The sequence below is a fragment of the Varroa jacobsoni genome, unplaced genomic scaffold (genome assembly GCF_002532875.2).
Source record: "Varroa jacobsoni isolate VJ856 unplaced genomic scaffold, vjacob_1.0 scaffold_179, whole genome shotgun sequence".
In the NCBI taxonomy this organism is placed as follows: domain Eukaryota; kingdom Metazoa; phylum Arthropoda; class Arachnida; order Mesostigmata; family Varroidae; genus Varroa; species Varroa jacobsoni.
Window position 1 is genome coordinate 46,573 of NW_019213081.1, and position 116,284 is coordinate 162,856.

At 37.5% G+C, this 116,284-nt stretch overlaps 2 protein-coding genes and 2 long non-coding RNA genes across 10 annotated transcripts in view; 2 read left to right on the plus strand and 2 right to left on the minus strand.

The window, feature by feature from the left end:
- LOC111271710 (exonuclease mut-7 homolog) overlaps window positions 1–17,369 on the minus strand; it is a 32,582-nt gene extending 15,213 nt beyond the window's left edge. The window contains exons 1-6 of one of the 5 annotated variants that reach the window (XM_022852681.2): window positions 17,080–17,363; window positions 15,416–15,531; window positions 15,047–15,241; window positions 10,917–11,028; window positions 9,982–10,171; window positions 7,971–8,168 (exon numbers count right to left, since the gene is read on the minus strand). In XM_022852681.2, the coding sequence (XP_022708416.1) occupies window positions 7,971–8,168; window positions 9,982–10,171; window positions 10,917–11,026 (498 nt within the window). In that variant the 5' untranslated portion in view covers window positions 11,027–11,028; window positions 15,047–15,241; window positions 15,416–15,531; window positions 17,080–17,363. Of the gene's footprint in view, window positions 1–7,970; window positions 8,169–9,981; window positions 10,172–10,916; window positions 11,029–11,139; window positions 11,380–15,046; window positions 15,242–15,415; window positions 15,532–17,079 lie in introns of those variants that run through there. The other 4 variants (XM_022852691.2, XM_022852698.2, XM_022852697.2 and 1 more) reach the window with 4 other exon arrangements.
- A 179-nt stretch (window positions 17,370–17,548) lies between these two features.
- Window positions 17,549–19,893, plus strand: LOC111271737 (uncharacterized). Its single transcript, XR_002687072.1, has 2 exons — window positions 17,549–17,669; window positions 18,366–19,893. It is a non-coding gene; the product is annotated as an uncharacterized LOC111271737 (long non-coding RNA).
- Window positions 19,894–35,054: 15,161 nt separating this feature from the next.
- Window positions 35,055–52,711, minus strand: LOC111271741 (uncharacterized). 3 transcript variants are annotated; one of them, XR_015315431.1, is made up of 3 exons: window positions 52,656–52,711; window positions 39,898–42,704; window positions 35,055–38,882 (listed from the first exon to the last, which is right to left on the minus strand). It is a non-coding gene; the product is annotated as an uncharacterized LOC111271741 (long non-coding RNA). The 3 variants fall into 3 exon arrangements; XR_015315434.1 differs by lacking the exon at window positions 52,656–52,711 and having other exon boundaries at window positions 39,898–40,091; window positions 40,944–44,512; XR_015315430.1 differs by lacking the exon at window positions 52,656–52,711 and having other exon boundaries at window positions 39,898–44,512.
- A 97-nt stretch (window positions 52,712–52,808) lies between these two features.
- LOC111271750 (ephrin type-A receptor 3) lies at window positions 52,809–108,360 on the plus strand. The gene is made up of 10 exons (XM_022852732.2): window positions 52,809–53,086; window positions 61,544–61,891; window positions 62,741–63,046; window positions 68,051–68,156; window positions 68,748–68,982; window positions 72,617–72,895; window positions 85,229–85,440; window positions 90,929–91,117; window positions 97,746–97,931; window positions 105,177–108,360. The coding sequence occupies exons 2-10, from the start codon at window positions 61,774–61,776 to the stop codon at window positions 105,565–105,567; spliced, it is 2,022 nt and encodes a 673-aa protein (XP_022708467.1). The 5' UTR covers window positions 52,809–53,086; window positions 61,544–61,773; the 3' UTR covers window positions 105,568–108,360.
- The last annotated feature ends 7,924 nt before the right edge of the window (window positions 108,361–116,284 follow it).

Sequence of the window (116,284 nt, forward strand, 5' to 3'; positions counted from 1 at the left end):
AGCACTGCAAAATTTTTTAATCATAATATATATCAGCAAACATACTAATGAGCTGACAATATTGCTAAAAAAGAAGCTTTGAAGAAATCGTTAAGCACTATTCCGATTAATAAGATTTGGAGGAACAGTTTCAAGTGTACACATAGAACATAATCCCACATTGGCACAACCACATAGGGAAAACAAATTTGAGGCGAAAGTATTTGTGATATCATATGACGTTATTGGTTACACATTGGCATGGTAGCTATAGAAGAGGAATTGCCTTAGATATATCTTTAATCGTATTAAATATTTGAGGTGTGGCTAGATCAAAGCAAACTAGATTGTTGGCCACTGATTTCTGACTTATGACCTTAATAGTTCTCTCTATGATGGTTAAAATAGTATTAAGGTTGGAACAATAAGACAACCTTTTAGGTTAAGGGTCCAACTATCATGAGATCGCTTCCTACTCGACTGCCTAGTAATTCCGTAGCAAAAACAGCGAAAACAGGTTAAAGATTTCGCTGCAGGCGAAGACTTCCGCCGCGAGGAAGATATTAGAGGTAGATACGCGAGGAAGTCGCTAGTCGGTAGTCAAAATATGCCTGGCTAGTCGCTTAATGTTATCAAGCATCACTTCAGCCTACTATAAGTCTAAGACATGAAGGGTCTGGGATTTTTTAGAATGCGCTACACGTTGGAAGAAACTGTGTATAGATATCAACCGCAAAGAAACGGTTCCGAAATTTCCTTGGAACTTCCTTTCTTCTTACAAAAATATTTAGTCAATTTAAATCGGATACTTTCCATACTCATTTCTCTTTCCCCTTTCCATTTACTTGTCTTGTTTAGTCTTATATGCATTAGTCGAATCGATCACTATTTAAACTCTATTCGTATTAACACAACGTTACTGAGTGGGTGGTTAACATAAGGCTACCGAATTATCCGTATCTTACGAATGCATGCTAAAAACCTTGAATGAACCTGAATATTGGTCTTAAATAAGCATAGCCGAAATGTGACTGAACCAACCGGCTACTACCTGATGACAGTAATCCTGTCACGCATAGCTGAACCCTTAGATAAGATATTCTGTCACTGGTTCGTTATAAAATTTTGACCCGTGTAGGAGCTATTTTAAAACCAGAAATTAGTTTTAAGAATGTAATAAGACTGAATAAAAGGTATTTTTCTGTGTGATTGTTTAATTTAATCACTAGAAGGTAAAAGCTATGAGAGAATGTGACCTGATAGACATTATTCTGTTTCGATCAAAGTAGTGAGAATGTATATACGATATATATATATATATATACACACATCTAAAAAAAGTATTGGCTAAACATAGGAAGTTAGTTAATAGTAGTAATATGTCAAATCACTGAGCGTTTTCAAATAAAAAGCTTCAATTAATTTGGCTTCCAAGTAAATTGAAACATTTCATTATGGCTGGAGACCTAACGATATCTGCATAAAGCCGAGTATGCTATCTTTTAATTGGTATCACCCAAATGGCCATGATTTTTTTTATCATCTATTATTTTTATTGAAATGTGCTCTTGATCTGCTCATTATTCCGTAGCAAAGACGAAATGCTCCAAATTTTCTCAAAAATATACACCAATGTTCACCCTTTGGATCGCAAATTTTACATTCTCTCTTTGCTCATTTTCATTGTATACGAGTAATTTGCTCTTAAATATGTACACTGTTATTTGACCGTATAATAGCGCATAGGTAGTCAGAATGAATAGTCGTCTCGACAACCTCGCCCTAGAATCAATTGTTCTGGCGATCCTTCTGTAGTATTGATCCGAATTTATCGATCGATGATCATTTTGGAGAAAACTAGTACTCGTATCCACTTTGTAGTTTATCAGCACAGTATTAATCGAGTCTGACGGCTTTTGTGTTCTTGTCAACCGCGAATTTTCTTTGTCACTAAATAAGCTTTGTTTTTTTTAATTAATAATGGCTTACATTGGCTAAATTTACGAAATATATCGTTCAAATGATTGCAATAATGCGTGCTCTAACTTAATGGCAACGACGTTAAAATGCATACATGTCGCACAACATTACTGATAGCTAGGCTTTTCATACAACTCAGGTTCAAGACTTTCACGTCCACCTTTTCCGCTTCATGTAATTTTTTGTGTTGTTGCTCTATATTTATCACCCTGTTCAATATTTTAGGTGCCTTTTCTTGATTAAAAGCAATAGTAACAATACAAACTAATTTATTTGCCTGCTTTTAGTACCCTATTGGTTCTTTTCAAGTCGTTTCAATATAATAATAATAATAAGACTTATGAAGGTATGCTTCATATTCTACTTCTACGCTATACAAACGTCCCTTTAATCTTTAACGACCACTGTTTTTAGTAATTTTACCACTTGCCTTTTAAGTTTGTGCGAGTAAAACGCATCGACAATGTATCTTCAAGACTTTCCTTTTTAGTTTATTATTTTTTTTCGTAAAAATTTTTATAATTCACGTTTGTATCATAATTTCTATGTTCTAATAATTTCGCTAAACTTGTGGTAAATTCTCAGTATATTTCAATCTCGTTAAGACTATCGATTATTTTCAATTTTAATATACAACAAGAAAAGCTCGCAGCGAAATGTTAAAAATAGCACCGACTTTCCTTTAGTAAGCACGTTTAAAATCTGATTATGTTCAGTGTCTTTCGTCGTCTTATACAATAAAGGGTTACTAAGAAGAGCGTTAAGATCATAACATTAGCCCAAAGCCTCACCTGCTAGTTAAATGCTGGTTTTTACCATATATACATTTAAAATTTTATTTTTATATAATATATATACGCGCACATGCGCTTATAATCTGCTTTAGCTTTTTCGCCTCTTCTTTTTTCATTGTAAATAAACTATTACTAGTTTGCTTTCGCATCTAGATCAATTTGTTATGCTATTTTCCTTTGCCTCTTTCCTTCTACTTCACCAATCTTGCTACCTTACTAAATTCGTGAACCCGCTTCCCCATTGCATCTATCTCAAGTTAATATATTATTTCTAGATTGAATTGATCAGTACCACAGCACTGCACCGTATATGTTGATACTATATCAAGATTTTAGTCAACTGGATATTGCTCAAATAACTGTTTTGGAAAAAAAGTTGAGCAACGAAAACGTGGCGAAGATATCAGGGGTAACGAAATGGGGGATCCTATATGCTGATTTTAGAGGACATTCGACGTTTCTAACAACGCTGAACTGACACTCAACGTTAACAACTCTGGGTACACATCAACAAAGTTCATCAATCATGATAGATGATAATTCTGCTGAATTTTGACTCATTTTGCCAAAAGACGTGAGCCACTAAGAAATCACTTTTCGAGTAATTCTTAATTATGCCAAATGGTACTAAGAATGTCAAGTGGCTATGGAAATCTGTTAACAGTGTCAACAACGCGTACTGTTACTAGATTTTTATAGCCACCTGTAGCGATTACCCCCAGAAAGTTTTAGTCATTTTCACTGTGTTTATTGATAGATCTGACCTTAACGTAAACCTGAAAAATATTCCATAACTCCTGCTGAAAAGAGTTTCTCCTTTATCTACTTAAAAGACGCTAATACCCATTGGGGCTCCTTCGTAACCATAACAATTGGAAAGGCGGTCAAGGCCATCCTTATTGAAAATGTCTAAAGTGGCGTTCTGCGTCTCTGACGAAGTTGGGTATGTCTGACAGCAAAATAATGCTTAAAAACAACAAACCCTTTCTCCCGCGTAGGTGAACTGGGCATACATAAAGCATATAATTACAAATTAACTAGTCTACTCGTTCCGCTAGAGGAATTGACTTCTCTAAGCTAACTATTCTACAACTGGTCAACAATTTAGCCTAACGATAATAGAAGTGTACTGCTAGTTCAAACATATTCGAAAAAGAAAACCTCTGTAAAAGGCCACAACGAATAATGACTTTGGAATGTCATTTTATGAATAAATTGTCATTAGTTTAAAACTAGACTTTTTACTGAAAAAATTCAAACAAACATATGTAAACCCAGTGCGTGATATACATCGTTTGTTTCATGCCTATTACGTTCTAGAAGATCATGAGTACCGCAACATGACTTATCAGTGGCGTTTCTCAAGGCGCGCCTAAATTGTCGCTTTTGTATGGTTCGTTCCCTTAATATCTTAGTTTTGTTCCAGTTACAGTCAATTATGCATACAAATAAAAATACGAAGAATGCATTGCATTTCTAAACATCATTATGCGCGGCGATGCGTCATATCTCCAAAATTTCACGTAACGGGAATAATAAAGATACACAACCATCCTCCCCACTCACACTCGGACTTCACCAGTGTACCTTTAATAAAATTCTTTGTTGAAAAAATGCGTACATCGCATTCAAAATCATTAGTGATTAAACACCGTTGCACGTTTAGCCCTGCCCATTAGATCAAGAATAACCACGAGGATTTGTTAAATAAAACGTGATTGCTCAATCTTATTTCTTATAAACGTGATAGATACTTCATGAAATTGTCGAAATCTTCAAACTGAAGAGAACAGAAAGCTGCTCTAAACACCATTACCTCTTGTAAGGTTTCTAGCAGAAACCCTTATCGCCACTTCTAGGACCTGCCTAGATAACGAGCTCTTTGCAAACTGTTCCTACGATGAAATCTTTAAAATCCACCTAGATATTAACGCCTGGCTGATCGGGAAAACTTACAACAGCGAAACCCAAAAGCTACAAATGGTCAGAACCGGAATCATAGCTATCTAACTCAGCATGATTTACAAGGTCACTGCAAACGGATATTTACCATTCGTGTACGGTTTAAGATGAGGGCTCTAAACGGGAGACAGAAAATTTAAGCTGCTCGTTGAACAAGCGAATAACACGAATGAGCTTACAATTACGAATAAAATGTGTTACATGCACCACTTGTGTAAAAGATCTTGTAACACTAACTGACAAAATATTGAACTATTTAACGTGATGGTTTTATATTGATCATTACACGCATTTACACGGAAAAATTGAAAAACAGAAGCTCCTGTTTTTATGTGAGGCTGTTTTCTTCAGGCTAGGATTATAAAATCCGTACCGGAAATCTGCAAAAACAATAGTGTATGAACCATAACTGAAGAAAACCGGAAGAATTACTGGATGATACATCACCGATGCAGACTATGCTTGGAGAGTAAATTATGCCATGAAAAGCCATAGTTCAGTACAAAAGCTAGATAAAACTGACGCATTATATTGTAGCAACATGCATTAATTACAAGTTTAGCTTAGATTTGTATGTAATGGCAGCATAAAGAGTTGCTATAAGCGAGTTTTGTGTTTGGAAATATTAGTCTGTCTGGAGCATTTTAGCGGGCTAAAGATGATTATCTGGTAGTTGTATCATCCAAGAATTGATATATCACAGAATAACTACTTTTAGACCCAAAGATTGTTCAGTCCAGAAAAAAGGTGAGAGCGCTGGTCAAATTGTACGGATATTGGTGAAAACTCTGCACAAGTAAGCCTGCAACGAAACAAAGATTTGTTTCTGATGCGGTTATTTAAGGAACGCAAATTGGAACGTTAAGGTCACAGAGGAGAACTATACCTCAGCGAACCACTATGACCACAGGAGCTTTTGAACAAAACAAAGCTTAAACAATGTACATTCACTCAATGTAAAATTTCTTAAAGCGCGAGTTGTGAAATCATCTTGACTAGGCATAGGTCATCCTTCGCGCCTCAGACATCCGCTTATAATACCAAAATCACGAATAGAAAGAAAAAAATAGAAGTATTTGCGTTTTCCTTCGCTTTCGGACATCAAAACCCAATAACTCGCATGCTATTTGAATTCCTCCGTGTTTGAAAACAGGTGCTAACTATTTATACCGGATTGCTTGCCTACAGTAACATTCATCACAAAAGGAGTGAACCAACACGCAGGTAACGGCTGTTGCACAGCTAAACTGCGTCAGTTAGTTGACGCCCAGCATACAACAGTCACAACGAAAACAACGGGCTCTTGTAACAAGACGCTAGTTTCAAAAATGGGTTCTTTTATTAACAGAGTTCAGAACAGAATGTACTCCAACGACATTTTGGGCAATTATCACCACTGAAAACGTAGCCTAAAATACACGGACGCCACGAGTAAGACATACGTCAGCCAGTGTTTTCCATCAGAGAAGGATGAGCCGAGAAAATGGCATCACACATAAAAGAAAACAATTTTAGTGACAATGCCGAATAAATATCGACGTTAGCTGATGTTCATACTTGCTGGATGTGAGGGGAATTTACTATTAAAATATTTCCCGAAAAGGCAATGATCAATGCTACTAATTCTTAAAGACCTTATGCTTGCGCGGCAATGACATCACGTGATACGACTACTCGACGATAACGCGCGACCCTATCACTACATTTCAATTACTAAATTATAAACAATAATTATGCTGTTTTCCTGATTACTTAAATGCTTTAAAGGCGGTAAGTTGTTTCAACGTCAACAATAATAAGATAAAGCAAAGCATGGTAATGTAAATTACCAGTATATAGACCTTGAGAAGCTCTCAGAGCGCTAGCTTCAATGTGCAAACAGTATCAATATAACGTTATTCCAGCATATACGGTTATATATTGTATGAGTAGTCTTCGAGCCGCTCCAGAGAGCCGAAAAAATAAAAAAAACCGTGTGTTAGTAAAGCAGTGATTTATTTCAAAGTGCTTAATTATATCAACTAAAATTATGTTGACAATACCAGAGAACTTTTTTCGGGCAGCAACAAAAATTTGAGAAGCCTGTCACATGGTTTAACTCAACCGGAGTTCACAAAATAAGCGGCTGCCTCGAAAAAGTAGCAAGCGATTGTATGTAAAAAAAATATGTAAGTGTAAATGTGATTAATGAGTAACAATTTCGAACAACTTCGTTCGGTGTAGTGTTTCCTTGCCTTTGAATCGCTATAGACAGTTTCAATAAGCTATCTTTTGCTTTACATTAACTTGAGTTACTTAATTTGCTCGTCACAGGGTCATTTTACAAATGTGGAATCGGGCTTGTTAGCAAACACGAGTCCTCAATATTTCCATCTTGAGGGACCCCGGGGGTCATTGATCTGTAAAATCAGTTCACCCTCCAATTAGAGAGGCAGTTCTTGTAAAACTTACTCACACAAATTAGAGCAAATATAAAGGTTTGTTTAGCTGAATGGGTAGCATTAAGTTTGCCTGCGATATGGACTAATTTAGTGTTCAATATAAACAAATCCCCATCAAGCCTACATTTTTAAAAAGCAGCGTGCTGATTTTGAATTTTGCCGTAAGTGAATGCACCGCGCAATTTCAAAGTGATTGCTTCAAAAATAATTGAGATGCTGAGACTTAGGGGCCTCGCGCAGGACTCTACAAGTAGGGAAAGGAGTAAATATATTGACGCCTTTCAACCAAGTTTATTCCCTGACAAGTTTTCGTGGACCAAATATAGCACTAAAAATCCTCAGTTCGTTACCAAAAAACCGCATATTAAAAACTGCATTGCTCGTATTTTGAATTTGAGTCAGCTGGGCACGCGTATGGAATATTCTATAGTTATTCTACAAAATTACAAAACTTGTCTACTTAAATTCAGAAGTTATGAAAATCTAAACCACCGAAACCTTGTGCGAGACATCCTAGTATAATAACTCTATCATAGAGCGGCAGCAACGCGGTCGCTTACCGCTTTAGGGTACCGATATTAGATAGCCTAAACGTATCGCAGCTTCGAACGGTACTTGTTTGTGCCCAGGTAGTTAAAGGACTTGCGGCAGTTCGGCAGATGCTGACGGGCACCTCCATTTACCTACTGTCATACACAAATACTCATGAGCCACCCAGTTGCATAAATTATCACTTGCGCTGATGCTTCCTTGTCCATTAAAGTTATTATATTTTAGGGCGCTGTCCTTAAACCTAAAAAACTAGATTACCTACCTGTTTATCAAGAAGATTATAACAAATCTTTTCGAGTGTTCGTAGGCCCTCACAAGCGGCGCCCGAGGGAGCCGTCAGATGAGAATTCGTTATTTCAATCGCCCGGAAAGCTTCTTGCATATCAACGACGCCTTGTAAGAAATAACCACCAAGGGCGACTTTAATCAATTGTTGCTTTGCTGACATTCCGAATCCCACCTGTAGAATTAAGGTATGTACAAAGAAACTAGTATATTTTCTGATTGTATGCTTGGAATATAAATTCATCATCATGCATATATGGTAAGTAGAACGGAGGTTGCAGGCGGTGAAATTGATACAATTTCACTTTATCTAAAGAGCATAGTTATAAATACTATTGATATGTTATTATGATTAAAAAATAGGCTTGTTAGGTTTTTTAATATCTTTTATTATATTGATATAGTTTTAAGTGGAGCTCCCAGGCTGGAAAACAACGCAAAATTATGGATTAAACATATTTGTATAGTATAAACAATCCGCTCTCTCGTGGAGGATCATATATGACTATTTACTGGAATAGTGGTGGTCTTGATAATTGAGCAATGTGGCTGATAAAACGTGTACAGAATTCAGGTGCTTTATGACGTCAAACAAGCGTTTGCAAAATGAGTTCCAAATTTTGAACACTATCCATCATTTAAATCATGAAAACTAACTTCTAAAACACAATCTGATGAGAGCTAGAAATGTGCTCGAGGATGTTTTGCAGTGGTCCTATAACATGGAACAACCGCACGACACATGCGTTTTACGGCAGTTGACAGTCTAAATCCTAGACTACCTCTTAATCGAGAGTGTTTACTAAATTCCGTTATGATACTTTATATGCTTTATATATACGATTCAAGTACTAAAATAAACTCCACGAAAACCGAAGAGTAAATTTTCGTATCAAGATTATTAAATGCTTATTTTAAGTGAATAAGAGTATTAGGTATTAAGGTATGTTTCTTATGAAATCAACAGAAAAAGCTATGTAAGAATGGGAGCTTCTGCTTCTCAGTTTGCCTTAGTTAGTATTCTCCTTACACAAGTGTAGGACAACAAACATATGTCCAAAATATTTAAACGACTTTCCAGCGCTAAGGTTCACCAACGTACATATGTATGACGTTTATGAACAGCGACAAGCAAGATATGAATTGATTATTGCATAGCTCATCGTTAAAAATGCAGACAGAATATATTATGTACCCTCGGCTTACTTAAGCAATGAGGTTTCAATGTGGTATCTGGTCAGACAAACTATCCATTTTTAGGTCCAAGCAGAATCGAAATCCCAAGTACTTCATCAGAAAGATGTTGTGAAAGTTTTTTTTTTTTTTATTTCTACGTATTTAACATGTTGAACGGTAACGTCCTTGTGTAGGTAGCTGGCTTAAAGTGGGTTATATACACCTATATCCGTTGTCAATCTACAGTCACGAGTGATTTGATATGCTGATAAGCGTTGATATGAGCCAAAACAATGACAGCAACAACGACATTTTTCTGCTTGTCAAGTTGTTCACTTTATGCTTTACTTTATGGAAGAAACTCCATGAAGAGCTCGCGCCAGCCGGTACCGTTTCCGTCGGCCACTTGTGCAAATACATTGCAATATAACAGTTTTCGCTATCTTTACATGTTAAGTTGTGATAACTGTAATCGACTGTAACTAATTTTCCAAAAATTAATAATTTTAATATTGTAATTATAAAAAGATGAACGTTTTGTAATTTTTTTCTGACGCGGTACTTCGATTTCAGTTCTCCTCGGACCTAAAAATTAGTGAGGTTCATATCCGACCAGATAAGAACTTCACCTCGTCGTTTGCAAGGATAGGATTTCTTCATCATATAGGTAGTGTAGGCTTACGGATAATCGGATTTTTAAGGTAACCCCATATACAGATTCTGATAAATGTAGCTTAACTTATAAATAAGCTTATAAATAAATATTATAAATAATACAAATATGTGTAAGAAGATTTTAATTAGTAACGAACCTTAGTGATATTGGGGTCGCTGAGAAGCTTTGCAAGGGCTAATAGATCAAACATTTTGGAAGTGGGCATTCTTTGTAACGAATGCACGTCGACCAAAATGAGCTCGTTCGAAGTTGCCAAAACGATATACGTCACATACTTCCGTGAAGGGCCGCGTTGCACTTTTGCGTCCAGTCCCACAACAAAGTATCTGAAAAGAAGTAATAAATGTAAAATAATATACTAATGCATACTCCATGATAGTTTGTTTCAAGAATAGACAGAAGGAGAAAGCATGTAAAAAAGGAACTTCGACATTATCATCTGTAATATTACACACTTACTACGCCAGGTTTGTTATCGATTAGTTGCCAGACAAAATGTTTCATTTGAAAATCTATGTTTACCATTGCGGCATTTCTTGGATCGTATGGAATACGGTATAAAATTAAGTGGTGGTCATCTTATAGGAGATTTTCATTCAGTTGCTTTACTAAAAATTTAGTTGCTATTAGTCGGAAAGATATAAAATTATTAGGAAAAGATTTTGGGTATACGACTGAGCGGTAGGGATTCGGGCTGTCCGCCAAGCATACATATAAGAACAGGTAGAACAATTTTACTGGAACAACCTTGTTGTCCTACAAATGTTGTCCTACAAAGTATAAAACTAAATGGCGCAGAGTAGTCTCAACAAGCAGAAATTCAATACGTAACATTAAAAAATCTTGAAAATTACGCCTTTCGCATGGACTGGGTCAAACGGATTTTACTATGTGTGTACCAAATGTACTACTCGGTACATCGTTTAGTCTAAAGTGCTTGATAGTAATCGGAAACATACCAGTTAATAAGAAAGTAAAACTATGTCAAGGCCATTGACTAAACATGGAATGATACATGGCGAGAGCACACGGACGTAACGACACCATCATACCTTTAAAACTGAAACACACCTGTTAAGAATCTTAACTGCATGGTCCAAAGTTTTTCTGTCATTTACATGTAGAATGCGCTGCTTCTTAATCTCATCTACAATTGAAGGCTTTCTGCGGAAATTATCCATGGCTGTAATAGTAAAATTAAAAATAAGTCAAATCACGGATCAAATATTCAGATAATCTTATAGCAGGTAGGAAGAGAGCTGTGTCTGGCGATTTCATCGAATTATATACTTACGTCGCCAATGTTTGTTGTAGAGTTATGAACAATGTCATAGACGTATTTGCATATGTTTACGGTCACGACATTTCGAAAATATGTTTTTCCGCTAAAACAAGCTTGCCGGGTCAAGTTAGCGAGCGCTTCTTGAAGCACGCTGTCCTGACTCTAGTCTCCTTAACCGCTCAACAGAACTTTCTAGGTTTTTATCCCGGCTTTTTAGAAGCCTTACCGTGTAGCGTGTCTTGCAAAACCTATTTATAACCTTATTCTAAGGTGTTTCAGTTACAGCTTCGTTTTTCTACGGCAAGAAAAAGTACCTAAAATAACATCGACTATTGCCATGTAGCCGTTTTTGCAAAGCTAAACAGGATTACATTAATAAAGCCGACACAGCACCTGCGAAGAAGCAGAGGTCGGATATGTGATTGTTTCTCCGGCGAGTAGTAGAAAGAAGGGCATGTGGTAGTAGACGATAGAAAAGAATAGGGTAGATTAATATTCTATTATGATAGAATAATTGCCATAGTTCATAATAAATTGCAAATAGCAATCAATTACTACACTTGAACGATGGTTGTCGCAAGACATGTGCAACGTAAAATTTAAAAGGTCTTCAAGGTCAATTTAGGTGGAGAAAAATTTAGTGGCTTAATTAGACAACAATAAAATCATTGCCGTACACACTGTATTACTGCGCGAGTATATTTTTCCTCCCCTTCATTTGTTCTACTGCTTTACTCGACTTTTTATTAAGTAAGTTCATATGTGTTTCGTTTATTATCAACATCGACCGCATTTTAATTACTTTTTGTAGGCAGTATATAACGATCACAATACTGTGAGCATGTAGATATTTGCTGAAGGATTGCGATTCTATATCTTTGATAGCAACATGTCACATATGAACTGTTTTCGTCATGAAAGGTGAAGTAGAAATTACATTACTAAACACTGCGATTTTCCTTATAGCGAGGTTGGTTCTTGACAAATGTAAAATGTTATTTACACGCAACACCACTCAGTTTTCTTTTTATTATCAATTGGTGCATTATTATACTGTTCTCCAAGACTCACTATACACACACTTACTGTGCCGCGGAATTTACCAGATTTTCTTAGTCTGCTTTCTGTGGTTCTAGTTGGTTTACTAGACGTTGACTCCAGAAAGGCTTTAGTTTTATTCAATTAGATAAGGGGCTTGCATCTGAGATTTTTACAGGAGTGGTACAATTAATACAGTGCACTTGATTGAAAACTAGGTTGCGTACCTGGATGTACATATTTTCTTTATTGAAAATTGTTAGTGGCCAAAGAAAATTTATGCATACCTCGATTCATCTAGCAGGGTATGGGACTTCCAATTCGCAGCCTGAAGCCTAGCTCCCTTACTAACTCAATTGTGTTATCCACCAAAACCGCGCCCCTCCAAGTAAGTTAATGTGTATGTAAGGTATTTGTCGAAAACACAGACGATCGGAAAACCCAAGGCTAGTTACACATTAGCATCCACTCCTGCTGAGAAAGGAATGGACAGAAGAGACAACAGAAAGCTCATCCCACTACGTTCTCTGGGTTCCTTTATCTTCAGAATATCATCTACAGGTTGGCACATTTTACCCAGTTCTCTATGAACTCTCACATTATAGGGACCCATATGCCAGTTGTGGGGAGGAACCCATTTTTCTGCAGCACTACTTCATGATTCTTAAAAGCTGTACCAGAAGTGTGTCCAACCGAGTCATTTACACCCTCCGTACAGTATTTGCAAACGACGTCCGGTGACTCATTTATCCAGGCCGAACGTTCGCTGACCGTGTCCTTTTGCAACCCACGTGCTGACAAGCTTGGCCAGATTTTCTTGTGATTTTAGCTGTATTCACCTGCATTTTTTTCATCGTAACGAATCTAATATCCTTTTGTTATCCGTCTGCTCAGGTATACTGTTATTCTTTCCTCCACGCTCCACGATTCTACGAAAACTGCCTGGCGCGCACCGTTACAGCATCGTAAAAGACACTTATAAATGCTCTAATTCGTATTGCTACCCGTCTCTGTGCCCTTTTAAGTTTAGAAAGGTTTTTCTTTTTACAAAGCGCCATCCCCCATATGGGCACTCCGTAAAGAGCAACTGAACCCACAACTGATACCAAGATATTTTGAAGTCCTTTCTAAGATTCGTTTGCGTTATTTTTCGTCAATTTCGATTATTAAGATTTCCGTCATCTTTTAGTCATCTGAAGGCTTTGTTAATGGCATATTCAACACGTGCTCCTTCATTTGTTGTATTATGTAGAATGGTATCCAGATGCTTTATAATGTTTTTCGAAAAAAAACTGTGTGATCATGTAAATTTATGCTTACATCGCCAGCTTTTTTACGCCCACCGAGTACTGCCAGTTCCGTTTTTTCCGGGGCCAGTTTAAGACCATGGTCCGCAGTCCAATGTTGACTAAGTCACAGGTAGCATTGATATCGAATATAAGTTACACATTGTTTCTTCCTATTACTACAGGTGTTAGATCATCAGCAAAAAAAACGTCGCTAACTTGATCGAGTCTAGATAGTCCTGCTTCAGGATGTCATCATACCCTATATTTCAAAAAAAAAGGTCTCGCACTAAGTTTTGACGCATGCCTCTCGACATGTGATATGTGACCCCACCGTGTCCTATGTACTTCTCATTTACTCACTATGATCCTTTGTAAATAGAGTTGTAGGTGCATTTTCTTCAAAACATTCTGTTATGACCTTCTAAGGTATGGAGTTGAAGACGTATCTACTATTAAGTTCTACTAGGGAACAGAATCCTCGCTTCCATTTAGTTTTTTCCATCTCGTCTTTTGTCATTGTCAGCACCGTTGAAGCAGCATTTGTTATCGAACTATCCTTTGTAAACTAAAATTGGTTATCTGAGGTAAGACGTTTTGTGTCACTTTCTTTGAGCGATCTGCTACAGATAATCTTTACCGCAGTCTAGTCGATGGCATCCAATAAACATTTAGCGTCATAGATTGACAGTCGATCTTTGTTTCTACCAGGTATATACCGCAAAATAAGGTCTGCATATTGCCATTCTGCTGGGAATAACCCTGTCAACCATATGTTATTTAATACCTGTACAAATATCAGATAGAAAGATGGATTCATATTTTTTCTTACTAGTTCTGTAACCAGTCGTGCAAGAGCGCCGTCGGCTCCTGCAGATTTTTTACTTTGCAGTACACATCGTTATTCAGTTCAATTAGGAATTTCTTCCAATGAAGTGCCTTACTAACTTTAATGAGCCCTCTCAACTCATGTTTAGATGCCTAGGACTTGGGATCAGTTCGGGTGCTGAAAGAGTATTATTGTCCTCAGCAAAGATTTTCCCAAATCGACGCATAACCTTTACTTCATTTTAATATCAAAGTTCCACTAGTGCTTGTGAGGGGACTTTCTAGGGTTGGCACTCACCTTTCTACACTCCTCTTTTAGGTTACCTAGCATCGTTGAAATTGTGTTGCCTATCCCGCAGTGGGCCTACAAATCCTGGCTGTAAATATTAACTTTTCCAAAATGGTGGTTTCCACATCCAGCCGGCACAGCGCCACCAGCACAACAATTATATATTTGCCTTATTTTAAAGTTATTTAACTCAACAAATATAAAACACATATGCAGAATTCTCAGCTGATCTACCAGCCTAGACCATGTGTAAAGTCCTGTCGCTCCATTTAAGTAATAATAAGAGCGGATCGAGTGGAAAAATAAGTGGAGAAAAAGGTTGGTGGCTTAATTAGATATAATTAAAATTCAATGAAAGCTCTTGATTGCGCGAGCACATTTTTTTCCTTCTTCTTTCGTTCTACTATTTTACATGAGAGAATGTACGTTTGTCTGTCCACGTAAATACTTCTGTATAACAGCACTCATGTACACTTACTATTGCCACTACGATAATTTCAATATTACTACTGTTGTGCGAGATGCAAATAATTTCTACTCCAAATATCGGCTGCAGTTGCTGCGGTCGCTGCGTAACGTGTAGCTAGTTGGAACGATGGTTACTGGTGATGCTAGTGGTGGCGCTGCTACCGCTCAATGATGGTTGTCCTTTCTCACCGCTTCCTTCTTACTCCTGTGCTTGTAATGGTATAGTATAAGCAATGTCAAATATCTTTTCAATAACAAAAACAGCGATGCCGGTGACCATAGCGGTGCTGGCTGGTCAGTCGGCCGAGCTTGGTCATGTTATAAAAGAACCAAAGAGTAAAACGCGTATTTGTATGAAACGAAATCAAAAACTTCTTACTCAGTTTGTTTTCTATGGGTGGTTGATTGAAGGGTTGTATGTATCTTCGATAATGATGCCAGCGCCGTAGATAGTATAACCTTTAAGCACGTCCTGGCTTCGTTGAGTGTGGCCAGCTAAAATAGTATCGAACGGTTAATCAAAAGCAGCTAAGACCGTTTAATCTGTTTGCCGAATATCAACTTTACAAAAATGTGCTGATTATCTATTTACGTTCAGATCCATCCTCTAAGAGGTTCGCGCCTTTATTGCCGCGATTTTGACAAGGCCAATTATAAAGAAATAGGAATGAAATTACCTACGATACTAGAAACAGCTCATAGCGGGAATACACAATTCTGAAAAGCGCAAGGTTGATTGTAAAAGGAGAAACGACAGCCACAATAACAATAGCTAATAGGCAATTCGTGCGCCTTTTACTGCGTAAAGTAAAATCAGTGCAATCAGTCTGTGGCAAAGTAGAGATGCCCAGAATGTGGATAGAAGTGATCATTACAACATTTAAAAAATAACTTTTATGCCTTTGAATTATGTTCACTGCAGTTGCTGTAATGTTCCTTCCGCGCAGAATGGCCTCACTTCACCATTATCCTCTCGAACCCTCCGGACTACTTAGTTATGTTAACCGGCATACCAACTTGGTAAACAAACAAGTGCGTGTTTCTCTCAATTTTATTATTACTTGCTACTATTTAATATTATTGCGAATACTAATTGCTACGGACTTACTGCATAGTTTTACCAGAAATATGCATACATTAAGGAACCGTAACATATGCCTACCTATGTTTAGGCGTACGTTAAATGTTGCTGGAAGCAGCAAACATATGAGAGAAAAAGAAGTCTTAACCTTTGCTGACGAAATTATGGCAGTAGTAAGCTGTACGAAATAATATCGGCAAAACTGATGTTGTAACATCTTTTCACTGCCTAGCGTTGTAAAAAAATAAGGACTGGCGTAGGTTGGTCATCTCAGGTTAGGCTAAGTTCGGAAGATTTATGTAAACATCTTTACGTTGTGAAATGTCAATGCGCTCCCTCTCCTAGAAAGGCTTTGTGTTGGTTACACCGTTGTCGAGCATTCTCTTCTCGAATAAGCATATAAAATATTTCTGGTTCCAAGAGCATGTAATAACCCTCGTATAAAACAATATAACGTAAGATAATAATAAAATTATAATGGAGATGTCAGTGAATCATACGGTTGATCAAGAACTACCATGGAATATCATGCAGGATATTGAGTTACTTAATAATGGTGTCTCTTCGTTTATAAACACGATTATACCAAATTGACAAATATTCTCGTTTATGCACGTTGATAAAAAACAATTTGTCTGTCAGACTGGAGAGGCGTACGATTAGCGCTTAGGTCTTTTCATAAAGCGAAGATAACTTTCAGCGCTATAATCTCAAAGAGACAGAACATATTTTCACGTCTTTTCTGTATTTGGATATAATAATGCAGTAAGCTGTCATTCAGCAAGCTTCAGTTATCAGGATTATCTTAATTTAACGGTAAACTCAAACGCGAATGTACAGTTTCCTTCGACAGTCTCGCGTCATTTACTTTGGGAAAACAAGCAAGCTGTTTTTGCGTTTTGCCATTTTGTCACAACGCAAAAATACCCTAGATTCCTAACATTATCAACAAATTAGCTTACCTTCAATAAGATCCGGTAACCACCACAGGGCACTGATCGAGTCACTCCCGCTTAATTACCTATTTTTGCTAAACGGATTCCTGAGGCCTGCAATATGTGACGAAAAGTGCAACTGATTTGTAGGGACATTGCGTAGAAGTCCACTAGAATCGGTCTGAACACGTGAACCGTTTAGAAAGAGGTGAGCTACGTTGGACAGCATATTATGAATTCTTTTGTGCGCAGATGAACAAAACTGGCTTAAACGAGCATTTGATGTAGCAAAGGGGAGACTAGCTGCCGCTGAAACATACATAAGAAATACCTCGTACCAGATTCGCGTTGCAGCACACGTTACTTGAATATAAGGGGAGGTGAAGGAATGTGAAAATGTTCGTGAATGCGGTACCCATTTGTTCACCTTCGCGAACACTCTGTTTGCTTTTGTACAAAGGAATTAAGTTTTTCAATAAGTAAATATAAATGGTACTAAAACACGTATGCGAACATGTGCGAGTACGTACAGATTGTATAATTAACCGGTTGTGCTAACACCGATTTTCGCAGTAAGACTACTACTCTGTGCTACCTCAAACACAGCCAATTGAAATGTAGGTAATCGATAAAGTGGTTAGGTGGACCGTTTAGGGTCGTCCAAAGCACCGGCAAATCATGTGATAGTTTAAATTGCTACTTAAAGATTTAATAGAGCAACTTTACTTTCTAAAACAGTGACTCTTAGAATCCCGTTGAATGTAAACGCATATGGAGGGTTCAATATGGATTTGAAGAAGAATAATTAGTTCATTTTATTGGTTATTTATTGAAATTTGGAAACAAGAAGATAATATAGGCAATTATGTCATTTAATAAAAGGTTAAGAAAAAAATTGCATGGTACCGATTACGTATTTGATCAGATAGAAAAGGGATATGAAGTCGCAATGAAACCAAGATGACAAGGAATGACAACAGACTATAAAGTAGAAGCTATAATAATGTAACAATGGCAAACTACAATTTAGCTCACTTACTCTCCAACTATAACTATTTGTTATAGAAAATATTTTACTTTTTAGTTACTGATACTGGCAGTAACCATAACTTCAGACGGCTGGTTACGATTATAAAACAAATAGTGTAAATGCGTGGTTCCGAATCTTGGCCACTACATCTGCTATTAGTATGCAGACATGTTACTACTGCACCATCACGGAAATTTTTTTTCGTTAACATACATGGTGGGGCCAAAATCTCTTAATACTGTGTAAAAAAATTACCTAATATATACGCACATATTTTTTCCAGAGTCACTATGTAGACATCGTAAAAGGCGAATTCAAGCCGGCTCGTCTTGTCTCGCCGACTCGCCGGAGTCTGAAGTTATGTTCGGAGCGCTGCCTGTTGTTGTTACTCATGCTGTTGCATTCATCTCGACGTTAGATTTTTAGCTGAAGTATTTATAGTCAGTCCTATGTTAAAAATTATTTCATTGCAATTCTTTTATTATCCTGTTTCAATTAACCCATTGCCTACGTCTAGTGAGTTCACTACTCTTCATAGTTATTTCGATACTTTGTTATACCAGAACATTCACATCGCTACTCCAGTGAAACGAGAGTAAAACATTTCTAGTTATTTTATTAATCTAATTAAATAGTGAAGTATTGTTCTGTAGTCAAATCGTCACTTTGTCACGGTCGTCTATTCTCCGATCCATCATCCCATCCTCCCATTAATTACAGTGAACACTGTTAATGTTATTCCATTAAAGTTACCTTGTCATGCCACCAAGCTTATTCCGTTTTTCACGGTAAAACATAGAATTTTGAAATTCAGTTCTGTACTAAGCAGTTATTAGAGTTCTACAAAACCAAGCAAACAATCGATGTGAAAATGTTTATATTTTATTAAAATATGCAAACGTCTTTTGATGGACGATTATATTTGATTTTCGCCAAAGCTGAAACAAATCTATTGCAGAGAGCCTGCAAAAGCTCTGCGTTTTCGAATTGAATGCGAAATGCTGTCGAGACAACTGTTCAAAAATGAAATTTGGTCAGTTGTCTCGTAAATGTGGTATCTTCCACAAATTTTAAAGGGGTGTTTCCCTGTTTTAACTAATAATTGGTCATAGTCACTTCGCATCGTACACATTGATTTTCAGTATTGCTGCGTTCGATTGCTTTTCTCGCGTTTAACAAAGACCAATGAATATCAATATGATGACATACGCTATATAGTTTTGTTTCATAAAAATAGTAACGAACCTTTCGTTTGTAGTAACGAACTTGGCTATAAATCATACGTTAAAAAAAGCCTGCTGTAAATGTGCCCGTAAGATATATTGCAAGTGTTGCAAAAAGGCAAATGTGAAATAGCTGTAAATATTTGGATATTTTTTAGAATGTATCACTGTGTTTTGTATATGAATATTAGTTAAAAAGCGAATATTTAAAATTACCTTATTTGTCAAAAAAAAAAGGCATATCTACACTTGTGGTTAATTTTTCATGGAGCGCAACCGTTCTCTATGTCTCAAGCACATCCGAAAAAAACATCTTCTTTGATAGAGAACTTAATTGCATGGTCTCAAAAATGTCTCGGTTTGATTGCTCAATCGGATTTTTTTCGACGGATATGACGTGGGTTGCTATTTTCAGCCAGCATTTAACCATCGCTACCTCAAAGCGTCTTCTCCGAATTCCCAGTTTCGCTGAATTCAATGGTTCTTCTTATGGTTAACTAAAGAGTAATGTATAGTGTATTTTCACCTTTTGTACTTAGTTTAATATAGAGATTGAGTAAAATAAAATATTATTTACATGCCAAGTAAGTTATAATGTTTTAATGAAAACAATTGTTAACATCAAAATTAATATAGTAAGGTTTTCGAATCAACGAAGATTTTAAAAATATTTAACATTCTTTAATATATACATATATATATATATATATATATATATATAAAACAATAAGTTTTAACATTCTGTCAATTGTTGAGAATGTACAGTAAATTTAGCAAAAATCATTATATCACGGTTGGTTTGTAAATTAATAATGGACAAAAAGTGAATTTGAATTTTTTTAATTTAATTTTCACAAAAATAGTATTGAACATGTAAATCTAAAAATAAAAAAATCCAAAAACAAAAAAAATATGAATATTTTTTTATTTATAATTTTTTACATAATTTGGACTGACTTTTAAACTAGCGACGAGTTCCTAATGGATTCGAGCCCAGTCTCTGTAATAAGCAGAGCTCTAAGTAGTGCAATGTCACATGTCGTCTCTACATCATACACCGTTTAACATCGTTATCGTTAAATCGATGACACGCTTTAGTACGGCTAATGTAATATCAAAATGCATATGCAAAAATCAATGAGGTGCTTACAGTAGGAAAATAAACCAGTATTATTTGTTATTATTTGTTTAAGTCATGAAAAGTCCGATAAAACAAAGCCCCGTGAGTATGCAAAGGCTCCGGATAGGAAGGAAGTCGCTTACCACTATTTAAATATGAAAAATGAGCTTTGAGAAATGTTGAACTACGATTTGTGCAACCAATCTAACAATATCCTGCAAAAATTAGAAGATGAATGCTCTACAACCATCAAGTTGGAACACGCCGCGTGTTTAGAAATACAGAAGGAAACAACTGTAAAAACTAACCTGGGATGAGCACTTTCTCCGCAGCTTTCACGGAGTCAAAGATAGTAGACAGAACACATAAAGCATTTTGACTGTACGTAAACAAAAGATATAACGAAAACGAATGACTTTTAGCCGCTCATGATATATGAATAGGTAGTTATTGTAAATAGTTGTACAAAAGATTGTCAGCAACCGGCAGATTCTAATTCACAGTGCAAAAATGGACCGCCGAAAAATTAAATTAGGGTCTTTAATTAAAGGTCCGTTTATTATTTATTCGCACTGATTCATTGCGCACTGAAGTTACGCGATTAACTGAATACTTGATAGCAGTGGTTCGTATCTATCTGAATAGCTTGTAAAAAAACAACAAAAGTGATCACATGTTATAGATGTATTTGTTTGTAGATCTATGTCGTGTACAGCCAATGTATCAGCATGTTTTTTAAAGTGTTAACGCCATAATTGACGTACGAAATATTTGAACAACGAGGATTTTGTGACCACGTATCCAAACCAAATAATTTCTGGTTATAGCAGTACCTATAAACCAAAGTGGTTGAATCTACTGGTGGAAAGTCGTGTATGTTTCAGAACTACACCAGAGTTACTTCCTCTATTGAAATCACTAGGGTTTAAAGTAACTAAAAAAGAAGTTTATATAAATCTGAAAGGAATATTTGGTTGGAATTTATTGTTTGATATTTACATGAACAACCGGAAAGGAACATTTACGTAAAAATTGTATCATTCATTGCCAATAATCTTAAACAAGCTTGCATAGTGTATTTGATGATTCGTAGCGTTTGTAGTCAGTTGTGATACTGGCTATGAGAAATGCCTGTTGGAAAATCGTCTTTGAGGTTTAGGATAAAAGATATCCAATACATCTTTTGAGTAATAATAATAATAAACATTAAATAATAAATTAAACATTTGTTATATACATATATGTATGCACATATAATATAGTATAAAATAAAGAATGTAAATATGGGAACACCACGCCTATCGAGGTCACAGCACGTAAATAACCAGCATGATAATGACCACAACAAGCGTCGTGTCATATACGATGATAAGTATCTTCTGGCTCATGGTAATCCGTCATCCATGTGTGTTTATACCGAAGAATGATAGGTCAGTTTTTCCTATTCGGTCTCCTCTAAGCATCATTGGTTTTTGCGCCAGAAAGAAAAGTCGATCTGCGTAATCGTCTACGACTTCTTTTGTTTACAGATTAGGGTTCCAGACTAATCAATTTTTATACAAAGTAGACTTTTATAACAAAATGTATGGAACAAAAGCGTGGAATTTGGCATTACTGGTAGGCGATGCCACACACCACGCATGATCTAACTCCGTTTATGGCTGACGCGGTAGCTAGGCTGGTATCATAAGCCAGCTTGGTATGAATCACGCGTTTCATTCTGGACATCCGTGTAGCACATTTTCTCGTAGACCTTTCTTACAAAAAAATATTTGCAACAAAAAAATACAGCAAGGATAATGGCCATGATTTGAGATGTTACCCACGTTGCGATTATATTTCTTTTGTATTTCCAACGTTTGTTCCAAGCCAGAGATTACACGTAGGCGCGTAAGGTGTCTTGTTTACTCAGAAAGCAGCGATTCTGCTACATACTAAATGGGAAAGCTTATAAACCTGGGTATACCGGTTCTTAACGACATGGGGTAGGCCATTAAAGACTAAAGAAAAAGTAAAAGGCTGAAGGCGTCACCCTGAATCATTAGTAACTTGGTTCAATAGCTCAAATTTCACACTACCCTCCTCTAGTAAAATTTTTCCAAGAATCCAAGCAAAATTTCCCTCTTACACCAAATGTAGAATGTATTTTAGCTTTTAAAGCTATAGCAAATACAGCTTGGATATCTACAACTACTACATAGACGGGCTCCTGAGCAGACTTAAAGATCGAGCCCTTTGTAAAAGATAGAGAGCATCTAGCAATGGGCTCAGAAATCACGCTGATTCCCCAAAACATCTTAATGATTCTCTAGAAATTACATTAGAAAAAAGCAAAGCCACAAGCCTGCACCAGCACTTTGTTGCTATACCACTTCGGTTCAAAGATTTTTAGGATTGCCCTTCCATTTAAGAATTATAAAAAAATAAACCATGGGTACAGCCCAGTGTACAGGTCCGTCGACTTCAAAACAAATGGTCGAATATATGATAATGTGTCTTATCCTATGCAGGGTCTTGAACGTACAACACTTTGTATGGGGTCTTGTAAAGGCTTCAAATAAAGTAATAAGACAGAGGTCAGTTATATACTTATAGCAAATTGAAGATATTTGCTTTTTTTAAAAAAAAATCCAATTACAAATATAACATTAAGATTAACTGCATATTTTTTGTGGACAACAAGCGGATCTGCAGCGCTAGACCCTCGCCTGTTTGGCCGTTGATTGAACAAATGTCATGAATTTATGTTACACTCGGCTTAATGTAAGCTATCGCATAAACTAACAGTTATCCCGTTGTAGTCACCCTTATCTACCTAGCCCGTTACCCCTATGCAGTTATTTTATCAGCCACAGTTTTGTATGAATAAATCTCATTTGCATTACACCTGGCCTAACACGTACTATATTTCAATCACAGGCTTACATTATTCTGTTCCAAGAATCTGCGGTATCAATTACATTACCCCATTGTAGTAATTCTATTTTCCTGGCCCAGTAAATCTATGAGCAGCATTTCTCTCATTGCCATTATTTTGCTACACGTATCCCATTCTCCCATCGAAATATTCGACAATCCTATTAACGCACCGCAGTTATTTACTCGTTCCAATATTGTTCCGTATTGTACTTAACCTTTAACAAAAATTACTGGTCGATTATAAGTAGACATATTTACAAGCGTTCGGTTGCCGGTCGCCTGTAACCCCTATAACACTATATGATATCTGTCTTCCGGTAATCAGTTTCTTACTTTATCTGTGACCCCGTTACCTTCGTCCAGTTATCTTATTTTCTTTCAGCGGTGGCTAGTTACTTTATTGAAATAAGTACTCCACTAATTTCGTTATTCTATTAGAAGTAATCTGTTAACGTCCGACATGTATCGTGTTGCTTGAAAAATACGCGGGCTCGATCCGTTGTTTTTGATAATATAAACAAAAACAAATTATACTCAACTTGTTACATGATCTCCAGCTGTGCACGTAGCGTCCTTATTTAGCTTAGATCTTTTACAGCGATTTCCATTCTCTCATTAATTCATTGCCCAAAAAACGTATTCGTTTAACTAAAGAATACGAACCATACATGCTAATTCATATTTAGTTATTAAGCATTTCATAAACTGATCAAACTCGAATGATAAGAGCTCTTCCAATATAAGGCCCTCATAAATTTTCAACGAGTATCACATAAATCATCGAAAATGAATCAAATTTCTTAAATTTACATTACCCTCTAATGGAAAAAAGGAACTTCCTACCATACACAGCATTTACCAGTGTAAAAGTACGAATCATATATGCTGAAATAGTTAATATTGCATCAATTATTTGACAAATAACCCAGAACTTTTCACCCAATCTAATCACGCACCTTTAGAAAAGAAGGAAATTCGAAAGAATGTATTCGCACGGTAAGGGTGTATAAACGAAAATATGAAGCATTTCATCAATTGCCAACAATTTCAACGAAAATGGCAAATTTTACTTCTACATACTAAAATATAAACTGGAAATTACTTTCAAAATGCTGCGCCCATTCTGTAAAATTGGAAATAATGAATTCAATATAAACCTTAAAACCAATAAAACTCTCAAGGGTTGTTATAACAAGAAACAACAAATTTATTCAAATTAATATCACGCTTTATGAAAAATGCCTGCAGCAGAAAGTAATTATCTAATCGGTTACATCCTTCGCGTACATCTTACCATGCTAAATGCCACAATGGCTCAGATTTCACCAATAATTTCACAAATTAGCATAATGCCCGCTTATAGAAGAAAGAAAGTGCCCTCGAAAAAAATATCTGTAAGTATGAGAAAAAATAATTGCGATGGCTTATATTTCATGAATTATGAACTGTTCTAACAAGAATAATGTAGAGCTCAAAAAACAAAACTCTCTTATACAAACCTTTTTGCCAATTCTCAAAAGTTATCGAACAAATTGCAAAAACGATCGATTTGCCCAAATTAACAGTAGGCTCTGTGGAGAACAGAAACCTCCCCGAGAAAAGTGTCCATCTAATCTTACGCACTGCTCTTCCAAAGGTAGAATTTTAACGAACTGGGCTTATTAGTGAAAGAAAATCAGGCTAATTCGCTTTAAAGAGGCGATTTGACCTCGACACACAAATAGACAAATACATGGACACAAAATTAGCAGTATACCAGTCACAAAAGCGGGTTTCACCCTGAGCCCACTTTGCTATTAAACACGTCGTGTTAAATCTGTATCGAGGCTGAAAATTATTCTTTTCTATTTTTTTTCAAAATTTCTCTTGCTGTTAACTTTATTCCTTTAGTCTTTAAGTTTTAGGGGCTCCAAAAGCGACCGTTTAGGCGCTTTGCGCTCTGTTCCGTGATGTTTCGTTGTTGAAAAAGATGATTTTGTCTCGGTATTGGTGTAGAGGCAGTGTTGTCGAGCACCGCCCTTTCAGTTCCAATCCTCACAGCTCCAGGTCGTCCATATATGAATTAATGCAGTTGTGTGTTGTTTAATGTACGAATAAATGAATTCTATTAGCAAAGATTCTAAAGCAGAATGCTATAAAAAAAATAATACAGTAGTTTTAGTTTTATCGTTTTATTTACAAAGCTTCCTACGCATTCGAGAACAACGCATGGTTGACCTAATTGAATACGGGTTCTTCAAAAGAGGTGAGGACGTCTCCTACTGTTTATCCCTGTTCTTTGTTGTGAATTGTAATAGCAAGCATGATTGTACTGGAAATCGACGTTTCAGGCGGCATTATTTGGTAATTGGCCCTCACCATTATCCAACGACGACTAGAAACATTTGACGTTAATATCGTTTAGCTGAATATTCCTAGCTCACCTGTACATTTTGAAGTGTCTCCACAGGTACGACTTTTTTTATACAAGCTCCTTCAATATCTGTACAGCTTCCTTATTTCACTAGGTGCAGTAGCTGGCGAAAATCATTTCAATATACAGTCGAGATTCCTCCAAAAAGGCTCATATTTGTTACATATAGGCAAAAGCGTTCGATCCATGACACCGAAGACCTTTAATCATGGGATATTTGTCCCGAACGATAAGTGCACAAACAAAGAGGATCTGGATATTTTAATTTTTTTTCATATTACATATTGCAGCCTTTTTAGCTTCAATGAAAATCCTTCTTAGAAATAGAATCCTAAATAAAGCGCAGTTTTTCCTCTAGACATTAAATTGCTATAATTCTTGATAGTTTGCAGTGGCCACTTTTAGAACTCCTACTTCAACAGGATTCAACTGGTTACAAAGGTTTTACCTGTTCCTCTTGGAGCTTCACCGAAGATCATTGAGCAGTCGCTCATGTTCACAAACTTGTAAATATCTTTGCAGGGTTTTCTCTGTTGCCCATTTGAAAGTGGCTTGTGGATGTTTATAATGTGGTTCCTTCAATAATATTGTATTGTAGTTTTTGTAAAGATTCTGCGTGTTCACATTGAGGAGTTGGAGTAGCTTTTTGCTTAAGCCTTTAGTCTGATCTTAAGACATCTGAGAGTTTCATCCTCATGAACATTAATAATAAGGAGAGTAATGTTGTTCTTCAATGTTCAGTTTTTATTGTGATGGTCCTGAACCACTGCATTCTTGAGGAAGCCCTACTTGTGGATTGGCGACTTCTCCCATCATTAACATAATCTCAAAGAGACTGAAGTATCTGGATTTATTCGGCATCCTTCATAGCCTTCTGATAATGGCTATCGTCGAGGAGCAATCTTTTGAGCAAGCAAACATATTTAACGTTTGAAATAACGCTATCACGCGTTCTCGACTAGTAAAATGAGGTGGGTCCATGAACATTATAAAGTAACAATCATAAATAATCAATTTTCCTCTAGCGTGGACTTGCTCTTTAGAAACGTGAGTAAGTTGTTAAACTTGAAACTTCTAAGCCCTTTTCCCTTTAGTTCTATTTGTTATTGGTTCGAAGGTGAAATTTGGGTGTATTGACCTAGAGCAATGTTTTAGCAAATTCGTGGTTATAAAGATTCATAGATGTCGTTAACTTTACCAATTTTTTATTGTTCTCGGTCGGTTGTACAACTCTGTCTTCCTAAAAACATGTTTTTGCAATAGGTATAGATGAAGTTGCTCGACAGGTGGGTAGCGCTTATGGACTAGGAAGTCGAGCATTTATGCGATCCCTTTACACGGTCTGAATCACATTAACCGTTGGGGTATTGTTCACTTTTTTTATGTGTATACTTCGCAATATGCTTAATTGATTTAAGGTGAGCATATTTCAGCATTGAAGTCACGATTGAAGGTCTTTAGAAGTTCACCATTGTGTGGAACAATCTCCTGTGGTGTAATGCTATTGGTCCTTCCTATGATCTGTAAAATCTGTCGCTTCGGGAAAGCGTCGCCTACATATGGGATAGGGCTATCCGTCCGAGCATTGACTATCATGCAGGGCCAATTGGCTGTATGATACGGGCAGCGAATGTTTTAATACTATCTGTAAAATTCAGAATCTGCGTTTGGATCCCTGATTTCAATTTGCACAAATGTATCATACTTTATGGTCAAGTCTGGTGCCCTCGGCGAGCTATCGTAAAATGTGGACATGTAACATTTCCCTTTTTTGGTATTCCTTGGTTGCCTATTTAGCAACCAATTTTTCATATGGTGTTCAGAAAAATGCTTTCCTGACTTCAAACACCGTTTCGATTAGATCTGGTGAATGATCCGACTGGTGACGTCAGTAAAATGACTTAGATTATCTGCACGTTGTCATCAGGTGATGATGGCAATGATGTATATCCATACGTGCGAAAGTACATTATGGAATCCTGTCAAAGTTCTGCCATGTATCTTGGTTTTCCATTAAATAAAGACGAAAGGATGAAATTTGCCGATGTATGCGAATTCATTTTTTTCGTTTATGGCGTGAGAAATCTGATAGTTTCTCCCTCGGTATAGTTTATACACAGGATGTCGAGCTACACACGTTGGGCACACTTCATTATGTAACACAAATTGAGCGCCCTTGTTTGCCTATATGACTTTCACTTGATACTGTAAATATAGATACGGCATTGTTATCAAGCATAGGAAATAAGAATAAAATTGCTGCTGTTGATATACGGCCAACCAAGTGAGCATTGCGCTGTATAAGAGCAAGGAAACTTCTCTTTCTCGAAATAAATGATTTAACTAATTGCCTCCAACTCCCAAACTTTAATGATCCACAAAAAGTTGGATGGGATAAAATCTACTACAATGTCGAATTTGGTTTCAGTAGGTGGTGCGCCTGCAAAGGTATGTGAAACAAGGCATTGTAAGACACTACATATGTCACTGTTTTGTTTGTTCGCCATATCAGTTGAGAATATGTTTAAATAATCGAAAGCGTAAACGCGGACCAGGGCAATGCGCAGGTGACTGAGGCTAAAGACAGGTTCTTCAAGCGAGATTAAAACGTCGTTAAACGTTTGCTTCTACGGGCGTAAAACATAACTATGCAGAAAATTGCCGTCCGCTTAGAGGAATGTTCGCGTTTTCGAAGGATAGTGTGTAATTCTCAATAGCAGCACGACTTAGCTCCGGAATGTATTCTTGGCAATTAATTTTCCGCAGAATCGAGGTTAAGGTAAAAATTATAGGCTACTTGCCCAGGTTTACTGCAGAACTTGGTGGGTTTCAGGCTACGCACAAGGGTGATATATGTACTTCAACGTACGACGGCTGAAGTCCCCTGAGCACAGGAGTAATGCCAAAAGAAGCATCAGTCGACCGTACATCACGAAGCGAACAATCGATGGCTTTGAAGGCGTCTCGTCTAATCAAGGAACACTCGTTCCAAATAATGAGAATCGAAGAATGAAGCAGATCAGCGGTCTTGAATTTCTTCTTTATGTTGCGTACACATTTTTCGCGACCTCGAACTGGAATTTTGAATCGGGCTAGTTCGGCGGCCAGCCATTAATATGGCCACAATGTAACAGAAAAAGCCACCTTTACTTGCGCGCGTACTGGTGCCAGGATTAAGTTTGTTAGGAAATTTTTTCCTTTACCACAATGTGCATAGATAAGAATAATTTTGGATCTAACTATGCGCAAGTGCTCGCAGAGGTCATGGTAAACTTATTTCTGCCTTTCATTTGAAAGGTTTTCGTGGCTAATAGTGATTTCTCATTGCTCGGCGGGATTATATTAGTGGTTAGGATCTCCTTGTTGTTTAATGTTCCTTTGGGTACCCAGACTAGACAGATTGAAGTTGGCTAGGATTCTGTTGCACTCGCTGAACTTGGTCTGTAAATAGTTGAAAGCTAAATTGTGGTGAACGGGCTAAGTTACCTGGTGGTAGTTTTCAGCCATAGCTTTCGTGTGCAAGTTTCACGGGTCTACTCGATTCGTGACATATCCGTAGGAGGATAAAAGAGTTTCGGATAACATCCGGTATCTGGGTCTGCGCGGCGTCATGTAATGCTGATCATCATCAGAAAGGCTCTCCTTTGCACACGATTTTTTAGAAGCACCGAGAAGGGCGTAGGGTGTATCCTAGTGTATCGAAGGAGTTTGGGCCATGTACATGATAGAAGAGGACGCACAGGTAGTAGATTGTGCCCCATCACGGGTTTGCTGTATAAAGGCAGTCAAGGACGTATGCTTAGTAGTACTGTGGGCGATGTGGAACAAACACACCTTTCCCTCATTTGACCCTTTCTACCCACCTGTAGAATTGGGTGTGTCCGCATAAAGCAGTGATTTGGTGAACGCCTTTTGCTGGCAAAGAAATATATGTTCATTATGTTGGTCGGGCCCGGTGGGCAGCTCGTCGCGTACCGGATCCTTCATAGAAAAACACATGTTGCTCCTAGGCACTCAATAGGTAGGTGGCAGTCGTGAATAGACAAACTAATAATTTGAGAAACTGCCTAAGAGGAACTAATGTTTTTTTATTTCTTCAATTTAAAAGTGGCTTTGTTTCTTGCTATGAGCGTATGCTTGATGTCATAGGCGTTATATGACTCAATCCCCTTCGAGATAATTGGGTGGCCTGTCTTGTAGTCGGTTTTTTGCAGCCGACGAAGCCGCTTACTTTTGATGAACGCCGTCTGTACGTTAGGTAAGCGTTGTCGGTGTAAAACGTACGGTTGCTGTAAGGCCTAAAGAGTCCCATCGCACAGAGGCTGTCTTGCATACACGGTAATGTCAGTGCATGAAACAGTTCGTATATCACGTATTTAAGCATTAATTTCTGAAGATGAGAGTCTGCTTTCGGATTAAGTATTTCAGCCTGAACGAATGTGTCATACGTATGTGCCGAAAGCTTTGTACGCTCATCAAGCCAAGGAAAATATGCAAATTTTGAAACCTTTTCCTCTAACACTATTTGGTTGCATCGACGTAATGTCATAAGAATAATTTTATCTTTAATCGGAAAACTTTCTCAGTTAAGTCGGAGCAATCCTTGGGCAGCTGCCCCTCATTGAAGTTAGACACAATTTCAGGCCACTACGTATTTCAAGTCACGGTGAGGACAAAAGACGTGTTTTCGTAGAAATGTATATATATCGGAGTCGTGTTGTAACTCAGCTATGTATAGGTAGTCCTCTTTAAAAAAAGATAAAATAACGCAACGCTTCTCGACCTTGAATAAATCATCTTCATTGTCTATCGCGTCAGTGAGGCCCTAACATGTAGTAGCCTGTAGGATATGTTCGTTGGTCCAAATATAGGAGAGGTCCTGCAATTCAATCTTCGTAGTCATGTTCACCAAGTGCTGCCGAAATGATCGCCTGCGTGGAGGGTATTACTAAATGAACCGACATCAACCTAGTCATGATACACTACCCAAAATATCGAAAGGCGGTCAGTTTGTCCTGTGTCGTTCACAGCAAAGGGTGTAATCGTTTTTCTGTGCAATAACAATAAGGCATATTGCAGTCAGTCGCATAATTGATGTGATTACGCAATGAATCGCAATCTACTCGGTTTTGTATTGGTATAACCCTCTTCGGAGGCATTATCGCCGTACTAAGACCATATGAGGCCGTGTGACATCACCAGCTTATTGAGCGTTCTGCATAGGCCCTCACTGTCCGCCTGCCCAGGTTGATAATCTTTTTTTGTTTTTTTTCGGTAAACATGCCTTTGACAGCAGGGAATTCTCCACTCATTCCGGAGGTCATCTGAAAAAGTGTATTATTAATGGCAATTGCTCCTTCGGAACCTTCGAGCGGCAGGTGTGTTGCTTTTGCAAAAGAGCAACCAAAAGCAAGAAGTGGCCCGATTTTGTAGGAAGTTATATGCCGGGCAACTTTATATTCTCCTACATGTTGCAGAAGTTGGATATTTAGCCTTTGAAGAGACAGGCATAAGTGATGTCAAACCTTGCTTGTGGCATGTAATACTGCTACTGATTTTTCTTATTTATGTAGGGCTGGTAGCCATATTACCCCCTAGGGCTCTTGTCCGCAACATGAGTCGGAAGTTCGTGTCATCTGCTTCACCGTCTGATGGGTACGCATTACTACCGTTATCGTACACCGACCTGTAGGTGCAAGTAGGGTCCTAACCAAGTAGTGGTCCTCCATGGCCAGGGGCAACACTTTGGGTAGGTAGTAGGGTACTCAACGGACCTTCGACTCATCCCTATCTTAGTACAATCCATTTGAAAGATATATAAAGAAAATGGGTTGGCCACTGTCAATCTAAGCAAATAACAATAGGGTTAATCTGGCTACTTAACCCTAAGTGGCGCGCCTTTGTTCGATGTGTGCCTGTGTACATTCGCAGAACATTTTTGTATTGCTTCTACAATGTGGTGATACAGCCGCTACAATAAGATTTTTGGTTGCAAGCCATTTTAGTTAGTTGTTCATTTATGTGACGAAGTCTTTAGAAGCATCTATGTTTAGGCGCAGCATAAAGTGCTGGCGCCCGTTAGAAGTTTAAGAATGAATTTTATTGGAGCTACTAGGGTTTCTCCATACGATGACACCCACACTAGCAGCTATTAAAAACCATAATAATATCTTATTTTCCTTAATCCTTTACCTTCCTAATATTATATATTCGGTAAGTATTATATAAAATATTTTATAATATAAATTTGGTAATAATTTTTGCCAATGTTGAAATTTGTAGTAGCGTGGCAGCACGCTTGTTAGTTATGGTTGCTATGGACGCAGTCAAAGAAATGCGCATCACCCACCCAAACCACGCTTCCCCTTTAACTATTATAATGCTGCTGACTATCGTAATCATACTGCTAAACAGTTGCTTCGAATTAGTGGTATGAATTACGCCCTTTCACTCTGTATACAAATCGAATTTAACACTATAGGAGCAAAGCTATTTACTAATTAGCTCCATCGTTTGTATAGATCTCCTCATGGTGCACGTTGAGCGAACTAGACAACTTTCACAGAACTAAACACTCGTACATTTAATGATATACCAGCGTTTATGATACTAATAACTGCCTTGATATTTCTAAACGCTGGTGTGGCGCTATTTCTAAGCGTGGAAGGTGAGAAGGAAGTAGCTGTTATTGGTTTACGATCAACCGAATTAACTACGGTGTGTGGAGAGAAAAGCTATTTGGCCAATTAGCTCCATATTCCGCACAGACTTTCCCATAATACATGTTCACAACAGAAAAAAAAATAGATCAGTGTCTATATGGTGACAGGTTAGGTTAGACAAATTCGCCCACAGGACCTAGTAGTATAAATAGATAGATGATATTATACATAGGGAAGTCATATCATAATTATTAAAAATTAAAACATTACTATCACTACAACATAGTTAGCTACCTAGTAATATTAGGTTGCCTGAATCTATTGTATCTAGCTCGCCGGAACGAGTAACTTTCAAACCACATATAGGTTTATTGACATGTGTCAGATGTATCCTGTTTATTATTTGTACGTTAAATCCCTGGGATCGTCCCAACGGCTGCAATTTACATCCCCATATTTAATCTTGTTATCGGTGACTTGTTTTCGAGGATCAACGGTACTATACAAAGCCACCTGTAAGGTGAACAAGGTAAGTAAGTAAATAAATAATAAGTAGGGTAAAGTCATTGCCCGATTTACTTTTCCTCGATCCAGGTCGTGATGCATGAATTAGGACACAGCAGTGAGGTTACGCATCTTCGTCGAATAACTACACGGAGTGTTATCGATTGCCACACAACACATCTGTGAGGTTCTTCTGAAATTCAAAAGATCTAGCAGTACTGACTACTACCTTCCAGGATAATATCTTATAGTAATAGATGTTTTAAATATCCGTTGCAAGCGTCAGTGTCAGCCTATATTCCGGATTTTCTCGAGAATCTATTCAACATTGAAGCCAAATGTCTTTCTCTTATTTTCAACGTCATTCTTTCATCTAATCCTTCTCCAGCTGGCAGTGAAAACCAACCCCTGCTGCAATGGTGCGCCCAACGCGGGTTTTCGGTAGCAATAGTCTCTCGAGTGCCGTACATGTATTTCTGTCTATCCTGGACTTATTTCGCGAAAAATCGTTTCTACCTTTTTTTCTTAGTATTTATTGTCTTCGTTACAATTTTATAACATGCACTTCGTGGAATTTCACATAAAACAAGCAGGAATAGTTGAAGGCTGGTTGTTTAAAAGCGCGCAGTTTGAGTCTTTGAAATGTGACTCCTCCGTGGTGTTGAATCTTCCTATTTTTGTTTTTAAAATGATCGATATAATGACAAACTGCTGTTGCACTGAGGACATTCTTGTCCAATGCTTTTGTCTATCACAGGGATAGTAATTAGTAACCTATATCACTCAAGCTTACTACCGTTAGTACTGCTCCTGTATCTATTAGAAATTTCACCGGTCTCGGTTAGATTTAAATAATCTAACCATATGCACAACTTCTGTAGAGTCAAGACATGCCATTGCCCACGTATCATGCTGTAAAGCTTAACAACTACGGCAACGGAGCATTCTTGGCCAGATATTACTTCGATGGATTTTACATTCTTGGTCGGATTTGGCTTACCACTGTCACGCGTCCCACAAATCGTCCTGACCCTTCAGACGTTCCGTCTATCCTCCCCTCTATCTCTATGGCCCCTTCCAGCGAAATGTCGTCCTTTTCTACAAATAGTCGCTTCTTTCTAACTCGCATCAACATGCCCACGATCATTTGCCCCTTAACGGCTTCATCTGGCCCATATTTGTCATCTCAAACGCACATCACATAAACGCACATCCCCCCTGTAATTTGCATAAGGACGATATGTAATCATCAAAACTCTTGGCCGGCAACTTTTTCCTTAGCGAAACTCGTTCCTTACGGCAATCTGCATTCGATTGCTATTGAATACGGCCTTGAGGCATGTCGTTATCAGTTTATACCGCGTTCCTTTGCGGGAAGTCTTTGAGTCGTCATCCTCGTGCCTTGAATCGCTCGATACAGTAGTTGGTCTTTGTAGGCCCAAGTAATTTTATAACAATGCACACCTCCGTGTATCGTCAATTAGTTCCTGGTCACTTGCAGCGCCTGCTTGAAAATGTCTGAAATATTCAAAACCAATCCTGCGCTCAACGATTGATCTACCCTGCAGGGGTAGGAGTGACTATAGTCCAACAACGTTCTGCACGCTGTTTCATCTGTGCCAGCTTTTAGCATCTCGCTACGCAATATTTCCGCTGATAAACATTCCGACCACAACTGCATTTTGTAAAGGATTGCGGTCCTCGGTCGGACGTTTCGTTAACGTTGCTGTCTACTAACGAAAATAGATAATGTCTTTCAGTTGAAATTTCGAGACAATCATCGACGAGACTCATTGGGATCTGTTTATTTCCTGATGTATCGAAAACCGATGTGGGGCCAGTTTCATAAAGTACCTTTCGTTCTGGTTAGAAAAATTACTAAAACTATAATTATAAACATGTCATAAAGTGACCCACTATCTGATACAATCTAATGAGGCAGTACGAAGATTAATAATGTTTGTAAAATAATGTCTCGCAATTCTATCGAATATTTTATGAGTGTATATAATTTGTACTCCTCATTTAAACGCAGGAAAGGAAGAACACGGTAGCTACACTACTCCACAACTATTGCTTATGAGATAGAACGGCGCCGCCGCCAACGCATCATCAATCACAACAACAAAAATTAGAGCAAAATAGAATATTCGACAGATTTTCCTCATTTATTACGTGTCTTACAGAACGATCGGAGACAGCACGCTCGATGTTTTTCTTTTCCGTATTATTTTACGTCTCCGCTATATACATCATACACGTGGACATCGGCGTTAGCACCTCACCGTATCAGTTCTCCATCTAGGTCGTGGGCATTACAGGGAGCTCACACTTCGTATATGCGAACACGTCGTCGAACGTGTTAACGTTAATATTCTTGGTCCTGGCATATCTTCAAGACTTTGTATTGTAAATGCGTCACCTGTATATGTTACACTTATGAAGCTCATATCGACTATTAGAAATCGCGCAATCCTGGCCTAGTTTAGTCATCGTGAACTAACTGTTTCGGCGTAACCTATTTGGAAAAACAGTACGGTTTTATCCCATTAAATGGTACATTTGTTATTGTAGAGAGCTTATGTCAGTATTATGAGGGCGCATTCAACATTTATTGCTATAAATATTTCTGTTATTATGTAATACCACTCTCGCTAGGATAATAATAAATTATCGTTGACAGAATAGACTCTTATTAGAGTTGACGTAAAATTTTAGCGTTTCTGTAAGAGGACTACGAAAAGTGCTCTTTTTTTTTTTAGGTATTACAACTTACGTATGCCCGGACATAATTAGGGCAGCACCTGTTTCATGTGAGCCAAGTTCGGAGCTCAGACTTAACCGTTAAATCGTTCCGTCAAGCCCACTGCCTACTAGTTCTAGGTTCTTCTCTTATAAATATACAAATGAGAAAAGAGTGGCCATAGCGTAACTACTGTTACCGCTGGTTCTTATTTAAATTGGACGATGCTAATCAAGATGACTGCAATTTTGCTCAAAAAAAATTGAAAAAACTGTGCTTAAGTTTGGTGGTAGTTAACATACAGCTATACCGAACTGCTGCAAAATTCTTTGAAATTTTACGGATCACGGATTATCCAGCACAAACTATTACCATATGTATAAAAGGGCAGGGGAAAACGCTAAAGAACTTATTTTAGTTGCTCGTATATATATAAAAAAAAAGACTTCATGTGCAGGTATTTTGTGCATTTGTGCAGGCAGAAATATTTTTTTGTCAACAGTCCAATGTCGCGTGTATTGGTGCGTGTTGACAGTTTCAATTCGTTAATCTTGATAAAGTCACACGTAGCTTCACAAATATGTAGCAGAACGTTTTTCATCGATTGAATAAAAATGTGCGAATTCGACGAAGGCCGTTTTTTCCGAAATGTTCTTGATTGTCTACAACTGTCAAAGGTTGCTGACGTGGGTTGCTTAAATCTTCAAATAGGTAAAATACGTTTATGAGCCATTCGCAAGCAACACGCTCACATGATTGCAATAAGCCTTTTAGGATGTCAATAAACGTAGAATATAACTATTGTAGTTCATGTTTAAAAAATATAAAAAAAAAGGAAAGTTATAGCTCGCGCTCGGGTGCAGCCGAATATACTAGTCGTTGCTATTGCTGTCACCGTTTTGCGTCCAACGTCGCCTACGTATCTAGCGGTAATAAGCAAACAAATTCGACGGAAATGAAAAGGAGGGCTATGTTGAACACAGTCACCCCCTATTCGTGTTTAGATTGTGTTAAATCAGAATGACGACTTTTTTATAAAGAGAGTACAAGGCTGTACATTATTTGAGTTTTAACTCGAAATAACAACCGGGAACGGAACAGGTCTGCTTTCGACTTGGCACCGTACGATTTTAAGAGTGAATTCTCTGTGTTAAGTGGTTGACCGTTGAAATGAACTACTACTACATAATCTATGAATTCGCCACTTATGGGCCAAATTGGTTTTAGATTTGCAACACCTTCTTCAACACTGCTTACGCAAATAATCGAATTAGATTGCGGTGTACCAAAAAATGGCCGAGATTATTTGTTGAAGTGACGTTTTTTTGCCTTAAAGAAGAAGTGCCCTGATCATAGCCATCTTTCCACTGTTGTTATTGCTACTGATCGTCGTAGTTTGTGCTGGGACCTGCTTTGTCTTCGTACTGTCGCTTGCTACTCTTACTTCTGGGTCCTTTTGCATTCTACACCTTTTAACTCCTAGTCGAGGTAAAGAGTAGCAGCGGCAGCAGCTGCTTCAAATCAATACATAATTGTAACCATTGTCGTTGCCATTGTAGTTGTTGAGGAGTTAGGGTGGATGAGCACGTACATCGCAAAGTTTACAAGTTCAATGGAACTCAGGTTCGAGAATATAATTTTTTCGTGAAAACTGCTTCTCACGGAACTATGACGCTTACCGAAGATCTCGAAGGCGGGAAATAAATAGAAAGCGGCCAACACACAGTCACACAGCTGCAGTGTTATTCTTTTGACTTGGGTAAAATAGAAGCGCTTTGCATATTTATTATATAGTGTGGCATTGAATAGTAATAGATATTAAGGCTTCATCCGGTGCTGAATCCACATCTCTGTATTTAATAAAAAGAATTACACTGTCAACTGCGTTGACAAAAAATACAGAAAATCATCTCTTTAAAGCCATTAGATCCACCGGCCTTTTTGAGTCACTTTCTCAGAAAATCTGTAAATCTAACTGCGTCGATACCAATGCAGATTAAACAATTCTCGCAACACCCATCGTTAACGTCGTCATCACCTACATAAGCCAAAACGTCAGCGACGCTGCTCGATATGGCTTTTACAGCAGACAATCAGTTTTGCGAACTTAGAGTTGACGCCCTAAAAAGTCATGTACCGAACAACAACATTTGGAAATAAAGTAGATTGGTAATGCTTGTCTAATACACTCAGATAAAACCATCAGTGTTCGGTTCATCGTACTATAAGCCGATAGCTTAAATGTACAAAACAAAAAAAAAAGCTGTGCAAGTCTTTTTCACTTAAATCGTGTGGTTCCGTTAATGACTCGTATTAAATAAGTAAAACTGTAAAACTCGGTCAAACACAGTTGTAATGATTACTCGTTGAACGAAGGATTTTCGGACAGGAACTGTTTTCGACACCGCTTCGCCAAATGCCAAGTGAAGTTAGTGAACGATCATGCTCTAAGTGCGTAAACGGAAAGTCTTGGCTTTCTCTGTTCCTCTCTATTAATCAAACGGTTTTATTAGTGCTCAGTCATGTAGCACTCAATGCATTTTACCCGCGACGAGCGAGAAGCAGTTCACTAACGGAACTACAATAGCTCATGCGAAACAGAAACGAGTAGTAATTTTCAATTCTGTTCTATGCGACTTACATCCGAATCGTGGAGTCTGTGTCGTCGGCAGCAGCAGCGAGTTCACTACAGAGGATACCGCTGACAGCACAGGCAAAGTTTCCGATATCGCCCTGTTTGTAAAAGGAGCTCGCACCTACAGCAGGAGCCGTCGCTATGCGGGCAAGCTACTGCTGTCAAACAAACCGTCGGTGACATGCGCTAGAGATACGATGATTATGGCGAGAACAGACTAGCGAATTTGGGCCACAATGGTGGTGACAAACGTCTACTCGTAAATGTTATATTCTAGGCGTAATACAAGCAGAACAACTAGGACGAAAATAAATATGTTTTTTATTTTTCAATCATGTGTATATTGTTTTATATTGTACTTCCTTCTCATAGTTTTTGATACCATGACCAAACTAGTCATCTCTGTCCCTACTGCCAAATCAGTACTTAGCTTCCAACTTTTTGTCAGCTTGTCTTCAAAATAATGCATTGCTGCTGCGTATATGGACATATTACCGACTTAAGCCCGCTTAGTAGGAAGTTTTTTAAGAGCTTCTTCACCTTCTCGACCTGGTTCAGGTCTCTTTACTTTGCGGGCGGACCTGTGGATTGGATTGGTATCTTTTTAAACACTTGGCTTGGCTATGTGGTATGAGAACGATTCTCGAATATCGATAATTGACGACAAACTCCAACGAGCTCTCCTGCTATGAATGTTAGCCTAATGCTTGAAGCTCGCGCAGTTTTTTCAATTGTAGCCGCGAAAACTTCTATTTTTGTTTTTTTTTGCATCGCCAAATTCGGCAAACCCTGCCAACTATGAAGTCCAGCATTATATCGCCACGTAAAATAACGCAACAACACACCGATCTATTTTTCAGTGTTATACTGCATAAAGTGCCGATTTAAAGGTGACCTCAGAGTTCGCCAAAATGCTTCGATTTGGTACACGGCTTTAGAAGCGTTCCCGAAACCTATAATATGGCGATAAACGCCTTGTGACAGATATATCCCCCTTTTTCATTGAAAAAGTTAATGCATTATTTATCTTTACCAGTGATGAGCATTTTCGGTGGGTGTTTATATTCGGTATAGAGCCAGGGCTTGAACGCGACAGTGATTAACTTGTCATATTTTTTAGATGTACCCAAATGCATTGTCTTAGGCAAGATATTGGCCATATAAAATATGCGATAATATCCTTTCTTGTGTGTTATTAAATATAATGATTGCATCGAATCCAGGCTATACATTTCGCCCACCACGTGGGAACAAAAAGGCGATGGCAATACGTTCTCCGAGCACAAATCATACACGAAAACACGTCAAACGAATTGAAGCAGAAACGAACATGTTTTTGCAATTTACTTTAAATTTGTTAGAAGTAGCAGAGAATTCATATTTTGATTAACAGAGTTTTTTTTTTTTACTTTTCTGTGTACCGCCGCTGCATGCAGATTTCGGTGCCAGAAAGCCATTTCTTTTTCTTCATATAAAAAATAATTTTGCAGTGTTGGGCATTAATTAAAAGAAATATGATGACAGTAGGTGGAATTTTGCAAAAGAAACCACCTCGTTTGGCAAATCGACGCAGAGATTTGATCCGATTATACCAACCTGTTTGTTCGATGATCTTCGCTGCCAAGTTTTAGATTTCCATTTAATACTTCTTACAAGAGCTATTAGCTGTTTAGGATGATTCTTCTGGGGCGGAATCGCTGATTTTTAATGATTACGCGCTTCAGCGTACTCGAATAAGCGGTAAGAATATTCTCATTTTTCCAATGAAGCTGGTCGAGGATGGCTTCCTCCTGCAGCAAAAATCTTTTGTATTAAGGGCTTACTCAAGTAGTATGCACCTTCTATGTAGCGCTTCGGTACAACGTTACGCGAGTGTGCAATTTTCAATGATCGTAGAGCACAAATTCTGCGCTATGTAATGTACTATGATTTCATAATTTTGAAGTGAGTAAAAGAATGGGACTTATGTTGCTCGCGATTCAGCTAAAACATTTCACTGACGATGGCATGGTGACAGGTATGATAAGCTTTTGTAATCGTAACAGAATAATTAAGTGCTAGAGAGTTTAATGCATGTAAAACTTAACAGTAAAAAGTAAGGCTTCAAGTTCACTTGCATACCAAGACGCACATATATATTTCCGCGAAACAGAGAAGCTGATATTCCACCATACAAATTGATTGTTTTATTTAATGGAAAGCCATTAACAATCAATGGTTTTAGCTTCGCAAAAGCTATTACTTTTAAATATTCATCCGTTATTCATCCATAATAATCCGCCAATGTCAAAACGCCAATTGCTTTAGTCAAGCAGCAAACGAAAATAACGTGCAATTAAATAGTTATCCCAACAGGACACTTTAATCTGTTTTAACATGTTTAATTATCACCTTAATATGCTTTGGCTTTATCAGTTAATGTTGCCGTCATCACTTCTATTCGATTTTCAGTCTTGGCTTCGGTTTCACTAGTGACTTATAACTAATAAACAAAACGACCTTAAACTAAAACAAGTTATTGGTAAGAAGCTTGATAATCTTTGTCTAGCCATTTAAAGCCGATAGAGAATAACAACAGCACCTACTGAGCTAAATGACCTTAATTAAAACAAGCCTAAGTAAATCTAAGCAAGAACTTCTACCTTTTTTTGGATTGTGGATGGAATGTAATAAGTGCCATCGGTACTAAGCGTCGAATAAATTAGGTCGTGGCAATGCGTCGTGGACGTTGTTAAAGTGCCATGGGCGGTATCCAGACTGTTGCCGATGACGTTTCTGTTATAAACATTTGGAAGTCGCTTTTAGCGGTTGGTGTTACCGTTTTTTTTCTCTTTTCAAGTAGCTGGTGCTATTTCAGCTGCTGCCACATTTCCTTATAGTCGCTTCAAGTATGGGCCTGTTACATGTAACGCACTCTCCTTTAAAGAAGTTTTAAGACAATCGATCGGATTTTCAAGATGACTAGCAAGTTGCTGAAGCTCAACGGACAGACCTCTTGCGAAAGCTGTAACTAGTGGTGCTTGTTTCTTGGTTCTTGTAACTTGTTTCATTGCATCGCTCAAGAAGCTATTTATATGCCAGTATGCGCCACGAAACCTTTTATTGGTTAAACCAACTAGAGTCAGCTCGCAATCACCGCCGTCGGTAAAGTCATCCATTTTGAGTATTCTATCTTACTCGCTTTTTTATTTAGAGTAAAACATACATTGAACTTATACCGTCAACCGAGAAACGCAAATTCTGCTTGTCCTCCGTCAACGTTCAGTAGTAATAGTGAGTACCTTTTAGGGTAGATGAGGCTTGATAATCGATTTGGTGGCGTCAGTATCAACACCGTTACAGCCGTTGTGAGGTATGTTGTAAAGTTGCTTTGCGCTGAATCTAAAAAATTATCCTAAAAAACTATGTTAGAGAAATGTTCATATTGACACTGGAAGTGCAAAATCAAAGCACCGCCGCTACCGGCAGTTCTTTTCTGTTTATGGCACTGAAAGCGGGTAGCAGCGACGGTAGCTTGTCACTTTTCGCCTGCTTCAAGATTTTTATATTTTTCGCTAATAAAATTGCTGCTTCTGTCAGTGATAGTTTGTAGCCAATTTACTGTTTCGATCCAGCAATGTTAATTTCTAGGACATACTTTTTCATTGACAAATTTAAAAATTGCATTACCTACCCTGTTTTTGCGCTTTTTTTTCTGCAGTGCCTATATAGCTAATATGCGGCTTGTAACGATAAAAAGTCTTCACTTTTTTGTCATAAAGATATCGTAAATAAGGTTAGACATAAATTTCGATGTATTACGATGGAATTGTAAAGCTTATTTGGCAATGAAAGTTATTTGTCCTCTGTGAGCAGGCTCTCAGAATACAACTAATTTCATACATAGCACCAAAGACTTGGACCCACTAGGAGGCCAACAGGAGTGATTCTAACTGCACCAATGTTAAGTTATTTTAACGTACCTGTGAAACGGCGGGCAATTCTACAAGTAACTATTCATCTTAATAATAATACTTAATTCTTTATTTATCAATATCAATAATACTTTGTGTCAATACTGGACTTTGGGTTAGCGTGGCAGCATTATATATATATATATCTCTGACATAGTTACTATGGTAACGCACTTAAAGAGATGCGTAGTAGCCAACCACTTTACTTAGTTCCTCAATAGGTTCGCTTGTCTGCGCTATACCGCAGATAGTTTGGCGATAGGTAAAGATTCTGCATTCAGCCGCCAGTGACTGACTAACCTCATTGAATCAAGGATCTTTGACGGCTGCCCGTGCTCAAAAAGGTGTTTGATGTTTTTTGCCTCTACTCGATGCTGCTGTTGATGTTGATGTCTGTTCAGGAAGCTTCAGCAGACAGATCGTCTCGCCACATATTCAAATTCGTCGATTCTGCAAAATTTTTTTCATCGAAGTTTTGCGAAGTGGTCTCGTTCATCCCAGACACTACTAACAATTGAGATAGAAGAGTTATTTCATGATTTTGGATAGTAGCGTTAGCTAGAGCTAATATAGCTAATATCTTTCATATCCAATGTTTTAGAAAGGGAGGACAACTAAGCGTTATTTGTACTCTCGAGTTTTTTTTATACATTCGAGGCTGATTAATTCTTATGAAGAAAAAAGATGTACTCGAATTCCGTTTTTGTCATTCCTAGCGCTGCCGCTGATGAAGTCGATAGTATACGTGAGGAATTCCTGCGTACGCAGGCAAACGTGCGCTCAAATTGTGTGTGCTCACTTAGCGAGCAAAGGAACAGCGAAACGATTTGAATCTGCGGACCTCCGCTACCGAATATATTCATTAGTAATACCGAAAATGACGGCAACGACAGCAACGACGGCAAGATAGTACTTTGTATAATCGAACAACTGAACATTAACTCAGCGAAGTGCAGGAATAGCGATAGATTGATGATGAGAATGCTAAATGATATGTTATTTATTAGCGGCGGCATGATGGCGGTGGTAACGACAATGACTACGGGTAAAAAGAATTGTCTCTAGACGTTGTAAAATGCGAAATCGATTGCGTATTACAAAAAAAAACTATACATACACGCACGGCAGCTGCTCTCCTTGCTTGTAAATTCCTGAAATACGCCACTGTGAATTATGGACCCCTTCAAATTTGTTTTAGTTAAAAACGTTTTTAAGTAATGAGGTTTAATGAAGTTAAACATCATAAACGCTGATTAAACACTCCCCGAATTGAAATTCGGGACAGCGTGAAAGAAGATCTTGCCTACTGTGTGACTAAAATCGCTAAATATATAGCCGCCTTCATGAAGCATTTCAGTTTTTCTGAGAAGTGATTTCACTTGTTTCGGATTTACAGAGATAAGATTTGAAAGTGTGCGGTTTGATTATAAATGATAAAACAATTATATTCTCACGTGCTTCGTTTTCTTTTTAAGATTCATATCTAGACCTGATGATTTAATGCTGCATTTAAACACACACGCATTTAAACACGCCCACGTCACATCACTGACGTGGGCTTATTTGCAAGCCTCTTTATCGTTATGACATATTAGAACAGACACAATCCTTGATGAAACAAAAAAAGAAAAGCGTTTTTGGCCGCTCGGAGATTTTACAGATATACGTTATGGAAACATTACCACCATAATTAGTAAAGAGAAGTATAAGCTGATTTGAGTACATAAACAGACAAAAGTTCGCTAAGTTATATTGTCAAACAGACGTTCTGCTTCTAGCCAGCTCTTCCATTTTAATGAGTTTATATACACCCGCTCATATTAAAAAAATTGCCTCAACATTTTATTATAGAGTCAACCTCCCGCAACCTGTATAAAGCCTATATAAAGAATATTTATCCATTGAAAAGCTGCACACAACGATTCGCGAAAACATTCAGTGTAGAATTTGCACGCCATTCGCACAAGACTGGTCTACGTTAGTCAAGACAATAACAAGTTAATGATAATTAAGAATGTCTTATTTTACCCACCTACTCTTGCGCCTGAGCGACATATGCGCGTGATTGTGAAAGCATATTTGCTTTTCAAGGAAGTATATAGAAGGCCAATGTGCGAGAGCACGAAGTTGTGATTATGCACCCAAACAAAATTAGTCCACTCTTATTGAGTATTTACAGTGGGAGCTAAAAATGAGTGCCATTGTAGATAATGTATGGTGAGCTCGCCCAACCATGCAGCCCGTTTCTTCCTATTGAGGTTCAGCTTTCAACTCCTTTTATTGGAAATTGTTTAGAAAGGTTTAAAGCTTATATTTTGATTTGAGTGTCTACGGTGCTTGATCGATCAAAGCTAATGATGTATCATTACCAATAGGATTTTTGGAAATTACTTTTAATTACATACAATATTTTTGTGCAAATACTGGTAGTTCGTACTGCATAATCCATAATCCGCAATATTTATTAAAATTGCTTCTGCTCACTGAAATCCTTACCATCCTATCCGAATTTAGAGATAGGGTTCTGTCTCTGCACTTTGACGAGCTCAAAAATGTCGTATCGCGTTAGAAAAAGGTATATGGACTTTAAAATCTCGGTGTATCTCGGAAGTTCAAAATATATATTGTTAAGACGTTGGAGTAGAGCGGCGGCCGTGTAAACTTTAATTTAATAGCTAAACGTATCGAGGGTACCCGATACCACTTTGTGGTAAACGCAAATAACTTTTCAAAAGTTTTTGTATACATTTCTCCCAGATGGAAGTACACAGGTAGATGATGTAGTTGCCATTGCCAACGAGAGGAAAAATGCGGTGGTGAATAGTGGTGAACTCCCAGTAAAAAACAGCGTTATTCATACAAACGTATAGCACACTACAGTACTAGTGAATTTATTATTATGATACAGAATGTGACTAAAGTTAATCTGTTTCGCCATATACAGTACCTTGTAGCGAACAGCGATAAAAGCACCAGCTACGCGCTTGGTCATTACCGAATTTAAGTAAAAATTAGGCACAACAGCACTACGCGCGTATTTTTTTCCAACGAAGGGAGGGAGGAAGTGACACGTAAAAGCAATGGCGTTAGAGGGCACTGTCATCTGCGTTGTATCTTTGATCGACACCGCTGCTGCGGTGAAGGGAGCCCCAGAACCGCTAGAGTGCTGCCGAAGTTTAAGTTTTTAGCTCCCAGACATCTGGAATTTAAATTTCGCAGCACGTTCCGGCGTTCTCGGAAATTTTCAGGCTTGGTTTGGAGAGGTTTGTTTGGCGAACACCGCTTCGTTTTCACCTTTCAGAGGAAAATGGAAAAGGAACTTCCCTCCGCACGCAGAAGACGAATTCGGTAAGCTTTAGTAGTTGCGGTGGTTCCAAACTGCAACTCAGAACCCATATAACAGTAGGCAATGATGTCATGTCTGTGGCCAATTTCATGTGAGGATCTCTTTCCAATACATTAAGATTGCCAACTTCCAATATATAAGTAAGGAGTGAAATGACACCCACGATAATCTAATGCGAGCTCAACTTACCACGTTTACTATAGAATTCACGAATCACATTATGATAAATTAATCCAATATACGAGTCTTTCAGTACATTACAGCGTCATTTAAAGCTGCGTCGGGGTCTTCTAAGTGACGAAAATTGGTGAAGTCGTCATATTTCTGAACAAACAATACGATGAGTAGAAGTAGAAGCAAGCTTTAACAAGAGAGAATACAGGCGGCAAAGAAAATGACATTTCTGCTTCACTTGTGAGAAGACGCAACGGTTACTTCAACATCTACCTCGAAGGGGTGCGGTTGAAGCACAGCAAGTATACAACTTTAGTTAGTGTGACATGTGGATATCTTATTTGTGTACAAATCAGTGTCGCACAACTACTCAAAATTCAAAGCGTTGCACTATATCTTTTGAAGTTATGAATATAAATTATCGTTACAGCCTTCAGTTTCTACCGCATGGCTTGTTTCTTCATGTCGTAGTTTAGTCACCTTCTAGCCGGTACGAAAAATGGGTAAATTTTTTGTACTGCTAACCATTAAGTAATTCAATAATATTTAAGCGTTCGCTCGAGTCAACAGCAAAGATTACCGCAACAAAGCCTTATCAGAGGCATACGATGCCATGTTTGAGTGGTCTACTACTAACAACCTTCTGTGAATGGGTAGAACATGAATACCCTAGATGGCCGATACGGAAAAGGTTCCTAATAGCATGTTAACACTAAGTTTAGTGAAATCGTGTTCTAAAACATATGACACTTCTGTTGATACAGTAGGTGTTTACCTTTTTAAAAAAAGACGTGAATAGAGGAGAGACGAAGGAAGGCTATCAATAAATAAGCCATATCAAGCTCTTACGAGACTACACAATTAGCGAAAAAGATATGCCAGCCCATTAAGCCAGTGTGAGTTCGGCATCCGCATTCATGGATTTAAATTAAGAGAAATCAGTAAAACTGATTCGGTTGAGTGCAAATTTAAATCCTAAAAGATAATGATTTACCTTAATTGGCGATGAATGAATATGAGTGCTCACTACCATATTCTCGTTGTAAGTCAGCAAGCATTAGTAAATACTAGGAAGATATTTGTTCATACAAAAAAAAATATTTCACTTTTTTTTACTTTTTTAGCAAAGACTTTTAGCGCACAGAACTCTAAGTCACTAGTTTACATGACTGCCTCGATGCAGCCTTCTTTTGTTGTTTCTCAGTCTCATGCTTTGGAAAAATAGAAGATGAATCGGATCCATGTTACGTTGCGGTCCCTCGATCTGTTTGTGTGATATTCACCGCGCTTATTATAGCAATAGTGCTTCTTAATGCTTCATATATTCTTTGTACTTCAGCACGTAAGGCACTGCCGGCCTTGTAACCGTGTATAAATCCCCCAGCAATTCAAACGAGTTTCGAATTTCTTTAAGCACTCAATGTCAATGACAAAACCATGACTTTTAGAAGAAAAGACGGGAACTGTCGTCGCTAGGCATGCCGTCCTAATGGACCGCATTGAGTCCAACGCCGATCAAGGCATTCGCAGATCTGCAATTTCAGGAGTGGAAGCCGAAATTGGCATTATTGTTGATTTGCCAATTCTTTGCAGAAAAAGATCGGCTTCAAAGAATGGGGATGATTCCTTAAGGGATCATCTTAGTCATCCACTCACATGCCAAGCTAAATCACAGTAAACACACAAAAGTGGTAAAATGTCTTTTTGGAGCCCATTAGCAAGCTATTATAAGCACAGAAGGTAGTAGAGACGGTAAGCAAACCAAGGGGCAGAAGGAGATGAAGCTGGGGCAGAATGATTCAGAGTTTCAGGAAATGGCTCCTAGATCGACAAATAGGTTATCGGCCTGAACCGCTCAGGACTCCAAATGAAAGGGTTTTTCCAAACAAGAAACCAAAAATTCCTCCTAAAGTTAAATGAAGTAGATGGACTGCAGTACTATTTTAACTGTTTAAGGATGTGCCACTGGGTACGCGACTGTCCCGAAGAAAAAGTTGACAGCATTAATCCACAAAAAGTCGACATTAAAGTAGTAAGCACGAAACTTGATAGCAAAAAAGGACGGATTTGCACGAAAGGGTGAGGGCCACATATCCATTATGAATCATGATGCCCTGCTTAATGTGTAGGCAGCATGTTAAAGCCAAAACTTAAGTGAAGACACGGGCTCAACTGTTATTTATAGTATAAGAATATGTTATGGCAAAACACGAATGTGGCTTGAAGATCTAGAGCTACCAGAGCCCAAAATAACAGGGCCGGCCGATGACAACAAAGATGTAGTCACCTATTAGAATAGTAGCAAGACTGACGTCTAGGGCATTAAGGGAGGTAATGGTTTTGTTTAGTTTGCAGAACGTATACATCTTCCAAAACTCTGGTCTGAAAACGTCTTAAAGTTTCTTTATGACCCAGAGAATAGTTTAAATGAAAACGACAAAGTAGTGGTTGCAGGAATTTTCAACGCAGTTGCCATCGACTCCGTATTAATATATACACCATGCTAAAAGAAACGTTTCTTTTTAAATGGTTGGTTAGAAGGGACCTCCACTTAATCAGTGACGAACTTAAGCTTATTTTCTATATAAGGGGACAGGATATTTACGGATTCTTGACGGATTAACTACCAGAGAGAACTGGAAAATGGCATTTCCCATATGAGCTAGAGAGCCCAGAAATCTCACAAACCTAATATATACGTAGCTGAGGTGAGACGGGCAACGAATTAAAACGAAGTTTTCATTGAACAAAAAGAGCCATAGGGTGCTGAATAAGAAGATACTAAAGAACGCAATCGGCGGAGCTGCCGAACGTTGTGAAGCCTGACCACGGGAATGCACGGAGCGTGCGGCCGCTTGCCAAGACGCGAAGACTTCGATACATTTCATTACCAACAGGTGAAAGCCTAAGTAATAGAGGACAAAAGAAGCTAAGAATGGTTCTAACAGAGTCAGAAAGATTTGAAGCACGGCTAGGGGAAAAACTATAAGCAAGGAGCTTGAGCGGAACAAAGAGCAGAAATAGAAGGCGATAAGTGGACAGAAGGCTAAAAGATAGTCTGAGCTAAACTACATGGAGCGCCTTCTGAACTCTTAAATGCAGCGAGACAGTCGAAAAATTACGTCCGATGTATCAAGGGCGAAGAAAGCGAAAAAAAGCAGTACTGAACTGACGTAGAAAGAGATTCTGGAGGTAAGTAGCAGAATAGTAGTCGAAAAGCAGTGCACTTGACTGGGATACCATAGAAAACTGTGAGGCACTTGCAAACTAACTACCTGGAGATCTTCCGATAAATGGCCACTAAATTATAAAAAAAAAAAATATTTTGCGAACCAATGGAAGGGTGCTAGATTGGTATTCATACCAAAACCTGTTGGTAAGCTTGCTGGATAACCGACTTCACACAAGCTACTCTGCCTCGTTCGTACAGTAAGTGGGGCACTTCAAACGCTTATCATTCAGGGGCTGTCTAGTGAAATAGTGAAAAGAACAGAACCAGTTCTGGTTTAGGTATAGTCGATCATTATATGATTTTGAAGCACGACCAAAAGGAACTAAAGGTGCTGAAAATATCAAGGTATTTCTGTTCTATCTTCTTAAAAATGCCTTCAATGTACCGAACTAAAGCCGCGCTGAAGGCAAAAGAAATATTTTCAAATATATCTGAATAACCCAAAGAACCTAGCGGAGGATAGTATTGAGTGCGATTGTAACTCATGAATGTTACAAGGTTGCATCTTAGGATCAATAAGGGAGAATCTTGTCTATGACAGAGTGGTCAGACTATCCACGTCCGAGGGTTCATGCAGACGATCGGACGGCATTGATGATCACTGCCAGGACCGAGACGAAACTGGAAAACGAAATAAAAATAGACCTAACCAATCACAAAAGTCCGGGTGAACATGATAAATAGCCATCAGCTTTAGCTAGCAGCACAAAAGTCATACAGGTTATAGGCAAAAAAATGTGTGAGCTTTAGCTTTAACTTGAAAAGTACTGACTCCAACAACAGAAAACAGCCCGCTAGTAGAATCTCCACACTTGGAACGAATGTTGAAGAAAGTGTCTTTGCTGCGCAGAGTCTCAGCAGGTTAAGGTAGGTAGATTGGTTAAGAAGAAAAGTTTAAGTTAAGAAGAAATTGGTTAAGGAAGAAAAAAGCTACTTTTTTAATTTATTTACAGTTTTCCACTAATTTCCAGTTTGCGCAAAAGTTATTGAATCAAAGAATAATAAAAGTAAGCTAAGAAAAGCGTAGCGAGTGCTGGCTCTTTGGACAAGGAGAGCATCATGGCACATCATTGTTGAGGAAAGGTAAGATTTAGAACTCAGAAACTTAAAAGATAGTGAGAAAACTTTTCAAAGGCTAAGAGTGGGCAAGCACAATAAGGACCTACCATGATTAAAAGGCTAATACAGGAATTCAGAAAGCAACACAGAAAATATGTTAGAGAACTAACCTGCTACCTGGCTCATTCACTGGGTATGTGTGTTTTCAAGCATATCTTTGTAAAGCAAGAAGGCACACATGACTTATGTAATGCATGCAGCACTAGCATGTGTGACGATGCTCATACACTGAAGTACCATACACTTCACGGGAGGAAAGAAATTGAAAGATTACTAGGATATCCATTTAGAATCTAAGTCATGGTAAGCTCGATACTTTCTTCAAATACGTGATGAAGGTTACGAAGCTTAAGGGATATAGGAAACGAACAGGACTGTATAGGTATTTATTTGAAACGCACCTGGCCAACAGAAGGGGTGAAAACAACCTCTACAGAGTGCATGACGTTTATTTATTTTTTTAGACTGCCTTCGACGTCAAATATTTAAAACAAGTATAATGACGAAATTGTAATTTCGGGTTGCAATATATCTTGGAGGTTGGAGGCACGAAAGATGGAGGCAGTCTAAATCAAGGCGAAAATTATTTATTGTTAACCACCTTCCTGTAATGCTCTGACGGACATCCCCAAGTTCAGTTTAAGTATCAACATGACTATTTCAACCATGTAGCCTTTTTCCAAGTGGCAACAGATTTGACGTCACCTGCTAACACTTAGATTTACAGTTATATGTGAAATCAAAAGACAAACGGTGATTCATCTGAATGTTTCCAAACCTGAGTGGTCTTGAACCTTTCCAGGTGAATGGCGTATCATGTCTTGTAGTAAAATTATAAGCTAATATTGTTACCATTTCATAGGCCGATGTTCAAAGGCCAAGGTTCTATTAAATGTAATAAAAAACGAACAAGAAACACAATGAAAATCTATAAAACTCGAATAGTCACGTACGTAACGAAGGACGTAGAGCGCACAAAGAGGCATTTGCCGAGGAGTTCTGTTCGTGAGAGTGTGCATAAGGTGCATATGAGAAGGAATACCGCGAAAACACTATTGTGGATGATCAAATGCAAGAAAACCTGGGTAAAATGGTGATATTATACAAGATTGTATGGATTGCAACGAGGCCGCGAGAAAAAACCTTCGACATCTCAAGCAGTAGACCGTTTGCCGAACTATTATCTGAAGTGATGAAACAGAAACTGTATAACGCCTCCGGCCAGGACATAAATGTTTTTCTTTGGATACTAGTATCGCTTAAATGAAGTAAAAACTTGAATGTGAACTCTAACATAAGCTGTAGCGATGCGAAGATTATATGTGGTTTTAGTATAAGTATACGTGCTTTGCTATTATAATAATAAGATCACAAAATTTGAATAAATTACGAATATAAAGGATGGATGAGATTTTACGAAAACTAAGAACTCTGGTTTAAAGCTGCTCTTAATCTAGTAACTATTGAAACTGTATGGAGAAAAATAAAAATAATAATAAATAGTAATCATAATAATAAATATCTCTATAATTGTATGATAGTATTCAAAGTGTTTTGCTGCGAAGGTTACTTTTATCTTTGACACCTTTTGATCCTCAAACATAGCAGTTTCTTAAATATACAAACGTTTCTCCATGTGTGAAATATATTTCAAGGCTACAGCATACTTTAGCGCAAGTTTGGATTGTTCTTATCATATGATTAGAACCACTGTAACATTAACTCTAAATGCCGAAAATAGATGTGAATTCGAGCCAATACACGGCACATGTCCATAGAATATAATTGAAATTGCGTCAAGATAGGTGAAGTAAATTTTGGAAGTAAATAAAGTGACAGTAAAGACTAATAAGACTTTTTCAAGGATCTTCAAGTAAAATCATTCTTTAGAAATACAGGAATTTATTTGTATCCAACTATTGTTCATCGCCATAATACTCTTGCTGGCACGATTTGGGTACAAAGGGCTATGTACATGGAACTGTATTAACGGATTAAACTGAAAAATGCGCAAGGCGCCCTCAAACTGACCTGACTGATGGTTTTTACAACTATGTTAGAAGAAGGACAATTTATACAGAACCAATCTTCATATGTTGTGAAAAAGTTCGTTAATTTCTCTGCATCGACTCACGCAGCAATGGTTTATTAATGCTGAACTTACCACTACCAGTCAATTTGACCGTTTTTAGCATAATGAGGATAAATATAAAAGAAGTGTCAATGAGTTTAGTGTTGGAACATATTAAAAAGCTCCGTATGGTGGTTCTGAGGGTTCTCATGGTTTATTCTTGGCGGGCTATCTAAAAATACAGCAACACGTCTTTAATGTCGGTTTGCTATATTTTCAGAAGGTTCATATACGTGTTATAGATGTTGCTCAGATGCATGATAACACCGCAAGACAGATTAGTTGCTGACAGTCATGTACTAACAAGATGAATTTGCTTTGTTTCAATTAGTTTATGAAAGATTTATGAGAGAATGTTGGACGATATATTTCAACAGTCTCATGATTCATATGACTTACATGGGTGTTTGACGGTACGGAACCATAGTGTAATTTACTTAAAATCGTCTGTCTCCTTATATTTGTAAACATTCTTGGTTTCTTCGTGTTTTGATCACGTGACTTCGAGATAGGAGAGGGCAGGTCCGTTCTATGACTGTGACCGTGCGCGTCGCCGCCGCTAGCCGTGAGCGGATCTGGCAGTTGGCAGAGGGTCTCCCGCTCCTGTTTCATTCCTTGATAGCCAAGGAAGTATGAGCCACTTCCATAGTGAAGGCTACGTTAATAACGACAGTCACTGGCGGTGAATGGTTCCAGTTGTATGCTATGGCTACTTCTACGATGTCTCAGTGTATTCATAGCGTTTAGATCTTGACTTGCCTAAACGAAAAGGAGGCGACTTAACGATTACAAATTAAGGAAATCTTTTGCTGCTTGCTATTATTTAGTTGGTAAGTCCTATTCTATAAGTTTTCTTTTGTTGAGCTAGAGCAAAGTTATGGACAGATTGACCACTGCGGTACTGCTACTGTTTTGTAAGTTCTACATGTCGAAATAACTCCCTAAGTTTCAATATAATTATACTATCATTTCATAATATATACGTTATTATCTGAAACTCTGGTAAATTGGAACTCCATGCAAGTGTAAATGCCAATTCATATATTCCATAGCTTGAAATTGTGCTAGTTTATTACATAATAAATGTGGAGCTACTGGTAAACGAACGAGTCAACTGACCATTTTGTGAGCAATGTATCAATAAACTATGATAAGCGGTTTTAAATAAATATATATAGATAAATTTGTAAGGCGCATACATTAGACTCCTTGAATTTAGCTGCGATAGAAACAGATTCTTCTAGACATTTGATTACATGAAGGGACAGCGCGAATCAATTGTTAATTCATGAAAAACTCTTGGCAACCTATGTTATCTATTATGTTTTCTGTTGCTATGGCTTTCTTCGTTACATTCAGGCATCATTTTCGATAAACACAATTATGCATAGTCTTATTATATAAGCCCTGTTTTTCACACAATAGTAGTAATAATAATAATACGGTATGCTTTTGTAATCACTAATGGATATTTCTGGACAATTTACAATACACAAATTGAAAAATAGGATGGTGCCAGTTAAGTCGCGAAATTAAACTGCTTTTTTTGAAAACCACAATATTTCCTGCGCGTTTATTGATGATAGTTATTAACCGTTCCCACGAGCACCTGTTGTTTTAGTTAACTGAATTTGTACTTTATAAAACACAATCCATGCGCTTTTCGACCTATGGAGGTACAATATTATAGTTCGACAAGTTTAGCTGTGAAATTAAGCGACGTGGTGAAAAAGTGAGTTGCAAGACAGGCAGAGTACACGTCTACAATTTATACAAAAATGAATGTGCAATTACAAAATGTTTACCTTTCTTTTCTACTGTATTTGCTGCAGTCGTGAATTATCCTTCTCTCAAACGGAATCGACAAAAAAAAGGTGATTGGGCATTGATTTGGCAGCTAAATAACTTGTTTTTCCAGGCCGACAATCTACATGCAAACCATGTTAACCGCCTAAACAATCTCATGAACGAGGAAAGACGCACTGGTGCTGGTATTCAAAAGTTTCTTTTACCACGTGACCAATAATCCTTTATCGTTTTTTACCGTTGTTTGCAGAAAAGTAGGACCGACCATACAAACTTTCTAACAAACCTTTCTGTGTGAACAACGTTTTATTTGAAGAGGACAACATAGGTTAGAAAATTTTTACACGCCTGCGAAAGAACGAAACCCAACATTAAGGCAAGAAAATTATCATAGGAACATGGTTGCGGTTTCTATGGAAAAGCTTTTGATGGACACTATTCAGGTCGCATTTTTCTAACTTCTATACACCTAAGTCAAATTATCACCGGTAAAACGCTAGGCTTTTTTCCGCAAGTCAAATTCTAAAAAATGGGGCCGCGTGCATTGTATTATGGGAAAACAGTGAAGTGATTTTCGGTCATGTTCCCTTTTTCTTGGGAAATGAAAGTAAAAAACCAAAGTGCGTGCATCACGCTTTGCGTTAAGGAAGTATTCGTCAAGACCTTCATATAAATAATGTCCAATATGTGCTTGGGGCACCTTTATTTAAAGCGTGTCTGTATGCATAGAGGAAACTGTGGAAACAGGAGTCGCGAGCGACTCGAATGACTGTAAAAACGAATTTATTTAACCATTTTATATAAATATGCGCTAAAACATTATATTTTGTATATGAGGGTCTTATTGTAAAAATAATAATAGAACTGATAACGGAGCATGTTGGTGGAAGTGAATTAATAGACCCAGACTAGATACTTACATCTTTACTAAAGGTGCATCGGAATACTGTTGACCTGTTCTTTCTTCACACCCGAGGTCAGTCATTGCCATCCCTCTGAATGCAGGAGTATATTGCTTATACTCAAAGGTAAATTTCTTCTCTATAGTGTCTTTGCATGAAAATATTAAAATATGCAAGGAAGGCATTCATGGAGTCTTTGGTGGAAGCTATGTCGCAAAACATTGTTTGTTAACGTACCGGGAATACTCGGCATATATATTAACCAGCCGAATCCAAACGGATATGATTGCTCTATGTAGAAGATTATTTGCCCCCGTGCTTTGCTCGCTTTATTCTACGCATTCATAATAATTTACTTAGACGAAGTATTTCCCCTTATTAAACAATAAAAATCACCTTTTCGTTGTTGTTTTCGAAAACGTCTTTTTCGTTTGTGAAAGCATTGGGGTATATGAATCAATAAAAAATAGGCGTGCTCTACTATATATTTGAACACTGAAGCAAAGAGGCAAGTAATTAGTGGCTAATCGTTCCACACATGCGCGTATATATAAAATGTAGACACAGCTTAAGTTATAACGACCTTGGCTTTATTTACATAAAATTATTATTCAACTTGTAAAGTAGTCTAATAAGTTTTTCTTCTACCCAGGTGTTCAGTGTTATTACCGTTTTGATCAATAATAGGCTGACACTTGTAGGCTTTTTGTTCACTAAGATCAACAAACTTCAAGATTATCTAATGTCGTTGGTTTTCTGGCGTAAGCCTTATTTCTGAAGTATTTCTATATAAAGTTCATTGGCGTGATATATATATAAAGCAGGGTATTCTATAAGACCCCTTCATTCAAGTTATCTGTTTAGAGGATTCTTATCAAGATATGCTTTTACGTCAAGAAGATAGGATGCAGGTGTTATGTCGAATTAGGAATAAAATTCACCATCTTAACCAAGTACTTCCGAATGCATGGTCAAACAAATATTTGCTATAAATTCCGCATGTAAAATGCAGAAACTGTACTGGCAAGAAAAGAATGTTGACGCAAATTACAGTGGTCAGATTTTTTGGACACTTATATATGTATATATATCGACGCAAACAAGCACTACACGATTTGTGTGAATAAAAAAAGATTATATGTAAGCTTACCACGCTTTAGAGTGCCGATTGTATATTACTTAGCGTACACGTACCTAAAGGTGAAAAATGATAGAGGAAGGGATAAGTAAAAGCACTAAAAGCACGGTAACGAAAATAGATAATAGCAAGAATTCCGGTTGCAAAATTTCAGCAATGCATTGATGCCGTCTGTAGATACGTAATCGTTGGTAGGAAGCAAATATATCAAGCTCCGTACGCAAGACGTGTATCAGAAGGAAAAGCTTTTTTATTAAGTATTAACGAAATAACGTGACTGCATTAAGCAGCAAAAAAGTATAATGACAAAATGGAGTACGACCTTAGTTGATACCTGCTAACAAATGTAATAAAGCAATTAATGAAGCACTAACGAGGTGTAAGCCTTTAATCGGGCTAATAGCTCCAAAATTCCTTGCAGTGGTAAAGCAAGAATAGTTAGGACAGTTTGATAGGGAAGACGTGCATAGTCATGGAAAAATTGCCGTCAATCCTACGCAGAACTGGTTTCTCGAGATCGAATTCACGAACTTACAGAGACTATGCAAGTGCTATATAGAGCGGGACAAGTAGGAACAACTCAATGAAGAGTGGTATTTTCCGTGCTACAGTCTTACGTAACTACGATAAATATGTCAAATAAGCACATTAAACACGATGTAGCAAAGATTGTTTGGAAGCGCAAATTAAACTCTCCTACTAGTCGTCTCTGTGTGTTTGAGCCTACCTAATTAAACCACTTTTTATCTTAAAAGCGGAAACGGTTGGTGGAGTTAACTCAAAAGTGTATTTTCTGTGCAAACGAAGGCTGTTTTTCAAAAAGAAATTTTTGAAGAAATATGAGTAAATCGTTGAAAGGCATACATTTAATAGAGTCTAGCATTGTTGTGGTATAAGAAAGCTCTCATGTGAAATCTCAATTTCTCTGAATATGACCGGAGCATTTTGGTGATATCGCTGTGAGTTCATGGCACGCAAGGAAATTGAAGTTTTGCTAACCGAGAGACCTACCAGAAATCGTAAGCCACAAAACCCTAAGCTATGCTTCGTACGAGACAGATGCTATGCAGAGCAGGACAAAAAAGATAATTTAGTAAAACCTGGGAACATTGATATACAACAGCGATAAGTAGGTTCAATATATTATTGTACTTTTTATTTACTATTGTATATTAGGAGTCAATTTATTAATGTACCATGATGAGATAGTTCCAGCTACTGTATCCAAACCCATTTTATTGTATGGAACTTTGTATTAACATGTCTAGGTGTAGAATCAAGTGTCTGAAGGTGTTGGACAATATTAGAAGCTGCCCCGAGGAATATAATGTTACTCTGCAACTTACTCGATTTAGGCTGCACAAGGAAAATATTTCTTGCCATTCACTTAGTTGAATACAAGTTTATTTAGGATTCCTTGTATGAACAACCCATTTTTAAATATTTGTCACTTAAATTTTTTTTATTTTTTCTGAGCCCTCCTTGAGGCTAGGCGAATGGAATTGAAGATATAGCCAGAACTTTAATTAAAAATCATGGACTTAGAGTTTAAAAAAGATTAATTTAAACTGAGGGTACAGTAAGTCAGAGGCTCGCAAGCGGCACATAATATCAATGGGAATGTGTCGACTGCAAAATATATTGTTCAAAGAAGACTGATTGAAAACTTGTGGGCACATGCGTGTACAGGGAAATATGTTTAATAATTTAATACCCGCCGAAAAGGTTGCACAGTGGGTAGGTTTATTATTTAGTTGGGTAGCAGCAATTAGTGTAAAAAAAGTTTTTACTCACTACGCTTGGTTTTTCATTTTGAAAATATAATTTTTCTGAAAACTTTTCGTTATGCCCCAATATTTTCTAGCATGCACGTCAAACCTAAATTGCGTCATAGGTAAGACACCCCAACGCGTTTTTGTTTTCGTTGTGCTTTAGCGTCCTGTCAGAATTCGCCAAAATTTCCAGAATGCAATTGATGAGTATCTTTTCAGAACTCGAAAAAAAACTTCTCTTTTAATGCATTTACTGAGTGTCTACCAGCAATCGAAAAAGGGACAGGGATTATCGATACAGATGATAAGGGTATATATTTTTAGAGATCGTAGCTGTTTCCAAAAATACTCAGGGTTCAAACCCTAAGGCCAACTATGTCTGTAAACATTGAGGCAGCTGTGGGTGTGTGGTAGGTTGGGCAAACAGTTCGCGCGGTTAATTCAAAAATTTCCCTTTCTTACTTACTGTCACTTGTAGTTTACTTATTATACACTGTTCGCAAGCGCTTTTGCAGCGAATGTTGTATTATATAAATGCATTATATTGTGAGTACGATCTAAACTCCTTAAAGACGGACCTTTCAAATGTAAAGAGTACATTTTTGATACCCTCTGTACTTCGTCGAGGGAAAAACTTTCTCAAAACAGCCCCGGAAATTTGCTTATATACAGTAACGACTCTATCACTAAAAAAATTGCTTAAGGGTGATTCATACTTTGCTAAGTTTGAGAACGGTTTACGGAACTTAGAGGATGCTCTCCGCTTCGGCACGCTGTGCGAGTTTAATGACGACCATCTGACAACATTTTTGAATGAAGACAGGCAACAAACAACTCAAGAATTGACCGGAAAATTGGGCTGCAACTACAAGGTCATCGTTAATCTTTTCATACCTTTGGGTTTATTAGAAACTTAGATCTCAGGTACCATATGAACCCTCCAGTAAGGAAATACGGTTTAGCGTTGCATCTCAGCATCGCCTGGTATTGAACATCACGCGGCCTCAATTATCAATTCTTGCTCAGAATAGCGATTAACTGATACGTCAATTAGAACCAGATATCAGGACGGGTGGCCCCAGAAGAAAAGCTAAGGCCCATGCTTCACCCGGATTTTTATCCAAAAAAGGGGTGCTCTTTTTTCAGTGAGAATGCAAGGGTCTTCGAAATCGCTTACGACAAGCTAGCTCTCGGCATGTTTATTTTATCTACTTCCATCTAGGCAACCAGGCTATTCAAAAGAAAAGACTCGATAAATAACATCAGATTTTGCTTCACGACAACGTGAGACTACACATGGCAAACATCGTCAAAGCTGCTCCTTTGATTTTAAGTAGGAGGCTGTGTTGCACCCTGCATATTCTCCAGAACTTACCCCGACAGATATATCGTTCGATTTACTGGGAAGTCTTTTTTGTGGTATTATTTTCAACACGAATCAATAACTCAAAACCTGGATGGAAAACTTCTTCAGACGGTGCCTTCTACCTTCAGACGAGATGGTATATATCCTTTGGTGGAAAGATGAGAAAGAATCGTGAGCAGTGGGAAGGGATACATAACACAAAGGCTTACTGTCGCAGGAATAAAAATATGGGGCTTTTACTTTAGTAAAATTGCTGAAACCTATCATTTCATCTAATATTTGAAAACGAGAATCGTCGTCGTTTGATTATACGACTAGCAATTTCCATTTTTTTTTTTGTTTAACTTCCATCCTGTAAAAATTTATCCACAAAACTTCCTTTAATTCTTCTAAAAAAAGCGCTGGCACAAATTATTTGAAGCGTATGCTACACTTGTTTCTTCAATATCAACAGTTAAGCTTTGTTTAAGCATTTCGTCAGCGTCATTGATATTTTAGCGATACCAAGCGAAAGAACGGAATCTTAATAGGACCAAAATACCAACATGTCTGAGGCCATACTGACAGGTTACGTGTAGGTGATCACGAATTTTAATATTCATTACAATGTTGATGAATTCAGAATCTAATTTGACTTACCATTGTGATTTATTTTTATTCCATTGGCTTCAAATAGGTATTGTGCGAAATAGCTGAGTGCTCTACACGAATGCATTTTATATCAAATTAATAACCGTCATACAATAGGTGAAATTTGACATGCTACATAAAAATTCGACGATTTGATAGCACGTTGTCGTGTAGGTTAGGTCCAAAATTATTGACAAATATTGTCAATAGATATAAAAGACCTAATAGAGCCAATAATGTATGTAAAGAATAATTTTTTTTAAGCTCTATTAATACACAATGTTCTTCATACTAGGCTGGGACATAAGTAATAGCCATTTCTTCATACTCGAATTACTCGAATTTTAGCAACAAATTAATTTATATATTCGCCGTCACTCTCGACGACCTTTTTACATATTTATTAGACTTATTAGAATTTCTTTTTCGCCAGAAATTGCCAGGTACAGTGTTGAGGAACCCATCCAGCCAAATTTAAGGACTTCTCTACCAAATATACGGTTATTAACATCATTTGAAAGTATTTGGACGAGTTAATAATCCGTAAGTGTAATGGCTGAAGAATATGATGGATGCAAAGTAACCTCCCAACTATACTCTTACCGGGCGGCTTTTATAATCTTTGCTATGTGCAGCTTGGCAAGATTGTGAAAATGGTCACTTTGCCTCGACTAACAGGTTTTTTCTGTTGGATAGCCTCCTTTAATTGTTGCAACTAGACTATATACGCTTTGTTGACCATCTTGTTCTTTCCAAAATAAAAGCTGCATGAAAGCCTTTCCATCCCATTAAACGTGACGATCCTTGGTGGATTAGGATTTGGCCTAGCTCTGGGTGTACGCGCATTTTAAATCGACATGGGCACATCTCATTACTAGTGATAAAACTATGTGCAAGACAGCGCATTGCCCTGTATCAGACTAAATATTGATCCTTAGTAAGAAGCAGTGTTGTTTCGGCACTTTATCCAATAAGTGGCACACACAGGTTCCTAATTTCGGGTATTTACTATATAATAGACTGATAATGGGATCCTGGTCGTAGTTTATCTTCTCGGCTAATCAGCGGGTTGTCTTCATTTCGAGGTCTTCATCGACTTTGAATTGCCACCGAGGTGAAGCCTTTTCGAGTAGTCCTCTTGGTTAAAGTATTTCTGTGCGATATTTATGCATCTGCATGACAGCTGATTGTCTCATAACACATGTGCTTTGCGCACAATGTTTTGCTTAGTCTAGAAATAGTTGTTTGGTGCTTCAATAGCTACAGTTACACAACTTTTTGCGTGGTTTGCGTGAGGGTCTTCTTCTATTTTAGTATACTTGCAAAGTAATAGTGTGCAATAATTCCTTATTCCATAAATACACCTTGTCCTCTTTTTGATTATGCACATTATTGTTCACATGATTCCGTTAAAACTACGGGGTGTAGGAATATATTTCAGACAAATTGTATTTACTTAATAATGCAGGTTATTGACAAGAATTTAGGAACCATGATTACAAGGTGTGTAAAAATGAACGAGTCACAAGCGTTAACCTATACATTTCCCCATTATAAGCGCACAGGCAAACATCTATCACAAACAGAGGATGGCATATGGTGTAGTTATATTATTGATACCATTGTAATAGCTAGAGTTGCTGACTAAAGCCAGACAACTTTGTATATTGCAGGACAGAAGTCTCGGCCACTGGTCATCAATAAACTGTCAGACGTGCGAACACTGTTATTATAGCTAGCATCATGCTGTCAATATCTCCCTAAAATGTCCTAGAAGGCCCCACCCGCGTTTCCGCTTTCTCCTGTATGCCTGCAGTATTTTAGGAGTTGTCGGAGTCCGACAAACGAGCCAACCTGCAAGTATCATAGTCCGTGTTGACCACTGTGGTGTTCTCATCGCAAGATGGGGTGGAGCCAAGCCGATGAAGGTGGCTATAGGACAAGCCTAAGATTAGGACGAGCTATCTGTGTGACTTCTATTATCGTTCTTTTGCTTCGGACCAACGCGGTAACAAGTCAGAGTAAGATACATGAACCGTAGGTAATTACATATACACAAATCCAAATTTGTTAGTAAGTCATGTACTGTAGTTATCAATTTTTTTTTGGTTGCTCATAACGCTTTGGTATGTCTGCAATTCAAATTCAAAATTAAAAACTCAAAAAATAAGTTCTAAATACAGACACACAAATAGGACATGTATACATAGCACGGCACGTCCACGCCCATATTGGGCGAGGCTCACCGCAGATTTTACAACTTACTGTACTTACAACCAACCATAGCATTGACTTTCCTAATGTAAGAAATTAGATACCATTCGAGTAGTTTAAAAGAAAGCTATAACAAAAATTTTGTGCAATAATCTATATAGGTGAAAACTATTATTTTCTTATTATATGGTTAAATTATCCTACGCAGGTTTACCGGAAACTCACAGCAAACTGTCATAGTGTTTTGTCGTCATAATTTGGTCAATTTTAGATTAGATAGAGTGTAAAACATGATACCTTCCAAGAACTTAAAATGTTATCTTTTTTAATTTACGATTTTCAGTTTTTTTTAGTTATTATTTGTCTATATTCATATTCTGTCACTTAAGTAAAATAGTATGTAAAACACAAATATGCCGTGCCAAAAGTGTGCTTGAAGTAAGCCTTTCATACACTAGTTAACTATGTGTGTGAACACGGAGAACGACTCAAAAATCCAAACGTGTTTCGTTTGATTTAACGTAAATTATGCAGTATATGACTTAATTTACCTTCGGAAATGGAGATATTCTAGATCTTAAGGCCAATCTTATATTGCTAAAAATGGTTCTCAACTAAGCTGCGTATCTATTATTAAAAATATTTTGTGCTTTCAGTACCAGTGGAGGGACCACGTACCGTGCGAATTATAAATGCTACTAATGACTCTCTGACGATATCCTGGTCATTCTCAAGCCCATCAAACCTCTTCAATTTATCCACGTTTACGATTACAGCAGTTCCGATAACCTCCTATACTTCAAACCCTGTCACAGTCGAAAGCAGCGTGGGCAGCCAACAAAGATCATTTGTACTTCTTGGACTTAGTCCTGCCACATCTTATAATATCTCGGTCTGGGCCATCGATATTGAAGGCAACGTTACTGAGAAATCGTATCTTAGTGCCTGGACACGGCTTGGAGGTACCTGAATTTTCGTTATCGCCATCACTGTTAGTGGGTTTCTAAGAGTTTCTTCAGTAGGTGCACAGAAAAACGTTTATACTTGATGCCTCGTTGAAGAAGTCCTTAAAAACATGTTGAACATAAAAAAACACAATATTAAGAGTCATAATAGATTTTCAGTTAGGGACAGAACTCCAAAATGTAATTTGATGGTATTCTTTATTCATCTTACCAGCTTTAGCTAACGCTAAATTTCTCTACAGCAGCAATTTAAATTGCATCTTATAGCACGTAAAATGGCCAAAAATGCCACTCCTCTGATAACGTCTATTGGTAAGAGCCCTTTGCCTATCCTTTTTAGTATAGAACGAGAGACAAAATGAGATTTCAAGTCAATAGGAATATATTGCGAAGGCTTGGCTTTCAATACCATCTTTATGGTATTAAAAACTGCCGACCTAAATTTCTTGAAACATCAGTTTGTTAAATCAGTTGAAAAGTACTGCTGGTTACTAAATATTATTAACTTCTGACCTACTTTTTTGACCCTTTCTTCTGTCCTGCTGCTTGTAGTATATTTAAAACGTTACTCAAAATTAACTTCTTTACATGCTTTGTCATAATCATACAAATCTTTGTGGTACAATGGGTTTGAATTAGCTATGGTTACACATAGTATTCATATCCCACTGTTATATATTATGTCAGCGCTTGCTTTACTTTAGATAAACACGCGATGCATTGCCGATTGCTACTTTTATGTAAATGTAAACTCTTCTAAAAAATGTGAATAGCCAAACAAATCGACTCTAGCGCCAACATCCGACTAGAGTTTTATATGGTGGAAGCTAACGTGAAATTTACAGTCGAAATTAGTACGAGGCCTATGGCGACAAAACCTACGTTTACTTTAGTGGTTACGGAGTGTGTTAAACGAACTTGGCTATAATTTCGCATGTCAGACGTGGAAAACTGTTCGTTTTTATTGGAATTAAAAAGGCTTGTGCAGATCTTCATTGAAATTTTATACGATTTTTTTATATACCTGTAACGTAATTCCATAACGGACGCAGTTAAACTTTGCTCTACTGCAGAGCTTTCTTTTCATCTCAGGGCCGGCAATCAGTTAGAGCATTTTCTTCTTAAATATCTGGTATTTAAGTTACACTGTGCATTTATTTAAGGCGGTAACTTTTATTCCGTCTCTGATTATTAACGAGTTGCAGAAACGACCTAGCCTAAAATAACAATAAATGTATAATAATATATATAATTATATATTACATTTAAATAATATAAAAATATCATAATAAATAAAATAACTTTACCACGCTTGCCGATCTAATACAGTAACTGAGTACGTTGCTACAAAAGCTATAGTACAGACTTATAACGATGCAAACGCGTCCACAATACTGTGACGACCTGTGCTCTGTTTATTGCTTCGCGCTTCCCGAAGTGGACGATATCTCATTAATACGAAGGTTCGTCGTATTTCGCGATCAAAATTAGAGTCTAGATAAAGCCTGTTAAATGCTCAGATATTTTAAAAGTTGGCGCTCGTGATGCCCTTAAGAAGCCCATTCTTAGATTGCAATAGCTCAACGAATTCGCACATCGCATCGTAAGATGCATTAGAGAATTTAGCGTCCCAGAAGGACTCAACCTCGAGTGAACTGGAAAGTAGATCTCTGTAAACAAGAACTCTTTGGAGGCTTAAGTTGTTCCATTTAAAATTGTAGAAATTTACTAAGAGGAAAAATTGCAAGGCGAGCACGTTGCCGATTCTGTGATACTTTGTTCAGTCTGTATTTAACTGTAGGCTGCTCTTTTAGACTGTAGTATTATGAGTTCAATTTTACCATGGCACCTAATATTATATATAACTTAACTTGTGACTAGACACTTTTGTACCAAATTAAGCAGGTTAACAAGCTAACTCTATACACATTATTATTATATATATATATTATTAGAGTAATATATATTCTAATAAAAAGACAATTTGCCGTGGCTTGAATGAAAGAAGAACAAGCAATTTACGCCTTTCAAATTTCCATAGACGTATTAGCCGGGCTCATTCGCAGATAATGATATCAACAGTAAAACTGTTTTATAGCACTGATCCAGATCCTTGAGTCGCACCTGAGGTAGCTCTTGGACAAAACAGTCAGCGTAGTTAGAGGTGTATTACCAGGGCGTCCGGCTAATGTCGGGATTAAAACTGGAACTCTTGAATGGTTTCAAAAAACGGCACTTAACAATTCAGCCTCAAGAATTGGTCGATGGCTTGGTCCAAACGTATCACTCTCTATTGAGCAAGGCTGTCTTGCACTTCCCTACAGACTCTACAACGAACGCAGCAATAGGACTTCGTTGTTTCTCGATTTGTACAAATCGATATGGCGCTAATGTCCCTAGACAGAGGTGAGACTTCACAAGGAAAGGTACTGTTTCAGCAGTCAATCTGGGGTGACCTACGTGCTTGCGTATGCTGTTAGCTTGGCAACTACGTGTTACCGCTACGGGGCCCGAAGACATAATTTGATCTTCCTGTAGAAATAGTATATATATAGCCAAATATATCCGTTTTCCAGTTTGTTCGTGTGTAACCCCTTGTCCTGAGAGGTCTTTGAAGCAATGTTAAACAGCGACACCGATGCTGGTCGCAGAAAGAAATCCAAAAGTGGGCTTGGAAAAGCATAACTATGACCGCCATATGTAGCATGTCGCCGTAGTGCTAGGAACGATTAATAAGGCCAGACTTGGGCTAAAGCTAAAAAGAGTCTCGCTCGAAGAAGACAACGTTTATTTTGAGTGCGACTGAGCTCCGCCCAGACCCGACCAAGTTGTTAAGGTCTTCTGGTTTAGCCTTATACAAAATTGTTTAAAAGCTTCTTTAACTTGACGTCTTACTACATAGGATTTTTGAATGACTTCTTAAACATTGAGCATCGCTTGTATTGTGTAAACTTCGACACATGAACGTATTGTAAGAGATTGGACCTGCATTATCCACTTGTTTTTTGCCTATTCAAAATGGCGCAAGGCTACATGCCCAGAGTACCAGTGGATCTGAATGGCAGTGACTTTGGCCCAATTGAAAATGACATGGAAGAGTATTTGTCTGTTCCAATGGACGTTTCGCAGCAAGTTAGGCAAAGTGCCACTTCTCGCAAACAGACTATTTGACTGTATTTTAGACTTTTTTAAAAAAAGTCTTTAGAATATAGTTTAAAGTCATTTTTTGAAAAAGTTTTTTTAAAACTTTAATTTGTATCTATATGGCTATCTATTCAAAGTGATCATGGACTGTGTGCCCTTACGTGTTTAAAGAACGAGACAAATCTATATTCAAGCGTGTCACTATGAGGCCTGCTTTCCAAGAATATGTTTCTTAAATAGTTAGTCTAAATCGTACTTACTTCTTCGACGACGCTACTATAAATATACTTGCAATGCGACAGATGTATCGCAATGCAACAGTAATCGCTAAACGATTACTCGTCTACGTAGTACTGATGTGTTGTCGATCTATGTGTACCTTTCGTTCCAAGAATGACTTCTTTATGAACACCCAGGATAGCGGAAGCATCGAAGAGATTTTTTTCGGGTTATCATTCAACTACTGCGCTAAATTTTTCGGTAAGCCAGGCCAAAAAAACCCAGAAGATAACTTGTCGCAGACATCTGAAGGCAACAGTCCATTATACAGGTTGATTTCGAGTCAAAAAGATGCTTGGCGATACGACAGACCCGCAATCGCAAAACAAGTTTGAAAAAACGAAGCAAGTGCTTCTTTGGCAGCAAAGCCAAAAGAGGGACTGTTTGCACAACATCCACCTGGGCTACAGAAAACCAGGTTGCCGCGCTTTAGTGCCTCCCTGTACACCTCGTGCTTGTAGAACAACCGCGACGAATATCACGATGACAGGTTGATTAGGTTGATTAGATACTGGAACTAGCCAGCTAATTCTAATAAATCCAGCTAATAAGTAATCGACGTGTCGCAATATAAGAAATGTTCCAGCTAGAAAGTCGCCCAGGTTTTGCGAAAGAATCGTAACTTGTATGAGATCTTGTGAGTACGAGAAAAAATCGTAACTTGTATGGTGGATGCCAGAGTGCTTTTAGATAAATTCTACATGTTTGCTACCGTGATTCTTGCTGTGTAAGGTCGAGCAGTCCCTTTAATAGTTTTAAGTGCTTAATGCGGAATTTGTTCGAATACTGAGGCTTTACGAAATACAAGCGAACCGAATGGATTACTATTATGACGTGAAGCAAAGAGAAATAAGGGTTTCAATATGTATATGTATATATATAAAAAAGTATACTTTAAAACGGGTGAGCTCCAAATATAGCCTCCCATGATAACTTAATGTGCAACCTATTTGCCTGCTAATCTTAAGGATGCGTTGTGGCGTATGTTTAAACCGATGTCGACGACGAATGTGTCATAGACGACACATTTCGTTTTGTGCTGGGAGCCAGCACTCTAATGGAATGCCTAATGACTATACCAACCATAAAGCTTGGAACAGAAAGAGCTTCCATTACAGCTCTCGGAACTTTGTTATTCACTTCTGCAAAGATCCTCCATGGAACTCACATACATATAGGGCATATAGTATTGCTTTATGAGGACCGCCCACTTTACTGAATCAACAATAGGCCGTCCACTTTATTGAGTGAGCAATAAACGAACAAACCTTTTTTCAGTTCTTGATTTATCTTATGTCCATTTCTTTGGATTAGTCTAGACGTTATACACCTGATGGACACATTTACTGTGGTCGGACATAGAAGCTACATGAGCGCGCATGTAGACTCGTATAATCTCAATAATGTGACGTTTTTTTTAGTCAAATTATCTTAGTGTACATAAAATAATCATATGAAAACAAAATAAAACAGTAAGTTATTTGCAGGCTAACGCTTACTTCTTAACCTCGAGCCAGTTCAATCAATTATCAGCTGAAATAAAAATCAGTCACATATTCCGCACTTGTCTTATAACAGATCTACCCGTTCCGCCAAACCCGGCAGTCGAGGAGATGTTTCAAGATGGCAAAAAAGTGCTTGTTGTTACTATAAACCCTCCAACGGAATTCCATGGGCCCATCACGTATGTATAGTATTTCTCATCGTATCTATCGTGTTTTTCACATTGTGTAAATATTTGTTCTCTTAAGTAAATACAGCTGTTTCGCAATTGGTATAGAACCTAAGTAACGTAACAAATATAAAGCATAAAGATGTTGCAATTTGGTAGACCCCTGTGACTGTCGTTAATATAATTAGCAGTATCAGGTAATTATTACCTCATATTAGCGTAACGAAAAAGTAGCAAAAATGCTATCATATTACGAATAATATGTTAATTTATCATTGCGATAGCCTGAACAAACTATGTTCAGAGGAAATTGAAAGGTCGATTCTACAATACCCTAGTTCTCCACAAGGCCAAGTTTCGCATTAAAAAAGTCAAATCACCGCAATCACATTATTTTGCTACACTATCACTATAATTATCGCTTATTTATCATTATTTTATTATTATCGCTTAATATTTTTATCACTTAAAGTATCCTAATTCAGATATTTCTTTTTAAAATTAGTCATTATTTTTTAATGAATAATCGATATGACAAACCTTCTTATAGATTTGGAGACTTTTGTACTCATGACTTTGGCGGTTGCTGTTATCACTTTGCAGGAAGTATCGCGTTGTTGTGATGGAGCAGGACTCGCTTATGCGTTTTGATCCCGATAAACTAGTTAATTTCGCAGAAGCAGATCGGGATGGCTTACCTTACTATATAGCGGGCGACTTGAAGCCTTTGCAGAAGCCCTTGCTCTTCATAGTCGGTAGCAATTCATCTAGCAATCCACCGCTTGCTGAAGAGCAGAAGTATGATATTATCGTGGGAGTCATTAGTGAATTGAATGGGGTATGTCTTTGTAGTTAATAAGGATAATATTTCACCTTGATATTATTATACTAAAAAAACTTTTTATAATATCGTGATATATTTCGTGGCGAAGAATTGTATATATAGCCCATTACACAACATTCTCTCAGCCACGAATTGACCAATGGTTAAATATTTTCCTCTTTTCAAGTTTCGTAAACGCCGATTAAGGTCGAAGTGGCGGTATTTCTTGATACCTGGACGGTAGCTCTCACACGAAAAGATAATCTCTTCTTTTCTATCGCTTCGGTTCGTTTCTTGTTTTTTTAAATTCGGTTTTATTCATCATCTTTGGTTTTGGTTCCTATTTTCTTCACCATAGGTTCTGTTCGTGTGAAATAGCCATTGAGAATATTGTTCATTATCGATATCCTTGCCCACTTATCTGATTTATACATCGTTTGACTATCCAGTTTTCTAGTATTTTTTAATGATACCTCCAATTTCATTATGTGTTATTACAGACCCTACGGGCGACTTTATCGTTAAATGCGAACTTTGGCTCGTAATCGATCTAGTATTTCTTACGTTGGTTTCGATCGAAAGTTTTCTTAATAGTATCTTTGCGTGATAAATTACTTTGTCTGGTCGATAAGCTTTTATTCGCATTAGGAGTTCAATTAAGGTCTCATACAAATCATTATTAATACTTCCAAGTATTTTCTCTAGGTGTTCGCTGATTGTTTTTTTCATTATCTGCTGCTTCGTAAGTGGCTGGATGATTAAGTGTAGATAATAAGGTGCAATTCACTAGAATCACAAGAAATCACTAGAATCGCTTTTGGGAATTTGAATTCTGCGAATACTTGCGACTGATACTTCTTTGGTAGTGCCGATAGAGCGCCTACTTTACGCGAATAAATATTGTATTGATCGCGATGGAAAAATAGTCTATCGTTGAGGTTCAGCGGGTGTTCCTCCAGGTATAGCTTTATTCGGGTATAGCATGGGCTTATTGTCTGTTATTAGTGTAAAAAGAATCCTATTATTTATTATTATTACTATATAATTTTCTGCTTCATCCCGAAACGCTCGTCAGAATTACAGGCTGTTCATGAAAAAGGGCCGTTAATCTTTTCCTACTGCTGGTTATTTATACGATGATATCACCGATATGCCATGTGGAGATGCGTCTCTGGCGAGTATGGGGTCGTAAGATCAAACTCCTCTAATAGTTAGTCAAATATGATAGTGCCTTTGAGTTGCTTAGATCTTTGTTCGTATGATTTAGGCGATTTGACCACTATTTTACTTTCATACAGTTTGTACAATAGTTTTGAAGTGTTCATTGGTTTAGAGACAAATGGTGCATAAAACGGAATCATGTTAATTTAATATCGTATGTTATCAGAGTGGGAGTTTGTTGTCATTGAAACCTTACCTGAATATTTTGGCGTTCTTTTACGTGAATATCGGAAAAACCAAAATTTTATACAATTCCGCAGTAACTTATATGTGGAAACATTAATTCTCAGGCGCTGGTAGCCAAACCGTATCATGACTTGATTTAATCTGTGTATATTTTCTTCTTTATTATTTCCTAAAAATGATATTCCTTTTATGCGTCTTGGGATACCTGCGAAAAGGGTATCAATAGGTTGCCAACTTGACGCAGAATAAGAATAACATATCAGCATTTATTTGAATTTATGTAGTGTGTTGATTTCTAAATACTTCGTCCCGGATTACGCATATATACTACCCCTAATTTTTGAAAAGGTTAAGTAGTACTTCATGCCGTGAAATTTGCCAAAAATTTCACTGTTCTTCAGTAATAAGGACTCATTGATTTGGACTTGATGATTTATTCCTGCTTTAAAATTAGCACGGAGTTATACAGTTTCATTGTTTTTCTTAACACACTACAGAGTAAGCTTGTTATTAATTTGATACTACCTTGTTTATCAATTGCTTAATCTGCTTTTTCTTTCTGAGCATACGGGTCGAGCTTAGCATTAATAGGATTTTAAGTCGCTTTAACATGATGTTGAAGGCAAGATAATTTGGTATCTGATAAATTATTTGAGTCACATGAAAACCCGAAAGCAAATGGTGCAGCGAAGTTACCAAGTTATCTTGCCTTTAGCATCATGTTGCAGCGACTTCAAATTCTATTAATGCTAAGCTCGACGCGTAGCGTATGCTCGGTAAGAAAAAGATCTTTTTCTTACTTTTAAATTTAAAATATTTTCGGTCATCTGAGCTACTTCGCCTGTAGCAATTTTAGAAATTTGGAGCTGTTTATTAGATATCATTTCAGCGGAACTTTTGTAATCGCAAAGCAACATTGTTTGACTGATACTTCATTACTTGTACTCACTTCAACATTTATTGGGTGAGATTCTTGGTGACTTCGGAATGTTGTACAGAAACTATCAGTGATATAGTGGACATGTTCATACCTGTATGAACCTCCATAGTGTATTAGTTCCTCGATGCAATCTTCTACGATGATATTGAGCTTTTGGTTGCTTGTCGCCGATGAAGCCGTCATTGATAATGCTTTCTTGGTAATCTGCTCTGCTTATTGCTTCCATTCATATTACGATTTGTGATAGCACTATGATATTCTCGAGGGTAATTCGAAGATATAGCTTTTAGTGGTGATACAATGACACCAGCAGTGGTACAATGAAAACAGATCGTTGACCAACCATTGTCTTGTTTAATTAAGACTTTATCAAACTTCATTCTAAGAAGATGTTTGGTGCTGCCACTTTACATTCCTTTAACGCAGCTTCAGCTTTTAGGCACATATTTTATATATATGCATGGTTATATTTTTGTAAGTCATCGGACAAGGATGCACTAGCAGGAATTTCGACTGCAAACTGTAATTTCTATAACTTAAACATTGTCCCAGTTGAGGTTTGTACAGCGACCACTGGTCATGTGTATGATTAAAATATGACGCGCATAACAGATTATTGAGTCATGTCTATTAGTTAAAGGTTCTTTTTACTTTGTTGAAAAGAACTGGTAGGCAATAAAACATTTCGGAGGATGCAAATGTGACGAATGAATCCTTAATTCCTCAAATATGTGAAACCGATAAATGAACGCACTTTATGTTTTGACGCCTTATGCAACTCGAGTCATTAAAGAGATACTTTTAGAATTTAGTAGGAGCGTTTAGGATATGATTAGCTTATTGAGAAGGGCATTGGTTTAAAGATATTAAGATCGAACAAAACAGTTTTTTCACATTATATGTTTTGATTCCAATAAGGTTTAGTCGTTATTATTACATAATAAATAAATTAAATTTATGATTTGAAGTAGTACATTGTTTAGAGGTATTACGCCAGACTTCAAATATAATTTAGTCATTTTTGAAGCCGTCAAGCATGCCGGAAGGAGACCGGCTGGATATGTAATTCCTTCGTGTTCTGCAAATCATGGAAACGGAATGTAACTACTAGTTTTCAATAGTCAAGCAAATTAGCAACGTAGTTTCCAAAAACAATTAGTATTAGTCAAAATGGTAATTGTTACCTTTGATGAATGGCTAGCTAGGTTACCATAATATGTTCGACGGCAGACAAAGGTAAACTAAATTAAGACAACGCATGCTAGCCTTCTAATTGAACCTGTCTTTATTTTGTCGGGTTAGGAAACGAAGAGCGTATTTTCGGTTCCCTCAAGAGAGCCTGCCTCTGCAGGTCTTGGAAGAGCCAATGTGGGTGCTTCGCGATATTTAAATGCTGAAGATGAAACTGACCTGGCATTGCGTCGTCGCGATGCTGTTCTTGTTTTTATATTGTCCGTCGCCATTGGGGTGCTGGGCTTTCTGCTTGTGGCAGCCTTTATCCTCTATTTCATCCTTCGACAGCAATATGCAAGTAAACGAAGATCCGATGAACTCATACTGAAGATACATGACCACGACAGTGTAAGTTACAAAAAAAAAATCATAACAGATCATTTTCTTGTTGTTAAAGTAGATTGCTTAATATGTTTTATGGCATAGGTATAGCAGGAGTGTGCTTTTACACAATTATAAGTAAAATCGTGTGATACGCCTTGCTATGGGGTTTAAAAACTGATAATGCATGAGTTTAAAATATGCGACCTCATGCATTATCAGTTGTTATTACTCATGCAAACGCCATAGCAAGACCTATCAGACGATTTTATTTCTAATTGGGTAAAAACAGACTTCTGCTATACCTATGTAAAAGAAAAAGAATTGTAAAACCGAGAATTGTTCACAAAACAATGCATTTTCAACGCGATTTTATTTCCAATAGCTACGTAACTTCATTTGTATGTAAAGGATAATTGTTGCTCTTTCATTTCGGGTACCTTTAAATTAGGTTAATTCGAAACGGTCCGTGCTGTTTATGTGGGGCTCGTATAACAATCTTAGTAAGAATAGTGCTAAGTGCATATTTATATTTTTAGGGAGAAACCTTTAGTGGTGAATAAAATTAAATGTCATGCTATCTATAGTGTGTCATTGAATTGCAGTAGTTGCTTGCAATTGTTGGTTTGCAAATAGAAGGCCATATACACTGAAGAAGATGTAGTGCTTTTGAAAGATATCAAGTTGCTAACAACATCGTTAAATAGAAAACATGCGTAGTTGAGAAAAAAATGAAAGACTTTGTCATGATTAGATATTATGGCTATGTCACACCATTTGCTGTACTTCGACATCACCTATAACGTCCAAACGCGGCGATAAATATTTGCGTACGATAAATTTCTTTTGTAATTTGAATCTCTTAAGATAGTTTCCTTAGCTAAACTTCTCTTAAGTTTCTCTTTAATAAGAATAAAAATAAAAAATATAATTAATCATAAATGAAAAAAGACTAAGTTAGATGTAGAAAAAGTATTGTTTTAAAAAGAAAAGGCCTCTGAAATTTGTAAAATTACTACATGTTGCATAAGAATAATTTATTCTTACAGTGGTTATGCATGTGATTCTTCAATGGATACCGCCATATAAATAAAGCATATGGTTCGCACTGCACCAACTTCACTTCTGTGCGAGTCACTACGCTTACATTTGCTCAATAACGTCACAAACATACTGAGGATTTCCGCAAGGGGTATGTTTATCAGCACAGAGCAGTTTGTCATGAGAGTGAAGCGAGAAAGCCGTCATTACAAATTCATAGGAAAAAAAGACCAAAAAAATTTAAAGATAACGATGCGGGTAACGAATTTTAGTACGTTTATGGTTCCTGCGTAAATGCAACCCAATTATTCTGCAGATTATGATAGCTCATTGGGTACGAAACTCTGCGCCTTGTATTATGCGTAGCCTTCTGAATACACAAGGAATGCTAAGAGGTTAAGACAGCCTGACGGCAACGCCCAGAACAGTCCAGTTGCCAGCCCATGTAATCCGTTAGTTATAAAGGTGGAAGAGCTTTTGGAAGTCTTTATCGCCCATCTTTATACTTTTGATTAACAGGATCAAGGGATTATATTAATTCTGCTTCAGACGCCTAGAGTTCGAAGTTCAAAAGAAAGCATGAAATTAAGAAGGAAATTTCGGAAGGCATATTGCAAGCTTATTACGTATGGCTAAGGCATTCTAGACCTTAGGTTTTTCAGCCCTGCCAAAGGTTCTAGAAACCTATTTTCGGGACATTATATATTCAGGCAACATGATCCCGGTCGAATCACCATATTGCACTTCATGGTGACCATCAGAAGGTCCAAAACGGATGGAAGTATTGGAAATAGATGTTTGATGGCGTAGACGGTATCCTCAAGTCCTTGGTTAAGTTTGCGGTCTGTACGAAATATTTAATGTATATATAAAAGCAGTGATTGCGCTAGCACCCTGTTGGGCTACTTTGTTTAACGTTTGCACGATCGGAGCAAGTATTCCAACAGTATAAAGGTATCGTATCATGGTGGTAATTCTTAAAAAGGAAGGAGGTCCCAAGATTTAAAATCTTGAAGAGAAATCACAAAGAAGAACGGTATCTACGAACTTTTTTGGAACGTTATTTTACAACGGTTAACTCTTTCTAGAACACCGTGAAGCGTTGCTGAATAAACACTATGAGTTATGCTTCATGCTGGAAGATAAGCAATTATCACTAGTTAGACTTTCACGGGCGAAATAAACGCAAGATTAAGTCATTCCAACAAACCACACAAGGCACTAATTTTATTTCGTTACTGTTTAAGCTTTTCATTACGGACTTCTTTCATACATTACAAAACGGCTTATGAAAATGCTCCTGTAAGCGGGTGGCTACGCTATGTGAGGTATAAATATATTTCACCTGCAACAGGTCTTAGTAACCTTAAACAACCTTAAACATCATGCTGGTCTTCTAAGTAAACAAAGCCAATTCAAATGCTAGAAGGCTGAGACAAGGGTAGACTCGCTAACAGTGATTTGTTCCGTCTAAGTACCCTGAAAATTGTCAACGCATTTACGTACAATAGCTTAATGCTAACCTATGCTAATCGCATAGAAGGTAGGAAAGCAGCGTTTACGGCTGTCACAATTGAAAACAACTATTGGTCGAAATAGCAGTGATCAAGTTTGAATATTCCATCAGCTGCCTAATATGAATCCCAGTTATTTAGGAAAACCTAAGCGTCAGCTTCATAGTTTGGGGCAAAGTAAAACCAACGTTCTTAAACTGGTATTAGGCCTTCACGTGAAATTCGCAACCACCTATAGTGCTCGTTGACCGACATTCCAATGTTCGTCCAATATATTCAAAAGCGGTAAGCCTTCCGCAAACCGAAACATTTGATACTTAACAGACACAAAAGGTAAAAATGGGCGAAGTAAATCCTTCATTCATCCAAACTTCAACTAAGACTGACAGAAGGTGGAAATCGTCATGCCAAGGCTCGCAGTGAACAGTTTCCATCACTTATTTTATAAACCGCGAACTGTATTCGCAAACGCTGTGAAGCTAAGTGCTTAAGACGTCTTTCTGGCCACTGAAGCCTAATCATATACGTTAGCTAATACCTAACCACTTGACCACTAGGGTGAATAATAATTACAGTAAGCTGCTGACAGTCATGTTGTTTATAGCAATAAGCCTGGAATTACGGACGAGATCGAGATACAAACGAGGGATACGGCAATAGGAGAGAACGGTGTTTGACACTGTAGTGCTACTATCCTACAACGAATCTTGCAAAAGTTGCAACAAACCTTCCCGATGCTACTGGGGTAATGCAAAAAGGCATGCAGGAATTATGATGTTCCGCTGGAACTCCATGGACGCAACCCGGAAGACACGGAAAAATATGATGCAAGAGAATAGGAAGCAGCAGCCAAATTGAGGCAGAAAAGATGAACTGATAAGAAGGAAGCAACTGCGAAAAAGGGCAAAAAACTAACAATTGAAAGTGATAGGTAATCGACCACAAGGTAACTGAGAAAGATCCAGAACAGCAAACACATTCACCCTAACGTGAAATAATTAGCCATTCTAAAGTGATTACATGTCGGTTGCAATTGCAGTCGTTCCGCCCGTGTAACGCTAAATGAAAGGGTCAACAGAAAAGATTAATTAAAATTACTCTCATAAGTGAACAGAACGCTCCGTTAATAAGTGGAGAACCGGAATGTTTTTTCGTGGACCGTTAAGTCTCGGTATATTAACAAGGACAAAGAAAATTCGCTTGGGCTGATATTAATAAATTGGGCCAGGTTTACTCATGCTCCATAAACCCAAATTTCACGCGAGACATGTTTACAAGTTCTTTAGATGTCATTGTAAAATCTACTTGACACATGTCTATTTCCAATTTTATCGGGACCGTAGCAGTTGAAACCTAAAGTTCTAGAACTACGGGCAGAGGAGGGGAAAATGTATGGAAGCAAGTCACTGCAAAAGAGCCTAGTATTTGAAAATGTTGTTCTAGAACCGATCTTCCAAAATGCAAGGAGGGGAGTCTTATTTAGATCTTACCACTGTAAGCTCAAGTTTACCTAAAATAGTTACTGAGTGGCTGGTGCCTTCAAGTGGAGAAAATTTTAATGATCGAAATTGCGTAGTTTGTTTTAGAAAAAGAACTGCCATAGACAGAGTCCCACAGAAAATAATTTAGATTAACGAACAGAGAAGCCTTTAAGGAGGTGCGTATGATTTTTTCAGCCTCTTTATATAAAGAGTTATGGCGCAATATGTACTCACAGAAATGGAAAAGAACCACGGAGAAGCCTCCGTGAAGACCTCTTGTTGGCCGGTACCCTTGTTACATATTCCAAAAGCCGGTAAAGCTGAAATACCGATGGAATACAACCATTTCTGGTAATAAAAGAATATACCTATAGGCTTGCAAAAAGAGATACATTAGTGATGCCCGTGTTTATAATGACGTATCAAAAACGACAAGCCACTTTAAGACTTCCTATCGTTTACGGTAAGATGAAATTCTGAAGGCAGCTATTCTCAGCAAAATGACAGAAGATTTCGTAGTTGACATTCCTGAGTAGGAGGAAACCCATATTCAGCGCAAATGTTTTCCTCATCATAAGGAATAAGGGGCATATGAATAGACAAACTCAATTTCGGAAGACACGCCACCTATCGTAACCAACAGGGTAAAAAGTCCTGCCAGCCTGTGGGAAGAGTGCACGGCTCAAAAGCAATTGGCCCAGAAACAGTTTGGCTCGAATGTAGTTAAAAGACTCGAACGAAATTGGAAAAGTACTTAAAGAAGGAAAGCTACTTACGCCAAAAAAAAGCGTAAGCGGTGGTGATACTGAATATCAACGTGGCGTTACCGTTTTTTATTAGGTACTCTAGATGTATTTTTTAAATTGGTACAAACTCCTCCGTTTAGTTTGAACAATTGCCAAAGGTTTTGAGGTAGTTATATTAGACAGCCTTTTAAAGTTCACCGAGGAGTTTGGTATACTTTCTAACCTAGATGCGTTTCTAATGATGTTCCCTGAAGAATAATCCTGGACATTAATTAGCAAAAAAAATCAATATATAACTGATTTGTATAATATCTTAATATCTACAAAACAGGAAGATCACGAATACGGGAACCTGCATGAATATCAAAGCAAGCACCCTACAAGAATCAATTCCCCATCCTCTTTTGTGAAACCTAGTGTACGACGATTTTTTTCATATTTAGCGCCTGCCAAGAAAAGTAAAAATGGTTGCGTGCGCGGAGGACTCAGCCATCTAAGCTAGGTTTTCCCTGGAAACCGAGCTCTGGGCAAACAAGATTCTGCGTGCCGTTTCGTAGTGGATGTTGAAAACAGGCTTAGAGTTGGCCTTAGGGAAAATACTACTCATTAGAAATCAGTTCATCGAAATCGCTGAGTTAAAATTTTTCAATTTAAACTCATTATAGTTTATCATTTATAGTTGCAGCTAAAGCAATCAACATCGTGAATTTTTTAAAGAAGATCTTCCCAAACATCAAGTCCCAAAACTCGCATGCTGTGTTAGGCTGCTGCTGTGGAGCAGCAAAGAAGAGATCAAATACGGAGAAAAACAGGGATCTTCTTTGTAAGATTCAAAGAATGGCTACGCTTCGCTTTATAGAAGCATATCGTAGAATCAGTACTGTTGCGGCGCTAGTACTAGGTGAGACACCACACAGGTATGTAAAAATACTGTTGAATAAAAGCGGCTAGTCAGTAGAAATGAAATAACCGGAAAGAGACATCACTATAGAGTAAACCCCAACGGGTATCACAGGATGCACCAGAGGGTGACCCTGGGTGGGTCAGGAACCTTATCCTGGCAATAAAAAAGTGGCTGGACAACTCAGAGCAAATAAATCAATCACTTTTCAACTTCAGTCATAACAAGACACAAAATTAGATCTTTGGAATTGGCAAAGCTTTGTTAAAAATTTGCGTCCATCATGAGCAGATGACGAGCCAGCGGATACCAGCCACAAATGCAGCAAGAAGGAAAGCTAAGACCCGGAAAACAGAGTACCTTTACTAACTTTGAAAGAGAATACATTATGTTACGGACTAAAAAGTAAAACCACCGGCGACTGGAAAATTGGCCTAGGAATCGCAGCAAAATATGGAAAGTAAAAAAAGGAAGGACGCCTTGAACAAAGAAAAAACCAGATTTGGCGCAAACGTCGATCAGCCATTGGAAGGTGCCTGAGCACAAGCAATAAACAACGGAATAAATGATGACACAACAGAAAAAAGCATTGCGTTCAAGGCGCTCACCGTCCACCTCTTCACTTTCAATCATGAACCTATGCCGTCGTCAGCCCCTTCTTCACATTCGCATTGCGTGATAAATGGGTCTTGCAATTGTGGTCCGTCGCATATAACCAAAGATGGCCAATCTAATATCTTCTGAACATAATCATCAGGTTGCCTTCCTAATTGGCAAGGCCATGGTTTGGGACAGTTATGGGCCATACGATAGCTTCGGCCCCAATGTCATAAGTATTATTGTTCCAAAGTTGTTCGAAAGATTTCTGAAAGAGGTAACGTTCAGCTCATTGGGGCATTGTACCTGCAGCTGTCGAGCTTTTTTCTATCTATAAGAGAAGCTTTTTAATGAATCGACTAAACCTACCGTACGTTTTCGAGGTTTTTCAGTAGGACGTTAAGGATGCACGCTTGACTGACAACTTCGCCAACTACCTCACTGAAGCTGTTTTCACAGGTTTTCAGACACTTGTGCGACGCTCCTGCGCGTATCGGGACGCCAAAAAACCAAGCGAAAGGAAGTCCGAATTTGGTGTCTGTGATAAGCCAGAAAAAACGTTCTTTGTCATCAACAAACTCGTTGAGAAATCTAATCATAAGCATGTAATTTCTGTCGAAGACGTTCCAACTTGTAATAAAGGACAATCCGTTGAAGATGCCTTGTTGTAATTGCTATTGGGCCATTAATGGATAAACTGGAAACGCTGTCCTTCGTATCTCCCCTTTGGAAGTTGCATAATTCAAAGCATGCTTGCGGGGTACGGCTACTGAGTGGTCCATCCCATTATACGGATTTTCTTAGAACGTCAGGAAGTTCCGTTATTGATATATTTGCGACGAAGGTAACCATGTATAGGGTAAAGTTGTAAGGTGAGAATGATCCAATGTGAGAAGGCGCAAGCATTCGTGCTCATACACATAATGATAGACCTCACTACCCCAGGTGCACCTCTGTGCACTGTCAAACGCGAAGCTCCTTTCGCGATGCCTGATATAGACAAGTTTCTAAAACTCACCCATGAAGTTGTATGTGACGTTGTATATACCGAAACTTATGCGCAACATCTAGTTGAGAATCTCTAACCTACAGTATAACCCTTTCACCTCTGAAAGCACAAATGAGGGCTTAATTAGACGTGCAGTCTTGCCCGGAGGGCCCAGATGGCCTTCAGGTTTATGGCAGAGGTACGGTTCGAACGAAACGGCGTGCAGAATTTTGATGGACGTCAAGAGAGCGGTGATCGCGTCACGCTATACACAGTGTTTGTCGACATCAAGACAGCCTTCGACTTAGACGGCTTAAAGCTATGCCTATGCTGGCTAATGTGGGTCTATGCACAGACAACTGGCCTTGCCCAGGGGAAAATCTACATCTATTCTTATCCTTTATTTTGTTAAAAGGCCTTTCTGACCAAATAAAAACCCCAAGGAAATTAGTATCTTGTATGCAGCTGACTTAGTAATACACAGGTCAAACAAGTTTTGAGTTCCAATGTAATAGCGAAATTCCAAAAACTAAGTGCAATGTCGTTTGGGCTCTAAGATATGATTCTTGTCCGTCTTAGTGACATTATAATCTAGTTACCGGATTAAGATCCCTGCAAGAAACATCTGCAAAATATACTGGCGTCAATTTTGCCGGTCTATGTTTGGAAGTAGAGAAATGTATGTTTGCTACCTGAGAAGCAGTGTATCGAATATGTTCGAATATATGATAATATTGATTGCTCAGGTGGGATGTCACTGCTCCGAAATCTGAATAACATCCCACTGGAGCATCTTACTAATGTAGGTGGTTAAAAACTTTTCGTTATATTTATATGGACGACATTTAAAGGTTAAAGCCGACAGTGATGCATTAAAGTACCTGCAAGCCGAACCTCTTATACGACGCTGACTCGTTGGTTCTAACTCTGCTCTAACCTAACCTAATTCTGCAGGAGTACGACTTCAAGATTGTTCAAAAAAATCACTGCCAACATGAATGCGGATGCTTTCTCCCAGCTGACCTTATCCTTGAACAGGAGCAACAATGTTGAACTGGACAGGGTACGGAGAGCCAAAATAAAGAGCTCTTGATTGCGGTTAATACTCTGGAGGTTGAGAATGGAAGTTCGCATCACAGCATATGTATTTACGAATGGCTTAGTATACAAAATCGTCGAATGAGGAATACTGCTCCATATTCCCCTGCCACAGACATAGGAAGCCGTTATCGCGTGCCGTTATTTATAAATGAGGCCGGAAGGCATGGCGTGGTATGAGGTCTTCTAGCGGCAAAATCGAATCTCAGGCGACACGACAAGCTTGTGACCAAGCCTCTCATCGAGAAGAAAAAATAACATGACTCTCAAGCAGTAAAGCGGAAGTTCAGAGATATACCCCGACAGCGCAGCCAAATAAGAAAATAAGCACAACAAATATTAATATTAACATTCCTAGGTAAATGCAGCCCAGAGTTGTGTAAAAGGGGCTGCCTAAGGCTAGATAAATCACAGTAAACCAGTGGAAACTTTGTTGATACAATAAGTATGAATAGGTATTAGATTGAATATTCGGTGCGATTTGAGCAATTAGATGATGTACGAACACCTCAGATGCAGCGTTGGTGTAAACAAACAGACGAATGACATCGAATAACTTCAAACAGTTCAAATACATCGAACAGTTACTGATTTTGATCTTTCAGTCGTACTAAAGCCCTACGCTTCTTTCATATATTTAAAGACTGGTTCTTCTTTAGCATTGTCACTGGCGATACCTTTTTCAAGGGGATTAACCTAATTGTCTGAAGTTCCATGTCTTTAAAATCATATTTGAATTACAAAAATTAACATTCTCTATGGAATAAAATAATGGAGTAAAAATAACACTCTCTGTGAAATGAAAAGACACACTTCTTTTGGAAAAAACTATTTCTTTAATTGACTACATCTTACGCGCAGCTCTTCTTAGGGTCGAACTTTAGCGACCCAAAAGAAATCGGTCTAGTTCGGCCACTAGAAGGGTCAATTTGGGTAGCAAAAACAGACTAGTGGATGTTGCTCTGCGTCCATTTCGTGGTTAATTAATTTATTTAATTTCTATGTTAATTTAGGCTAACGAAGACAATTGATCAAGTATATTAGAGATTATCCCTTGCAATTGCCTTGCCCCGCCTCACCGGTTATCTTTTCGCAGCTACCTTTGTAGCCTGTTTTGTTCAGGTCAATCCTACATTTGTATTGATGTGATGGTTCTTGGTACATTTGTACAACATGATTACGGCATCTTTAAAATTGATTGATTGTGTATGCGTGAATAGATCGGCCGACTGTCAATGGACGTTTAGTAAATAGTACTTCTAGTAAATATTCGCTTAATAGGGTAGACTAAGCCATAGATACTGTACCTGGAACGTCATTAAGGTTTGTTTTACAATTTATAATTTTTAAAAAAGTTTTTAGACATACTATATCAAACGAAAATTGCAAACGAAAAAGAAATGCCTAACCTAACCTTTTTTATAATAAATATTTACATACTCTTATAACTGAAGATACAATAAACATTTCGTAATGATTTTGTGTTTCGTTTAGCTTTAATACGTTACCAAGGCTTACAGATTTGCTAATCTTTTTTTTCGCTAATAAAAAGTTAAATATTAAGTGAACACAATGTGTCGGTTTGCATATTGATTTTGTCTGAACTTGATTTTCAAATTGATGATCTATCTGCGCAGGCAATGCTGGGAACCGTATCTGCGGTATTTAGTCAATTAGCTTAGGCTTGCATGCAAATCTTTAATATGAATTTTTACAAAAACATCAGTTCAGTTCGACCGCTTAAAAAAGTCGTTGTGAATCTGACGAATAGACGGAAGCAAAGTTAGGCAAATAGATAAATACATGAAGACCCGGCAGACTTCTTCCCGCACCGCAAAATAAATATCATTAAACATAATTAAGCTGACTGGACGCATATTTCGCTGGTGACTTAACAGCGTACAATACTTGATAGTGCAGCCAACCTAACCTAAACTATAACATACAGCAGCAGTTAATTGCTGTTCACCTAATGAGTTTTGCTTGAGCGCTATTTCATGTGAGCGGATTTGATTCGTGGAAAATTTATTCAAACATGCCTTGCAGCCATTTGCTGCAGACCACTAACACCCGTTTTCAGATCTTTTTGAAATCCTTCGATACCAGTTGCTCAATGCTGTTGAATCGACTTTTGCTTGGTTCAGCTAGTCTATTAATACTAGTTACCCCGGTGAAGTTTCCGCGCCTCACGTAAATCATTCTTCCATTAAAATGTTTCAACAGGTTTACTCTATCCAGAATTCCGCTGTCAGCTTACATCTAGTGGAAGCTAACGTTCGATAGTTTATCAACATTTTTATAAACAAGCTGTTACAGTTCTTATGCGACCGCCCTACGTAAATTCAGCCAAGTGTTTGCTTAGCATGTCGTATTCTATTACGTTGTTCTAGTACTGGTTGGATATTCTCCTAGAATGGTGTTCCCTCTTTGCTGAAATGTTCTAATAGCTTTGTTAGTTTCATCTGTGTAATCTTACTACCTAAAGAAATCAGTAAACTTGCCCAATAGAGAAACGCAATAATGGGAGAATCGGAAGGATCAAATATATAAATTGTCCTGTCGAAGCCCAGCTTGCAAAAGTTCAAGGACAGCAAAACAATCTGGGCATTGATAAGCTGTAAGCGCCGTTTAGATAACGGCTGTGCAGGGCACACGTAATAGGTTGATTTACTGTCTACCTTGAACAGAATTTGGAAAGGAGCACAACTTAGCACGCCGTTCCCCGTTACGCATTTATTGAGACATCAAGTGAGCACAGTTAGCTGTATAGAATAGTAGCTCTACAGATTCAGCCTTACGACCGTCGCGCCTTGCTTCCAGTAGCACGAAACATCGATTAGCCGCGTTGCCTTGGATCGAGTAAAATCGCATAGCGCAGAAGGAATAGGAAATTGTGCCTCGTGCAGGAAAATAAGTATGTGTTGGAGTGGGATTTCATTGGAATGGAGTTTTTCCAAGGCGAACCTGTGCTGACCTTAAAAATCAGCTCAGCCTGTTTACCCTAAAAGGCCGATCAGTGTCAGACTCCCTAAACTTTTAGTAATTATATATATCGATTATTTATTAGGCTTGCTGGCTCTTGCGGTTGTGCCTAAATTTATGCGCAATACCGAGTGGTATCAGCATCCTATTTAAAGGAGAAAAGTATTAGCGGAATGTGGTAATTCCGAAGAAAAATAAAATTTCGTATTATACATAAAGCACGTGAAGCAATCTATATAATGCTGTCGTAGACAGTAATAGTTATCGAAAACATTGTCACGAAAACAACGTGACGATTGATATATTAGCTTCACGTATAGGATTTGTACTTGAGTAGATTTTATCGTTTCATATAAGTAAATTTTTGGCAGTATTAAACATAATCCATTGAATATTTGTTTAATCGTATTAGCAGTTCTTTCTCCAGGAAGCATACGACGCTTCTTCAACCCTCTTTAATTGTCTATGAATGTTGTAACTATTCTATCTTAGAAAAGTGGTCGAAATATTGCATATTGTCCCGCGTTGGTGCCCAGATTCTATTTGCATGAGGTGTGCTCACATCTTGACTTTGTACACGATATGGGTGTGAGTCAAATAATATCCAATGACATTCTAAGCGTGACCTTGATATCATTAAACTGAATGATGTCTAATAATTAAAGACCAGTAACGCGGAAACCCGTCGAGATTATTCTCAGATAAAGTTACCAATAGCCGCTTCTTAGTAAGCTTCCCTTGTTGTTAATGACTTACTCGCTATTTCGAAAAGTTAATTAAATTGTTGTATTTTGTATATCTATAGAAGTCATAAAACCTAGTCTTGTTTATATTAGTAACGAACGTTGAATGACTTTTAGACTGAGAGCAAAATTCCACAAAATAATTGTTAAGCACCTAGTAAATTGAAATGCACAGGGAAGGAAGCTAAGGAGTTGGTTCGCATCAGATTACTAAATGATCTATATTACAGAAGGTTGTATTATTACATATTATTAATGTTATGTAACAGGAAAGCGGCTATTTTGGAGTGAATGGCAAACTGCATCTGGAAGAAGGTGCTGACCTAAACGGATTCTACAGTCGCCTGTGCGATCTCTACTGGCAAATCCCGCGGCCCCAGCTCCACATATCCGATATCGTGTTGGGTCAGGGCATGTTCGGGCTCGTGCGAGTGGGAAAGATTCTTCGGAATGGAGAGGAGATCTCCGCACAGATACAAAGGTAGCTGTAAAAAAAGCTATAGTGAACACGTCTCGATAAGGATGAAACGGTCACCTCTTGTTTTCGAATATTTATCTTAACTTTCGATTCGTAGGAATTTAAATTTTAGTTACCAAAGAAATCTTTATTAGGTTTTTGCAGCCGGAATTTCCCCGATTACACTCTTGAAAACCTTTTTCACATATACTGTGCGACCTGTTAAAATGAGTAACCGTCCTCCTCCAAAGAATTCTTTGCAGAAAATACGTAATGTCGTTATATACTTCCATTCGTTTTAGCACATTTAGATCGTGTGTATAGTTACATAACGGAAGCTCACATTTCTCGCTAAACACCGCATTTAGCTAACTTATCGTAGATTAATTTTGACAATATTCTATGTAAGGTTCTTCTGTTGTTGACAGCAATAGAGCAGTCCCCTTTAAAAAATAAGCCGAAAGCTGGAATGTTCAGTCGCTGTTTCTTAGACTCTACATTTCATAGATCTAGTTGTGCTCAAATATTGAACATAAAGTAAGTGTTACACTTGCAAAATTTGGTCGAAATTGTAAAGTCAATTGAAAAATTGTGTCAATTGAAATGTGATATTCACCATTGTACTTTACGAAAAGTGATTCTATATTCTTACAAACCTACAAAAATGTTGCAAAAACCTTATTTTGGCCCTTTCATAAGGAAAATTGGACCGCGTATGATCTGGATATGAAATTTACATATGAGACATTTTTGTTAGTTCTGAATTAACGAAAATGAGACTAATTTTTGTTCTTCCTCGTTTTTCTTGCTGACGCATCGTACTACTGTTTGAATGAGCATATAGTCTTATATAGTCTAGTATAACATCAGTGTGCGTGCTGTGGTTCCAGACAAAGAATGTCAATCTAGGTGCTCCCAGGATCACCCTCTATTTGGCGTTCCAACTTTTCACAATCTGAATTAAACTCAGAAATGTTACTCTTAAATTTTTGTGCTTCCCTCCCTTAGTTCATCGCCAGGTGGTATCGCAACCTGGCTCCACGCCAACTACAGCCAAGCTGTTTTCAACGCTGTCTCGTGCCGAGCGGGGTAGCCTGGTTAATAGCGCATGCTGTGCAGTGCGTCAGTCTAATGCTAGTGTGAATTTAATTCGCGCTAAGGGCAAAGTACTTTTCCGTATAAAAAATTCTTTTGTCTCTTATCCCACTTGGTATGATAGTGGCGGCGACCGTAACCGTATGCAAACTATGGTAATGGCGGTAGCTGTAACTATGACAACGGGCAACACATTTTGCATGTCTTTTTTTCCATAAGGGGTACAGGCATCGCAGTGCCATATCTCACGGACCGGTGATTCAACGTATCGGAGTAAAAACTGAGATTTAGTACGCCCACACGTTACCTAATAGCACACTGCGCCAATTTTGAAGTTTTCACTTACGACTTGTTTTTTATTTCCATCTACTTCCCCTAGGTTGTCAATAATGCACACTGTTCACCTTATTGCACTAAAAAAGTTGTAATGAGCATCCTATCCTGTAGACTCCACTTCCGTGTTAATTCACCTAGATTTAGCGCTTGCAGGAATTCAAACATATATGTCCTTGTTCTTCATATTGTCATTGACAAAAAGGGATTAAGAGTTTTTTTAACATTTCTTTAACTCTAGTAAATTAGGGCACGACAGCAAAACTGAAAGCCTTTATCCACTTTCACAAGTTCGACGTATCTTATATAACTGCGATGTGGTTGACTGATCACGCCGAACAATGCTCTACCTTTAATGATTATAACGCTTTGCATCAATGATGCCCCCACCAGTATGGCGACAGGCAACTACCTGTCCATACATAAACGACTAGCCTCTTCTACCTTTTCCTCCATTGATAAAACTACACTTGCATTCAGCACTTATCCTGCACTTATTCTGTAATGCTGTCAAGACGCTTATACATCGTGTTGACACTAAATGTGTGTCTCCGTTTTTCTTCTGGGAGATCTTAATGTCAGGCTATGAATTTCAGATGATGACATCCTAATGGACCATGTCCAAATGATACAGTAAGAGTTCTTTTAGTCGTTTTTCCTTTTATATCCCTACTGTTATCATTGACCGAGTGATTATCGACCCGCTTTAGTTTAAAAATCCTGTCCACTTTTTTGATCCCTTTTTGCATGAAAATATTTCTTGGAAAACCTATTTAAATCGTTTCTTCGTCAAATGTCTCCGTGTTGCCCCACTTTTTTGTACTTTAAACCCCCCTTAAACTGTTTTTCAAAATTACTAATCCTAGCTAACAAATTCCTATTTGTTCCTTTTATTTCCTCATGATGAGAACCTTTTTTTCACCAAAAAATGCCCTAAGTTCAATTTCTGGAATTCCGTTTTTTGCTCTTGTTTTGCGACCAATTTCATAAACGCCCATATTAAACCTCTGTTTCAAGTTTTATGTCCGGTATTGCCGTTAAGCATTCTACCAGAAGGCTCGTTCCTAGTATGAAATGAAGTGTACATAGCCCCGGGTTCGAACGTAGAGAACCCGTCCTACTTTCCCCTTAATTGTAATGTAGTTACCGCTTTTACTGCTGTTGCAATTATTTGTTTGTTTGAGCTACGTTTCTTTACATACTTTTGGTTAGGCTTCTGCCGCTTCACTGCTTAAATGAATGGGGCATATTATGATTTTATTATTATTATTATTTTTGATAATGTTGTGCAAAATTTTTATCAGTTAAATTCCGTCAATTATGCAAGAAATAAGTTTTTTCGACGTTTGTTTGAAGTTTTGTTAAGCGATCTCTTTGAGGATTTGTTTTCATGTAGTACCATGAGCAACTATAAGCTCCATATAGAACTTTTTTCAGTACGTAAAAAGGTGGCAGAAGTTGTTGACCCTGACAAATACAACTTCAAGGCGTGTATTTAATTGACGAAAATTACTATTTTTAAAAATGTCAAGTTCAGATTTTCAACGGCATTTCAATAACAATTTTGTCAAAAGTTATTGGCCAGGACCACAAATTTCGATTTAAAAACTTGCATATTTCTCGTCGGCTACGAAAAATGCATATATCTTCATTTTGCTAGATAATTACCTTTTATAGTGTATCGACAGAGCACCTTAAGAAAGGAAATAGCGACGTGATCATGATGTGCATATGTAATGCCATATACATATTCTTTAAGGACCAAAAATTGATGAGTCCCGTCTATCACTTATATACATAAATTCTTTGGCTGAACCAGTTGAAATGTCCGATACCATACGACTACCTGATTTTCAACAAAACGCCGGCATAGAGATAGCTATTCCAACGATTACTGGTTTTTTGCGGGTCCCCTGAGTTTGCTTCTAATAAATAAATGTTACTATAGAGGTTTTGACCGCCTCCAGCACAAAACGAAGTGTACTTATGTTCGATTTTGAGCTCCGGACTACTTCATGTGTCCGTGAAAGTAGTAGACGTGGTCAATGCACTATCACGGAAGAAAAGCCGGTTACTAGCAAAGAGCAGGAAGCCGGGCGGCTCGTAAGATCGTGATACCTAGAGTGAAGCCAAGTCTCTGGGTTTTTAGGCGTCAGTACGGATGTAGCGGGTGATGGAATATGCTCAAGTGCGACAAAGTGGATACCGAGGAACATAGAAGCCGCCAGAGAATATAGTGTGTTGTGGATTGCGAAGCTTAGGCGACAAATGACTCGAACGAGTTAGTACGGCAGATATAGGGCTCAGAACTGAAGTGTTCGAGGGAGAAAATAAAAATAGTTTATAGTAGAAACAAAATCTTTTGTCTTAGTTACTATTAAGGCCTGGAGAGGTAGAGATTAACTTAATGCTTCATCCGTAGTGCTGACAAAGTGACCATATATGTCTTCTACCTAGCTCTAGAAACTCGCTGATCCTGATAAGAGACATCCATGGCCGAAATTCTTGTCTGATCAGCAGGTAACGGGGTGGCTGTGTCTCAAACGCGGAATTCAAGGTCAGCAGTGACAGACTGCGTGAGCACAGCTTTGGTAGCAGTTTTCGATAGTATTCACGTTTTGGTGCAGTCGTAAGCTGTTATAAATGTTATAACAGCTGTTATAATGTAGAGATACACGAAGTGGTTTAGGCTTTGTGCACAAGGTTTCATTTAGACGTGACCGTACCCATTCTTACTTTCTGCATTGGCCCACTCCCATAGGTGTTTTATGTCCAAAGTATTGTTTTGGATGGATGGTACCTTTCAGCACAGACCAGACCGAACGCATGTAATTAGTCATGGTCAAAAATGTATCATTTTCTGTTTTTCTTAAAAAGAGACTAAAGCGCTGATCAAAACTTGCCAGATACTCCTATAATTTGTCGATGAAGGAAATACCTGAAAATCAGCAAAAATCCATTTGCTTCAACTTAAAACGCGACGATCAGTTTACCAATTTTGCCTGGTCAAAGTTCTTGCTCCTTAATATTCCTTACGACTGTTTACTGAGCACTACGATGCTTCAAAATCAAGGCGACATTAACGCAAATAACGGATGTCTTCGCTCAACCAGTATCCTATAAAGCATTACTATCGTAAAAGTTAAGCCAATTTGTCACGCTTTCCCTCTGTAAAAAATCAGTTACCCGTTAAAAGCTAGAAGAAACGAATTCTGGTAATAGTCAACTAGTGGTTATTAGTAGTGAGCTAGTTTTGGATTAGTTGCGTGTCTGTAACTCTATGTAAAGGAATTTTCGTAACGGTCTTTTTGACAAAAAAGAGGTACTGGTACAGTAGTGTTAAAAGAGACTCTAGGGCTAGACGCTGCGAGCTGCATCGAGCCAAGACGCAAATTTTCAGCCAGAGGAAGCGTACTTATAGGGGGATGCCTCACATATTAGGGTACTCGTGGTCTGCGCCGAATAAGGATACTGTTACGATCATGTGCAAATGCATGTGTGGAGATGTGTAGCAATATAAAGAATTTTTTGCGTCTGTTCTAATATATATATATATATTCGTTGTTTCATATACACAATATAGCCTTGTTTAACCGATAAGCACCTCTAAACAAAACGTAGGGTTAATGTTTCATGGTAAATAGGCTTGTATGCTCAAACGAGTCGAAAGATTTAAAAAAAATTCGATTTTTTTGGCCAGAACATGCGCAGTCAAGGAATATGTTGATGTACTGATGAAGTTAGGGCTTAACAGATACGAAGTTAAAATACATATGATGATGAAGTTTTATAATACATCTATACATTCATTCTGGTACTCGCATTTTTCGATAACTGAAAAATGATCCTACACTGCAACATAAAATCGACTTTACATTCATACCATGAAAGGTACGCCTTTTTTCGGGGTCCACTTAGCCAGGCAGAAATTTTAGGTGAAATCGGAGTTGACCTTGCCTTTCTTTTTTAACAGAGATAAAGGGTTATGTACGTAGGGTGTCCACTATATAACTGATCTTGAAATTAAACATTTCAAGATGGCAATAAACGTGTCACTGAAGTGCTTCATTTACATCATTGGCAGGTGTGGAGCACATTTTGCTTTGTCGGATAGAGAACGACGAGTTCTACTGGCTGAATTAGAGACGGTTGTGCAAGTTGGTAAGCATCCAAACGTAGTTGAATTTATCGGAGGCTGCGAAGAAGGTGATGCATTGTGGATGGCAGTTGAACATCCGAATAATCCACTCAGAGGAGTTTTACTGGCTAGCAGGTAGGTGAGGAAAAATACATACTTCCGCATTAACGTAAGCACATTTGAATTTTTGTTCAGTTTCGAGCATTAGTAAACTACATATTTTATTGTTTAGTTTAAAAGGCGCTATGCGACGATTGAATCTCGGTAAAATACGATTTTTTGTTTCCTAATTTTAGCTGGATCTTTTCACTCTGTGTAAAAAATAGTTTTATGAGTTTAAAAACTGCGCCTTTATAGGCAGCTGAGACTGGGCGCTTAAATCAACCCTAGATCTAAGTCTTGGGTTTGGCATCACTTATCTCTGAGACATGCAATAAGGATGTTGGGCGTTGTTGATTCGAGGTCCTAGATTCAAATAAACATACAAATCCAAAAGCTACTATGAAGAGACTAAGGTGAACCAAAGATCACATCAAAATTTTATGTAACATATATAGTACATAAATGGACCCGCAGACTCCGCTCCGCAACTATTTTTCTATTATACAGTTAAATATAGTACTTTTATTATAGATACTTTTATTATAGAGGTGACGTTAGTCTTTACTTTTATTTTGAAACTTTTTTTTTCATTATTCTTAAAATTTGTTTGATCTTTGAGTTTTGAAAGCCCTGAAAAGGACTGATTGGTTTTTCTTATCGAATCAAATAATTTTATTATTATTGTAGACGCAATGTCATCGAGCATCGCGGTCGTAGTTCCGGTAATTAGGCAATGTATATGTGAATTAACAGAGTTGTATATAGGACGGTTTACGAGTAAGTGAGTCCTTAGTTGTTGACGACGATAACGTTGCAGAATACCATGCAGCGTGATATTCTTGTTTTTGCTCTTTTGAAGGAAAGCCGTAACGTTTTGGAAGTTTTGCACATGACTGAAGGTAACGTTTACTTGGACATGATCAAATATAAGATATTTGAAAGTAATGAGGACATTGTTCCTTCTTGTGTTTTATGAATTATCACAGCCAGACATTGTTGTACCGTAAACTCACGTCGCCAAAACAAAAATTCGTCTTTTGAAAGATTGAAAGTAATTTTAGAAAGCACAAGAATGTAATCTTTAAATATACCCCCAATAATTCTTATTAGAATAATATGGCTGTATATATCAAGAGCAATAATACTTGGGCTTTAATTGGGAAGGATTAAGTTTTTCATAAGGATGATCGGTAGACCTTGCCTTAGTTGTAGATTCTAAAGCGGCAGTCCAGATGGACTATTGAAAAATTCTGTGGGGAAATATGCATCGGCGATCGCCGCTACTGGATGGAACACGTGATATTCCCTGAAATTATCAAAAAACTATTTTATGCAAGTATTGTTAATATTCAGGATCTGTTTAATTTGCAGACACTAATATGCATATTTTAGTGAGAATATCTATAGAATTTTTAAATGATGTCGGTGTATATATAAGATCGATACGTTGTAGTATAGAATCCCGTTTTAACTAATATTTTCCGTCGCTGTAATTTTATTAATGGCGTTTTTTAGAGTTTTACGGAAGCTGGAAGTACTTGGCGTCAGCTCGTTTAACCGCATATTGGTAAACCAATTGAATATTGTAAAATGCCTCCATAAATACGATTCTTTTATAGAGCCGTCAGTTATATCGACATTGCTATTTTTTACTACTGCTTGCAACTGACGGAAGTCGCCTAAACAAGCAGCTAAGATTCCTCCAAAGGGTCCATCTTTGCTACATACACCGTCAGGCTTTCGACCAACGATTTCGAAGGCCTCTCATCCATACGGCATTTCTCTCAGATGTGTGCCGCCGTACGAAGTAGATCTGTCGTTTTTCTCTAATCCCTTTCTATCTTGAATACTATCCTCCTTGACATGAATGGAAATTTTGTTCTAGGATGCGCGGCTCGTCTTCCGGGCGCCAAGGTTGCCGCAATCTTTGGTGGTGGTACTGCACTTTTCCATCTTTCCTTGCTTCGGGGAGCAGGTAAAAAAGATTGTACCTGCTCCCCTAATGCGCCGACGAAAATCATTGAACCGTTATTTTTTTTCAAGGAGCCGCAGACATTTTCTATTTTCTTCGTTGTTTATTTAAAAATGGTTTGCGAGTGGTTTTGATTTACAATGAGGTTCTGTTCCTTAATATTTTGCTGCAATTTCCGTGGAATGTCCGCGTTTTTGCTTTCTTGGTATTCATGGAAAGGTTGACAAATTGAAATATTTGAGCTTTTCACTAAAGTTTTTTATTTACCTGAAGATATCTATAAATTTTGTCGTTATAGATGTCAGCAATAGAAAGGGTCACGTTGTTCCTCAATTCTCAGTCTTTATTGTAATCTTTTGAGGCGTTGTTTTTCTGAAAAGGAATCATATATTTAGTGAATTGTTGGCTTTTCCCATCATTAGCATAATCACAAATAGCTCGCGAATTGCATGAGGCATCTGGGTTTGCTCGCATTTTCTATGGTCTCTTGCCAATAGTCGAAAAGCAGTTTTTAATGGTGGAAGAAAAACGCCTAATAATATTGGTTCTCAAACATTATGAAGTAATAACAATAAGTAATAGATTTATTCCCAAGCGTGCAGAGACAACTGAGCAAATTCTCTGTGCAGTAAGTGGAGAACTTCGGGGCTTCTAGGTGTTTTATGTTGTTGCGCTTGTTTTTGGCCCAAGTGTAGAATTTGAGTAAGTTGACTCAGAACAATTGCCACCTCGACGTTGAAATATACTTGCGGGCAAATCAATTATATTGCGAAATATATTTAAAGGAAAGGACAAAACGAACCTGGAAGTAGACGAACAATACCTCAATGGTATTGTGCGATTGCACAGATGTTAATCTTTCAGAAACATCAGCTATGTTCACCCAATGAGTGAATTCATTTACTCTCTTCAGAAGTTTAGCATTGTATGTGACATGCTATTTCGATGTAATTTTGATGTCGATGCTGTTGGCCCATTTTGTAATCTGCGAAAACTCCCATTGCACAAACATATCGTAGTTCTATGATCGAGGTTTGATGTCCTCATCGAGTCCCAACATAATGTGGGCATGGCAGCCCGCTTTTTTGGTATTTCTTGGTTGTCAGATATATAATAATGTTGTCGAGCTTCTTTATATGGTATTTTATAGAAATGGTTTTTCAGCTAAAACATTTTTCGATCAAATCTGGGCTACCTTCCGGTTGTTGGCTCTCGGTAAAATGCCTTACAATTTATGGTTAACGCGCTTTGCATGTCATCATTAGTAATATACATTTCTATACGTACGAATATCAATCGTACCGTCCTGTTAAACTTCTGCTATGTGCCTTGGTTCGCCTTGAAATGAAGATGAGAAGATGGAACGTGTCTCAACATCTACGAATTTTTCCTCATTGTTTTTGGCATCACTGAATGTTTTATGCATAATCGATCGTAGAGATTTTATCACGTCAAGCATAAAATTACGCATCAGACAGACCATATATTATTGAAATAAAGGGTCCGCAACATGATTAAATTGATTTCCATAATGATTCAAGGCGATTACCTTTTGTGTCGCGTCATGCACAGTTTATAAAGCCAATCATCTTCACCAAAATAAACAGCAATACGTACTCCAAGCAGTTATAAGATAGATGTGATCCTGAGGTGATCTGCAAATGATTCGTTTTTCTATTTTGGTAATCTTGTTTACGGAGACTGCCTGCGTGCCCTCTGATATTTTCTGAAAAGCCTTTGCTGATATTATTAATAGCTTGTGTACAATACTTTCAGTTTTTTAGGCAAGTTTATATCATTTAAGTAGTCCTTTTATACAATTGAATTGAGGAGGTAGGCTTTACGGTAAAATTTTGTCCATCCTGCCGATCTCTGCGGACATCTTCTCGTGTTTGTTCGTTTGTTTTGCAATGTATATGTTTTCATAGCATCAAACCGATGTCGATTTTCCGTTTTGTCTCGTGTTTTTGCGTAAAGATGTGTTGCCTTTCACTATCTGTTCAAGGGTGCTCATTTGGTTATTCTGCTGTTTCAACAGTTTTCTTCACGTCTACACCATTTTAGGTAGCTATCCTTGACCATGATCGTTACGGCATGGTACGGCTGAATAGTTAGCTATGATGTTTACACACAGGTCCTTCTATAATATGACTTGAAGACAATTTGTTATGTAGCAAGTGTTGGGCTCACTTACTTACGGAACTCAAGTTTAGGGCTTATTCACGGGACACCATTTTGGCACCGACTATATATACCAGCGCTTCCGGGACGTATGTAAATTGGCCGGCCGTAAGCCAACCTCTGAGGAACATGCGTGAATCGGGATAACCTGGGATCAACTTTTAATAGACATTGTGATTGATAGAGATGGCTAACCTATTGATTTTCTTTGTGGGACGTCACTAAGGCCAAAGGACGTCATAAAGTCAAAATCTTTTTAACTTTTATATGAAACCTTAAGGCATAATATATTAAATGAAGATTATTTCTTTTTTGGGGTGTTAGCAAGGCTTATGGGTTTTATCTTTCCTTTTTACAAAAAAATAATTGCACATATTGAGATAAATAAAGATGTGAATACTTTATGATCATCATGTTTTGGTTAATGTGTTAATTCTGCTTTTCAGTTTTTTATCAATAAGTAATCATATGTATTACACTTAATAAGGCTATAGGCATTCGGTATCTTTCGGTTGACATGTTGATCCTGTTTTAGGGACGTCACCAAAATTTGCTTGTTTTCGTTTTTCGTTCCATTTATATACCTTGGTAATTTCTTTCGAAAACAAGCTAAAGAAAATTAATTGTACATTTGCCGCTTCAGCTTTTCAGTTGACATGTATTAGAAATTCACCAAAACACTTAGAATCGCATTTTTACCATTACGATCAGTAGGGCTACCCCCCCCCCCCCCTTCCCCTCGGTTTAGAAAAAACTTCTTGAGAATATTTCTAAACAACTGTTTGTTATTTTAGTCGCTACGATATCCCAATTGATACTTGAAGGAGATTTGTTCAAAAAGTACCTGAAAACGCATTTTCAGCCCACTGCCGGGTAGACTAATCAAACTCCGCAATAGACTTAAAGATTTTAGATATAGGGATTTTCGAAACGACCCTTCTTGCATAGAACACCATTTTGAGTCTCGGCCTTCGGGGGCATTTTCGATGTTAAAACCGAGGTTCGGGTATAGGGACATGTGTTGTACTTTGATTCAACTCGGCGAGAGCATTCGATTGGTATCAAAAACAACCCCAACTCCACATAGACCACCATGCAAACATTCGACTGCAGTTTTGTTAGTAGAAAAAATGTTGATAAAAATCCCACTACATGTGTGCTACCCCAAACCCTACAACTTTCTTGCAGACAGTCAAAAAGCCTATGGCAGCGGAGGTCAGATGTTTTGACTCGTGATAAATCCGTACTGTACTTATTTGTGTATCATACAACAGGCTGTCTACTTGTAAAACAAAAGCAATGCTATACTCCAGCCAAGCTTGATAATAGAGAAGTAAACGAGGTCCATTGATGTAACGTTTAAATGTTTAGATAATGTTTTACTCCAAATGACAATGGCGTATGTAATTACAGATTCAAGAAGAATTAATAAAATATAAACGTATGTATTTTGGGAAAGCTCTCACGCAGAGACTAAATGGAAGAGCAACGCCTGGCATTTTGGGCTAATGCATGTAAATGACTAACCCAGTCTTATTTTGGTGCATATGTTAAGTCAAGATGTTTAGCGATGAGTTTAATGAATGTCTGCCCCGAATGACTGTCCCATCAAAATCGAACTGCTCGCTATGATGATCCCACACCATTCGGTATAATGATAAAATGCGCCAACGACTAGATAGATTGAGTGGCCGCAAAGAACTTATTCCTGCCTGCAAACGATAAACTCGCGACAAACGATGGTCCGCTTTGATATAGGTGGTCCAGAGCTACTTTGTGGTTTGAAATACTTAGAACCATGTAAAACAATGACATTTCTGTTTATTGCCTAGACAATGTAATCTGAATTTCGAGAGTTTTTTGACGGTTTTTTCAGAATCATGACTTTCCTTGAGTCGAAGGTAGAATACGCCAAATTCGAATCGCTGCATCGAAATCACGCGGACTTGTTCAATTTCGCTTGTCTCGATCTAGGTGTTAATTGAAGTGTATCGATAAGGTCGTGCGTGTGTCCTGAATAGCGTCCGTGGTGGCAGCAATGCCTTTTTCTATTTGAGATCCTGATGCACCACACATTTCCTCCGTAGTCTTTAACCTCCCAACTTTCGTTCTTAAAATGCTTGCACCAGTAGCGAAATGTTTTCCGCTACATGCCCGCCGTTTTCAGCAATCCGTGGTGATTTCTATCAGTGCTTTTACCTTCAAACAAGAAAAATTAAATCACTGAGCACTAATCTTCAGCACTAAACACTGCGTTTGACTCTAAAGTGACCACTATTTATTTATGAAATTTCGTTTATTAATAGCGCTAGAGTTTTTTCAAAACGTTTGCGCATTGATCAGTACCACACAAGCTATTACTGTAAATAGCTACTCAGTATCTGCTTGTAATTGATTTTGAATGGTCACCGGTGTAATACAAACATTGTTAGAAGTTCCATTCTAGTCAAAAAATAGTTGCATCCATATGGTAATAATGAAGTTTCAACTGTTGATGTTTCGGTTCAGACAGCAAACGGAAAATCGAATAAGCAGCATCCCAGAATACCGGCTAATGGAAATAGCAATATCCCTCGCCGATGGCATGAAGCACTTAGCACACCGTGGCGTGTGTCACGGATGTCTCTCAACTCGCAGCGTAATGGTCCACCTGCCAGAGATGACACCTAAAATCAGCAACTTCTCTATTTCCAGGTTAGTGTTGTGCCATAATAAACATAACTAACTTCACAGGCAATCATGTCATGTGTGACATATAGAATGTCAATGATACGTTGTGCTGAATGTGCTCTTGCTTGCTTAAAAACCCGGGTGAATGTCACATTTGCAAAAAAATTTATATGAAGAAATAATTGTCTACTTATCGATTTTAGCAAACCATAGGTAAATAACAATTTTTTATAAAATGGGTATTGCGCTTTTCCTAATATTGGACTGCATTGCAATTTTTCTTTGAAACTAATTATAAGTATTTTTTTTTTTGCTATCACGTTGTTTAATAAAAGTTAGTTATATATTGAACCATTATCGTGACGAAATTCCAGTTTCAGTAGGAATACATGAAAGACCTTGACTGTCTCTTTTATGGGAGGCATCGCTGTCCCATCTACATCTCCTTTTGATATTTTGGCCGAATGAAGCGCTATAAGCCCTACGTAGCGTTATTATAATATATACTTAATATTACTTACGTTATTATATTATAGTATATATTATAATATAATAACGTTTATCGTTCAAGCTGTAAAGAGACGAAAAACTTAATAAAACAGAAGCTGCGAGTACTTAATCATTGAAAGATACATTATCACCACGATGAGCGGACTGAGTATCTTCAAGAAAGCAACTGCGACATAATTACGTGATAGCAAAAATAGCAAAAGACGCTAACAAGGTTGTTGGTTCTGCGGTACTTAGAACCTAAACTTGGTTAGACGCGATCCCATGTTCTTCAATTAGGACACATGTCGACAGCGCTACCCGCATAACCGTCGATTTGAGTTTGGGTGCATACACGAAAACGGGTACGCTTAATAATCCACCACAGCTCTCGATATGGTTAGCTGGTTGGCGATCACGGCCGACATAACTTGCCCTGAACCAACGTAGGGAGAAATCCGAGGCACCCTCAGATATTATAAGGTGCGATAAATGGAGAAGCTTTAACTTGAGATTGCCCGCGAAGTAACAAGTTGAGCCGGCTTGGCAAAATAATGCAAATTGCACAAGTACTTACTACGGAAATATCTTGCATTCATTAGCGTTTAAGAGACTGAATTGGCCGTGGCCCATGGTGATAGATCTTCTCGAAATTGTATGCTATAGACCAGAAAGAACCGCAGAGTATTCATGTTGTAAAAGACGTCCATGGACATGCAGCGAAGCGATGCTGCCCATGCTATGGACATAGTATTTCAGTGGACCGTGCGGGTTATCTGGTGTAAGGGAATTGATCGACTTAGTGATTCCGGATATTTAAGGTTAATTCAAGGATTAACAATAATTGCAGGAAAATAAAAGACAAAAAGCTCTCATTTTAGTAGATTTTTTAGAAATAAAAATATTTAATACCTGAAATATATGTATTTTATGTCGTATATGACACGACTTTTCACGTCTTCGGCCAGAGTCTAATCCGTGGAAGTAACTTTGTCGAATTTTTCTCTTGGATTTCTGCTTGAAATAATACATCTTTAATCATGAATTGGTGTAAATTAGGGATACGACCAGAATATAGTAGGTGCAACTGGTAAAGATAAATTAAGTGCCAAACTTTTGTCTCGTATTACATTATCTAGGCGATAGAAGTTACACATAACGTCGAAAGACAGCTAGGTTATTTAGCAGGCATGGATAACGCTATTATTATTACGTCACACAATGTAATATGTTTGTTTTCATAGGCATGTCGATTGAGTGATAGTGCTTCGGTATCTTTTTAGGACAAGGAGAGATATTTTAGTCTCTTACAGCATTTTAATGCAAAATTCGCGAAAAGTGCTATAACTTCTAACATTGCTTACCCAACCAAATTATTCATTTGGTTGGGTAAGCAATGTTATGAGCTTGATAGTCGTACGATTATTTAGGTATTTAGTGTTGTCTAAAAAACGAATCTAGTACAATTTTTGGTTCCTATGTTATTCTGGTATTGCATGTTTAGACTTAAACTGTTATTAGCGTACCGTAATACATAATCGAAGTCAATAATATTTTAACTTCTATTCGAAAACTTAATATACTGCTTATGCAGTCCGGCTGAGTGCAAAAAGTTCTAAAAAATTCGTGTCATAACTTACTTTGGTTAAAACGAAGGAATTTGCAAGAAAATATACGAATCGCACTTAGAAACGTTAAGAAAAAGATTGAGATTCTTGTCATATAGTAAAGCCGAATAAATTTACCCTATTTTTTCCAATCTGCGTAATGCAAAACTAAAATTGATGTTCTGGTCCTATCTACCAGCGTTTTCTAGTTGCGCCCTCGACGATGTTTTTGGAGTGAGTTCTATAACTACTGGACGTGTAGCAACGTTTAAACTGCCATAGTGAGATGTAAGCTATGTTATTGAAGATAGTTCACAATGAAAATAACATTCCATGTTCACACGAATTAGAAAAATAAATATCTACAGTACATTAAGTAGCTAATGTCATAAAAGATTATAAGATTAGAAAGTAGCTAATTGCGACAATAACGAAAGCTATGACAAAAAGAGAATCATATTGTACTTTCCTGATTTCCTTTTCCCATTTTTAAAAATCTCTTAATATGTGTATTTGTATTTTATGAAGATAAACTAAAGCTAAAATTACATTTTGATACGGCATCTGTATTCTAATAACGTAGAATACTTTTTTGTTTACTTGTAACTTTAATTAAATATTGCAGATCAATTAACTGCAATGTCTAAAATAGAATTAGCTTGACGTCGAATTGAAATAAGAAATTCTGACGCTAAAAGGAACCAAGAACGATCGGATATAATAAAATATAAATTGTTAACCTTCAATGCTAAATGAAAGGCTATAATAAATAATTAATGCATCGAGCAGCTTGTGCTCACTGATTAATCGCAGGGATCTGTGCATGTGTGGAAGACCAAATTACAATATATCAAACAATATCGAAATACATCAGGAGAAGCAAGCCCAAAATTAAATGTCGTTATAGAGAGTAAGAGATTCACTGATCTCTTAAAATGCTGGCCATCCTCTTCAATTTCGTTAAGTTTCCACGACAGTCTAAGTGAATGATTTTCTACTTCTGTAGCCACCTAAAGACCTAAAGTAACATTATTGAACAGATATTTCACATTTAAGGAGGTTGTAGATTTAAAAAATATTTTATTATTAATTAAAGTATTAATTAAATTAGTAAATTATATAAAGAATATTAATTAAAAATCTAAAAAGTACATCGAATGAAGTGTGTATTCAAAAAATGAGTATTTTATTGGGTAACTCGTAGGTCGCGGGACGAATAGACGGGTTTGAATATAACATTTTATTTACTTAATTAATAATACTTAAATTAATTAAGGTTTAATCTTTAACCGAATTTAAATGTTCAAACGTTTTGGTAAGCCGGTAGGAGCTACTAGTAACCAATATATTTAAGTTAGAGGTCTGACATTCTATAACAGTCAATTTTAGCTTTTTTTTTCACTAGTGATTAGATACGCGAATGTCTATGATATGGCGTTATTCGTGTCAAGAGAAATGCATTTGATGTATTTGCTGTAGTACACAGCATTTTAAAAGGGAAGGCATGTTGTTTACAAATGTCCAGCTTGTCCTTAAATAGACGCCTTTTGAAACGCAATCTTCCTTAAAGACAAATCATAGTTGTCGACAATGCGCTCCCACTTATATCTAACATATATCTAATATGTAATATTAATATATACGTAATACATGTAATATGTAGGTAACATATCTAATATATAATGCCTTAACCTTAATTAAGAAATTAATCATCCTCCTAATAAATAAAAAAGTTCCAAATATTTTTAGACAACGTATTGCGCGTCAAAAAACATCGTGATCGGCAAACGAAATTGAGTGGGTTGCTAAGGCTGAGAAATGGGAAGGGACGCGACAGTCATGCTTTGAATCACACCTTACTGGACGGTGACTATACTATTGAAAAGGCCAATGTATTCCAAAAATCACTTGCGGTTCATTAAACACGATTTAATAAAATGTTTAAGGAGATCTTGTATACTTTGCAACACAGATACCTCTACATTTTAGCGTCTTGGTAAGACGATTGATTAATGTGTTTTAATTTTGCATTTCCTAAAATGTGAACAATGTGCGGAATACTGTGTTTTTGACGGATTCGCGCATAGGTATTAAAATCCTGAACATGAAATATGAAAGGGACCTGAAAATAAATAGTATTTCAATGAAAATGTTAATAGGATTGTTACTTCAAGTAAAGACTCTTCGTCCATGAGTTGTTTTTAGCGACCTAGAAATGCCCGGTCTCAGTAACCTGAACAAGAGTATAAACAAGAGTGCGTTGGACGATTTTTTCCATCTTTCGTGTTAGTGAAAAAGTATATATACACTTTGTGGCTACTAAGCGAAATAAATTTAAAAAAAACTATTCTAAAGCGTTATGAGCTTCATTCCAAGGGTTGCGTCTTGTTCCATAAAGACGACACCCATCAAACTCGAAATCCTTCTATGAAATCACTCTATGTATTTAGTACTACGAACATATAAGTATTATGGCAAATGATTAATAATATAATAGATAAATAATAACAATAAAGCAAGCGTTTACAAATGGTATGTTTAAACAAGTTAAAGGTGACGTTCTTAACATATACGCAGAGCCTATAAACAACACATAACACTGTCCAAAAATATAAGTGATTATCAACAATCGATGAATCACTGTTTAAAAGTTTTTGGTGATGTTGGGATATTATTTGGCTCGTAACAATATATTTTTGCGGACGGTTCGGGTATGGAAAAAAATTTTGAATTTCAACAAAAAACAGCGCAAAACAAACATCGCTCAAGAGCGGTTAAGTGGAGTCAGCCGGAATCTTGAAGTGCTTTAACGGTCATGCCTGGTGATATGGTATCTAAATTTAAGTCCAATCGTTCCAATAAAAGCTGCTTGAAGAGCCGAGGCCAAAAAAAAAGGTTAGATTTAGTAGAATGTGAATGTTCTTACTATGTTTTTCGATTTCAACGGTACAGTCTACTATGTTCTTTTGACTAGCTTGGGTTGCAATAAGGAAAACTGGCTTGAAGTTTCACGACATTCGCGCGGAGCAATAAAAAAAATGGCAGGATTTGTAAAGAAGCGACTTTGGGAATTGCAGCAATGATGTACCTTCTTTCCATATCTAAAAAAAACCTTGAAGAGACGACAAAAATAAGTTAAAGTCCTTAAGAGAGCTAAGATATATTCCAAAAGTACCTTTGAGGGAACAATATTTATATTAACGAATACAATTTTTTGATGAAAAGCAGATCCCACGAAACCTCACATACTCATTTCTAGTAAACAATTTGTATCTGAATCTGATTAATTATTCTGCGGAAATTATCATTTTTTTACCTTGCAGTCAATAGTATACTACTTCAAGTAATAGCCGTTTGTATTATATAAAATACAGTCTGCAGTATCCTTTATAAAAACTATAAGAAAGGTTTCTTTTCAAATTTTATATAAACAAAAAGTTAGATTCTTTAATATTGAATAAATGTTCTTCATGACTGTGTCAATTAGCACCACTATATATATTTGAAAGGAAATCATTTGTATTCTTACTAGTGCATCTTATATTTACTAACTTAAACCTTAAAGCTTTCAAATGATACCGGATATACACACGAAATTATCATCATCGATTCAGAGAACAAAATACGAAAAACAATTAACGAAATTAATATATTTTTAACATATTACTTAGCTGTAACTTGTAAAAGTTCAACTGGGCAAATTTTACTGTTAAATATATCAATCTTCCTCACAAATACACATATTTGCATGTTTATTTATTTTCGAATCAAGATTATTTCAATATTTACAAGTCCTCTACCTTTCGAGATCCAAATAAGCTATGCATTGGCACTCTTTTTTGTTGGTTTTGTTAATTCAATAGGACTAATACTCCTACATAGCTATTCCTACATAGCTAACTACCTCAGCCTTATTCTACTTTACCCTCTCTATGTCGAGAAAAGAATTGTGTAAGCCATTGCGAGTTTTGCCGAGTAACTTCATGGAATCCAGGAAATCACTTTTTATGATTTCAATCTTCAGCCACAGTGTCCTGTCTTGCAGTACACTCTTAACTTTTTTGCTACTTAGGTAAGCAGCAAGACCAGTCAGTTCAGAGCTAGCTTGCCTAGCAGTTCGGTAAATAGTATCTGCAACGGAAACTTCAGTTTCAAAGAAATTTAGTAATCTCTACGTTGCTTATTTAAGAAAGAGCAACATAGAGCCTTACGAGACGCCAGCTGTCATAGGTACTCAGATGTCCGCATTCGGTATCGTGCTATGTCACAAATAACAGGATATAATGCGGAGAGATAGACCGTGGCTCTTTTTGTCTGTACTCTCCAAGATATTTTCTATGATGAACCGTTATATGCTCTTTTCGCATCGAGTTGTCGTGTACATATAAATGAACTGTATGGCTTCTCAGTTTTTGTGATTAGGCCTTGCATGGCCAGTGAGATAAAACGATTCTTAAAGCCAAACCGTGCTTGAAGCAACGTGCCACATTCTCCGTAAAATTTGGCCTTTGAAGTTAACAAACCACTTTTCCTGTAATACCTTCATTACTCTTAATGAATTCAATTTGGTTTTGAAAAGCAGTTTAAATTCTTTCCTGATTAAACTTATAATTGGAGTTATTTTATGAATTTCAAATCGTTTTAAATTTATGTAAATTTTACACATATTAAATTTACATGACGTAAAAGCCACGTAATTGTAGTGAGGCGTAGAGGTCCCCTTACTTGAGGGGAAAGTTGACCGCAATAAAACCCCAACAATGGAAACTGTCAACCTTACGGTTGCGATTTTGGTGGATATCTGCGCATATGATATTTCAATTTATATAGGACAGTTTCGAGGCATAAAAGTTATGTGTAATGCTACCTTTTGCATTCCTTTAAAAAAGGTCAAGCGCGGGATTGCACTGTACTAGCAAGACACACCCACATTTTTTTAATTTAATTCTGTATATAGTGTAATATGTATTTGTAGTGTATTGTAAAAAGCTAGCCGATAGGATATTGTACATGGTCTAGATTGCACCCAAACCATTTCAAATGACAAATTTGGTACAAAAGATATTACATCTCAAAACCGGTAGAGAAGAATCGATTTATTCCAGAAACCAATGAATCGCTACTGACGATATCAAGATCTTCTACTACTACTTACATAAATTTCTGTTTTCAGATATACCCCCTTGGGAAAGAAGCTTGATTATACTCGATGGACAGCACCTGAAGCCATGCGACGAAGGGTAACACAAAAAACCGATGTTTGGTCTTTTGGAGTGCTTCTCTGGGAGCTTTTCACATTTGCGGGGACACCGTATGTTGATCTGAAGTCGAACGAGGTGCAGGCCAGAATAACAAAAGGTCATCGCCTGCCACAACCCCGTGGAGTAAATACCAGTCTTTTCCAGCAAATGCTGAACTGTTGGGAAATGGACCCCGACGAGCGACCATCATTCGAATTTCTCGCCCGAGAATTGCGGACAGTTGCTTCAGAGGATCCCCTTCGATTTCCCCAACAAATTAAATATATATATGACAAGTTTGACCCGCTTGCAGATGAATCGTAGACAAACTTGTTAGAAAAAAACTGCGATAGGCGCCGGATTAATTAGGAAATATTAATTGTGGTAGATTTGATAGTTCTCCGTCGATGGATTGGCTTGTAATACTTAGCGTAACAGGCACATGTAAAGTAGTAAATTAAAATAAAATACCACAAAGCGAAGTAAGTATTAGTTAATTGGACACAATGTTCCGTTCACAAAACCTCAGCGCAATAGTGCAACAATTTTAACTTTAATGTACACAGTATATCTAGCGTATCATTCGATTGCATAGCAGCATAACGATTATGATTATCTCTCTTATTATCCGTGCTCAGTATATTACAGAAGAGTCCTAACGGAAAATACGGACAGATAAAAGATGGCAATTTAGTATCTTTCGTTCCTACACATTTTCAAATTTAGGGCTGCTAATCATGCGAACTCAGGTGCTCACGCCTACTGCATTGTTATATAATATATCGTCATAAGGCCGAAAACAGAAACGACAGAAAAATTATTTGCACTGAATAAAAGAAGTCAAAGCTAATAGGCATGGCTTTATATGTAGTCTGCTTCGAGGAGTACTGCTGGGCTCTAATCCCCTTTTTATCAAAATAACAGTCTCCAGGGCATTGCTTGCCCACTTCCTAAATGCATTTCTACGCATTTCCTAAAACAACAGCTTTCTTTATCTCAGTTGACATTTTACTACAGATTTCAGAACATGGTTTCTTCAGGCTTAGTCAGACACGCTGAGATATTGTCACATGTTATGTTCTTACTATGTTTACGTTGCGTAAAAGAATTTACCATTGTCCGTATATAAGAGCATTTAATCATCAGGCCATAAAAGGCCTACCCTCATATATTTTAGGTATCAACAAATTCGAACTTAGTCTATGCAAACGATGATACTATTGTGACGCCATCTTTATGAGCAAAAAGTTCTGCGACTTTCTGTTCTATTTTTAAAAATGAAGGTAAACGAATAAATTTTGGATTCGGAAAATCGGATAAAACGTCCCTGTTAAAACTACCACAATTTAGTGATAGCATCGAGCTTCAACTTAGTTTAGAATGAATTTACGAGTTTTTCAGGGCGATATACACGTTTCTTATCGAAGCCAAATTATTACTGGAAATAGCGAGGTATTTTACCTAATGCATAAGTAGCATCACGATAATCACTTTCATAAATGATTATCACTACGCTACTTGTTATTGCTATTGTGAGAAAGTTACAGAAAAGATACAAAATATCTTTTTCATCTATTCAAGCAAATCCTCGAGATCACATTTTTTTCGATACGGCGTCAAGGATCTGTCGCCAACAGCAGTTTCCCCAGAGTCACGCTTGAGTTATATGAAATTTTTTCGATCAAGAGATAAAACGACACGGAAATCATATCTCTGTATCATAGTTTCTAAAATACGTAATCTTCTGGCAGTAATAATTTTATGAACATTGAAATAGCCGTATATTTATCTTGCTTATAATTACTCTGGTAACACACTCAGAAAGATATGCGTTAACCATCTGGACCAGGCTTGCCCGGAAGTACTATTGGAAGAACAAGGAACTCAGCAAATTTCTTAATTAGCTTCCTGCCTTTTATAAGGACAACTAACCTAGATATTTTCTAAACATTGTTATAAAGCAATGATTAAATAAATAAGCAGATACATCTGAAAAGAAAGCTACATACATTGCCTCCGCCGTGTTAGTATTGTGTTCAAGCACGAGCCCAGATGAAACGTAAGGGCCAAGTGGGAAAAATATTCTGAGTAAATACATTACCTCCATATATATGTATGCGATATATTGTGTTTTAGTGCACTTCTTGACAAAATCTAAGGGCTAATAAACTATATATGTGTTAATTTAATACAATATAATATTTCATATATAATATAATACAATAAATAATTATATAGAAATAGCTATTTTTTAGCTTAAACCATCCAAACCTACAGCATACTACTGTCAGATGACAATGTGAATCTCACCTAAGCAATGTGTTCTACAAAAAAAACCTGAAAGGTGAATGCAGCATAAAACTTCCGAGTAACGACGAACAGTACACTCCTCCCTTCTTCGATTTCAACGTCTTGTTACATAACAAATTTTGATATATTATACAACACTGTTGATTTATGGTCAAACATGAAAAGAGCTACTGAAGGCAGCCATTGTAGTATGTATACACCACGCGATGATTATTTTCAAACGTTGGGGAAAAATTCCAAGGAGGCGACTTTAAAAATAAAAATCTATTAAATAAAATGGGTGAACCTCCCATACAAAAAAAGTTTATGGAAATATCGAAAACTGCGACCTCGAGAAAAAAGTCTAATTGCACCTGTAGATATGTTTTGATCTCGCTGATGAATTATGTGGATTCTCAAACTCTGTTAGTAAATCTCACAGTTCGCGAGATAAATGTAACAAACAAACTGTGTAAATAGCCAAGAGTACCCACTTCTAAACGTGGCGTACAGTCGCTGACATATTTACGATTTTTAGACGCATTTGTGGATATTGCCTCATAAGTTTGGCGTCGGCCAGAGATAACCGAGTTTATAAACCTTATTTACGAACTAAAGTGACATGCAATTTGTGCCAGCCGAAGACAACATTGGACCGCCTCCTAACGTGGCTGATTCATAAATTTGAAATTATCGTTTTCATGCATCGGCGATTCTTATTAACAAAAACCTTAGCCCGTAATTCAGTGATCAATTATCAGATCCATTTTAGACAATGAAGTATAATTTAATAAAGAACAAATTCTTATGTAAGATCGTTCGATGAAATTTTCGTGTGTTGTGGTTTATAGACATAATTCCCAAAGAAATAATTTAGCTAGCGGCTTATTAAGTTGTATTATTTTCAATGAAAGTTAATTGCATTTACATTTAAGTATTGAATATGTCTTAAGAAACATTACGTACGTATGCGATTATCCTCAAGGTATGATCACTCTGATTCAAGTTGACCGCTAACCCTGGGCCACTGCAAATCATTGATCATTTAAAAGAGTTCGTAAAACTTTAATAGAGATAATTCCTTTGACTACTAATTTTACGAATGGAGCTTTTTTAGTTTTTATATGAATATCTACCTTTTTGATAATAAAAGAGTTGATTGAACATAATAGCTTTATTTCATGATATATGCCATTGGCCTCGGCCTTCAGTCTCTGGCGCGCTTGTTAACCTATTTTAAATATTGTCACCATGTGGTGGTAGCGAAATACCACTGCAGAAAACTAAAATGGCGAAAACTTTGATTTTTTTGTAGTTCAATGAACAAAATACGAGCATAATATACTACAGCTCGTTTCGACCAACGTTACGTAGGTAACTTTACTTGATAGGTCCTAAAAGAATTCGTAAAATTTTAGTGGAGATTACGTTTTTAGGTGTTTATAATTTTCACGTTTTCCTTTGGATGCAAAAATACACTTTCAAGGCCTACATACCATACATTTTTATTCTCCAAGCACATACTGGACCTAAATCGTAAAATATCTTACTACTTAGACATTGCTGCCTGAAAAGACGTTTATGAGGTTAAGTCGTGCGTTTTGCAGCTCTACGATATACCGGCCTTTAGGCTAGCTACGCTGTAGGCTTTTATATTTACAAGAAGCCCCATTCTGTGCTAGTGAGGAGAAGGATCCGTGTGGATCAACTTTTTAGGAAGATACAAATTGCATCATCCGCACCATTGGGAACTTAGTTGATACCTTATAGTGTAGTGATACTATCTGTCATCCTCGTTTTTTCTTTTTTCTAATGCCTTTCTTTGTATATACTAGGCTGGCTGTTCTCTCGCACTTCATTAACATGCAGACGGAACAGCCATGCTTAATGTTATTCTTAAAACTCTATATAGCCGATGCACGAAAATCAGTTTATATACCATAAAACAACTATGTGTGGACAACAAACATCAGTTGCCTCATCATCAGCACACAAGATCAGATTTTTTTACGTATACTTCTTAAATAAACCTATATATGTGTAGGTTTACCGTTTAAGCACTGATAACATAATTCGAAGTATCATTGCGCTTTAAATGTGACTAGACCTAGAGAACCCTATTTATGCTGTTATTTGCTTATGCACAGGACTAATGCAATCATAGTTCACGTGTTGGCACCTAAGTGAGCACCACCCCATTTCATAGTTCTAAATGCAGCCTGTTTCTGAGAATGCAAGTAATGATTATGCCGGACGAATTAATGTTGCGTATGTCTTATTATCGATAATATTTTTTATCTACTTACTTGAAAATATACGTATTATTTAATTAGAAGTCCTATTTCGGCTAATAATAATGTATTTCGTCTGAGTACTATTGTGAGAGTATTCGTTACCCTTCTACACGAGAGATATAGTAGATCTGCGTTTTTACTTTATCTGTGAAGTTAATGTTGCATGGGGACTAATGTCATTCTGTGTTTATTACTTACAGATCAGCATTTTCCTTTCTAATGCAATGTATTAATGGATGCTTACCATATTGTAGAACATACCGAAGTAGGAAAAGTAGTCCTATGGGGAGGATGTAGTTTATAAAAATTAAGCCGTTTTTAACGTTGCTCTCAAAAAAATGACTCTTTAAATAACACATATTTTTCGGTATTGTTCAATGTACTTCGTATGATAGCCCAGCCAGACGGATGTAATTCATAATGTATACTAGAGAATGTATATAATATTTCGCGCTGTTACGAAATTTTTCCTAGAGATGGTTACATAAAATTGCCAGGAAAAAACATTAATATCTGTTAATAGTTAGAATGCAATCTCAGTAATAAAGCTTCGGTTACATTTCTTCATTTTAAGAAAAATAGCGGTCAAGCATGTACGCGCGCAATTTTTTGTGACATCATAGGTTTAAACGCGTAAATCGAATGCGGGATGTCGAATGGAAGAATAGCTGCATGCGAAGAATTGGTCTCGCTCCTTATGTAGTTAGAACTAGATGTTTTATTCATGTCACATATATAATGGTACGGCATTCGAAGCTAATTCAGCATACAGCTCATAGAATTTTTTTTGTTTCAAAGAGAAGTAATACAGTTCGTTAAGTTGCTCGTTAAGATGTTGATATCTCTTACGTAGTAGATGAGAAATTAATTCATGTATATTAATAGATAAAAATACAGTATATGTACGCAATTTTAATCAAAAATGTTACAAATATAGCTTTTGGGATTCTGTGTTTTGAACCGATAATCTATTCCATGACGAATGAATCGCTATGTGAGAGAAGGTGCTTATTAGATGCTTGATATATGCACAATGAAAATTATTTGGATGGAGTATTATTGTCTAAGCATGTCACATTCCTATGTAGTACTATGTATTTCAGATAGATTCAAATACAATCACCTGTTATGGTCTGGATTCATTTATGCTCTAAATCCCTTAGTGAAAAAGCAAACAGAGGCAAAAACGTTATTGAGGAACAGTTTGATCGCAACAGCGCCTTGGAATCACAGTTACCTTCGAAAATAAATAAACAGATCAGTTAACTGTGCCCCGAAGGTACGCAGCCTTATGAATATCATTGTGAGAATCATTTATTTTATCTTGAGTGAATCATGGTACTTCATGGGAGTTGCCTCTTAGTCCTAAATTTTTATCCCAGTAGTGCACTCAGCCGGTGGTTGTGATCTACTATAGCTGTTCTAGCTATCCACCCTTTCTGGGTGGTCGCCTCTGCTCTGGCTATCGGCAACGTCGGTGGCCCCGCGGCGTCCACACGGCAGAAGATTCTTTCTATTTGGTCTATGATTCTTGCTCCTGCTTCAAGTGCGTTGCTCCACTATCGTTTGAATTGTCACTGCCATCACCGAAGCCACAGCTACGAACATTTGAGAATAATGTAGCAAATACCGACGGTTAACAGTGCCTCCATCACCGCAGTGTCCTTCTTATATGCATAAAACACCTTGAATCTACTTTAAAATATGGTTGACCGAATCGGCTAAGCATCAAATGCTTGCGTTAATGAAGAACATTAAAAGCTCTGTGTTAAAGGAGGTAGAACTTGGCTTTCGACGCTATGGCATAAATACGAATAGGACTGGTACGATTAGTCGAAAGGTTCATTAAGAATTTGTTCTTCCATTCATTTTTCAAAGAAATCGATTCTTGATTAGTAATAACACTTTCTAACGGGTTTAGAATAGACAGATTGAGCAAGCGGAAAAGTCAGTTCTGTTTATGCTACTGCCCCCAGAAAGGGGACAACTACTGTACTCAGCTACTCTTTTTGGAGCGTCTAGTGGCGATTGAATAAAGGTAGCACAAGCAAAGTCAGTTGTTGTCGCTGCAGTAGAGTATCCATTGGTTATTGCTGGCAGTTGGCCCTTGCGTCCACCCGAATGGGCCGTGTCTTCTTTTCCTTTCCCCTCAGATTTGGCTGTTGGATGGAAAAGCGTCGCTCACTCCTCCCCATGACGCTGCCGAGAGGACCATTGGGTCGGACCACACACGATCGTTATACCGACATCAACAAAGACTTTATCCGGCAACGACTATTCCGTATGGGTCGCCTGTTGGCCACCGATAGTACCGGCAGAGTTAGCCTTAACAATAACCAAATTCAACAACTGAGCAGCGGCAGCAGCAACATCGCCAATAAGTGGCAGCAGTACTTACCTCCAACAAGCAAGCTGTGTCAATGATATTCGCAGCTTCTTATGCACATGGCTTTTCATCTTAAATTGCCTAGGTCAAATTTTGTAACAAACGAGGTGTGCTTGACACTCGCCAGGAATATACTGTCTCAAAGATGTTTTAAAAGGTAATTCTGCACTACCGGAAAAGTCGCCATATTTACTGTTGAACTATTAACTAGTTATTTGGGATATTTCGCGCCTTATGTAAAACTGAGGCATTGAATGTGCCACTTCCGAGTAGGCGCAGAAGATGGGCACAATGTAAGATTGAATGCCTAATAGTGATCATTTTTCTTAGAAAACATCTTTTACAGTGAAGTTTGACAATGTACTGTTTCCATCGGGATCTTTAACTGGAATATCTCTACACATCATCGATCGCTTCTAATCAAGGAGAAGGTGCGATTTGGGTTCAGTGAGATGGCATTAGCAGATCCAAGTGGATCGTCGGTTTTCTACGGCAGAAACGGAGATCAGATCAATATCGTGACGACGTTTTCAAGTAGTTCCCTTGAGATCTTAGGGTGCTCAAGAACTTTGCTGCAGGTTTTATTAAAGGTAAGCTTTTGAAATGTTGTTACACTTGATTATTCATTTCTACTATTTGATTGCCAAAATGTGCTAAATTTAACTTCTATATAACAACAAACAGGTGAATGACACATTTGAAGCTTTAGTGCAACCTCTTTCTTAAAACCTGTTTTGTCTAATGACTCGACTGTGTACTCTATCATTTCCGTAACTGTATTCCTTTTGCTTTGGATGGGATAGACATAGACTCAATTTAGCATTGGTGAAAAATTGCATCAAGTTCCTGAAGTCTTTATGAATATTTTAAAACTGGTAGCTTTAAACTCACGCTAGTTAGATGACAGTATTTACTAATTGATACAAAACATTACCTAGACTTTTTGTCACTTGACACTGCAGTATGTTATGTTATAGTACTATGAAGCATAAGTGAATGTTTTATGTCTGATGATGTGCTGGTTAACCATTGCTTCAGACGGTTTCAAACCACGAAACCTGAATTTCGAAATCGGATACAACAAAACCTGGAAGCTATATGTAGTCGATAAATGACAAAGAGAGAGTTGTCTTTCCGGAATAAGGATCAAAATCTTGAATTAGGATTTTGGTAAACAATGTTTTTAAATGACTTTTCGAGCAGCTGTGGTTGCTAGTAAGCTAATTCCTATTTGGCTGCATTTTTGTTTATATGGGTTCATAATTTGATGGTGATCTATTAGATGGAATGATACATGATCACCAAACCAACACCGTGCCTCATCTACTTTAGCACATTATGTTAGGAAATAGAAAGAATACAATAGTATAGAGAATGAGTCATAATACAGACTAAAAGCAGGAAAAAACTGCAATATTGTCTTGTTTGGTTAATATTAAGTAACTGAGTAGCCAGCCAATTTAACCGTTTACGTAAATCTGATATGTCTTATGGCTGTGTTTTACTTTGTAATGAAGCGACCTGGTTATGCAAAAATGAGATACAACTGGTGGCATCCGACAGAGTTAACTTCATTTGATTTCGAATAGAAGTTGAATGTGTTCGAAAGAAGATGCGTATTGGGTATATAGAGAAGAAGGGCCACCAAAGCGATAACTTTCAAAATTGTTTAAAATAAAAATTGAGCTTAAATTATCCTTTTATTATTCATATAGTATGATTTATAAGCCAAACATGAAATCAACTTGAAAGGTAGGTTTATACATTTTTGAAAAATTTACAAGATCTTTAAATCTAATAATTTCGTTTCAACGTATTCAGATATGCCCTTGAGGCCTCAGCTATTCTTACATTCCTTTAAAAGTTTGCTTACGTATAAGTACTTATACGTAAGAAACACTACTATTAACTTACGGTTTGCTGAAATTTTCCAGATTATATTTTTAGTAATGTTAAAAATGACAACATGATAAAAAATGGAACACTAACGGTGGATAGCTCTAAGTTTCTGGTATTCGAACACAAAATTTAAATGTTAAAACAGCAATAATTATCCTACAAGGCTCTTACCACATTATGAGATGCCGAAAACGAAGAAGACTTACTGTCCACTTTTTTGCTAGACCTTTTCTGTTCTCTCTTTTCTGATGGCGTTAGGGGTCCACATTCGCGTGTGAAATTATTCCAGAAAAAGAATAAGCATATCAAATGAATGAACATTATATGAACACATTGTTCAATAAACCTACCAATCTATTCGATAATTGACAGATCATGACGTCAATAAAATTCGCAAGCGCTTATGTCAGTAGCTCCTCCGTTGGCAATAAGAGCTATTACAGCACGCAGTAAAACCACTACTTCAACTCTCAGTCTTCTTATCCTAACCCGATAAGCTGCCTAATATAACAAAAAGAGCTAAATAGCTTATACTGGGCATTAAATATAATAAGACGAGCACTCCTTGAGACTTCCAAAAAAAGTACTAGGTTGCCCATCGTTATTTACCGGGTTGTAAAGCTTGAGTTATTTCTAAATCACATATGGTAAAATAATGATCTTTTGGTCTATATCAAATGTGCTCCCTTTTTTGTTTGGGCATTGAAGCCATCACTCGGAAAGCTTCTCATTAGCTGTGCACTTGTGATTCGTCAATGGCCCGTCTAAGTGAGTTCACGAGAGAATACGCTGTGACGCCTCCAGACCGGTGAAGGGAATTCACATGCTTTCTATATTTGGGCAGATCACAAGTTTCCATCAGGCCCTACAAAGACCAAACACAAAAACACTAGCCTTTTTATCTAGAAAAAAATCGCCAGGGTAACGTGTTATATGAAAATACGCTATACTGCGCAGCCCGAACTTCAAAAGCGTCCACAGCTATGTTCGTAGGATCATCGTAGTAAGGGACTCTCTAAGTCTAACATCTGAAGACGTTACAGTCGAAAACGAACTAAGCGCAAGGCGGGCTGCATTGTAGTGAAGAACTGCTGATAAAGTTCACCCCACTCGCATGGGTTTTTAGAAAATCGCTGGAGGAAGGAACTAAATTAGAAATTATTAGCACAGCTATCGTTTGCCCTGGCCCAAAAAAGGTTCAAAAGCAGACCCTTTCAATAAATAACAGGTAGCGTTAACCTTTGTGGTGTACAAAGTCCTATAAAATAACTCCAGCTATATACAAAATGATTAACACGCAGGGACTGATATCGGATATACAATTCGCCCATAAACTAGAATACAATGCAACGTTCCAGCTATTGGTTATTTAATTCGACTTGGCGGTCCATATAACAATTGTCAATGCTTTGACATTATATATTTAATATTCAATTTGCTTTCGTCATACACGAGATTCGAAGTAAGAAACCTTCTAGCAGCTCAGCTTGAAGCTTTCTGCAGTAATAGAACTTTCAAGGTTCAGTGGTCTGGGAAAGCTAGTATAACGTCTAGACGTCCTCAAGGTACAATACTCTTTGATGTTTATATTATATACTCTTTAGTAAACACAATGCCAGCATCACTACTGGTACAAGTACACACCGATAATACATAAATATAATCTGCAAATAAACCACAAGGCATATCTATTATGTTCAAGCAGCAAGGTTCGTTAAACTTTTATGAGTGAACTGAAAGACTTGATTTAAATCTATCTATTAAAATGTACGTTGTTTTATACTTCGGGCATGGAAATGTAAAACATGACATGGGTACCAGACATTGTAAGTCTCAGAATGCAATTAAAGAACTAAATGTCGTTACGTCTATCTCTCTAAAACGTACGATGAATGTTGTGCTCCGTGTGACGCAACGTTTTAACTGGATTCTGCGAACTTTCGCAATATGACATCCTAATTTATACGTAAAACAGGTTTTTATATAAATTGAACCTATCATAATCTACACAGGACCAGAGTGGAGTCCAGGCCAAACTAAAAATAGGAAGCTTCTAGAAAAATCCTGAATACATTCACAAGAAGAGTGGCATGGAAGCGCCAATGTAATAAAGATTTACTTAAAAGTACACATATTTTGTGTATTTTTAAGATTATTCAGAAAATTATATATA

Coding starts and splice junctions, on each gene's coding strand:
- LOC111271750 (XM_022852732.2), top strand. CDS start 61,774: ATGGGGTGGAGCCAAGCCGATGAAGGTGGCTATAGGACAAGCCTAAGA. Junction 61,892..62,740: donor CAACGCGGTAACAAGTCAGA/GTAAGATACATG, acceptor TTGTGCTTTCAG/TACCAGTGGAGGGACCACGT. Junction 85,441..90,928: donor ATCTCCGCACAGATACAAAG/GTAGCTGTAAAA, acceptor CATCATTGGCAG/GTGTGGAGCACATTTTGCTT.